Genomic DNA, 127,066 nt, shown 5'->3' on the forward strand with positions numbered 1-127,066 from the left:
TGATAGACTTTAGTGAATGACTCAGAAAAGACCAGAAAGGGTTATTGGTCTGTGATGGGTTGGGGAGGGGGGGTTATTTCGGTGCGCTTTTCCCCGTTGCACAGTTGCACCAGTGCGCATTCCGATCCAGGCAGGCCCGGGAAGAGTCAGGCTTCTGTAGGTCCACAGGTGAATGCATGCACAGAGGAGGTCCACGGAGGTCCACGCAGACCTGGATACTCATTCAACATACTGAGACATACACAGTGTATTGCAGGCCCACAGATCCACTCCAGTGGGTTTGTATGTGGCAGACTTAAAGGGTTTTACTGGGAGAATATCTGACTGGTGAGTAAGCTTCTTCTGGCCGATGCTAGAATTACAGTGTGATGAGAAGATAGTGTTGACAGACTGATGGTTTTGAACCTCTAGCTCAGGTTTTTTTTTTTTTTTTTTTTTTTGAACAATTAACATTGAACAGTATATATACATAATAGTATACAACTACAAGGGTAGACAGTTTCATTATTCACAGAAACTTTTACATTACAAATATATAGAAATACATGTAAGTAAAAATATTAGGAAAGAAAATATAAAATATGTAATAAAAATAAAAATTGCTCGAGGTATAAATAGAAATTATACAAATTAACCCTTTCATGCAATTATGAGAACCTTGGTCACAATATTTGTGTGTTTTTATTGCTCTTTAGGCATGAAAAAAAACATGCGATTTAGTGTTTTTTTTGTTTTGTTTGTTTTGTTTTTTTTAAGGAGTTAAAAAACTGTCCACTCAGCCGGACCCCATGCATTTAATTTTTCAAGCAAAGAAACATGTATTTAAAACCTAATATCAGAAAGTGATATGGAAAAGTATGCAATATTAACATTTTTAATGCTGCTAATCAGATGTTTTCCCACGTTTTTACATACTCTAATACTAGTTATTATTCATTTCATGGAGATAATATGCAAAAAAAAAAAAAAAATTGTTTGCTGATTTACATTAAACATGTCACTGCAGATCAGGTTTATCAAGAACAGCATAGTTACAGTAATGGTATGAAATGCACTGTATGGGATGATGCATAAGCGTCCACTGTGTTGGCTGATATGGAACTAAAACAATAAAACTCATGAATGTTTAAGAGAACAGCTGTAGAATAACTGTCCACTGTAGTGACCTCTGTGCATGAAAGGGTTAAATAAGATTATACATTTGACATATTTTTTTTGTTTTTTTTTTGCTTTAGAATTTATACTGTTTCTCAAATTGTCCACATAATTGGAAAAAAGGGCTTTGAAAACAGTGATGTTTGGACGTAGATGTGCAAATTTGGAACAATGAATGTGAAATTTGGCAAAAATAATCAAAAGGTTGATAATATATCTTTTTTCTGGAGTTATTTTATCAATGTGTGATAGGCCAAATAATATGAGTTTAAAGTTCAATTTACATGAAGGGTCAATTTTTGTGTTTGTAAAATTATTTAAATCAATACAAAATATATGTGTGTAGGTGCAATCCCAAAATAAATGACATTTCCTCTGCGTCTCTGCAAAAAGAACAAAGAGTATCAATATATTTTTTTTTTTTATATTTAACCGTATAAGTCTTCACCAGATAACATCTATAGATCAATTTAAAAGTTATTTCTCGTACCTTATTAGTAATGATAAATTTCTTTGACAGGATCCAAGTGTTTTTCCAGTCTACGTCATAGGAAATATTATTGCAATAAAAACAGCTGCAGGTTTGGAAACAATATCTCTTTGAATAATTTCTCTAATACATTGGTTAGTGGCTTTATCACTCTATAAAGGACAGATACCTCTAGCTCAGGGGTGTCTGACTCATTTCGGTTCAGGGGCCATATTTAGCCCACACTGTAAAAAATGACAGTAGCATTAACACCAAAAAGCTGTAAAATTGAAACATGAAAAAACTGTAAGTGACAATACAATGCAAAGTTGTTTATTTGAAAAGATTTTTGCATTAATGATTAAATATAGCTGTAGTTCTTACAGGAAGAGTATGTGAACAAAACCAGATTAGTATGTAGAAATGGTGTATTTTTATTGTTTTTAGAAAATAAAACTGTAAATTGAAAAACAATGTGGTACCGTTTAAATTGCAAAACCATAATATTGAAATAACGGCATATTTGCTTATAAATATAAATAAATAAATAAATAAATATATATATATATATATATATACATATGTATGTATGTATATATATATATATATATATATATATATATATATATATATATATATATATATATATAAAGTTGTAAAAAAGTAAACATTTAACAATGTAATAGGGATGTAACGATATGAAAATGTCACATCACGGTTATTGTGACCAAAATTATCATGGTTATCATTATTATTGCGGTGTTATTGAAATTGTGCTCAAAATGTTCAAAAAGTACTAATACACACACTGAAATAATTTAACCAAGTTGTATTTGAAAAAAATAATGATAAAATAAAATAATTGGCACAATGCACTTTCTCTTGGCAGATACATTCAAGTATTAACCCTTAGTGGTCTGAGCCTATTTTGCTGTTTTTCAGTCCTTTTGATTTTGCCTTTATATACTATATAAACAAATGTTTACTATACCCATGTTTCGTATCTTTTTTTTCAGCACAACTTCATCTATCTCATCTGCCTATGATTTTTTTCACTTTAACCTACTATAAAAACATAAAAGGCCAGAAAACACAAAAAAATATAAAATTAATTTTGAAAAATGTATATACATTATCGCATAAATAACACAAAGATGCTTAATGAACCTTTTCAAAGACTTTAAAAGTGAATATTGGTTCCAAATATTAGGTATAGAAAATTTAAATTGTAATAAATTAAAACTATACTCAAATATTTGACATAAAAGCAGATCTTTACATAGGGTTTTCTCCCCTAAAAGTGCGGTAATCAAACATGATTATCATGATAATTACAATTTAAACGGTAATACTAACCGTCTGCAATTTTACCGCGGTTTATCGTTATACCAGTAATCGTTACATCCCTACAGTGTAACATTTTAAACTTGTAAATTAATGGGTTGGTAGAGTTGGTAGAGTGGCTCGTCCAATAACCAAAGGGTTGGTGGTTTGAATCCTGACTCCGACTGTGCATATGTCCAAGTGTCCATGGAAGACACTGAATCCTGAATTGTTCCCAGTTGGACCTGGTGGCTTTGGAAAGTGTTTTGGACACCATGAAGGTGCAGAAAATGTGCTAAATAAGTGCAGTCCATTTACCATTTAAATCCAATGTTAAATCTACATGTTACTCCATAAATATGTTTACAGCTGGATGTGTTTTTTACAGTATTGTTCAGGAAACCACAGCTGCCAGTTTTTTTCTGTAAAAACAACAGGATTTTTTTTTACAGTGCAATTTGATCTCAAGCGGGCCAGACCAGTAAAATAATGACTTAATAACCTATAAATAATGACAAATCCAAGTTTTTCTTTTTGTTTTAGTACAAAAAAAAACCCCAATTAAATTACAAAAATATTTACATTTTATAAAAAAGATGTGAATAACCTGAAAAAACAGAAATTTCATCTGAAAAATTAGCGCAATTTTAACAATATTATGCCTCGACTTATTATTTATACATGTATATTACACACAATATTTCATAAACATTTGGTAACAGGCAGAATATTGTTAAAATTTTGGAGTTTGGAACTAAAATTTGAACAATTTCTACAATATTACATCTCTTATTATTAACACAAATACAGATCACAATGGATCCATAAATGCACAAAACATTTAGTAACAGGCAGAATATTGTTAAAATTGCCCATTTCAGGTTGTTCATCTTTGTTTTTATTTATGTATTTATTTGCGTTTTATTGTGAAAGAACAGTCTTGTAAATGTAAATATTTTCAAAGTGTAATGGTTTTTTTTTCACTTAAATTTTTTCCACATAATTTTTCACAAAGAAAGTTTGTCGTTGTCATTGTTTTTGGGTTATTGTGTTGTTATTTTTACTGTAGATCACATTGGTCTGTATGTGGAACCTGAGCCAAAGTGATTTGGACAACCTGGACTGTTCAGGTTCATTTTTGCACTTTCATCCCGCGGGCCGGAATAGAACCTTTGGCGGGCCAGATTTGGCCCTCGGGCCGCATGTTTGACACCTGTGCTCTAGCTGATGCATTCGACTTGTCCGGGGGTTATTTTTAGAGAAGATATATTATTCAATGAGCTGTTCTCTCTCATCCACTGTTATAGAGGACACGCTCAGGCCAAATGTGGACAGTGGTAGAATGTATCCCAAGTACTTTTACTCAAGTACTAGACCCATTTAAGGTAACTGTACATGAGGATTTTATACAAGTTTATACCTACTCCATTATATTGAGCAAAATATGGTGCTTTTACTCTATTGCATTTGTCTTAGTTTGTGTCTGACAGTAGTCGCTGTACAGATGACAGGTTTTCAGTGAAAACGTTGCATCTCTGCATTTGCTAATTTGGAATATTTGTGATAAACTTAAGGATGAAGTGTTTGTTTATGCAGCTTTGAAAAGCCAGAAATCTAAATTACCACAAGGTTATATCTTATGAATCTTTTCTTATGTTGGGACTCATATTATAGCCCCAAAACAAATTAACATAACGTAATTCCAGTATCATTACTTTCAAATTTAAAAAAATTCCCCAAATTATCACTAATAATTCTTAAGCTTTACCAAAGACAGCATTATCATGGATTGTAGACATATGAACTATCGTATTTATGTGACCACTAGAGGGAGTAGTGAGTCACTCTGTCGGTCTCCCATGGCGATGGTTTAGGGCACTGTTTTTCAACCTTGGGGTCGGGACCCCACATGGGGTCACCTGGAATTCAAATGGGGTTGCCTGAAATTTCTAGTAATTGATTAAAAAAAAAAAAAAATTACTAATTAAAACTATACAGTGAGTTGACAGAGACAATCCCAATCCATAAAAGACATGACAAACAGTGAAGCTGAAACTGAAGCACTGTGGTTCTGTTTATCTGTCAAATGTTCATCGTGGTCAGTTTCAGATGCTGCAGCTCTTTCATAATTCATAGTTTGAATTCTTGTTTTTTCAGTATTAATTGTCAGCCTTGTAAATCCAAGCTGGACTGACTGTACATATCCTGACCAAGGAAAATCAAATTCTCACTTTGTGCAGTAATCTACACCTGGCTTTTCTGCTGTCGTCCATAATAATATACATTATATAGACTAAATGTCGTCTAAAATTAACATTTATTTGCAACATAGTATAGCAAACTATTACATGATCAAAAACAAATTAATTTTAGTAAAAAAAAAAAGTTTCAGTTTTGAATGTCTGGGGTCACCAGAAATTTGTGATGTTAAAATGAGGTCATGACCCAAAAAAGGTCAGAAACCGCTGGTGTAGGGTTAGGGCACAGACACACCCAAAGATGACAGATGATGTTATTTGTGAAATGGGATGTGAAAACACATGAGCCACAAAGTTGAAAACAGGTTTGCTTCTCATGAAAAGTTGGCTTTTTGTAGCGTGTTGGTTCTTACAGCAGTGATGTTAAACATATAATGATCGTACAGTGTATCGTCACTGTTGGGCGGAAACCGCTTAAAGGGGTCATATTTTGGTAAACCCACTTTTATTAGTTTTTGGTTCATTTATTTGTGTATTTGGACCCTAATGGTTCAAAAAGTTTGAATTTGAACCCTCCAGGTGCTGCAAAGCTATTTTTATATTCATTTTGGCAAAAATCAAGTGGATTTCTCCAACCTGTTTTAATTCCTGCTTAACCCTTTCATGTATAGTGGTCACTATAGTGGACAGCTCTTCTACAGCTGTTCTCTTTTATATTCATGGGTTTACTTGTTTTAGTTCCATATCAGCCAACACAGTGGACGCTTATGCATCATTTCATAAACTGCAATTCATACCATTATTGTAACTTTGGTGTTGTTGATTGGTTCTTGAGTGGAAATCAATTGTTAATTGTTATTTTTTGCATATTATCTCCATGAAGTGAGTAATAACTAGTATTAGAATATGTTAAAATGTGAGAAAACATCAGATTAGCTGCATTAAACATGGTTTCATTTCACTGTTTTCATATCACTTTATCATATTTGGTTTTAAATAGATGTTTCTTTGCTTCAAGAATGAAATTAATGGTGTAGCTGAGTGGACATTTTTGTAAATCTATGAAAAAAACCCTCAATCTCATTGTTTTTTTCATGCCTAAGGAGGAATAAAAACTCTCAAAAAAAAAAACAAAAAACAACTCAACTATAAGGTTCTCATAATTCATGCATGAAAGGGTTAATTTCTTACGTCTATAACTAGTTAAGTCATGACATTTACACATATAAGGTCAAGACTTCTGACGAACATTTCTCCGAGTACGACATAATTGTTTATCAGCAGCAGCGGTTGTTGTCCATACTGAAAATATGTCCAAATTTTGAGACGATTACCTAAAATGTTCAGTTGTTGGTTGTATTAACGAACACAAGTGGTTGAATGGGACAGAAAGCACAGTCAACAACCTGGAGGGGGTGGGGTGTGAAGTGGTTCATGTGCATTTAAAGGGCCAGCGCTCAAAACGACCTTTCTGGTGTCATTACTCAGAAATAGGGTTGAAAATAAACCTGTGGAGTTGAATTAATGAAGAATTCAGACCTAAGCGGAGCATTTACAGTTAATGAAGACCACAGGGAAATGTTTTAAAATGCATAATTCCATTTTAAAAAAGCAAAATATCACTCATTTGAGTCCAAAACGGTTATTTTTCAGGAAACTGGAAAACCATGTATATTCTAAATAAATGAATGGAGTTAAGACATGTAATCACAAGCTGTTTTCAAAACTTTTCATTCGTTTAATATGTCTAATACCATCAGGCCAACGTGAAGACTCACCAATAGAATCATTTTATGACAAAAAAAGACCAAAAATGGACTTACCAGGTTTCTGCCTGACAGTGATGATATGATGTATTATAGCAGATTAAACTACCAACAGTATTAAGTAGTTAAAATGAGCTCAGCCTTAAACATCTACCTCAGTTAAATCCAACAAACATATTAATGTAAAATCCAAAAATGCTATAATTAATAGTAAGACACTGTCAGTGCTCTATGACAGTTTTTACATTTGCTTTGTTAGTTTTGAATGTATAATTCTTTCGTAGTAGTGGAGTGTTTTCCCATTGTGATATCAATACTTGTTAAAATAATTTTACACATTTTACAGTCTTTTTCACTCTACAGTCTGAACAACTGTTAGGTCTTTTACAATCTCGAGTCTTAGCACTTACATGAGCACAATGAATATTATTTTATTTCAATATATTCACATAATCAACTATAAATGTTATGTCTATGTCGGTCTGATCTGAGTGTGCAGCCTCAGTCTGAGTACATGCAGGACTTCCCTCTGTGTGATCTTCTATCTGCTCTTCCAAATACACATCAAAATTTTGCTGATGGCCACGTCAGTTTGGTTAACGAAGCACTAACACGTTGTCACTTGTTGCTTCTTTTACAAACACTGTAACAAGTCCATAAATGTGACAGCTGATAATGTGATATTCTGAAGAGCCAAAGAGTTGTTTTGTTTTCTGGTAAGTAATGTGACATGTTGTTCCTGAGGTTTTATTCACATCCTGCTGTGGTTTTAATTTGCATACTCTTTGTGTTTACCACATGCACTATGGTATATTGTTAGAGGCAAGAGAGCTGTTTCCTGTAATTAGAGCTAGAATTACACAATTAATATAAGAAAACATCAGTACAGTTTACTAGCACAACAATATGTTTTATGATACTGTATTGATACAATCTATTGAATCATGATATGTATGGTCAGATTCACAGCCTTGCTAATGACATAAGATAATGTTGTTCGGGGGGGATAAAGTAGAGATTTGCAGGTCCAGTATATGTAGAATGTGGATTATCCAGTCTTAATACGCAGTGATGTAAGTGTCAACCCGATGTGAGAGATAAACACTCTGAAGAACTTTGAAACACACCAGCCACGCAGGATAAAGAAGCATCTGTGCACTAGTAAATATATCTGCATCGCTATTGAGAGTTCATTTAAGTCACTGAGGTCAAACATTACGGCACCATAACATATGAGAACAGCACTGATGGCACTTAAAGGGACGGATAAGATGTTGTCCTAGAAGGAGGTGATGTGATAATGCATTTATGTCACGGAATGTGAAATCCTGCACTGTAAAAAATGACTTTTTGGTGTAGTAATATTAACCCTTTCATGCATGAATTACACTGGGTTACAAAAAATGTTTTTTGCAAGTTGTCTAGGTTTTTTCAACTGAATTAGGACCATTTTGCACCGCTAAATCCAAAAATGACATCTGTTTTTCTCAATCAGGTCAGGTTTTTTTGCTAATTTGATTTTGAAAAATTTGATCTTCTCACAAAATTGATTACATTTTTGTGACTTCATCAGCTGATTTTTTATATAGTTCTCACCCAAAATAGGTTTTAAGAGAAAAAAAAAATCATTTGATCACTTGATTCCTGTTAGGTACAATGGTGTATTCACCGCAGATGTAGCAGAATACGTCAGGCTTATTTTTGCAAGATCTTCTAGTCGAAGCCATTTCATTCACCTGTAATATTAAAAAAACCATTAATCATAAATTGGCAAAAGTAAAATCTTCAGAACTTGTTTATTGCGAGAAATATGAAAGAATTTTGTATCATATGATGTGAAAATGCCCATAAATGTAAGCAAAAATGTTAAAAAGCCAATATGTAGCATAGTTCAGAAAGTTGACCTGATTGAGTAAAATTAATGTGATTTTTGGATTCAGCACACCAAAATGATCCTAAATCAGCTCAAAAAACTTAAACAATAAATTTGTTGTTGACCAGTGTTATTAGATGTTTTGGACTTAAAAGAATGATATTTTGCTTTTTTAAAATGGAATTATGACCTTAGTCAATATTTTTTCTTGAGTGATTATATTCCTCTTTAGGCATAAAAAAAAAAATTCAATTGAAATTTTTTATGAACCTATTTTTATGGAGTTACAAAAATGTCCACTTAGCTGGACACCATGCGTTTAATTTTTGAAGCAAAAAACACATGTAGTTAAAACCCATCATCAGAAAGTGATATACTCTGTGAAAACTATGATATTAAAACATTAGTAATGCCGCTAATCTGATGTTTTCTCTAACTAATACTAGTTATTACTCACTTCATGGAGATGATATGCAAAAAAAAAAAAAAACCTTAAAACTGTTCATTACAATCTAACAACACCCCTGGACCCCAGGAAGAGTAGCAACCACTATGGTGGAAGCTAATGGGGATCTGTGTAAACAATAAATGATAACAATTAGCAATTGATTTACACTAAAACATGTCACTGCAGATCAGTTTTATCTAGAACAGCAAAGTTACAGTAATGGTATGAATTGCAGTGTATGGGATGATGCATAAGCGTCCACTGTGTTGGCTGATATGGAACTAAAACAACAAACCCATGAATATACAAGAGAACAGCTGGAGAATAACTGTCCACTGGAGTGACCGCTATGCATGAAAGGGTTAATTAGGTTAACTGTCACAATTTTTATTTTCTAATTGTAAGTATCAGTGAGAACTGGAATTATTCAAGTAAAACTAAATATGTCATTCGTTTAATAAATAAACTGTGTGGGAAGAGTAAGTTGTGTTATGTATTTTCACATAATATTCAAAGGTTATAGTCATTGCACATGAACCTAGAAATACCAAAGAAGTTTTAACAGGCAATTTAAACTGCAGAAAAAATACGTAAAATCTTATGTAAATCTTAAGAATATATTGTCCATTAATAAAAGTTAGAGAACTATGTAGTGAGTCACACTGATCTTAATGGGGGCAGTTTGTGCCGAGTCATGTGACTTGTGTAGTTTACAGTGTCACTGAGTCATGTGACGGTGCGCTACCTTGCAAGTTGTAAATATTTGTTAAAAGCAAGTCGCTGTTAAGTGTTCTGTAGTTCTATGACTCATATTCTGCCTATAGGGGAGAGTAGCTGAGTTAACTGGGTGGAGGGAATATTCCAGTTTGACACCATGACTGAACGGTCTGTGCTGCTGTCATAGGCTACGTTCAAATGTGGCCCAAACCTGTTTTTTTCCGCTGATTGACCTGTGTCTGACTTGTTAACACAGTTTGAATGGTACAAATCCAATTTTTTCTAATCCGACACAGGCCACTTTCATATGTGGTCCTAAATCCGATAAATATCGGGTATTTTGCAATGCAGCGTCAGTCTGAACGGCCAGGTCGCATTTATCCGACCTTTACGCAATTGAAATGCCAGTATAGCCCGACTGCAACACACTTGTGAACAGAAGTAGGTCGCCGGAGATGAGTGTCTTGTCGTGAGAGTGTTACGGAGAGGTGGTCACAGATATGAGGGCCGTTCAATAAGTTCATGGCCTCACCCAGAAATACTGGTTGTTATAATACAGGATGTTACATTCTTTCGTGATGGAATAGTGATGCTTGAACATCGATGGACCAAGTGCATTGCTGTAAATGGAGATTATGTTGAAAAATAAAATATAAATTATCAGTCTGTGTTGTTCTGTTCTGGGTGAGGCCATGAACTTATTGAACGGCCCTTGTATATTTAAACATTGTTCTTGTTATTCGAAAATTCTGAATGAAGTCTGTGTCAGGGAAGCCGCTAACATCACTACCCCACCACTCCTGACTCCAACTCTGCATCCAAATACTCCATTGTACAGACGTAGCAGCCATTGCACCACAAAAGGCCAGAGCAAAAAAACTGGCTCTCCTCTTTTTTAATCTTCTATTTAAAATTATTTGACTGTAATGGAGCTGACTTCGGTTGTACAGAAACTTTATCAGTGCCACACACACCGACACGAGATGCCTCCATATTTACTTCCGTAAACACAGTGCGTGCTGCGTGGTCACGTACTACGTCAGGACCTCTTTTGCGCATGTGGGTCACTTCAGGGTTGCATTCAGTTCATACTGAGAACTGATAGAAGTCGCATTCAATTTATAATATGAACGAGCACACAAAAAAATCAGATTTCACGAAGAAATCCAAATTGTGCATTAAGACCTGCTGTCTGAACGTAGCCTTAGAGTCTATGCTGTTTTTCTCACATGTTGTTTGATGAAACTAAATATCTCTTCCTTTTCATAAATGTGTGATGTACAGGGATCTGAGAAGAGTGACCACTGTTCATTCTCCCGTAATGTTGTTGAACCAAATTGTCTCAGTATTTAAAAATTACCTTGAAAAGCCATTAGCTTTAGGTGCATTAGCATTAGCATTTTTCAGTTTGAAGCAGTCAGTGTCTAAGTAAACTTACAAAGAAGGAGAAAGTAAAATTCAATGATCATATTACTAATCATCAGTAAATTACCTGAGGTTTGCAAGTAAAATAAACGTATATCTGCAAGTAAAGTTTACTTCACAGGTGTCAAATATGCGGCCCAGGGGCCCAATCTGGCCCGCCAAAGGGTCCAATCCGGCCCGCGGGATGAATTTGTGAAATGCAAAACTTACGCTGAAGATATTAACAATCAATGGTGTCAAAATCATTTTAATGCAGGTTCCACATACAGACACATACAGTCCATTTAGATCTCAAGTGGGTCAGACCAGCAAAATATTATCATAATAACCTAAAAATAATGACAACCCCAAATTTTCTTTGCTTTTTTGGTGTAAAAAAAGTAAAATTACATGAAAATGTTTACATTACCAAACTATACTTTTACAAAAAACATGAATAACCTGAACAAATATGAACAAACGGAAATGTCTTAAGAAAAGTAAATGCAATTTGACCAATATTCTGCCTGTTACTGAATGTTTTGTGCGATTGTAACGTACATGTGTAAACGATAAACTGATAAACCGAGGCATAATATTGTTAACATGTTAAAATTGCACTTGTTTTTCTTATGACAATTCAAGTTGTTCATGTTATTTATATTTTTAAGGAAACTTTGTAGATGTAAACCTGATCATAATATAATTTTACTTTTTTCACTGTTATTATTTTACTAGTCCGGCCCACTGGAGATCATATTGGGCTGAATGTGGCCCCTGAACGAAAATAAGTTTGACACCCCTAGTTTACTTGATGATCGCCCTTGTAGAATTTACTCACAATTCTAAGTGCAAATACTTTCCTAAGTTTTCCTAAGCAAATAACACCCCCAATTTCTTTTCAGTGTGATCACAAATAGTAACTGAGAGAGTGTTATAGTACGATTCAGTGAGCGATGAAGAGATCAGTCGTTGTCTGTGGCTATTGTGTTTGCATGAGACAGACAGTGGATTAAGAGTGTGACTAAGGGTGAGAGAACCAATGTGTGAAAGTAACACAAGAAGCAGCCGCCAATACACGGTTCTTTAGTGTGACGTAGTTAAACTTCAATTAAATAATGCTGCAGGGAATACAAGGCTTTGTATGTGGACATTTCAGATATTTAGTCTCACATCTAAAGGCTATTTAAAGGCAGACTCCATGGAATATTTTTTTCTACCGCAATGCACGACAAAGTCAAAGTGTGGCTCAGTCAACCTTCATGCTGGGTGAGCAATTATTCGAGACATTTCTTTGATCTACATCTGTCCTGTCAAATGAAAAAAAAAAGGAATGACAGAAAAGTGAAGGAGAAATGGGTTTGAACTACATAAGGTTACTGATGAATGGCAGAGCGTTACTAATAGCAGCGATGCTAATAATGAACCTGTCATCTCTGTCCTTGATCACCCTGATGTTAAAATATTACCGCCTGTGTGTCCTCCTCTTCAGCGTTCTCACTTTCTCTAGCTTATTTTCTCGTTCATTCTCCGCCTTGACTGACTTTGTCATTCTTTCCCTGTTTTTTTTTTTCCTTCCAGATAAACTATTTGGGAAACGTCTTCTGCAGGCCAGACATTACATTATGTCTCGTAAGTCCTGGCTGAAGATGGTGCCCACCGAAAACTGTGATATCCTGATGACATTCCCAGGTACGGCATAAGCTCCAGGATGTCCTTTCTCTGCGTGTCCTGTGATGAAATGCTCAGTCTAGAGGGAACAGTGTATTCTCATTAAATAACTTTGGTGGTCAGCCAGCCACTCAAATGTATGAGTAAGACTTCAAAAGGCCTCTGGGGACAATTAGATCTCATCCATTTACAGTACTTGTATGTACAGAGCAACCATCTCTGCAGTATCCTTCAAGGAAGCTCAGGCTATGGATACAAACCATCAAAGTATATATAAGCAAAGAATATATTCCATCATCTTAACCTTTAGTGAAAATGTGATAAATGTAGACAGGGCTTTAATTGGCATGACCTTTTTTTGTCACACCACCCTGCAGCTTCTTGGCCCTTCTGTCAGGACTTTAAAGGATGATTTTGTCTTGGCTGCTATATTTAGCTGCAAACTCATCATTTCCTGCTTTTGGCTAATATACCTACACTCGCATAAGAACTTTTAAGTCCCCACAGTTTTATTTGCTTTTGCATATTTATGTGTTTCTCCTGAAAAGAGGGTTTTTGGATGGGTGCCCCTGCTCTGACTGGTCAACACCTATAAACCTGACCTGACCTTGGCTCAGGCCCTCTGCAAGGGATATAAACATTGGATAAAGTATTTCCTTTGGCACAAAATTAGTATAATTAGTAAGTGCAGGATGAGTCAACTCTAAAATATCATTAAGAATCTGCTGGGAAAGACATAGTATATAGTACAAAACATACAGATCCAGTTTTATTTCATCAGTATTTAAAGGTGCGGGAGACTTTTGTGACTAATGTTCATCAAATCTATTAAACCTCAGTCATAGCCTAAGAATCATGAATCTGTAAGTCTCTCTGTGACCATGTGGACATGTTAAGTATATCTTAACTATAATTAACTTATGTGAAAGGAGTGGGACCAAATAAGAGATTGTTTTTTCTTTCTAGTTGTGTTATATTTCTACTTTCTTTCTTAATTGATTGATCACTTGATTGATTTCTTGAGCTGTCCATCCCTCATATTCAAAATAAACTACATACAAAGTAACTTTATTAAAGGTGCAGGAGACTTTCGTGACCAGTTTTTTATCAAATCTGTAAAACCTCAGTCATAGCCTAAGTATCACAAATCTGTAAGTCTTTCTGTGATTACTCACCTGAATCTCTTGCATTACGGTGAACAATTTCGAAGTGCCATCCACTATAAAAAAAAAACATTTGTTTACAAACCCAGCCGGGAGGTAACTCGGGCATCTTCGGCATTTAGTCGCGACGTGCACTGTGGGAAAGGGAGGTTGGCGCAGCTGCCTTACAGTGGCAGTGGCAGCGCAACCATGTGATATTATATGGATGAAACAAACACGCGGAAACGTCTGAAACGCAGAAACGGCTGGACGAATATGCATAGAGGGAAGGGAGCTCCTGCCGTTTCCGCGTCGTGTCTGTAGCAAGGTTATCGTTAACGAAAACTAACAAAATGACGAAAACTAGAATTGTAAAAACATTTTTGTTAACTGAAATAAATAAAAACTAGAATTAAAAGGTAAAAAACGATTACTAACTGAAACTGTATTGTGTGCTTACAAAACTAAGTAAAACGTATAAAAATTATGGATCAATTTTTGTCTTTTGTCAATGTCGGATTGATTCGAAATCGATTTATTTCCCTCAACCAATTTTAGCTGCTGGCGCCATATGATATTTAACGGTCCATCACATCTCGTCACTTGTCGTTTAGAGTCAGCTTTTCATCCCCACTCTACCTGGAAACATGAAGACTAAAGTTGGGAGAAAGCAGCAGAGTCCTGTCTGGGATTTATTTGAATTCGACAGCAAAGAAGATAAAAGATATAAAAAAACTAAAACTAAACTAAAAGTAAGCATTTGGAAAAAAAACAAATACTAATAAAAACTAGCAAACCTGCTGTAAAAACTAATTAAAACTAACTGAATTAGAGAAAAAACAGTCAAAACTAAATAAAACTAAACTATCATGAAAATCTAAAACTATTATAACCTTGGTCTGTAGTAGCTGCCGCTGTCAGGTTCCCACAATGCACGTCGCAACAAAATTCCGAAGATGCCTAAACCGTACTTAGTTAATGTCAAACTGAAGCACTGAGGCACAGGTGTCAAACATGTGGCCTGGGGGCCAAATCCAGCCCGCCAAAGGGTCCAATCCAGCCCATAGGATGAATTTGTGAGATACAAAAATTACGCTTAAGATATTAATCAGTCGTGTCTAAATCATTTTATTTCAGGTTCCACATACAGACACATACAGTCCAATTAGATTTTAAGTGGGTCAGACCAGTAAGATATTATCATAATAACCTATAAATAATGACAACCCCAAATTTTCTCTTTGTTTTTTGTTGTAAAAAAGTAAAATTACATGAAAATGTTTACATTACCAAACTATACATTTACAAAAAATGCGAATAAGCTGAACAAATATGAACAAACGGAAATGTCTTAAGAAAAGTAGATGCAATTTTTTTTTTCAAAATTATATTTATTATTGTCATTTTTGCTTTATACACACACACACTCACGAAATGACAATAAACAAAACAAAGAACATATCAACAGAACAACTAAACAAAAACAAAAAAAACAAAAATTGTCCCATAAAAATTATGTTTTCGTTTCAAAATACAAAGGCCCTTTTAACAATTGTCGAAGCTTCCAGTCCCATATAGGTAAGAAAACGTTCCCAAGTCTTTAGAAAGACATCATCCTTATGGTGTAATCGACAAGTGAGATAGTCAAGGGAAACAGAACTAAAAACTGTCTTATGCCATTGTGTCCGGGTGGGAATCTGATCTGAGATCCAGTTTACAAGCATACATTTTCTGACACAAAAAGTAAGCATTCAATATATATATTTTTTGTGATATTTGTTGGCAACAACAGGGTCAGTTAACCCAAGCAAAAGAAACAGAGGATTATAGTTCAGTTATGCATAAAATATTTTTTCTATTTCCTGACCAATCATCTGCCAAAAATATTGCACTTTCAAACAAGACCAAAAGCAGTGTGTGAGGGTACCAGTCTCAACTTTCCACTTCAAGCACAGTGGGGAGGAATCCGGCTTAAATTTGTGGCGTAAATGAGGAGAAAGTAGATGCAATTTTACCAATATTCTGCCTCTTACTAAATGTTTTGTGTGGTTGTAACGTTCATGTGTAAATGATAAACTGATAAACTGAGGCATATTATTGTTAAAATTGCACTTGTTTTTCTTAAGACAATTCAAGTTGTTTATGTTATTCAGATTTTTAAGGAAACTTTGTTGATGTAAACCTGATCATAATATAATTTTACTTTTTTCACTGTTATTATTTTACTGGTCTGGCCCACTTGAGATCAAATTGGGCTGAATGTGGCCCCTGAACGATAATGAGTTTGACACCCCTGCTTTAAGGTTTAACATTCCTGCATGTCCTGCCTCATGTAGATCCTTACGATTGTTTAATAAATATCAAAGGGATATCGATGTACAAGATGAAGAGACAGTTTTTCCTTCCTCCAGATACAATAGATGACCACACTCTGCTGTGGCTGCTGAATCAGATCCGTGTTGGAATCCCGCAAGTCAGCATTCAGGTTCGACAGCATAAACACACCCAGGCGCACGCCTTCTTCATCACGACCACATTTGAGAAGTAAGACTCTGAAACTCACACTCTGCATGCAGGAGTGGGCACTTGTGCTGCTGTGTGGACCATATTTACACTGGTCCTATGTTGTGTCTTGTGTTTTTGTGTGGTTTTGTGTTGAAAGTTAGAAGTTAGTTTTTGTTGTTGGCACCTGAAACTCATGTATTTATTGGTGATAGAGTGGGACCACACCTCAAACCCTCCCCCTCCTGTCATATACATATAAATACTGACCTCCCCTACAGACCAGGCTGTTCTCACCCCTCCATCCTCCCTCCCTCTTCTGTCTGCCACCCTGCTTTAGGTACTGAAGATCAGCTAAGCCCAAGAGTTGCATTGGACCCCAAAGAGTCCTACCTCTAGCAATCGTTTCCCTCATCAGCATCATCATCAGCAGCAGCAGCAGCATCAGCATCATCATCCATTTCTAATTCCACTTATTTGAGGTTGTGGTCCTTACTCGTCAAATGGCTGACATGTAAATCTGCATCATAATCACATAATCGCAATATTTGCTCAGTGAGGATTAAACTTACCACTAACAGTTAATGCAAAGTTCTGTTTTCTATCAAGAAGTCGGGGTTGACATGTTTATCTTTGCTGGCAGTGTTGAGCAAATTACTTTTAAAAAGTAATTATAGTTACTAGTTACTTTCCCAAAAAAGTAATTGAATTAGTAATGGAATTACTCCTTCATAAAAGTAATTAGTTACCAGGGAAAGTAATTATTGCATTACTTTTTTGAAAAACCTTCAAATATGTAAAAGGAAACTGATTTTTGAGCGTGTTTCACGGGCCAGTTGCATAGAGCAGAACAGCAGACAGGTAATTCAAACCATGACTTTGGTGAGGCTGAGGTCTACCAGGGTCCACCAGGGTCCACCAGGGCCCAGCTTTTCCACCACATAAAGGGATCTGCATTTATAGGAAGAAGATGCTCCTCCAATTAATCCCATATCTCCCCTTTTTTCAGTCGCTCCTCCCTGTACAGCAGTAAATGTCTTCCTTTCAGTCAGTCAGACTCACTGATAACTCCTCCCCTAAATTAGCTGCGTATGTAGCTGTGTTCAAGTGAATGGGGTGTGCTGTGGACAACTCAAACTCGGAGATGTCATCAGTCATTCAGGTGAAGGCAGCGTGGATAACTCAGACTCATGGGGCACACAGCTGAAGCATGAAAGCAGTGTGGGTAATTTGAATATAAGAACGGCTTGCAACGAATCGGTTCTTATCGTTCACTGAAAAGAACTGTTCAAAAGACTCGACTCGTCCGCGAATGTCACACTGGCTGAGCGAGCCAGGACCGATAACAGCTGTTAGATATCAGTGCATAGTAATGCACCACATTTCACTGCCGGTAACAGTAACGGCGTTGTAACGTTTCAAATAGTAATTTATTAGATTACCCATTACTGGAAAACAATAACTGCGTTAGTAACGCTGCTATTTTTAACGCCGTGATTCCCAACACTGCTGGTTATGAATTCAAAGTTTTTATTAGAACTGTCATCTTTCAGGCTAATGCTAATATACTCTCCCTTTATTTTGAGAAACTTTGGGGGGCTATTCTCTTAAATTATTTGTTCTAATTTCAACTAATGTTATAAGAAACAGAACTTGGAGATCTTTTTGCCTTTTGTCATTTTGTGAATTTTTTTGTGTTGTACAGTATTGTGCAAAGGTTGGTTTAGTAGAGATCAAATGACCAAACATATACATTTCTCAGCCTCTGTATTAAGATGCAATCTGGATATATGAGAAGTATGCACAACAGTAAAAACAAAAGTTCCAGGGAAAAAACAGCCTTTATAAACCAAAGTGGTAGCATTTAGTGTGACCTGCCTTTAATGCTTTTGTTCAGACAATATGAGATTTATATGCATTCATTTTCTGCTGTTTTATATCAGGTTTTATCCAACACATGTCAGATGTTTCTAACTGTTGGTGCTGCTTCTAGTCCTGGGGTCAGAGGTCACACTAAATAGTGATTTTAACCTTTAGAACCCATTTAGTTCAGTTTTTATGTGTGTCATTTAAGGCCGTGTACATATTTCCTGTATTTTCTTATTGAGAATAACAAATTAATATTTATGCTCATTCCAACCCGGCAAAAACAACAAACATAAAGGTGGCCCTAAGACATTTGCACAGTACTGTATATGTCTACATTTTGACACCAAGCTTTCCTTTTTTGCTGTAAATGTACTTACACAGAACAAAAATATAAACGTAACACTTTTGTGTGACAGCACATTTTAGAGTGGCCTTTTATTGTGGCCAGCCTAAGGCACACCTGTGCAATAATTATGCTGTCTAATCAGTATCTTGGTATGCCATACCTGTGAGGTGGACGGATTATCTCAGCAAAGAAGAAGTGCACACTAACACAGATTTAGACAAATTTATGAACAATATTTGACAGAAATAGGCCTTTTGTGTGCATAGAAAAAGAAAGTCTAAGATGTTTCAGTTCAGTTTATGAAAAATGGGAGCAAAAACAAAAGTGTCGCATTTATATTTGTGTTCAGTGTATTTTTCTTAAAGGGCTCATATTTTACTGAACCCACTTTTATTAGTCTTTGGTACGGTGGCTGACAAGGGCCAAACACATTGCAACGGCCCGATGCGTCTCAGTTAAAGAAAACAGCTGCAAGTACAGAAACGATGCAAATTCACAAACTCAAACACAAGTCTAAGCGAGGTACGAAAAGAGAAACGTGGCGCAAATGAAAAAATGCAACGCAAGACACAAAAACAAATGCATGATCATCAAATGCTCTGCAAATAAAGACACAATGCAAACCAAGAAAACATCTGCAAACGAAAAACGCTGCATAACCAGTCGCTACAACGGACGTGCTCCAAACCTGCAGCCAGCCTGCGTTTATAGACAACAGACTAGTGTCAAATAATATCAAATAAAAGTCACATGACCGTGCTACACCGTAACTTCAGTTTGTTCCCACTGTAGTTTGAAACTGTTCTCTGTCTCTCTCTCCATCCTGTGTGTCTCTGCATTGAGCTGTTCTGCTGACAGCGCCCCCTACAGGTCTGGAGCACTTCTGTTGTAGTCACTGGTTACGCAGCATTTTTTGTTTGTAGATGTTTTCTTTGGTTTGAATAATTTTGTACTTTGTTTCTCTACTTGCAGAGCATTTGATTATAATAATAATAATAATAATAATAATAATAATCTTTATTTATATAGCACTTTTCATACATTAAGACTGTAGCACAAAGTACTTTACATATCAGTTTAAAAATCAGTACCACCCACACACACACACACACACACACACACACGCAAACCCACAAGCGCACACATACTTAAAAAGACTGACTGAGCACGGGTAGACCAGAACGAAAAAGTAAAAGTAAAAGTAAAAGAGGAGGCGCTGTCTCAGGGAGCCATCCGCACCAGGAGGCAGCCGCTGACCCCGGCAACCAGGCACCAGCGACACAGCGCCGCATCCCAACCAGTGGGAGAGGGCCAACTGGGACCCCCACCCACCAGAAAGGAGCAGACCCCAGTGAAAGAAGGCGCCACAGCCCCCGGAGTCCGCAGCCGCCCCCCAGCATGGAGGGCTCCCTCTGATGAAACACCGGAGAATAAGAAACATTTAAAAGATATAAAAGAATTGATTAAAAGAAGCTAAATTTAAGACATATATGAAAATAATAAAAATATTAAACATTAAAATGATAAAACAGAAGCACTGGTTAAAAGAATCTTAAGATATATATATATTAAATATAACTATAAAACCTTTGAGTGGATAAAACAGAGGCATTAGTTAAAAGCCAAATTAAAAAGGTGGGTCTTGAGCCTGGTTTTAAAAATTTCTACATTCTCTGCGGCCCTGAGGTTCCCTGGCAGGTTGTTGCAAAGGCGAGGAGCATAATGCTGAAAAGCTGCCTCGCCATGAGTTTGATGATTTGATGATTATGTATTTTTGTTTCTTGCGGCACACTTTTTCATTTGCACCACGTTTCTCTTTTTGTACCTCATTTAGACTTGTGTGTGAGTTAGTGAATTTGCATTGTTTCTGTACTTGCAGCTGTTTTCTCTAAATGAGATTTACTGGGCTGTTACAGTGTGTTTGACCCTTGTTGGCCACCGTACTTTGGTTCATTTATTCGTGTATCTGGACCCTAATAGTGCCAAAAGTTTGAATTTGATCCCTCCAGGTGCTGCAAAGCTATCTTTATATACATTTTGGCAAAAACCGAGTGGATTTCTACAACCTGTTTTAATTCCTGCTTAATTTGTTACATCTATAACTAGTTACATCACGACATTTGCACAAATAAGGTTAAGACTTCCGACAAACATTTCTCTGAGTACGACATAATTGTTTATCAGCAACAGGGTTGTAGTCCATACCGAAAATATGTCCCAACTTTGAGCTGATTACCTAAAATGTTCAGTTGTTGTTTGAACGGGACAGAGCAGCACAGTCAACAACCTGGAGGGGGTGGGGCTTAAAGTGGCTCATTTGCATTTAAAGGGCCAGTGCTCAAAACCACCTTTCTAGTGTCATTGCTCAGAAATAGGGTTGAATATGGACCCGTGGAGTTGAATTAATGAAGAATTCAGACCCAAGCAGAGCATTTACATTTTATGTAGACCACAGGGAAATGTCTTAAAATGCATTTTTAAAAAAAGCAAAATATCACTCCTTTAAAAAGAAATATTGGTTTCCTTGATGACTACTAATCAGTATGATCCATGAGAAAAATATCAACTCCTATTGGAAAGTTTCTTAGTCAACTTTGACCATTATTCACTGCTTGAATAACTCAAAAACATGGGATGGCATGTGCGTGATATATATACACGAATAAGTGAAGTTATCGTGCATGGACCACAGCAGATATGGGTCAAACAAAGGAATTTTGATCCTCTTGCAGAGAGTCGTCTCCATTTAGGGTTGAGCGTGTCACTGTTTGTTATGTGCATGTCCTTATTGTGCTTAATCTATCAAACATCTGCACTGTGAGTTTTAATCCTGCTGTTCATTTCATTTCTGCTCCGTCCACAGCCTGCTGCGTGGAGCCGAGCAGATGGGGATGCATAAAGCCGTCAAGCCACAGTTTGGCGGCGGGATGCGTCGCTTCTGCTGTGAGGAGGACAACATCTACGAAAACATAGAGAGCGAGCTCTGCTTCTTTACCTCACAGGTTAGACGCCAAAACTGTGGTCCATGTGGGTGTAATGTCACGGTTGTTGACACATATCTGTAGTTTGGTGTTAAGAGAAAGGGTTTTTTTTTTTTTTTTTTTTTTTTTTTAGATTTGGTGCCATGTAAGCAAAACTGTATTATTAACCCTTTCATGCACAGTGGTCACCACAGTGGACAGCTGTTCTATTTATTTATTTTGTATTATTTATCGGTTTATTTGATAGGGATCATGCATATTTATTCAATCCAACTTTATTTGTAAAGCACTTTAAAACAGCGGCAGTGGACCAAAGTGCTGTATAGAAGAATAATTAAAACCAAAATAGAAGAATAAAGAATTTGTTGTTTTAGTTCCATATCAGCCAACACAGTGGACGCTTATGCACCATCCCATACACTGACATTCCTACCATTACTGTAACTTTGCTGTTTATGCAAAGTTACATGCTAATGCTAATTGTTATTAGATTGTAATTAACAGTTTTGTTTTGTTTGCTTGCTTATAATTTTTTTTTTTTTTTTGCATATTATATCCATGTAGGTATGTTAAAATGTGAGAAAATATCAGATTAGCAGCATTAAAAATGTTTTTATTTTGTCGTTTTCTCACAGTAAATAAGTAAACATGTGATTCTTTGCGTCTAAAATTAACATCGTTTTCAGCTGAGAGGACATTTTTGAAAAATAGGTTTGTGAAAAATCAATTGCATTATTTTTTTTTTTTTTCATGCTTAAAGAGGAATAAAAACACTGAGGAAAAAAATCTTGATTAAGGTTCTTATAATTCATGCATGAAAGGATTAATGCATAAATATCAGTTCATAATTTCACCTTTTAACTCTTTCATCCGTTATAAAACTGAGTGGGATCATTACTCCCAAACAAATAATCAGTCCAATTAGATTATTTTGAGTGAGATACATATATTACATTCAGTTGTTTGCTTAACCCATAAAGACCCAAGACCCATTTACTGATATGAAAAGTTAAATCCCTGTTGATCCATTAATCCTTTCAATCCATGTAAATCAGGGGTGTCAAACTCATTTTACTTCAGGGGCCACATTCAGCCCAATATGACCTCAAGTGGGCCGGACCAGTGAAATAACAACATTGAAAAAAGTGAAATTACATTATGATAATGTTTACATCTACAACATTTCCTTAAAAATCTGAATAACATGAACAACCTGAAATGTCTTAAGAAAAACAAGTGCAATTTTAACAATATTCTGACTCAGTTTATGAGTTTATCATTTACACATGTACATTACAACTTACATTACAACTACAAATACACAAAACATTTAATAACAGGCAGAGTATTGGTAGAATTGCACTTGTCTTTCTTAAGACATTTCAGGTAATTCACATTTTTTGTAAGCTAGTTTGTTAATATAAACATTTTCATGTAATTTTCCTTTTTTTTTTTTTTACACTTAAACAAAGATAAAATCTGTAGTTTTCATTATTTATAGGTTATTATGATAATATTTTACTGGTCTGACCCAAATGAGATTAATTGTTCTGTATGTGGAACCTGAATTAAAATGATTTTTTCACCATTGATTGTTAATATCTTCAGTGTAATTCATCCTACGAGCCGGATTGGACCCTTTGGCAGGCCGGATTTGGCCCCCGGGCCGCATGTTTGACACCTGTGATGTAAATAATTGAGGTAAAATACAGTTTCTCATCTTTTCATGATCATCAGATATGACCCATTTGGATGTTCAGAGGCTCCGTAGTTACCACGGAAACACCGTCATCTTCTACGACATTGATTCACTAGTAAAACCCATGGAGTTGGCTCAATGACAGTAGATGGACACACTTAGTTTATGTTCAGTTAATGATATATTTGACTGAAAAAGTAACTTTAGGTTCAGTTTTCTCTGTTTTTGATTTAAAAACCGTCAACTTTAATTTGAGCTTTGATGAACATCCACACGATCAATAAATTAAATATAGAGGAAAATACCTGATTTTCACTTAAGAATACAAAATAGAAAGCACAATATAAGAATAAATGTGATAAATCACTTAAAAAAGGTTAAAATAGAGAAAAATTCATTTGGGAATGGCCACAAAAGTAGCACTGGGTCTTTATGGGTTAAACACAAATGTAATGATCAATATATTTTTTAGCATAGTGTCCAAAAGGTACTTTCCTTTAAGTTAGCATACCAATTTATTAAGGAAAACTTAGAGCATAAGGGGTATTACCAAATATCTGATAATATAGAAAAAATATGAATTAATTATAAAGATCTCCTTTTCTTTTTTGTCAGACAGGTGGAAACAAGTAGATTTTTTTTTACCTTGACATGCTTCCTCAGAAGGGTCACTTGATGTTAGGATGATATGTCATTGTCAGCTGTTTTATCCACCTGTCTGACAAAAAACAAAAGGAGATATTTATATTTTCCATAGACAGTATGAACCTAATCAGACTATTAATTAACCCTTTCATGCATTAATTATGAGAACTATAGTTGAGTTTTTTGTTTGTTTGTTTTTTTGAGTGTTTTTATTCCTCCTTGGGCATGAAAAAAAAACAATACAATTGAGTTGTTTTTTTTTGTTTTTTTTTTATGGATTTACAAAAATGTCCACTCAGCTACACTTTGCATTGTATTCTTGAAGAAAAGAAACAAGTATTTAAAACCCAATATCAGAAAATGCTATGAAAACAATGAAATAAAAACATGTTTAATGCTGCTAATCTAATATTTTCTCACATTTTAACATAGTCTAATACTAGTTATTACTCACTTCATGGAGATAATGTCAAAAAAACAAAACAAAAACTTTTTGTCTAAAAATAACCCCAGAACTGTTTAATTACAGTCTCACAATTAACCGTTGTTTAAACTCAAACATGTTACTGCAGATCAGGTTTATCTAGAACAGCAAAGTTACAGTAATGGTATGAATGTCAGTGTTTGGGATGATGCATCAGTGTCCACTGTGTTGGCTGATATCCAACTAAAACAACAAAATATAAAAATATAATATACATAAAATAAAACATACAAGAGAACAGCTGTAGAATAGTTGTCCACTGTAGTAACCATTATGCATGAAAGGGTTAATTGAACAATCCAAGTAGTAATTGTGGTTTTGTACTTTAGAACAGCTACTTTGGAGTATTTATTGCAAGTATGAGTTTTAACTGAAGCTTCAATAACACCATGCATGAAAGGGTTAATCTCTAATTAACTGACTAATTAATGATGCTCTTACTAATTGTATCCAGGAGCGTCAGGGCATCATCAAGTATTGGCTGGACAACCTGCGAGCCAGACAGGGGGAGGTGCTTCACAACATCCACTTCCTGGAGGGACAGCCCATCAGTACGTTCTTATTTATTACGTTTTTTCTTCCAAATCTCTCTTTTACTGTTTACTGTCTTGGAGTCCAGGACATTGTTTACTCTTTCTTCTAAAATGCTGTGTCATGGTGGATGCAGCTCTTTTTTGTTGAGCAGCGACCAAATGTCACCAGAAAAAACTGTGTCGTGTGTAGTTCCAGAGCTTGAAGCCCGGGGAGTGATCCATCAAATGTTTCCTCTCCACGAGCAGAGGATCCTCAATCAGCTGATGACATCCTGGGTCCAGGCTGTGTGTGAACGGCAGCCTCTAGGTACGAAGCACCACTGATTTATTATAAAGACCATTCAGCAGGACACTAAAGACATGGCATCACTGTTACTAACAAATCACTCAAAGTAACATTGCTGAATACTGTCATATGATGTATTTCAGAGTATTGCATCATTTTTTGGTGTAATTTCCACTATTCTGACTCCTGGTCCTGCAGCAAAATGTATTTTAGCCTCCTTAGCCACGGTAGTGTAAGATATATTTCACTGCTGTACTTTGCTGTCAGATGGCCCTTAAGAACACGGAACTGAATCCCTGAATTGTACACTCAACAAAAATATAAACGCACCACTTTTGTTTTTGCTCCCATTTTTCATGAGCTGAACTCAAAGATCTAAAACTTTTTCTACGAACACAAAAGGCCTATTTCTCTCAAATATTGTTCATAAATTTGTCTAAATCTGTGCTAGTGAACACTTCTCCTTTGTCCTTTGCTGAGATAACCCATCCACCTCACAAGTGTGGCAGATCAAGATGCTGATTAGACAGCAGGATTATTGCACAGGTGTGACTTAGGCTGGCCACAATAAAAGGCCACTCTAAAATGTGCACTCTTACTGTATTGGGTGGTCCAGGGGGGTCAGAAAACCAGTCAGTATTTGGTGTGACCACCATTTTCCTCACACAGTGTTCTTCATGAATTCTCTGAAACAGCTTTGGAGATGGCTTATGGTAGAGAAATGAACATTCAATTCACAGGCAAAAGCTCTGGTGGAGATTCCTGAAGTCAGCATGCCAATTGTATATTCCTTCAAAACTTGTGACATCTGTGGTATTGTGCTGTGTGATAAAACTGCACATTTTGGAGTGGCCTTTTATTGTGGCCAGCCTAAGGCGCACCTGTGCAAAAATCATGCTGTCTAATCAGCATCTTGCTATGCCACACCTGTGAGGTGGATGGATTATCTCAGCGAAGAAGAAGTGCTCACTAACACAAATTTAGACAGATTTGTGAACAATATTTGAGAGAAATAAACCTTGTGTGTACACAGAAAAAGTTTTAGATCTTTGAGTTCAGCTCATGACAAATGGGAGCAAAAACAAAAGTGGTGCGTTTATATTTTTGTTGAGTGTACTTTTACTTTACAGGACATGAGAGGTGCTGATCTAGAGCTGACATGATCTCATTTACTTGGTTTTTGTTACCTTGGTGTTTAAAGGGTGAAGGGTAAATCAGGGTGCTTGAAAGTCTTAAAAAGTATGGAATTTTGAGATGCTGTTTTCCAGACCTTGAAAAGTCCGGAATTTTGTGTGAAAGTTATAACTCTTAAAAGGTGCAGGAGACTTTCGTGACCAATTTTTCATCAAATCTGTAAAACCTCAGTCATAGCCTAAGTATCATGAATCTGTAAGTCTCTGTGATTACTCACCTGAATCTCTTGCATTACGGTGAACAATTTCTAAGTGTCATCCACCATAAACAAACCATTTGTTTACAAACTTAGCCGGGAGGTCACTCAGGCATCTTCGGAATTTTGTCAGGACGGGCACTGTAGGAAAGGGAGGTTCGCGCAGCCACCTGACAGCAGCAGTGGCAGCACAACCATATGGTATTATATGGATGAAACAAACACGACGCGGAAACGGCTGAAATGAGGAAACGGCTGGAGGAATATGCATACAGGGAAGGGAGCTCCTGCTGTTTCCGCGTCGTGTCTGTTCCAGCTGCTCCTGTCAGGTGGCTGCGCGAACCTTCGCTTCCCACAATGCATGTTGCGACAAAATTCCGAAGATGCCCGAGTTACCTCCCGGCTCGGTTTGTAAACAAATGGTTTGTTTATGGTGGATGGCACTAAGAAATTGTTCACCGTAATTTAAGAGATTCAGGTGAGTAATCACAGAAAGACTTACAGATTCATGATACTTAGGCTATGACTGAGGTTTAACAGATTTGATAAAAAATTGGTCACGAAAGTCTCCTGCACCTTTAAAACCTAATGTGCCATCACTGACACACCCTGTGCATATGCAGTTTGGATGGCTGTAACTCTTTCACTGTTTGTGCAATTTTAAAAATTCCAACAGTTTCTGAAACCTGAGTCATTGCACTTTATATTTTTATTGGGTCAAAACAGGAATTTCCCTCACACCTGCACTAAAAGCTAGAAAAGAAGCCATTTTAGCAGTATTATTACATGCAGCAAATTGTAAATAACTGCTAGAGTTCAAAAATCCTAAGTGTTCTGAAAAAATGGGCCAAAGGACTTCACTCACAGCATATTTTTTAACCTTTTTATTGTTAAAATAAGAAAAAAAAAAAAAGTCCAGATGGACCATTTTAGGCTTAGGGTTTAAAGGATTAATAAAGTATGGAAAAAAGTTTTTCTCATAGTTGAATTTTAAAGTATGCTCAAAGACACAACCTTGTAAGATAAGAAAGACATAAGGGAAGCATATAGAAAATGTCATATGATTTCACTAACCGGACAGTACTGGAATGATTCTGGTCAAACTTGTTTGTGTGATATCCATGCACTTTTGTGATTTTCATATGTTTTAAAACATTTTTGTCAGTAAAGCACAATTTACTGTGAATTATGAATTCATTCATTCATACATTTATTAAAATGAAGTTTTCTACTACACACAACAGGTACAATCTCAACCAAAAAAGTAGGCACACAAGTACAAAAGCACATAAAATCAAGGTCTGGAAAAAGTCATGAATTTTTATTTGGATAAAGAGCAAGTACCCTGTAAACTGACAAAATGATAAACAAACCGTCAGGTGGATGCAGTGGTAGGAAGCAACTCACATGTTCTGGATAAGTTTATAATTTTATTAAGAGTGAGATAGCTTTGAAAAGAGCGATAAAAAAGCATCAGTCCATGTGGGAAAGTGCTGTCTGATAATTCTTATACAGCTGGACCACACAGAAAGCATTAACATTCATGTTCGGATGTTACACCCGAAGTGTGTGAAGAAGAGGCATCGCAGGTTTTTCCTTCCTGCAGCTGTTAGGCTCCACAACAGAGACTGCTCCAAATATTCTGTGCAATAAACCATATTCACATGTAGAATCTATACCAGGGGTGTCAAACTCATTTTCTTCCGGGGGCCACATTCAGCCTAATTTAATCTGAAGTGGGCAGGACCAGTAAAATAATAGCATAATAGCCAATAAATAATGACAAATCCAAATCATTAGTGCAAAAATAACATTCAGTTATACCAATATTTACATTTACAAACTATCCAAACAAAGAGGATGTGAATGTCCTGAAAAAAATGAAATTTAAGTACAATTTCATCAATATTATGCCTCAACTTTTCATTTATACTTGTGCATTAGGGATCAGTTCTACAACGGCACAAAACATTTAGTAACAGGCAGAATATTGTTAAAATTGCCCTTAATTTTCTTTAGACATTTCAGGTTATTCATATTTGTTGAGGTTATTCACATTTAATTATTAAAGGAGAGTTTGTTAATGTAAATATTTTCAAATTTTAATGTTTTATGCACTAAATCAAAGAGAAAAAATGGTGTTGTCATTATTTGTAGGTTATTATGATATTATTTTTGAGTTTGATGCCCTAACTTGCACTTTCCAAGTTCGTCCCACGGGCTGGATTGGAATCTTTGGCAGGACGGTTTTGCCCCCTGGGCCACATGTTTGACACCTGTGATCTATACACATGTCTATATATATGATGAAAACGTAAATATGTGTATATAGGTGTACATGTGAGTATATCCCCTATCCAGCCTGTGGCATGTTCAGCATGTGCACAGCTATAAACAGTATTTATAACTTTTTTTGATTTGTTGGTTACATGTCTACATTCCCTATTGTGTATCTGTTGGTTGTGCTGACTGAATGCTCTGTTTTGCTCTTGCATGCTTTGTTTGTGCTCCACTCTGGTGCTGTAAATTTGGAATTTCCCCTTGTGGGACTAATAAAAGAATATCTTATCTTATCTTATCTTATCTTATCTTATCTTATCTTATCTTATTCAGAATGATTCGAAGCAGGAATGTATGTGATGAGCCACTTTCAACCCATGAAATGACATTTTTTTTCATATTTATCAAGATTAGCACCAATATCAATGTGTTGTATCACAGTACAGTGAGTGTGCAGTAAGTATAAGTATAATTGTTCTTTTCTCCAGCTCTGCATAAATCCTGCTTTCCTCTCTGTTACAGATGATATATGTGACTACTTTGGGGTCAAGATCGGGATGTATTTTGCCTGGCTGGGGTTTTACACCAACTCCATGCTTTACCCTGCTGTGATTGGCTTTCTACTGTGGATACTAGCAGAGGCTGACCAGGTACTGGGAGTTCAACAGGATACTGCTTTTCCAGCTAAGACTCATTTTTAATATTTTATCTACTTTAGGTATATTTAACCCTTTCATGCATGAATTGTGAGAACCTTAGTCAAGATTTTTTTCTTCAGTGTTTTTATTCCTCCTTAGGCATGAAAAGAAACAATGTGATCAAGTTTTTTTTTCTATGGAGTTACAAAAATATCCATGCATTTAATTTTTGAAAAGAAACATATTTGAAACCCAATATCAGAAAGTGATATGAAAACAATGAAATAAAAACATTTTTTAATGCTGCTAATCTGATGTTTTCTCACATTTTAACATATTCTAATACTAGTAATTACTCACTTCATGGAGATAATATGCAAAAAAAAAACCTTCTTGTCTAACAAATAACAAATGATTTACACTAAAACATGTTACTGCAGATCAGGTTTACCAAGAATAGCAAAGTTACAGTAATGGTATGAATGTCAGTGTATGAGATGATGCGTAAGTGTCCACTGTGTTGGCTGATATGAAATTAAAACAACAAAACCCATAAATATACAAGAGAACAGCTGGAGAATAACTGTCCACTGTAGTGACCGCTATGCATGAAAGGGTTAAAGGGGTCATATTTTGCTAAATACACTTTTATTAGTCTTCGGTTCATTTATTTGTGTATTTGGACCCTAATAGTTCATAAAGTTTAAATTTGAACCCTCCAGGTGCTGCAAAGCTATCTATATATTAAGTTTGGCAAAAAACTGAGTGGATTTCTACAACCTGTTTTATTTCCTGCTTGATTTGTTACATCTATAACTAGTTACGTCACAACATTTGCACATATAAGGTCAAGACTTCCGAAGAACATTTCTCAGAGTACGACATAATTGTTTGTCAGCAACAGCAGTTGTAGTAAAAACTGAACATTTGTCCAAACTTCGAGCCAATTACCTAAAATGTTCAGTTGTTGGTTGTTAACGAACACAAGTGGCTGAACGGGACAGAGCAGCACAGCCAACATCCTGGAAGGGGTGGGGCGTGAAGTGGCTCATTTGCATTTAAAGGGCCAGCACTCAAAATGACCTTTCTGGTGTCATTAGTCAGAAACAGGGCTGAAGACGGACCTGTGGAGTTGAATTAATGAAGAATTCAGACCCAAGCAGAGCATTTACAGTTTATGTGTATGTGTATGTGACTGTATGTGTATCAGGGTTATTATCGTTAACAAAAACTAACGAAATGACAAAAACTAGAATTGTAAAAATATTTTGGTTAACTGAAATAAATAAAAACTATAATTAAAAGAAAAAAACGACAACTAACTGAAACTGTATTGTGTGATTACTAAAGTAACTAAAACGCATAAAAATTGTGGATACAATTCCCTTCGTTTTCGTCTTTGTCAGTGTCAGATTGATATAATATTGATTTATTTCCCTCAAGCAATTTTAGCTAGCGGCACCATATGATATTTAATGATCCATCACTTGTGGTCACTTGTGATTTAGAGTCGTCTTCTGGTCCCCACGCTACCTGGAAACATGGAGACTAAAGTTGGGAGAAAGCAGCTGGGATTTATTTGAATATAAAAAAGATAAAAGATATGAAGAAACTAAAACTAAGCATTTAGAAAATAATGAAAACTAATAAAAACTAGAAAACCTGCTCTAAAAACTAATTAAAACTAACTGAATTAGAGAAAAAAAAAGTCAAAACTAAATAAAACTAAACTACAATGAAAAATCCAAAACTATGATAACCTTGATGTGTATAGGTGGACCGGTTTATAGGGGTGTGTTTATGGATAATCATAATCTTATGTTGTATAACATCTAATTAGGCACTAAGAGACTGAGGACTGGAATCGGGGGATAGGACTGGATAAGCGTTGGCTTCTTCCTACTCCCTTTCAGGCATAACAGTTGTTCTTTTCTCTATTATTCTATTTTTTATTTTTGTTTTTTTTTTGTTTTATTTTTTTCCTATGTTTGGTATTTTGTTTGTGTCTGAAATAAACTAAACTAAACTAAACTAAACTAAACTGGCTTCTTCCTGCTCCCTTTCAGGCACAACAGTTGTTCTTTTTTCTATTTTTCTATTTTTTTTATTTTTGTTTTGTTTTATTTTTTCCCCTATGTTTTGTATTGTGTTTGTGTCTGAGCTAAACTAAACTAAACTAAACTAAACTAAACTAAACTAAACTAAACTGGCTTCTTCCTGCTCCCTTTCAGGCACAACAGTTGTTCTTTTTTCTATTATTCTACTTTTTATTTTTGTTTTGTTTTATTTTTTTCCCCTATGTTTTGTATTATGTGTGTGTCTGAAATAAATTAAACTAAACTAAACTAAACTAAACTAAACTGGCTTCTTCCTGCTCCCTTTCAGGCACAACAGTTGTTCTTTTTTCTATTATTCTACTTTTTATTTTTGTTTTGTTTTATTTTTTTTCCTATGTTTTGTATTATGTTTGCGTCTAAACTAAACTAAACTAAACTTAACTAAACTGGCTTCTTCCTGCTCCCTTTCAGGCACAACAGTTGTTCTTTTTCTCTATTTTTCTATTTTTTATTTTTGTTTTGTTTTATTTTTCCACTATGTTTTGTATTATGTTTGTGTCTAAACTAAACTAAACTATGTAGACCACAGAGAAATGTTTTAAAATGCTTAATTCCATTTTAAAAAAGCAAACTATCACTCCTTTAAGCCAGATTGTGATTTTCATCTGTATTTTTACATGTGTATCTTTATTCTCGTTTGCTCACGTTTACTAAATGCTATGCTGCCTGTGAAAATGTGCTTTAATAACAGAAAAAATCAGGTGACAGTGGCAAGAAAACATTCAGTAATAAACCCATTAATGGCTGATGTAAATGTCTTATGTCTCCTCCTGTTGTTCAGACCAGTCAGGATATCTGCTGTGTGGTGTTCGCCCTCTTCAACGTTGTGTGGGCGACGTTGTTTTTGGAGCGCTGGAAGAGGCGAGAGGCGGAGCTGGCCTACAGGTGGGGCACCCTGGACACTCCTGCTGAGTCTTTGGAGGAGCCCAGACCACAGTTCAGGGTGAGGAGCATGACTCAGAGTGTAACTTCACCACCTTAGAGTCTAACGCCACTAACTGCTGCCGATAAATTCTGAGGCTGAGTGTGTGATGACCAACATCTGAATATGCGGATGTGAGGAGGAGCTCAGGGACAGAGAATTATAAGACAACTCGCAGAATCATGTGAGGCTCTGAAAGGGTTAGTTTGAGTTGTTCTGGTTTTACCACTTTAGAAAGGGCCATGTAAAAATGAATGTTTGTTTAACCTATAAAGACCCAAATATCCACCGGCGACCAGAAATATCTACTGATGTAAACCCTATCAGCCCACCAAAAAAATTATATTAATATTCATCTACTATAAAAACATAATAAATCAGGACAATTAATGTTTTTTTCAACTTTTGCTCAAAGTTTAGACCCTAATGTTAATAAAAGTACATCAAAAGTGTATTTTAGTGCAAACTTTAATGTTCAAACATGATTTTTAATCTTTGTGAGGTGAAATATACGCTATTAAAAAGTCTCCGACACGAACAATTAGTTTATGCATATCATCGTCAATCCAGCCGAAAAAAAACAGGCGAGGATAAAAAATTCCAATTTCTCTTTTAGTTTGTTACAGTTTACTCAGGCATAGTAATAGATACAATATTTTAGACCACAGGTGTCAAACATGCGGCCCGGGGGCCAAAACCGGCCCGCCAAAGTTTCCAATCCGGCCTGCGGGATGAATTTGCAAAGTGTAAAAATTACCCTGAAGATATTAACAGTCAAGGGCATCAAACTCAAAAATAATAGCATAATAACCTAGAAATAATTACTCCAAATTTTCTTCTTTAATGTGAAAAAAATAATAACAATATGACATTATTCCTATAAATAATGGCAACACCAATTTTTTCTCTTTGATTTATTGCAAAGAACATTAAATTCTAATATCCTTTAATAATAAAATGTCAATAACCGGAACAAATATGAACAACCTGAAATATCTAAAGAAAAAAAAGTGCAATTTTAACAAATGTTTTGTGCCTTGGTAGAGCTGATCTGTAATGCACATGTATAAATCATAAGTTGAGGCATAATATTGATAAAACTGTGCTTATTTTTCTTCAGTTTTTTATTTTTTATTTTTTTTATTTATTTTTTTTTTAGATTATTCACATCTTTTTTGTTTTGGATAGTTTGTAAAATGTAAAAATTTGGGGGATTTAAGTTATTTAAGTTATTTTTTGCACTGAAAAATTTGGAGTTGTTATTATTTATAGGTTTTTATGCTATTATTTTATTGGTTTGGCCTGCTTGAGATCGAATTGGGCTGAATGTGGCCCCTGAACTAAAATGAGTTCGACACCCCTGCTTTAGACAATGGGAATAGATTCTGTGAGGTCTCTAAATGTCCATAGACACCAAGAACATCCATATGAACCTTATTATTGTGAAGTAATTCTTCATTTACTTTGGGTATGTCTTTTTAGGCGTTTTTCCGCTGAAAATATGGTCAGGGTTAAACAGGTTAAGACCAACATCTCTATCGTCATCATTGAGGAATCGGAGAAGAAAGCGGTAGGAAACCAACAATCTTTTCTAAACGGTGAAGTATCTGTTAACCATCAGCAGACAAAGTTGTAACTACATTATTAACAGTAGTTGTGCAGGTAGAGGAAAGTATTTCAATACAGACTGCAGAATACATACCTCTAATTATTATTTATTATATATATTTTGTGAAATTGGACCAGTGATTTTCAACCTTGGGGTCGGGACCCCACATGGGGTCACCTGGAATCAAATGGGGTCACCTGAAATTTCTAGTAATTGATAAAAAATTAAACCTTACTACTAAAAATGTATATTGTATAGCCTAAATGTTGTCTAAAATTAACATTTATTTGCAACATATTATAGCAATCTATTACACAATCAAAAACAAATTAATTTTAGCAAATAAAATGTCTCCATTTTAAATGTCTAGGGTCACCTGAAATGTCTAATAATTTATTTAAAAAAAATAAATAAATAAAAAAAATTGAAACTTACTAATAAAAATGTACATTATATAGTCTAAATGTTGTCTAAAATTAACGTTAATTTGCAACATAGTATAGCAAACTATTACACAATCAAAAACAAATTAATTTTAGCAAATAAAATGTCTCCATTTTAAATGTCTAGGGTCACCTGAAATGTCTAATAATTTAGAAATAAATAAATAAATAAATAAAAAAATTTGAAACTTACTTATAAAAAATTAACATTATATAGTCTAAATATTGTCTAAAATTAATGTTAATTTGCAACATAGTATAGCAAACTATTACACAATCAAAAACAAATTAATTTTAGCAAATAAAATGTCTCCATTTTAAATGTCTAGGGTCACCTGAAATGTCTAATAATTTATAAAAAAAAATAAAATAAAATAAAATTGAAACTTACTAATAAAAATTTATACATTATGTAGTCTAAATGTTGTCTAAAATTAATGTTAATTTGCAACAAAGTATAGCAAACTATTACATGATAAAAAACAAATTAATTTTACCCAAAAAAATGTCTCTGTTTTGAATGTCTGGGGTCGCCAGAAATTTGTGATGTTAAAATGGGGTCACGAGCCAAAAAAGGTTGGGAACCACTGCACTAATCTTATCAATACATGTAAATAATTGGTGTAAAATGCAGGTTATCTCTTTTTCGTGGTCATCAGATATGACCCATTTGGACGTTCAGAGGCTCCGTAGTTACCGTGGAAACACTGTCATCTTCTCCAACATTGATTCACCAGTAAAACTGATGGAGTTGGATCAATGACAGTGGATGGACACACTAGGTTTATGTTCAGTTATTTATATATTTTACTGAAAAAATCACTGTTTTTTTTCCAGTTTCCTCTGTTTCTGCTATAATAACCCTCAACTCTAATCTGAGCTTTTATGAACATCTACATCTGGGGTGTCAAACTCATTTTAGTTCAGGGGCCACATTCAGCCCAATTCGATCTCAAGTGGGCCAAACCAATAAAAAAACACTGGTCTACAATTTTTTAGAAATGATTTGCTTCAGAGACTAAATGTGCTAAATGTTACGTATTTTAATAAGATTAATTGGAAAATAAATGATAAAAGTGCCGGTTTGCTGATGTTTTCAAGGTATATGATTAAGTGTTATTACACATATATATTGGTTTATGTACATTTATATAATAGTTTTATAAATCTTCCACTAAATAGAACCTGTAAAGTGAATGTATTCTAATGTGCAGACAGTGTTTTGAAGTAGATCTTGTAGCTCTGAGACAAATATTCCTTTTGAATCAAACCCATTCTCTCGTTAATTCTTGAATTTCACATTTTGACCCAAGGCTGTATCTTGGAAAGTTCAGCCAACCAGCATTTTTTACTTGATTTTTCTTTATCAGTGACTCTCATGTGGTAAAATTTCATTACTTTTATTCTGGAAGCATTTTCTTTGTAGACTAGTGTAATAGCATAAAAACCTATAAATAATAACAACTCCAAATTTTTCAGTGCAAAAAATAACTTAAATAACTTAAATCCTGAAAATTTTTACATTTTACAAACTATCCAAAACAAAAAAGATGTGAATAATCTAAAAAAAAGAAAAAGAAATTTCTGAAGAAAAATAAACACAATTTTATCAATATTATGCCTCAACTTATGATTTATACATGTGCATTACAGATCAGCTCTACCGAGGCACAAAACATTTGTTAAAATTGCACTTTTTTTCTTTAGATATTTCAGGTTGTTCATATTTGTTCCAGTTATTGACATTTTATTCTTAAAGGATATCAGAATTTAATGTTCTTTGCAATAAACCAGAGAAAAAATTGGTGTTGCCATTATTTATAGGAATAATGTCATATTGTTATTATTTTTTTCACGTTAAAGAAGAAAATTTGGAGTAATTATTTATAGGTTATTATGCTATTATTTTTTAATTTGATGCCCTTGACTGTTAATATCTTCAGGGTAATTTTTGCACTTTGCAAATTCATCCCGCGGGCTGGACTGGAACCTTTGTCCCCCGGGCTGCATGTTTGACACCTGTGATTTACATGATAAGTAAATTAAATAGAGGGAATGTTGAGCTGCATTATGTAATAAATTCCCATTATGTAATAAAAGTTCAAAATGTAATAAGAATGTCACGTCATCTTGTAATAAAGCCGCATTATGTAATAAACTGACGCATTTTGTAATAAACTACCTCAATGCATTATGTAGTAAATTTTTTCGCATTATGTAGTAAGTTATTACAATTTGAGAAATTTATGACAAAATGCACTTGACACATTTTTATTTTCAGGAAAATGTAATGTGTTAAACTAATCTTTAAACTGTGTGGTTAAAGTTCTGATTACATTACCTGTAGCTCCTGTGACTAATTTCTTCTAAATTGCTCTGAAATTATATTAATAACTTGGATTGTTATTACATCATGAACCATGTTATTACATTTTTTTTAAACAAAAATGTGTCAAGTGCAATTTGTAATAAATTTCTCAAACTATAACAACTTACTACATAACGTGAAAAAATTTACTATGTAATGCGTTGACGTAGTTTATTACAAAATGCGCCAGTTTATTACATAATGCGGCTTTATTACAAGATGACATGACAGTCTTATTACATTTTGAACGTTTATTACATAATGGGAATTTATTACATAATGCGGCTCAACAGGAAAATACCTGGTTTTTACTGTAACAAGACAAAACACAGAGGATAATGCGTCAATAAATAGTGATAAATCATTTCAAAAAGGTTAAATTTAAATTCATATGGGAACAGCCATAAAAGTCTTATTGTCATTCAATATTTCCCCTTAAGGAAATGAAGCCTCTTGGAACTACCCAAGATCAATAACAAACAGAGCAGTTCTACAGTCTGTATTGTCGTGTCTCGGTGGTGTTTTAATTTGTTATTTCAGATTCATGAAATTAACAAATCGACACAGCAGTTTTACGAGGCTAAATCACTGCCCTCGTGTGAGTCTGGTGGTTCAGAACATGAAAGCCATAAAAAGACATCAAGTCGACAGGTCGAAAAATAAAAAGGGTTTGGCAGAATCTGACTGAACGTGAAACAGCTAAACCGTCAGTAGAGGAAAGTCATTTATTTATTCTATTAGCGCTAATGAATGACTTAATGGAATCAAGGTGGGAAGGTTAAAGAAGAATTAAGCTTGCACAGACATGAATGAAAAACTTCGAGTAGTGCTGTGTTAAAGACCCATAAAGACCCAAACAGCCACCAGAGACCAAAAGCATCTACTGTTCTAAAATGTTTAATACCTGTTCAAACACTTATCTTATCAATGCATGCAAATAATTGGTGTAAAATGCAGTTTGTCGTCTTTTCATGGTCATCAGATATGACCCATTTGGACGTTCAGAGGCTTCGTAGTGAACGTGGAAACACTGTTATCTTCTCCAACATTGATTCACCAGTAAAACCCATGAAGTCGGATCAATGACAGTGGATGAGACATACAGGGGTTGGACAAAATAATGGAAACACCTTCACCTCAAGATGATAATGCCCCAATCCATACAGCTAGAATTGTTAAAGAATGACATGAGGAACATTCTAATGAAGTTGAGCATCTCGTATGGCCGGCACAGTCCCCAGACCTCAACATTATTGAGCATTTATGGTCAGTTTTAGAGATTCAAGTAAGACGTCGATTTCCACCGCCATCGTCTCTAAAAGAGTTGGAGGGTATTCTAACTGAAGAATGGCTTAAAATTCCTTTGGAAACAATTCACAAGTTGTATGAATCAACACCTCGGAGAATTGAGGCTGTAATTGCCGCAAAAGGGGGACCTACACCATATTAACCCTTTCATGCATAAAGGTCACTACAGTGGACAGCTATTCTACAGCTGTTCTCTTGTATATTCATGGGTTTGGTTATTTTAGTTCCATATCAGCCAACACAGTGGACACTTATGCATCATCCCATACACTGTAATTCATACCATTACTGTAACTTTGCTGTTCTTGATAAACCTGATCTGCAGTAACATGTTCCAGTGTATATCAACTGTTATTTGTTAGGGAAAAAAAGGTTTTTTTTTTTTTGTTTTTTTGCATATTATCTCCATGAAAAGAGTAATAATTAGTATTAGAATATGTTAAAATGTGAGATTAAAATGTGAAATGTCAGATTTTATTTCATTGTTTTAATATCAATTTCTGATATTGGGTTTGAAACACGTTTCTTTACTTCAAAAATTAAATGCATGGACATTTTTGTAACTCCATGAAAAAAAAACAAAACTTGATCACAGTTTTTTTTTTCATGCCTATGGAAAAATAAAAACACTCAAGAGAAAAATCTTAACTAAGGTTGTCATGGTTAGTGCATGAAAGGGTTAAATTATATTTTGTTGATGTTTTAAGGTGTTTCCATTATTTTGTCCAACCCCTGTATGGTTTATGTTCAGTTAATGATAAATTTTGCTAAAAAAGTCTTTTTTTTTCAGTTTTCTCTGTTCTGATATAATAACCTTTGAAATTACTCTGAGCTTTTATGAACATCTACATCAGGGGTGTCAAACTCATTTTAGTTCAGGGGCCAGGTTCAGCTAAATTTGATCTCAAGTGGGCCGGACCAGTAACATAATAACGTAATAATATAGAAATAATGCCAACTCCAAAATTTTCTCTATGTTTTAGAGTAAAAAAAAAGTAAGATTAAACAATGAAAATGTTTACATCTACAAACTATCCTTTCAAACAATGTGAATAACATGAACAAACTGAAACAATAAGTGTAATTTTAACAATATTATGTTTCAGTTTATCATTTATACATGTACATTGTAACTTACAGATCACGGCGGGTCTACAAATACACAAAACATTTAATATCAAACAGAATCTGGTTAAAATTGTACTTACTTCTCTTAAAACATTTCAGATTATTCATATTTGTTCAGGTTACTCACTTTTTTTTTTTAAATTATACTTTGTTTTAGTGTAAATACATGAAAATATTTACAATTACTAAGAGAAAAAATTTGGAGTTGTGAGTATTTATATGTTATTATGATAGTATTTGACTGGTTCTGACCCACTTGAGATTGAATTGGTCTGAATGTGGAACCTGAACTAAAAGGATTGTTAATATCTTAGTGTAATTTTTGCATTTCACAAATTCATCCCAAGGGCCGGACTGGACCCTTTGGCGGGCCGGATTTAGCCCCCGGGCCGCATGTTTGACACCTGTGATCTACATGATCAGTGAATTAAATATAGAAAAATACATGATTTACACTGGGAAAAAAACAAAATAAAGAGGATAATGGTACAATAAATGATGATAAATCACTTAAGAAAAGTTAAATATAGAGAAAAATTCACTTGAGACCTCCCACATAAGTACCACTGTGTCTGTATGAGTTAATTACAAAACTGAGAAATACAAATTTTCTTGCCTTACAATCTAAGTAACAGTTATGTTTATCCCTCCAGCATACAGTGTGGGGGATATAGTGATCAACATGTCTGTCCTTCATAAGTGTTTTTCTTGTGCATAAATAGAAACCATCCAGAATTTTTCTCTAAATATGCCACAGTTTCTCAGTTTCGTCTTGGAACTCTATCTTTGGCCAGTCTGTCTGTTGTACACATACTAGATTCATCTGTTATCAGTGGACTACTTTAGTGAAATTAAACTAACATTCTTAGATGCCATTTTTTCAGTTTTGCGGTTCAGGGGGACATGTCGTTCTCTGGTGGTTCTTCTTTTTGTCTTTTCTGTTTTCTGCTGTATTTGGGTGCTTCTATGAAACTGGTCCCTAAAAACAGGACAGAGGGACTAAAAATTTAAACCAGATATACAGGGTGGGGAAGCAAAATTTACAATGAACATTTAGTTGTTTTTTCTCATCAGGCACTACGTCAATTGTTTTGAAACCAAACATATCTTGATGTCATAATCATACCTAACACTATTATCCATACCTTTTCAGAAACTTTTGCCCATATGAGTAATCAGGAAAGCAAACGTCAAAGAGTGTGTGATTTGCTGAATGCACTCGTCACACCAAAGGAGATTTCAAAAATAGTTGGAGTGTCCATAAAGACTGTTTATAATGGAAAGAAGAGAATGACTATGAGCAAAACTATTACGAGAAAGTCTGGAAGTGGAGGAAGCAACAAAAAAAACGTACCAAAGTTTTTATTAAAGCTCTCAAATCCAAAATCCTAAAGGATCCAACCAAATCCATGAGAAAAATGGCAATTGAACTTGAGGTAGACAACAAGACCGTTAGAAATGCAGTAAAATATGATTTGAAGATTTAAATTCTCATGACTTTCAATAAACTAATTGGTCATATACTGTCTTTCAATCCCTGCCTCAAAATATTGTAAATTTTGCTTCCCCACCCTGTAGACTAATGTTATGAAGAAAGTTTGGAAGCACTTTAGGTCCATTTAAAAATAAATATTTACTGAATAAAGGAGAGACTATTTTTCTGATAAAACACATTTTTAAAAATTATTTTATACAAAAATCTGCATGTAACTAGGGATGTAACGAATACCGGTATAATGATAAACCGCGGTAAAATTCCTGATGGTTAGTATTACCGATGAAATTCTAATTATCATGATAACCGTGTTTGATTACCGCATTTTGAAAGAGAAAGGGAGAGAGGGAGAGACTATCTATCTATTTATCTATCTCTGAAAAAGAAACAAAAACAACTCAAACTTGATATGGAAAATGGTCAAACAATGGCCGTAAGGTGCCATCTTTAATGCACATTTATATGTTTGATGTTTACTTGTTAATTTTTGAATGTTTCTGCCAACAGAAGGTACATTGTGCCTGTTATTTTATTATTATTATTATTATTTTTTAAGTACAACTTGGTTAAATTATTTCAGTGTGTGTATTAGTACTTTTTGAACATTTTGAGCACATTTCAACAATACTATAATAACTGTGATAATTTTAGTCACATTGACCGTGATATGAAATTTTCGTATCGTTACATCCTTACATGTAACACAGTAAAAAGGATACGAAAATTACACGCTACAATTTCTTTCAAATATATTTTTATTGTGTCACAGGTACATTTTGGGAATCGAACTAATTATACAAGGTGGAGTGTTTCACAAAAATGACCAGTGTTGCAAAATCACTCATGATTACTATGTGTTTAACTCAGCAGGTTCCGCATGTAACACAAGTGGACATGATGGGTTACACACAAAACCTGGAATGAGACTGAGATTAATGAAAAACCCACATGTCTGGATTAAAAAAAAACACTAGGATTGTCAAATTTAACACAATGTCTTTATTTATAGCGCTATATAAGACCATTTCAAGCCATGTTTTCCAGATACAATGCACTGACACCTATAGGTAGTTTTTCATGTCCCAATTTTGGTCCTATTTTTGACCCCAATATTTTACTAAAAATTCATTAATTTTGGGATGGTTCAGAGCAAGAGTATATATATTTTTTTGCATTTATCTGAGATCATGATTAGGTACATCCTTGGGGGAAATATGTTGAAATTTCTTTATTATTGGGTCTAAAAAGTACCAGATACCAAAATGAACCCAGTTTCACAGAAGCACCCAGTTATCTAAAATTTCTCTTCAGGGTAGTTTTGCTGTAGTTAAAACCTCATCCATTGTTAACTGATGCATCCAATAGATCAGGGGTGTCAAACTCATTTTCTTCACTCAGGCCAGTTTAATCTGAAGTGGGCCGAACCAGTAAAATAATAGCATGATAACCAATAAATAATGACAACTCCAAATGGTTTTAGTGCAAAAAATAACATTCAATTATGCCAATATTTACATTTACAAACTATCCAAACAAAAAGGATGTGAATAACCTGAAAAAAACGAAATTTGTTAAGAAATATAAGTACAATTTTATCAATATTCTACCTCAACTTATCATTTATACATATGCATTACAGATCAGATCTACAAAGGCACAAAACACTCAGTAACAGGCAGAATATTGTTAAAATTGCACTTAATTTACTTCAGACATTTCAGGTTATTCACATTTTATTGTTAAAGGATTGTTTGTTAATGTAAACATTTTCATAATTTCATGTTTTTTGCACTAAACCAAAGAGAAAAAAAAATGATGTTGTCATTATTTATAAATTATTATGATATTATTTTTGAGTTTGATGCCCTAACTTGCACTTTGCAAATTCATCCTGCGGGCCGGATTGGAACCTTTGGCGGGCCGGTTTTGGCCCCCGGGCCGCATGTTTGACGCCTGTGCAATGGACTAAAAAGTTTAGTTTTGTTGGATGAAACATGAGCAGAATCAGTGTAGTTTATTTTCTTTCCAGTGCCTAAAATGTTTTCTTCTCACTTGTTTATAGACTTCAGTGGTTTTGCAGTGCACTAGCACACACTGTGTCATGCAGTCAGTTAAAGACTTTATCAGGTCAAGTTGCAACATCAGTCTGGTGACGCTGTTTACTGCTGCTGATGACCATGTGAAACTGTTGGCACACTAGGAAACACGATCTGTATGTTTTCAAGAGCAGATGTCGTCATCCCCCCGGAGTACTTGGAGAAGTGGCGGGAAAGTAGCGTCCCTCCCCCCTCCCTCCTCTAATGGGCAGGGACTAGAAACTGTTGGTGTGGGGAAACCCCTTTGAAAAGGCACATGGGAGAGGGGTGAAACAAGCCCGGCTAGCTCAGTCGGTAGAGCATGAGACTCTTAATCTCAGGGTCGTGGGTTCGAGCCCCACGTTGGGCGTCAATGTTTTGTACGAAGAAAATAAACAGCAGGGAAATGATTGGTTGTATACACTCATACGTGAAAGGGATTAGGACACATGTTGGACGTTTGATAATTGCTTTGCCTTCCACATACCTGCTGGAAATTGTAAGAATAAGATGAATAGCTTTGATACCAGTAAAAACTACTGCATGTTTTCCACAGCACAATGTGACACTCAGAACATTCCGATATTTAGAGCAGGGGTGTCAAACTCATTTACGTTCAGGGGTCACATAGAGCCTAATACGATATAAAGTGGGCCGGACCAGTAAAATAATCTAAATAATAGGATAAGAACTTTTGAGTGAAAAAAGTTAAATTCCGTGATGAAAATGTTTACATCTATGAAATGTAGTTGAACATAACATGAACAAATATGAACAACCTTAACATTCTTAAGTAAAATAAGTGCAATGTTAACAATATTACGCCTTAGTTTATTTTTTATCCATATGCATCAGAACTTACAGATCACAGTGGATCTACAAATACACAAAACATTCTCTTCAGGGATTTCAGGTTATTCTTTTTTTTTTTTTTTTTTTTTAATAAAAGGCTAGTCTATAAATTTAAAAATTTGTGTAATTTTACTTTTTTTACACTAAAACAAAGAGAAAAAAATTACAGTTTTCATTATATATTGGTTATTATGATAGTATTTTACTGGTCTGAACATTTTTAGATTGAATCAACCTAAAATGATTTTAACATCTTTGATTGATAATATTTTCAGTGTAATTTTTGCATTTCAATTTTTGCATTAGACCCTTTGGCAGGCCAGATTTGGCCCCCAGGCCGCATGTTTGAGACCTGTGATTTAGAAGGTTATTTAATTTATGGATTTTTACTACCTATTACATGTCTTTAAATATAATTTGATACACATTCTGATAAATTACTCAAAGTAATTCACATATATTAAGTACTTTGGATTAATTCAACATTGTCTTACATTGTAATTGTATGTAAGATTGTGAACAAATGTGTCATTCAAACTATTGCTGCCGAAGGTTGACTGAAACTATGACAAGGTCCTCTAATTTCTTTGTCAATTCACTTTGTTATTGATGGGGAGTTACACTTTTTTTTTTTTTTTTTTTGCTGTGTGGTAACATCTATGCATATGAGCAGGGCCGTTTTGACTGAAAGCTGTTGACAGAAAAGCATTAGGGTTTCTGAGCTTCATTGTCTTGTCCTGTATAGGCAGATGTATTTCAGTGCTACCTTTACACCAGTGTTTTTCAACTTTGGGTCGGGACCCCACATGGGGTCGCCTGGAATTCAAATGGGGTCACCTGGAATTTCTAGTAATTGATAAAAAAGAAATGAACAAACAAACAAAAATATATGGTGAGTTGAGAGAGACAATCACAATCCATAAAAGACATGACAAACTGAAACTGGAACTGAAGCACTGTGGTTCTGTTTCTCTGTCAAATGTATAAAGTTGTGAAACTCTTGCTCACAAATGTGGACAGAAAACCCATAGCTGGGTCTTAGGAGGTTAATTGTCAGCCTTGTAAATCCAAGCTGGACTGACTGTACATATCCTGAGCAAGGAAAATCAAATTCTCACTTTGTGCAGTAATCTACACCTGGCTTTTCTGCCTCTGTCCATAATAACTAACATTATATAGACTAAATATCATCTAAAATTAATGTTTATTTGAAACATTGTATAGCAAACTAGAAGCACTCGGAGAGCGCAGACCTCCGCCAAGGCTGATCAGTGGCCCCCCCTGTGGCCCCCCCCCACGCCAAGGAGGTTATGTTTTTGCCAGGGTTTGTTTGTTTGTTTGTCTGTCTGTCTGTTTGTCTGTCCGTCAGTGTGCAACATAACTCAAAAAGTTATGGACAGATTTTGATGAAATTTTCAGGGTTTGTTGGAAATGGGCCCCCCGTGGGCCCCCCCACCCCCGATCACCACCAAAATTTAATCATTTCTTCCTTATCCCATTTCCAACAAACCCTGAAAATTTCATCCAAATCTGTCCATAACTTTCTGAGTTATGTTGCACACTAACGGACAGACAAACAAACAAACAGACAAACAAACCCTGGCAAAAACATAACCTCCTTGGCGGAGGTAACAAACAGACAAACAAACAAACAAACCCTGGCAAAAACATAACCTCCTTGGCGGAGGTAAAAACAAATGAATTTTAACAAAAAAAGTCAGTTTTGAATGACAGGGGTCACCAGAAATTTGAGATGTTAAAATGGGGTCACGAGCCAAAAAAGGTTGGGAACCACTGCTTTACACAGTATCACATGTTATAGAGAGGTCTGACACCTTTAACTATCATCCTGAAACAGGGATAAAAACTCTCTGGGTTGTCTGTCCACTAATCGACCTTGTGAGAAGAGTGATAGTGTTATGAGAGAAGGTGTTTGGTGGAATATGTGCACATGAGGATGTGTGCTATGGTATTAGAATGAATGCATGGAGGTTATTCTGTCACATAGAAATGAGGACTTTCATGCAGATAGCGGAAAGGAGGAAATACCAGTCCTGCCACCACCTTTTTTCCAGTAAAGCCCATTTATCACCACAATGTATATGAATGAATGAATGAATGAATGTTTATTTCAGTTAAATACAAAACACATACATATTAAAAAAAAACAAACAAACATAAAATTAACACAATTTGTAACTGAAAAAGGAAGAAGCTCAAGCCAGAGCCTTATTTCTGCTTCTCCTATTCCCATCCTTACTCTAAGTCCACACCTGAAGTTGCAGCAGATTAATACTTAAACACAAATTATACGACATTCAGTGTTATAAGTCACTTTATAATCATATTACTTTCATAGCCCTTCAGAATTTGACAAATTAAAGTCTTTTTGAAACTCAACAGTGAGCTACACAATTTCACTTCATCCTTCAATTCGTTCCATAGCTTGACACCAATAACAGAAACACTGTGATATTTAACGTTTGTTCTTTACATTTTTCAAACACAAACATCCCTCTTAGATTATAATTTCCTTCTCTTAACTTAAAAAATGTCTGAATACAAGGAGGAAGATTTTTACTTTTAACACGAAACATAAATTCCATTGTTTTTAAATATACAATATCAAAAAATTTTAGAAAACCAGATTCTACAAAAAGTGGATTACTTGATTGGAGATAACCAGCTTTGTTTATGACTCTAATAGCTTTTTTTTTTAAGTTTAATTATCGGGTCTATATTAGTTTTATACACATTGCCCCATATTTCCACACAGTATGACATATATGGCATTACAAGTGAACAATACAATACATGGAAACATTTTTTTTTGTTTAACAAGTCTCGAGTTTTATAAAGAATCGCAACAGCCTTGACAATTGACTATTAACATTTGCTGTGAAAAACTAATTAATGTGCATATGGAAACACACAAACACTGTGATGTTTTGACTGGAAAACACAATGAAGACTCTATTCACTGATTACTTGTTTTATTTTTGTATTTTTATCCCGCCCCCCAAATGGAAGGTGAGGGGTATTGTTTCGGTTAGGGTTCGGGTTTGTTCAGTTCGTTTGTTTCTTTGTTTGTTAACACTCTAGCAGTAAAACTATTGGTTGAATTCATACCAAACTGGGTTTACAGATTGCCAGTGATCCAGAATAGGTCAGGTTACATTTTGGGAACAGTAGGTCAAAGTTTAAATTTTTAATGAATTTTTCCAAATCTATTTTTTTCCCATTTACTTATAATGGGTGAAATTTAAAATGTCTATAGCAGCAAAACTCTTGGTTGAATTCATACCAAATTGGGTTCATAGATTCCCCGTAACCCTGAATAGATGTCATTACATTTTGGGAAAAGTAGGTCAAAGATTCGATTTTTTATGAATTTTTTTTACATCTTTTTTTTCCCCGTTTATTGATAATGGGAGCAATTTCACATGTCTGTAGCTGCAAAACTACAGGTTGAACTCATACCAAATTGGGTTCATAGATTCCCCATAACCCAGAATAAATATAGTTACATTTTGGGAAAAGTAGGTCAAAGTTCAAATTTTTATGAATTTTTCCAAATCTATTTTTTTCCCATTTACTTATAATGGGTGAAATTTAAAATGTCTATAGCAGCAAAACTCTTGGTTGAATTCATACCAAATTGGGTTCATAGATTCCCTGTAACCCTGAATAGATGTCATTACATTTTGGGAAAAGTAGGTCAAAGATTCGATTTCTTATGAATTTTTTTTACATCTTTTTTTCCCCGTTTATTTATAATGGGAGCAATTTCACATGTCTGTAGCTGCAAAACTACAGGTTGAACTCATACCAAATTGGGTTCATAGATTCCCCATAACCCAGAATAAATATAGTTACATTTTGGGAAAAGTAGGTCAAAGTTCAAATTTTTTATGAATTTTTCCAAATCTATTTTTTTCCCATTTACTTATAATGGGTGAAATTTAAAATGTCCGTAGCAGCAAAACTCTTGGTTGAATTCATACCAAATTGGGTTCATAGATTCCCTGTAACCCTGAATAGATGTCATTACATTTTGGGAAAAGTAGGTCAAATATTTGATTTTTTATGAATTTTTTTTACGTCTTTTTTTTCCCCGTTTATTTATAATGGGAGCAATTTCACATGTCTGTAGCTGCAAAACTACTGGTTGAACTCATACCAAATTGGGTTTATAGATTCCCCATAACCCAGAATAAATATAGTTACATTTTGGGAAAAGTAGGTCAAAGTTCAAAATTTTTAATGAATTTTTCCAAATCTATTTTTTTCCCATTTACTTATAATGGGTGAAATTTAAAAATGTCCGTAGCAGCAAAACTCTTGGTTGAATTCATATCAAATTGGGTTCATAGATTCCCCGTAACGCTGAATAGATGTCGTTACATTTTGGGAAAAGTAGGTCAAAGATTTGATTTTTTATGAATTTTTTTTTACATCTTTTTTTTTCCCCATTTATTTATAATGTTGGGAAAAGTAGGTCAAAGTTCAAATTTTTTATGATTTTTTTACATCTTTTTTCTTTGCGCATTTACTTATAATGGGCGAAATTTCAAATGTCTATAAAAACATGAATTTTGTTTCAATTTACTTCAAACTTGGCACATATATAGAGGCAACTGATATTCTGATTTTTACCATATGCCAAGCCATGATGACATCAGCTGGATCCATGCCAAAATAAGCTACAATACATGCGAGGGGTGGGGTTTGTTGTGCCTGGCACCACTTGTTTTCTTTCTCTTGAGCTGAAGGACATATGATTATCCCCCTTAGGAATTAACTAATGTAATCTGTATTTTTTGCCAACTGTTTGGATGTGGCTGGCAATTCAGCTAAGTAGGAAGTTTTCTACTCAGGCCAGTTGTCAATCAAAAACTTCAGGCAGACAAAACTCAAATGTACTTCAAGGTATTTCGAGTTACAAGTGAAGTCTTTGGGCTTGATAATATTATGTCCTCCTTTGGTTGCAGTGAAAATAAAATGACTTACGTGTTCCATTTCTGTTTGTATTAACTCTGCGTGGTGTGTGAACAGGTGTTTACACTGCATGCATGGCCTAGTGTGGTGCACATACACCGCTGTGCTTTGTTTTACATCAGGGACTTATTGGAAATTAGTGATATCTTTAAAGTTACAAGGCTAACAGTACAGACTTACAAATGCTAATACTTTCATGTAATCTATTGATTTTAAAATGTAAGTATATAAAAAAATAAATAAAAGTATGTGTATTCTGCTATCAGTTATTTGAATTGTAACTCTCTGTCATGTTTTTTTATTCTAAACACATGTAATTGTACTACTTCCCAAAACTGCCCATATAGTGCATTTTATTCTAATCATCATTTCATTTCATTCATTTTATTTGTTTATTTCACACATTTACAGAATACATGCAAGTTGAAAATTCCAAAATCATTCATTTACACTCAAAAAGGAGTGGGAAGAAGAAAAACGTATTTAATCCCACCCCCATTTTCATCATCAAATAACTAAACATGATAACGTTTTAAATACTCACACCTGTCCTTAGACTTCAGGCCAGAGCAATGAACAAAATAGGCCTATACCAAATTAGAATAAACTCATTCGATAGTATTAACATTGCAGAACCAAAATGTGTGTGAAAAATAGAAACAAAGTACATTCCTGGTGGTGTTACCATGGGTAACAGTTAACCGTCAACTTACATTATAGTAATTACATACCAGCAATGGTAAGAAAAAAACTACAAGACCACTAATGGTAAAGGGTAGCACATACCACACTGTAAAAAATGACTGTAGAATTAACACCAAAAAGTTGTAAAATTGCAATATAAAAAAACTGTAAGTGACAATACAATGCAAAGTTGTTTATTTGAAAAGATTTTTGTGTTAAGGACTGAATCAGATATAGCTGTAGTTTTTACAGGAAGAGTATTTGAACAAAACCAGATTTGGATGTAGTAATGATGTATTTCTATTGTTTTTAGAAAATAAAACTGTAAATTGAAAAACAATGCGGTGCCGTTTAAATCGCAAGACCATAATGATGAAATAACGGTCTATTTGCTTTTTTTATATTTATATAAAAAAGTTTTTTAAAAAAAGTAAACATTTACAATAAACATTTTAAATTTGTAAATTGATGGGTTGATAGAGTAGGCAGAGCAATAACCAAAGTCCAAAGGCAATAACTGGTTCAATAACCAAAGGGTTGGTGGTTCAAATCCTGGCTCCAACTGTCCATATGTTAAAGTGTCCATGGAAGACACTGAACCCTGAGTTGTTCCCAGTTGGACCTGGTGGATTTGGAAAGTGCTTTGAACACCATGAAGGTGGAGAAAATGTGCTAAATAAGTGCAGTCCATTTACCAGTTAAATCCAATGTTAAATCTACATGTTTAAAATGTTAAATCTACATGTTACTCCGTAAATATGTTTACAGTTGGATGTGTTTTTTACAGTATTGTTCTGGAAACCACAGCTGCCAGTTTTTTTTCCGTAAAAACAACAGGATTTTTTTTACAGTGCAGCAATGGTAAGACAAACTACAATACCACAAGTGGTAGAGAACAGCACTAATTACATACCAACAATGGTAAGAAAAAAAAAACTACAATACTACTAATGGTAAAGGGCAGCACGTACCATCAATGGTCAGAACAATACCAGAAGGTAAGGGACAACACATGTCAATTAGATCATCATATTAAGAATAAATCCACTAAAAAAATCAAGCATGTGTGTAGCTATTTTGGTATATTAGTCACCCATTCTCCAGTAAAATGGCAAATTCTTAATGTTCTCTCTGTGTTTTTCCTCATCTCCTGCCATCTCTGCAGGGAGTGAAGCGCTGCAGTCCCATAACAGGCTGTGAGGAGTTCTACTATCCGCCATGGAAGAGAGCTTTGTTCAGATGGCTGGTCAGCCTGCCCATCTGCCTCCTGTGTCTCTGTTTTGTCTTTCTGGCTATGCTTCTTTGTCTGGAACTGCAGGTTTGCGCCAAATAATAGTCTGCACTTTCACTGAGAAGAAAAGCAACTGTCATTGTCTGAAGATGATAAATGCACCTGTGTGTCTTATGAAAAGACCATTATTATGAAAAAGGGATAATAAATCAGGTAGTCAGACATTAGCTAGACAAGTAAAGGTTTGCAAATGGACTAAATTCTTTTACCATCCTCCATTTTATTACTTCATATTCGTTTTATAGCTTTTAAAAATAGCTGTGGGATTTGAAATAGTCAATAGGACTGAATAAGACTGATTAAATATTCATCATACTTCTAATTCACCTCGCAGGAAGTGGTAATGGAGATTCAGGAGCTGCCCAGTATCACAAGATTCATTCCCAAGATACTTCTTGCCATCACTGTAACCATATGTGATGAAGTGTATAAGAAGATCGCTTACTGGCTCAATGACATGGGTAAGAGACACAACATGGACACACTGGGACAATTAGGCTACGCTCACACTGCAGGTTAAATCTGATATACTCAGTGCCAATGAAAACGCAACACTTGAATGTGTTTTATTGTTCCTGAGCTGCATCAGTATGTTTAAGTTTCACCTGTATAAGATAATCCCAGACAGTTTCTTAACAACCTGAGACGGGTTGAGCTATTGTCACGCTTGAATGAACTTGTCTGCGTTCATAAGACTTGTTTTTCTCATTGCTCAGCAATGAACTGCTCAACTTAAGGAGCTGTGGTCAGTTAAGGAGTGGTCATGTTCTGTATATAAAGACAAGCTGAAAAGCACCAAAATCATTTGCAATAACTCAGCGATGCCTAGACTGACACGTGACCACAGATGCCATGCTATGGGGCTCCTGGAGGCCGGAATCTCTGCTCGGCAGGTGGTGCGCCGTTTTGGATGCAATGTGTCCACCGTAGTCAGGATGCAACAGAGGCATGAAGAAACTGGCTCAACTGCAGACAGACCTGGACCTGGACGAGCACGTGTGACCACGCCACAGCAGGATCGCTACATTGAGCTGCAGCACCTCCGGGACCGCTTTGTGACTTTTGGTTTTGGGGGTCCTTGAGTTTCTTACTTTATCCTTATTTTTGGTCAACAAATTTGGATGTGATTTTTATTTTTACTGTATAGAAATGGCCTATGATTAATTCCAAAGAGCTTATGGAATAAAAATCCTCATCGCTTTAAAAAAATATAAGAATCTTCAAGTGTTGCGTTTTCATTGGCACTGAGTATATTTTTGCCCAAATGTGACCATATCTGATTTTTTTTATGACAGAATTCAGACCCAGACCACTTTCATATCCGGTCCTAAATCGGATACGTATCTGATATTTTGAAATGCGACTTCAGTCTGACTGGTTTTGTAGCATTTCATCTGACTTTTATGTCATTGAAATGAAACAAATGTTCTGTGCAAGACAAGGTAGGATTTGGCAAGATCCATATTTACTCCCATAAACATGCATCAGGTCTTCTTCTGTGGATGCAGGTCACTTCAGGACCATAGACTGTTCACACACAAATCTGATGACAGTCACATTTACATTATAATGTGAACAAGTACACAAAAGTCATCCGATTTCTCAAAAATCAGAAGTGAGCATTATGACCTATAGGGATGCACCGATACCGATACCAGCATCGGGTATCGGGTCCAATAGTCTGCTTGTGTACTTGTACTCGTACTCGTAAAAGCACTCCGATATAACAACACCGATACCACTTATAGCAGTGTGACATTCATAGTTAAGGCGGCCATACACTGTGCGATTATTTCGATCATTGCACGCAGCTCCATCTCAAACTGTGCGAATCAATCGTGAAGTCAGGCTCACGATTCATGTTCTCACACTGTACGGAGCGATGCTCGTATGTGACCTGACTGCTCACACTGTAGGACCATACACCAGAGGACGCACCACACGTTCAAGTGTTGTATCAGGAAATACAACGTTAAAATACCAAGGAATCCGTTAAAGTGCATAGACGATTGTGTATTGGCGTGAGTCACAAAATGGTCGTGCTAAACAAAAACCAACGGGCCGCTTTGGCAATATGTGCCATTATCTGCGGGGAATCAAAAAACAAGAAAAGACGATGACGTGTTTGGTACAGGAATTGGTTGTCCAGACGTGGACAGTATGGGCTGTCAGTCCTACAGCAAAGGGAACTAGAGGTAAGCTGCAAAAGCTAAACTGCACTAGGCCAATAGCCAGCTACTGTTAGCTTGTACGCTACTGTAGGCTTCTGTGTTCGCGCATGCACAGTGTGAGAATTTGAGGCCCATGGGCTCGTGGCACTGCTTTGACAGTGCGATACCCTCACGAGGAGCGAGCAGGATTTCAAACAGCTCCGTTTTCCTTGCGAACATACGATTGCTGGTCGTGAGGTGTTAATCGCTTCTCTTTACCCCATGTACACTGCACGAAGTACGACACGCAATTAGAGGCACATCGGGCCCGATCCCAGAAATAGTTGCACGAGTGAGAAATCGTCTCTAAAATCGCACAGTGTAAGGCCGCCTTTAAGTGCAGCAAGTACGAGGAGGAGGGGTAATGTCAGCAGTGTGGAGATTTTTTTTAAATAAATGACGGTGAGGGTGACAAGTAACATTAAAGACATAGACAGATACGGATGGCGCGTTCTATCTGCCCTCTGCGTACATTCCATTCCAGGTTCTTGCGGATGCGTACCCAGATGGAGAATACCACTGGGAACCGTGGAGGTAGAGGATTGTTTCAAAGAACGACTGTGTGAGTTACATAAAAACTACTGACATATTTATGACAACTACCCTCATCAATATCAATATCGACATTAGTATCCACATTCCTGTTACCTCTGTCGTCTCCAGTTTTATTATTACTGACTTTCTTCTCCTTCTCAAAAAAATTTACTTTTCTTCGTGGTATTCTGCCAGTATGGTTAATTAAGAGAGGCGCCCCCTGTTGGAATGATAGAGAAATGCTCATTCCAATGCATTAAATATCAGTAGCAGCACTTTATTACAGTCAGACTAATGACAACGACAATAAAGCACATTTACAAAAGGAACGAAGAACTGGGATGGTATTAAGTACTCATATTGGTACTCGGTATTGGCAAGTACTCAAATGTAAGTACTTGTACCTGATCTGGAAAAAAGTGGTATCGGTGCACCTCTAATGACCTACATTGTAAACATATCATTACTGTCTCTGTATAGAACTATACTCTTCTGTGTGTGTGTTGGTAATGACCGATTACTGTCCTCTATTCTTGTTCTGTTATTGCAGTTTGACACCTTGAAAGAGGACATAAAAACAAAAGTGAAAATGTGTTTATTATCATTTAACTGCATCTCTTTTTTCTTCTAGAGAACTACAGACTTCAGAGTGCCTATGAGAATAATCTCATCATCAAGATGGTTTTTGTAAGTCATGTTTCCTCTTCTGGTTTAGTTTGACAGAGATGATTTGCTGCGATGATAAAGTGTTTGACTCCTTGTCTTTGTTTCCTGGTTGTTTCACAGTTTGAGTTCATCAATTCTTACCTTAGCCTTTTCTACATTGGATTCTACCTCAAGGACATGGAGCGACTCAAAGAGGTGAAATACAGTTGTAATAATATGGTGTTTGTCCTCAGGGTCCATCCTTCTTCTGAACTTTTACTGAAGCCTGGCCACTGTTGTCTCTGAAGGCCTCCTGTTGCTTAAGAGTTTTTCTTTGTAAGCGGAAGATGATGTTTTTTTCTCTTTAAAAGTTACATAATCATGTTATGATGGTTTGACACAAACAGATAAAAATACAGGCCAAGAAATAGTTCAGTACATTAAACCACATAAAACCAGGACGAGCATTTGTAAAGGGACGGTGCTAGACTGGATCTGCCGGAGGGAGACTCTGCTCTGCTGTGATTGGTCGTTTTGTTGTCAGTCATCTTGTAACGCTCTACAGCAGGGGTGTCAAACTCATTTTAGTTCAGGGGTCATATTAAGCCAAATTTGATCTCCAGTGGGCCGGACCAGTAAAATAATAACATAATAACCTATCAATAATGACACCTCCAAACTTTCCTCTATGTTTTAGAGCAAAAAAAGTTAAATTATGCAATGAAAATGTTTACATTTACCAACTATCCTTTAAAACAATGTGAATAACATGAACAAATGGAAATTTCTTAAGAAAACTAAGTGCAATTTTAACAATATTCTGCCTCAGTTTATCATTTTCACATGTACATTACAGCATACGGATCACAGTGGATCTACAAGTACACAAAAAAATTTAATAACAGGCAGAATATTGTTAACCTCCTCAGACCCAGCTATGGGTTTTCTGTCCACATTTGTGGGCAGGAGTTTCACAACTTTATGCAAAAAAAAAAAAAAAAGAAAAGAAAACTGTCCACCACAAAGGACATTCCATACACATTTTAAAAACTGCATCTGAAAAAACTGTTGCATCATGATGTTTCCAATATAGGCACTTATTTAGTAAAAAACAAAAAAAGCTGGTACTTTGCTGACATGTCCTGGGTCTCAGGAGGTTAAAATTACACTTCAGACATTTCAGAATGTTCATATTGGTTGAGGTTATTTATGTTTTTGTGAAAAGTTAGTTTGTTTTAGTGTAAATACAGTAAAATGACATGAAAATGTTCGCATTTACAAAGGGAAAAATTTGGAGTTGTGAGTATTTATAGATTATGATCGTATTTTACTGATCCAACCCACTTGAGATTAATTTGGTCTGTTTGTGGAACCTGAACTAAAAGGATTAACATCTTCAGTGTAATTTTTGCATTTCACAAATTCATCCCAGGGGTCAGACTGGACCTTTTGGCGGGCCGGATTTGGCCCCCATGCCGCATGTTTGTCACCTGTGCTCTAGAGGTTTGTAAGGCTGAGCGATATCTAAAAGTCCATCCAGTGTAAATAAATGGATCCACAATGGACCAGGCTGAGCTTATTTAATGTTCATCAAACCCCTTTACTGAAACTTACAAAAATCCCTGTATTGTGATTTCACAGTTCTGAAACCACTAAATAATCCAAATTATGACATTATTGTTTTCTACGTTTTAATTGTTTTTACACATGTGCAGATGTAAAAGAATGAAGTAAATCCAATTAGCAGGTGTACATGCACAAAGACATGTGAATACTGGGGGGAAATCCAGGGATGGATGTCTTATGATCAGATATCTGATAAAACATATCACATTTTGTTATTTACATTTACATTTACATTTACATACTTAAATAATTTGAAAAACTCAAAATATCAGATAAGACGTTCACTGAGGAGACAGGACCTGAAAGAAAAGATTAACCCAAAAACATGAGACAAGTACAAAATATGCAGACATGACAAGTATCATGTGTTCCTCTGGGTTTATGTCCAATGTCCAGGTAAAAAGACTCCTCATTATCCTGATAGTGTAGTTGTTTGTCAGTGCTGCTCCATCTGTTGTCTTTCACTTCATTGTCTTCCTCATTTTTATCTCTCACGTTAAACAAAGTGTGGCTAGAACTCAACAGGTCCTGTGGCATCACTGTTGTTGTCATCTGATGTTTTCTTTGTAGAAATGATCAGTTGACGCCTCTATTCGAACTGTGAAAGCATGACAAAACCAAAGTTGTTCCTAAAAAATAAAACACCAGCTTTTGTCACATAGTATTCAAATTATGTGTGAAAAAATTCAAGACATAAACAGTTGTTTGAAAAAAAAAACATGACATACAAATTAACCCTGAAAAAAACAAAAACTGTTGTTTAAAGGCCTTTACTCTTTCTTTTTTCTACGTTATAATTCCAGATAAGTTGGAATAGCTCCTGTTGTATCTTCAGTGTGCTGGATAAACATGTGTAAGTGTTGTGTTTGTTGGTTTTGCTGTTTTTACTTTCAGCAGAGTAACAGATGCTGTCCTACTTCTCACAGATGCTAGCTACTCTACTGATCTTCCGCCAGTTCCTACAAAACATCAAAGAGGTCCTCCAGCCTTATCTCTACGAACAAAACAAGCTGGGTGTCTTCACACCAAAGGTGCTGTGGGAGCTCCTTCAAGCGATCATGCTGAAGTACGGCCGTCTGGCTCTGGGAAAAGCCCAAGCCTCCATGACAGCCTATTCCTTCCTGGGGACGAGAGTGATCCCTGTAAATCACACAGCCAATGGGAACACGGAGCCAAGGAAAAGAGGCGATCTGAAGGCGGGGTTCAGGCTGACGGAGGAGGAGTGGGACATGAACGACAGCGCTCTGAAGCAACGTAAAGTCAGCTTCACGGAGAAGGTCGACTATCAGGACGTCACGACAGAGACCCAGGCTGTGGACGACAGCTTCCTGGAGGACAGTCCCACACTGGTAGAGGAGGGGATGGATCCATCCAGTATTTTTGACAGCTGTGATGAGGACAGTGATTGTGAATCACTGGCTCTAGTATGTGCCCTGAAATAATTAGATGTATTCATCTGCTCTGTGGTCTTGTCTTTGTGCTCTGACGTGTAAACACATCACGCATTTTTCGTACAAACTCATCCTTTTTACGCAGATAAAAAGTAGTCATGTTTAGATGTGGTATTACAAAACTTCAGAATCCTATAGCCAATCTGAAATCTGAATTTCTCATCAACACATGAGACTAAGATGAAGAATTTTCATCTGTATCATTTAAAATTTCATAAACAGAGCAATTTTTGTGGCATGTAAAATTTTGTAAAGCAACTAATGTAAGAAATGAAGAACCAACAGTTAACTGCCTGCCATGTCAGAACTCTCATACATATAATTTGCACGTATATCGCATTGCATGTTCACCCCCAAATCAGAAACAGAAAGAAAAAGAGAGAGAATATCATTTCAGTGTTGAATCGGGTCAGATTAGTGGAGAATAGCATGACTTTGTGACTATTTAATTGTAAATATTTTATAGTAATTTCAAGCTTAATTGCAAAATTAAAAATGACAGGCTGTTATTTATTCATAGTATAGGACCACCATCAGACCACTTTGGGAAGACCTGGTTTTGGTAGTTCCCATGAAAATATCATAACTGTCATTTTTACTTTGAAGGAGACCAAGGAGAATGCCACTGTGTCGCCGCCAAAGGAATGTGACTCTGTGTGCCACAGACGAAGGAATGCAGGCGAGGGGAAAGAGGATAAGAAATCCTGGATTGATCCACCAGAAGAACCCAAAACCGTCACACTGACCCAGGCGGAGATCGAGAGCTGTATGCAGACGTATGAGGTGTGGCTGGGTCTCAGTATGTGGCAACAAAATAACAGGCACATTTCGTCCCTTGAGAATCAGCTGGTTCTACGTCCACTTTTCCTCATTTTGAGAAAACAGTTTGAAAATGTCACCTGTCTGATCTCTGGTATTTGGAGAGTTATCAGTCATCTTTTGTGTGGAATAGTGTTGACTGTGGAAGGTACCCTAAACATATTGTCAACATGTTCTAAATCTCCATAGGCTTAGAGATATAAGAAGTCAAAAATGGACATAGAACTTTCTGATTCCAAGGTATGTAAGCTGCCCCTGGTCAGCAACTTCTATGTCCAACAGAGGACCAGGTGCCTTTACAGGTTTCACTTATGATTGAAATCAGGAAGTTCTATGTCCACCAGAGTTGTTTTTAAAAAAGTTATGAACAAACTAAGAACGTTTTAGTCAGTGATTACATGTATTTTATACTGATGTCACAAAATGCAACAGTAAAAACCATCTTTTGCTAGTGTTTTCCAATCCACATGTATTTAAGGTTGACAACTAAAATGAGCACATCTATCCTTTTTCATTAAAGGTAGAATGGTGAATAAATGTGTTAGGACACCTGGAGTACCTGAGGAAATTGTGTTAACTCGGTTTTCATGCAAACAACCATTTTCCAGCCATACTTCAATCCTCAAAGGCAGGAGAATTAGTTGTGGAATGTAGGCAAATGATGTGTGACACCATGAACCACCTTTTTAAGACTGAGGATTGATGAGTATTGAAAATTCTTCGTACGCTCATAAATAAAAGTCGATGAATGAGCCACATTCTCATTTGAACCTGACACCCGACAACATTGCTCACTTGACCAGAATCTATAACATAAAAAATAAAAATTAGAAAAAAGTGTACAGGGTGGGGAAGCAAAATTTACAATGAACATTTAGTTGTTTTTTCTCAGCAGGCACTACGTCAGTTGTTTTGAAACCAAACATGTATTGATGTCATAATCATACCTAACACTATTATCCATACCTTTTCAGAAACTTTTGCCCATATGAGTAATCAGGAAAGCAAACGTCAAAGAGTGTGTGATTTGCTGAATGCACTCGTCACACCAAAGGAGATTTCAAAAATAGTTGGAGTGTCCATAAAGACTGTTTATAATGTAAAGAAGAGAATGACTATGAGCAAAACTATTACGAGAAAGTCTGGAAGATACTATTAAAGAAGAATGGGAGAAGTTGTCACCCCAATATTTGAGGAACACTTGCGCAAGTTTCAGGAAGTGTGTGAAGGCAGTTATTGAGAAAGAAGGAGGACACATAGAATAAAAATATTTTCTATTATGTACATTTTCTTGTGGCAAATAAATTCTCATGACTTTCAATAAACTAATTGGTCATACACTGTCTTTCAATCCCTGCCTCAAAATATCGTAAATTTTGCTTCCCCACCCTGTATAAAATGCAAAAATTGCATCAAAGTTGAATGAATGAATGAATAAATTTATTTTTGGTTTTACATCCGTCATTATACTCAGTACATCAGTTGTAATAAACATAAAAACCAAAAAAGGAATAGGCTAGAAGCAAAAGCTTATTTTTTTGCCTATCCTTTTCAACTAATACACTGCTTACATCAACTTAAATGTGTACAGCATCCAGCATTTACACCATAATAATAACAACAACAACAAAAAAGTCAACAACAAAAACACATCTACCATCTCAATTTAATATTTCAGAATAATTTAAATTTAAAGAAACTGCGTCTTTTTTTTTTTTTAACTTCGCCAAAGGAGTGGATAACTTAAATGCATCATAAGGTCTATTCCATAATTTCACCACCACAGTCCCAGTTCATCTAGACTTCACATCTGCCCCCACTCTAATCCTCTCACACATATCAGAATCTCTGAAATTCGAATTACTCTCTCTTAATTCCAAGAAACCACACCTGAACTTTGCAACAATACTGTTTTCATCCTTCGTGTTCCCTATACCTATTTAGAAACAATTCTTTATACCTCTTTTTAGATACATTTATGTTTATACTTTCCTTTATCTCCTGTTCTAGATTGTTCCACAAAGTCACTCCACAGGTTGTTGTGCACATACTTTTCAGTGCTGTTCTTACTTTATGCTTTTTAAAATTTAGCTCCCCCCCCTTAGATTGCAGCCTCCTTCTCTTTCAGTGAACATTCCCCGAATATTTTTTGGCAGTAAATTATTTCTTGCTCTGTACATTAGTACAGAGCAAGTACTAGTATAGTAGTAGTAAGTTAAATATACATTCACAGGAGTTCTCATTTTGTGCTTTACATGTGCTCCACGGCCATTTTGAGCGAATGTCACATGATCCAGGTCTGGCCCCTGATTGGGTCCTTGGACATAGAACTACCTGATTTGAAATGAGCGCCACTCAGGACATAGAACTAAATGTTTCTGGGTGTAAGTGTGTGTAGATGTTTAGCTTGGAGCTTAGCACTTTGGGACATAAACTTAAAGGATTTTAGAATGTCCTGATATGTTTAACTCCATTTCTGCAAAAAGTTGGCATACGTAGAACCAGCTGATTCTCAAGGGACGATTTGTGAAATCTCTAAAAATGTAATCACATTTGTTCCTTTCTGACCTTTGACCCTTACAGGATACACTTCAGGACTACCAGGAGATGTTCATTCAGTTTGGATACGTGGTGCTCTTTTCCTCTGCCTTTCCCCTGGCGGCCATGTGTGCTCTTATCAACAACATCATTGAGATCCGCAGTGACGCCCTGAAGCTGTGTACGGGTCTGCAGAGGCCGTTTGGACAGAGGGTGGAGAACATCGGACAGTGGCAGGTCAGTGGGGTTTAGTCTATAATGTCAGGAAAACCCTTCCAGGCGACGTAGGTAATGTAGAGGCCATCTGAAAGCATATACGACATTAAATATCCTTTTAAGTCGCATTAAAACCTGGATGCTTCTTCCTCTGACCTATAAATGTATGGCCCTCCTCCAAAGTGATAAACCCTGCTTCACCAACAGACCATAAAATACCTAAGATAAAAACAAACAGTACTGTGCACAAGTCTTTTTTGCGGGGTTGTAATGGGTGTGTGTCTTTATTTCTAACAAGGGAATATAGACACAGTATTGAAACACAGACATAAAATCAGAACTAAACATCTTGTGTGTATTCAGTGTGACCTCCATTTGATTCAGTAAAACTTACACTCTCTCAGGTCGACTGTCTGGATGTTGTTTTAAATAATCTTGTGTTATATATTACACACCTTATGAAAGTCCCAGAGTGACCCTTTCATGGTCTTGTATCCTTTTCTCGGTCCAGATAATCCCATATAACTTCTACAATATTCATATTTTTTCGGAGATGCATTTTTGTTTATTATACTGTTTACATATTTGCTGTATATTCCACTTGTAAAACAGCTAAAATTTGCTTAGAGGTCTTATTTATGTCTTTGTGCATAAGAAATCAATATAAGTGAATCCCCAAAGGAACTTTGTGTTGGTAAATGCAAGTTATGCAAATTTACAGGATTTCAGTTCTGTTGCAACATGTTGATGGTCATATGAACTATGTTTTCAGGTCAAAAATGTCCAATTTCATCACAATTAATGCTATATTTTCATGTCACAAATGGCCAAGTTATGTTTTAACTGAATTTACCTGAAAAACAAATATTCTATTCTTTTAGATTCCCCAGTTTTTCTTACAAGATTCTATCCTACATATCACGTTTTATTTTTACAGGTTGCAATATGGAGTATGGTGCTGATCCATCCTGCTTATGTTACGCCAATACATACATTAAGAATGTCACATGTCACTTTTTAAATCAAAAGTTTTCTAATAAAAAGCATTTAAAAAAAAAAAAAATTCTATATTGTTATTTACTCTTTAGTATGATGATAAACTATACAATAAATAATTATGATCCTAGTTTTTGCACAGGGATCATTAGTGTAAACGGTGACATGGCTGCCGAGCATCAGTATGATGGGATCTGTAACAACCATGTCACATCCGTCCACTGCCACATTTTGTGTTTTTGTGTCAGCTGTTATTGTTTTAGATCCACAATACTAACATTTATGAATACGAGGATAATTAGCAATAGTAAGTATATAAGTTTATTACTAATAAAGTACTGGTACTGACCAGATCATCATGGGTAATGTCACGTCCGTCCACCAGCAAAAGTTTTCACATACACGTGCTATTCAAAATCCAATATTTCTGAAAATATAGTTTCCACTGTGAGATGATATCAGTAGTCTGTGCACAAATGTATTAGTATTATTTGAACACAGTTTTATGCATTTCTTACAACTTTTTTTTTTTTTTTTTGACAAAAATGGCCACTTATTTGACCCCCTAAGTAAATTTTAGCCGATATATATTACTACAGACTGATTAATGCATGTGTGTAGACATGCATTTCAGAAACAATAAATACACTAATAAATGCAGTGATTTAAATACCCCTGTAAATTACTTACTAATGTTCAAGTACCATTAAATGTTATAATTACTGTATAAAGCTTCACAAAATAACCTAAGAGGCTTCATAGTGCACATGGGCTGCTGTGGTTTGTGATTTTCATGAGGAAAAACTTCAACCCCCATCCCATGTTCATACATAGATAATAATACTATACTACACTGTACATATAATGGAAAAGAAATTCTCCTGTACCTTGACCTACAGGTTTTTTCTAAATATACAAATTTCCATTTCTCTGGAAAAGATGCCTCATTATTAGGTAACATTAGGTTCATCCACCCCTTAAACCACAGGTGTCAAACATGTGGCCCTGGGGCCAAATCCGGCCCACCAAAGGGTCCAGTCCAGCCCTTGGGATGAATTTGTGAAATGAAAAAATTACACCAAGATGTTAACAATCACTTTATTTCAGGTTCCACATTCAGACCAATTCAATCTCAGGTGGGTCATAATAACCTATAAATACTCACAAGTCCAAATTTTTCTCTTTGTAAATGTAAATGTTTTCATGTATTTACTCTAAAACAAAGTATAATATTGCAAAAATATCTGAATAACCTGAACAAATATGAACAAATTTTCCCCTGTAAATTGCTTTGGAAAAAAGCGTCTGCCAAATGCATAAATGTAAATGTAAATATGGACAGCCTGAAATGTCTAAAGAGAAGTAAGTGCAATTTTAATAATATTCCAACTGTTACTAAATGTTTTGTGTATTTGTAGATCCACTGTGAGCTAAAACTTATAATGTACATGTGTAATGATAAACTGAAGCATAATATTATTAAAATTACACTTTTTTTTCAGTTTATTCATATTACTCACATTGTTTGAAAGGATAGTTTGTAAATGCAAACATTTTCATAATGTAATTTTACTTTTTTTATTCTAAAACATAGAGAAAAGTTTGGAGTTGACATTATTTATATATTATTATATTATTATTTTACTGGTTCGGCCCACTGCAGATCAAATTTAGCTGAATGTGGTCCCTGAACTGAAATGAGTTTGACACCCCTGCCTTAAACTCACACTTTTGTTGTTAGTTGAGTTAGTTTAGTTTTTTGTTAGTTTTTTTGTTTGTTTGTTTTTCACTAACACAGCTCTAACAACTATGTTACTTGGACAAACACTGTAAATAAATTATACCACGGTGAAGATCATTCCAGCCTCCTGGTGTGTTTCCTCCTCCACTTGGCCAATCATCACAGTCAGAAAACCCTCAACCTGCACAGACCTCATTCTACACTTTGATTCTCATAGGGCTGGATATTGTAAAAAAAACTAAAACTTGGTATCCATCCCGAACAGTCAAGGATTATAGTGAGTAAACATTGAAACATAATTCTATCCGGGCACTGACCCGCTCTGCAGTCGTTGCAAAGCAGATACTGGTTCCCTTTTCCACACTTTTTGGACATGTCCTAATCTTCATAACTATTGGACATCTATATTTACTACATTTTCAGAAATTTATCAGATTAACTTTCCACCTTCAGCCCTGACAGCACTTTTTGGAGTGATTCCCCCAAACATTTATATTTCTAAATATTATTCAAATGCTATTGCAATTGCTTCTCTACTTGCATGACATCTTATACTTTTGAAGTGGAAACAGGAAACCCCTCCCACACATGATCAGTGGATTGCAGACATTATGAGGTTTTTACATATGGTGAAGATGAGATGTACATTAGTAGCATCAACTGCAAAATTCTGTAAAGGATAGCAGAATTTTCTAAAATTCACAGAAACTTATAGAATGAGCAATATATCATGACTTTAACACCAAATCACCATTCATCACCTGGATAACTGTAGGTATTGTACATATTTTATTTCTGTCTTTTTTTTTTTTTAATATGTGTGATTGTTATCTATTCAATTTTATGTATTTATTTTTGCTTTTACTATGTTTTCACATCTAGACTTTGTATGAATGCTATATGCCTCCTGTTCATAATCCTGATGTCTTCTCGTAAATATATTTACATGTTTATGTTTATATTTAAGTTGGGGGTGGGGACTTGTGTTCAAAAACACAGTAGAAATGTAAAGATTGTATGATGCATCCATGCTATGCTGTTGAAAATCCACAAATAAAATTATTTTTAAAAAAAACACAAAAAAAAAAAAATTGAAACATGTTTTTATGTTTTTGTGCTGGGGGACTTATTTGTTTCTGCGTCTTTATCTTTTTATTTTAAAATAGACGGCGATGGAGGCGATGGGTCTAATAGCCATCATAGTTAACTGTTACCTGATTGGTCAGTGCGGGCAGCTGCAGCGTCTGTTCCCCTGGTTGAGTCCTGAGATGACCATCATCTCCATCGTCTTACTGGAGGTACGCAGTGTTTTTTAATGCATGGGTGGTAAGTGGATTTTTGCAGAAAGATTTGTATGAATTAAGTGACTTTTGTTTTTGTCAGAAACATGTTATTTACACTTGAGGAAAAAAGAAACGCACCATTTTCATTTTCTAGATTTTTTCAAAAAATATGACAGTTATTGCAAAATTGCAAACTACAATGAGTTCAGTACTGTTCTGAGTCAAAATGAAATGATTGCTTTCCTGGTTCCAGTTGATTGATTTTGATTAGCAATAAGAGCTGTATTTTTGTATTCCTCACCCATGTCTGCTCATGAGTGAAAAAAGGTGAACGACACGCACATCCAAAATTAGAGGTGTGCTGGATCCCAAAAAAGTAGAACGTGAGAAAAAATAAAGGAAGGTCCGCACAACCAGTGAGCTCCCAAACCATTTAATCGTGACGTTTCGGGCCAAGGCCCTTCATCAGACTGAGGAAGTCTGATGAAGGGCCTTGGCCCGAAACGTCACGATTAAATGGTTTGGGAGCTCACTGGTTGTGCGGACCTTCCTTTATTTTTTCTCATGCTCATGAGTGAAACTCACAGATGAATTGGACCTCTCAATTGTGCACAACCATTCTCTATAAAAAGACACCAAAATGGAGCAAAAACACATTTGTCCACAATGACACGACTACTGCAACCGGAGAGAGATCGGGACATTGGCATGCTTCAAGCTGGACGGAGCAGAAGGGCCGTAGCCAGGGGGTTTGGAGTCCACCACTCTACCGTTGTACATCTTGCAAATGTCTGGGATTTGCTCATCAGGCGTATCCACTACTACTACTACTACTACTACTACTACTACTAGGACTCCTGCGATGGAGCGGGTGTCCCGTCCCGGTGCGTTGAGCCGACCAGGTGAACCAGTGTTTTCCATCGCTGGCGGTCTTGTGCCAGCTGCTCTGCGTCCTCCATGGTAACTCCATGTTGTTGGAGATCGCCCGCAATGACGTCAAGCCATCGGGTGCGGGACTTGCCTCGTGGTCGTTTCCAGCCTGCGGCCTTTGGATCAAATTGAAGGATGGCTCTTGTTGAATGGTCAGGAGGGAGGTGGAGGACATGACGAAGCTCCAGATTTACAACTCTGCCATCCTCTCCATCCTGCTCTATGGCTCGGAAACATGGCCCTTAAACAAGACTCTGGCTGCCAGAATAGATGGCTCTGATAGCAGGGCTCTCAGAACCATCAAAAACATCAGGTGGCCCCAGCGGGTTTCCAACGAGGTGCTTCGAGCCCGCACATGCCAGCCCAAAGCATCCAGCCTGGCCGCGCAATGTCGCACCCGCTGGTTCGGTCAGGCGTATCCGACAACGTGAAAATCCCCCCGAAACTCAAAAGCATCTGAGGGTGGCACTGGTGGAAGAATAGGCGGCCATACCACAAGATCAGCTCCTACTGTACTGCCGATCCATGAGGAGAAGAATAACTAAGGTCCTTGAGGCGAATGGTGGTCACGTTAATTATTGAAAATGGAATAAAACATCTGTTTTTTGTTTACTGTGGTGCTTTATTGTTTTGTCATGTTATTGTTATCGAAACTGTGATAAACATTGATTAATTGGGCCTGAATATCAGGGATGGATGTATGGTTGATGTGAACATGTTAGAGTTCCACCAAAAAAAAAAAAAAAAGTGTAAAAAATCAGTGGTGTGTACAACAGTAGAGTGGTGGACTCCAAACCCCCTGGCTACGGCCCTTCTGCTCCGTCCAGCTTGAAGCATGTCAATGTCCCGATCTCTCTCCGGTTGCAGTAGTCGTGTCATTGTGGACAAATGTGTTTTTGCTCCATTTTGGTGTCTTTTTATAGGGAATGGTTGTGTACAATTGAGGAGAGATCCAATTCATCTGTGACTTTCACTCATGAGCAGACATGGGTGAGGAATAAAAAATACAGTTCTTATTGCTAATCAAAATCAATCAACTGGAACCAGGAAAGCAATCATTTCATTTTGACTCAGAACAGTACTGAACTCATTGTAGTTTGCAATTTTGCAATAACTGTCATATTTCTGAAAAAAATCTAGAAAATTAAAATGGTGCGTTTCTTTTTTCCTCGAGTGTATATTTCAACAGAAACTTTTGTGCATGGTCAGCTCTTATTGTTGTCATTGTAAATCCTAACCTAAGAACTCTAAGTTTTGATCCAACAATGCAAAACCTCACAAGAGTTTTTGGTATTTGTATGATGTGTTGTTTTGTGTAAACAGAAAATGACATTGTGTCTTAATGCAACTGTGTGTTGAGCTTGTCCCTTTGTGGTCTGGATGGTTTTCAGCACTTTGCAATCCTCCTAAAGTACATCATCCATGTTGCTATCCCTGATATCCCTGGCTGGGTTGCAGAAGAGATGGCCAAGCTAGAGTACCGACGAAGGGAAGCTTTCAAGGTATAGTTATGTCATAGCTTGAAAGACCTTCGGTCAAGCCGAGGCTTGCTGCTGGCTGCATTTTATTTCTGCATCCCTTTTAGTCTCTTTGTCCAACAAATGTACACTAAGGAAGCCTTTTGTTAAACCGTGCAAACCTAATCCAATAAAAAAAAACACAGAAATAACAATAACTGTGTTTATTCACCTATGTGTGTTTATACAGTGTTCCCTCACATTGGTGGCAGTTTGTCTTGATGTTATCATAACCCTTTAATGCATGAATTATGTCCAAAAATTATCCTAAGATTTGACAAAATTCTGCTCTACATGAATGTTATTTAACTGCCCACATGTGTGTGGTGACGATGCAACGAGAAAAGGGGTAAAAAGTGGTATAAAGCTGATAATAGGAAATGTCATGTCTTTTTTTAGGTAAAGAGTATAGACTCAACAAAAAATGTGTTTTAGAAACAACAGAGAGGGAAAAACATCTGATTTAAAAAGATAAGATTTTAACAGTTGTGGTTAAATAAATGCAAAAACCTTACATCAATACTGTAAAGATGGGAGCACATTTTGTTGCTGATGAAAACATACTGATTCACTGTCGCTTCCACCAAGGATCTAATAGTTTTGGATTTTTCATATTATAGTTTAGTTTTATTTAGTTTTGACTTTTTTTTCTCTAATTCAATTAGTTTTAATTAGTTTTTAAAGCAGGTTTGCTAGTTTTTACTAGTTTTCGTTATTTTCTAAATGCTTAGTTTTAGTTTTTTCATATCTTTTATGTTCTTCGCCTTCGTATTTAAATAAATCCCAGACAGGACTCTGGTACTTTCTCTCTACTTTAGTCTCCATGTTTCCAGGTAGAGTGTGGATGAGAACACGACTGGAAACGACAAGTGACGAGAAGTGACGGACCGTTAAATATCATATGGTGCCAGCAGCTAAAATTGCTTGAGGGAAATATATTGATTTCATATCAATCCAATATTGACAAAAACGAAAACGAAGGGAATTTTATCCATAATTTTTATATGTTTTAGTTAGTTTTGTAAACACACAATACAGTTTCAATTAGTATTTTTTTCTTTTAATTATAGTTTTTATTTATTTCAGTTAACGAAAATGTTTTTAAAATTCTAGTTTTCGTCATTTCGTTAGTTTTCGTCAACGATAATAACCTTGGCTTCCACTTTCCACTGGGATATTCTCAACTAATACTACTATGGAATTTAAAGAGCAGATATGCAGTAGATATTATAGCAGGTTCACAAACAAGATATGATGTAATATCAGTCCACTGCTGAATGATGTTTTTATATATTTGGGTCGGTGGATGTTTTTTGACGTGTAAAGTCGTGGTCAACTAATGCTGACAGAGTACTAGTATTTATTTATTTAACTGAACTGACTTGTTAAATAAATAAATAAATATATACATGTTTTTCGTGGGTATACTTGTCGTCAGCCATCTTGGATTCAGGATGTCAATGAAAAAAATACATTTTTGAAACACACTGGAAAAAAATCAAAATCTTACTAAGTGTATTTTTCTCATTTCTAGTCAAAATATCTCGTCACACTTAAAATAAGACATAATCACCTAAAGAGTAACTTTTCAGTGAGATAAAAAGAACTTATTTTTCGACAGTGGCTCTTGAAAATCTTATTTCAAGAAATCTTACCAAGATAATTTTCACTTGTTCCATTGGCAGATTTTTTTTGCTTGACTTAAGCAAAAAAATCTTGAATTAAGCAAAAAAAAAAATCTGCCAATGGAACAAGTGAAAATTTTCTTGGTAAGATTTCTTGAAATAAGATTTTCTAGATCTATTGTCTAAAAATAAGTTCTTATATCTCATTGAAAAGTTACTCTTTAGGTGATTATGTCTTATTTTAAGTGTGATGAGATATTTTGACTAGAAATGAGAAAAATACACTTGGTAAGATTTTGATTTTTGCAGTGCACAAGACATGAGTTACAGTTATATTACTTTGAAGTTGTTCTCTAAATCAGGGGTGTCAAACTCATTTTAGTTCAGGGGCCACATTCAACTAAATTTGATCTGAAATGGGCTGAACCAGTAAAATAATAACATAATAATATATAAATAATGTCAACTCCAAACTTTTCTCTATGTTTTAGAGCAAAAAAAAGTTAATTTACATAATGAACAGGTTTACATCTACAAACTATCCTTTCAAAAAATGTGAGAAACATGAATAAACTGAAAAAATAAGTGTAATTTTAACAATATTCTACCTCAGTTTATCATTTACACATGTACAGTGTAAGTTACAGATCACAGTGGATCTACAAATACACAAAATATTTAGTAACAGACAGAATATTGTTAAAATTGTACTGACTTCTCTTAAGACATTTCAGGTTGTTCATATTTGTTCAGGTTATTTGCATTTTTTGCAAAATTATACTTTGTTTTAGTGTAAATATATTAACCCTTTCATGCACGAATTATGAGAACCTTAGTCAAGATTTTTTTCCTCAGTGTTTAGCCATGAAAAAAACAATGCGATCGAGTTTTTTTTTTTTTTCGATGGAGTTACAAAAATATCCATGCATTTAATTTTTGAAGTAAAGAAACGTGTTTAAAACCCAATATCAGAAAGTGATATGAAAACAATGAAATAAAAACATTTTTAATGCTGCTAATCTGATGTCTTCTCACATTTTAACATATTCTAATGCTAGTAATTACTCACTTCATGGAGCTAATATGCAAAAAAAAAAAAAACTTCTTGTCTGACAATTAACAATTGATTTACACTCAGACATGTTAGTGCAGATCAGGTTTATCAAAAACAGTAAAGTTACAGGGTGGGGAAGCAAAATTTACAATATTTTGAGGCAGGGATTGAAAGACAGTGTATGACCAGTTAGTTTATTGAAAGTCATGAGAATTTATTTGCCACAAGAAAATTTACATAATAGAAAATGTTATTATTCTATGTGTCCTCCTTCTTTCTCAATAACTGCCTTCACACGCTTCCTGAAACTTGGACAAGTGTTCCTCAAATATTCGGGTGACAACTTCTCCCATTCTTCTTTAATAGTATCTTTCAGACTTTCTCGTAATAGTTTTGCTCATAGTCATTCTCTTCTTTCCATTATAAACAGTCTTTATGGACACTCCAACTATTTTTGAAATCTCCTTTGGTGTGACGAGTGCATTCAGCAAATCACACACTCTTTGACATTTGCTTTCCTGATTACTCATATGGGCAAAAGTTTCTGAAAAGGTATGGATAATAGTGTTAGGTATGATTATGACATCAATATATGTTTGGTTTCAAAACAATTGACATAGTGCCTGCTGAGAAAAAACAACTAAATGTTCATTGTAAATTTTGCTTCCCCACCCTGTACAGTAATGATCTGAATTACAGTGTATGGGATGGTGCATAAGTGTCCACTGTGTTGGCTGATATGGAACTAAAACAACAAAACCCATTAATATACAAGAGAACAGCTGGAGAAGAACTGTCCACTGGAGTGGACAGTGCATGAAAGGGTTAAAATATTTACATTTACAAAGAAAAATTTAGAGTTGTCATTATTTATATGTTCTTTTGATAGTATTTTACTGGCCCTGCCCACTTGAGATTGAATTGGTCTGAATGTGGAACCTGAACTAAAAGGATTGTTAATATCTTAGTGTAATTTTTGCATTTCACAAATTCATCCCAGGGTCCGGATTGGACCGTTTGGCGGGCCGGATTTGGCCCCCGGGCCGCATGTTTGACACCTGTGGTCTAAACTGACTCAAGGTGGAGTTAAATTTATCGTCTACAAATCTGAACAGCATGTACAAAAATGTTAAATTAGTTGTGTTCTTAAGATAACAAACAAATTGAGGGCAAACAAATATGAAAGGTATGATTTGTGAGAACAAACAGCTTGGTTAGGTCACATCATCTCCACTGCACAGTTACCCAGTTTTGTGTTTAAATGTCTCTCTCCGTATTCAGAAGCACGAGCAGCAGGCCCAGCAGCATTTCCAACAGCAGCTCAGACGCAGGCGTGAAGAGGAGGAGCTGCAGCGTCAGGCGGAGCTGCAGGCCGAGGCCCGGCAGGAGAGCGACTACCACAAGGCGGACAGTCAGCACCAGCACCACCACGACAAAGCACCAGGGGGGAAACCAGGGGACAAGCCCAAGAGACCCAGCTCTCTCCTGGGAAACAACAATGTGATGAAACTGAAGCAGATCATCCCACTCCAGGGAAAGTTCTCCTCCGGCACCTCCCGCTCCCCTGCTCAGTCTCCAACTGGGGGAGAGGCAAAGCTCCCAGGATTTCTCAAGTTCTTGAAGTCGCCCGAGGTGAAAAAAGAACCAGCAGTAGCAGTTGGAGCCACCCAAGGATCAACAGTAACCTCTACGGTGCTCCCTAGTGGCCAGGAGAGGTCACAGTCCCCCAACAGGACATTCAGTCCCGGGAAGCTGTTCAGTTTCAGCAAATCCGAGGGGACTGTAGTGTGTGTAAATGGGACACAGCCACCCAGCCAGGCTGCAAACGCACAACCCAACAGAGCTGACTTAAACACAACACCAGAGGAGTTACCCTCCAATGAGTCCGAGAAAGGAGAGTCAAGACAATTAACTGATCCTGAAAACTCTGGCTCAAAAAGTTAATAATAAATGTCCAACTGTACTAAACTGTACCAATGTAATATCACAGAGGGAAAGCAATGTCATGTTGAGGCCACATTCCTGTACTGTAGGAGAACACACTAGTCACCAGGACCACATGTACGGTCAGCGAGCGGTAGACTTTCACCCTTGATGCAACTACTTCGCACAAAGCATTAAACTGTATCTATAAGACTTGATTATCTAGCTTCCATGTAAAAACTGTACAGTAAGTGTAAGCCCTCGAATGGGACCGGAGCGACTTTTCCTTAACGTTAAAATACTGCATGACTGCCTGGTTTTCAACAGCAGAAAAAAACTGATTATGTTGATGTGAAGGATGTGTTTGTTTTTTTTTTATTTACTCATCACTGGGCCACTTTTATCAGAACCATGAATAGCAGCTTCCAAATCAAGGTTTGTTTCTCATTTGACAGCCTGCATGTAATGCATGTTGCATCATGTGCACGCATTATATGTCCGTCATGTCTTTTTAGTTGGCGAGCACTTAGAAAGCCATTGTATTCTTCTGCAATAGGTCAAATTATATTCACTGTGACCATAAAAATATTCTATTTTTCTTAACTTTGATTTTTGTATGAATTATTTTACTACATAAATTAGTGAATGTACTTTGATGATGCAAATAAAATCGCACTTGAATTAACATCCATCAAGAGACCGAGCATTGGCTGACTTTGTTAACAATAAATAAATATCACTGGATGATAAGACTGTGTTGCTGCTTTGTTTGACTGAAATAATTAATGAATGTAAACTCTGTAAGGGACATGCTGGTTAGATAATCTACTGTGAAGTTGTTTCCTTTTCATTTAATTCAGTTTCCAAACATTTGACATGGACTAAACAGTGGCGGCTGCTCGTCTTTCAGACAGGGAAAGCTCATTGTCGGCTTACATCAAAACAAAACAAAAAAAAAACAACCAAACAAAAAAAAAGTCAAGTTATTTAAACATACATTCGGCCCTCTGTTCCTTTTGAAGAAAATGCTCAGTGACCTTATCGTACCAAGTAGGCGTCTTTTCCAGGGACTGGACCAGTGTCCTCTCTGCTCAGATTGCCTTGGCCCATTGTGTTGTGGGTGTAAGACTTCAGCCTTTTTAAACTAGAGCTGCTCCTTTCACTCCGACCTAGCCGACAGTTTGATTGATTTAACTATCTACGAAACGATATTGAACTCGAACAAGAAATGATTAAATTATGTAACTGAAACAAGAAAACTGTGAAATTATGTTAAACTGAAACAAGGAAGTACAATGAGTGTGTTTTATTTACAGTGCAAGAAATGAACGAGTAATTTGGGAGTGGTTTCTCTGATTTCACAGCAGAATATGTGACGGTATTAAACTGAACTGTGTCAGTGAAGGAGTAGATCTGAATATAGCTGTCAATCAAACGGGATTCAGCCTTTGACTGATCCTCCAACCAGCACGTGGGATTCTGGCGTCCAGCCCGGCCGAGCTCCGCCCACAGCTCCATTCACCCCCAGAGACGCCCGGCGTCCGGGGGCGGGACAACATCGTGGCATTTATCCAATTACCGTCCAGTTTTGAGGCAATGAAAAAAACTGTTCCACTCAGTCCCATTGAAGCCCACAGACGCCCGCAGTCTACGGACAAATGCACTGAGCAGAGATGGATGAGAAAACAGAGACACGGGAATGGAGGAGAAGTGAACAACATCGTGTCCGTTGATTTGTGATAAAGCTGATTTGAATGAACTCATCTTTAAGATGAACGTGTTCTAACACATTTATAGTCAATAAAATGTCAACATAACCGTACATATTTAACCTTTTAATTTTCGTAATTTTAGGGGAAGCCGGGCCTCCCTTGCAGTCTATGAGAAATCGCCACTGATGTAATTGTATAAAGACACATCACTTATTCAAACAAAGTAGCGTCTGTCCTTAAAACAGCTTCCTAATGAGAGACAGACAAAAAAAATCTAAGGTATGTGTGAAAACTATGAAGGCTGAGGGGCTGATTTGTGTTGGAATAATTAAAACTTCTTCACTGGCATACGGTCAGATATGATAACTGGTCAGGGATTCCGTTTATAATGCTTTATTTTCTCTTCAAGCAGATTATTTACATGTGGAACAGTTCAGGTGATGACATGGGTAGGATGATTTGGATGAGATGATTTTAAATCTTAAACAAAGGGAAACAATAACTGTATTACTAAAACAATTCGAAACATGTTCAAGGATATTCAGCTAACAATAACACAAAATAACTCACTCAGGTATGCATCCATCCAGTCTGTGCATTTAAGTGATTCTTCTTCAGGCCACATGCTCTACGTCAAACAAAGGGAAAAAGTGGATGGGCTGGGCCTGATCCTTTCCCTTAAAGGGTTGGGTGTGGCCTGATAGGCGAGGTGAGGTCCTGCCCCTCCCCAACCAGGAAGTGGAGTTTTTAACAGTATGAATGTCTGTGTAAATATATGTATGAATGTATGGACACATCACGTATTACAACAAAGTACTGTCTGTCGTTAAACCAGCTTCCGACTGAAAACAAAATATCAATAAACTAGAAAAGCACTCTGAGAGCGCAGACCTCTGCCAAGGCAGATCAGTGGGCCCCCATGGCCCCCCCAACCCCAATCACCACCAAAATGTAATCATTTGTTCCTTGTGTCAGTATCAACATTTCCTGAAATTTTCATCCAAATCCGTCCATAACTTTTTGAGTTATCTTGCACACAGACGGACAAGCAGACAAACCAATGCCGGCAAAAACAGAACCTCCTTGGCGAAGGTAACAATGTACCACAATGGGGTATGCGTGGACAAAAACAAGTGGCAATAATCACAACAAAGTATCCTTCCCTTTACAATGTCAACAATTGTTATAAAGAGCGTGGAGCAAAAAAAAAAACAGAGTAACATCAACACTTCTGACGTCCAATTTGTAAGCACATGTAATTAACAAATATTATCAAAAACATACATGAAAGTAATGTGGCAATATGTGAGTTGCAACATTTCAGTCCAGTACTAGTGCAATAAACAGTCCATATTCCAACGGACTAACATGGTAGACTGGGGTTCAGAAGTGTTAAAGCTAAGCAATGCTCCACGCAAGGCTCCCCATTTTTAAACTAAATATGATGTAGCAAATATAAAGGCAGTGCAAGTGAGTTCTGTAAGTGCTCAAAGCATCATCAATGCAATCAAAGAGCAACAATATTCTGTATCCCAAGGAGCAAACATGGTGAACTGTTGTCTCACCCATGTCATATCTGGCAACAGCTCACTGATAGTTTGTTTTTGAGAACTTGGGCTTTCTTAGAGAGAGTGTCACTGTCGAGCTCCATCACAACTTTCTGGAGCACTTCAAAGGTATTACTTCAGTTCAGTGGGGTAGCTGAGGTTCAAAGCATACATTAAGCCCAACAACACTGCAACATTGTCCAGATCCTGCAGTACCATCTGACCTTCAAGGACAACCCCGATGTCCTCTGGTTTACTGGTGGCATCTCCCGGTCTGACAATGTATTATTCCTACCATGGTGTCCTCAATGGATCCTTGGAAGGCCTCGTCATCAGCCTGCAGAGTGAACAGTAACAAAAGGCACAAGATTAAATCAAATAAAACACATAAATATATGACTAGAAGTATTAAGCTGTAGAATACTTGGTCAATTTTAGTCAGAAAACTTGTTTTGTGATTGGCCTGCATTAATCTTTTATTACTGCATTATGCTGTTAAAACAAATTCAACACGTGTTTCAATTTCAAAGCCCTCTACCTTAGTTTGTCAGTGGTAAGAATCCTAAATTCTTAACAGGGCTTTATTCTGGAACAGTTTATGGTCTGCACCTTAATTCATTCACACCTGAGGTGACGTACACGTGTATGTACATTTAAGATTGGATGAGACGCATATGAATTTCTCCCTTTAAAGCCAGATGCGTTTCGATGCCTGTAGCTCCCGAGAAAGTTTATAAAGTTCAGTGACTCCAGTGCATTGTAGGCCTGGTAGGCCACCAGGCTTTTCTTGACCCCCCGCCAGGCTAAGCATCACTTGTTTATTTATTTTGAAGAAATTTATACACAGTACAAATTTGCGGTATAAATAAGCTTGTTTTTTACGAGAGGTACCTAAGGGATTGCAGATCTCAAAATCATCCACGTACAGATGCAGTGGTATTCATAATTCCTCAGCATTTAAAAAGCTGTTTTCTTTCAAATGCAAACCATCTTCAGAGGACCTTAATTCATAAGAAGGGTCAAGTTTAATATCCTGGTGTCCTCTATGATTCTCAACAATCTTATCAAGAATGAATCTGCAATTCAATATTTGCTGCAAGGATTTAAGCAGTGGGACATACTGAAAAGTGTGTTTCTTTTTATGATCAAGTATGTAGGTAATTGGTTCCAACACTGAATTTTTCCTTGTAATATTGTTTACGCTAATATGAAGTACTAAGAAGGCCACCTTTTTCAATTGCCCTTTGTACTGGGTTAGCTGAGCAAACTGATGTGGTGATTTCTGTAACTACACAGTCATCAAGCTGGAGATTGTGACACTCAAGAATATCACTTACTAAACTTCTAGAGAATGGAACTGATGCAGAGTTTATCAAGTAGTTAAGTTCTTGTAAGAATTCATCAATAGCTGTACCTGGAACATGTACTAAATATTCCAACTTTAACAAGGCTGCTGCTAGCTGTTGCTGAATGACACCAGGAAGTCCCTTGTGTTGGCCTTTCCAATCTAAATAAGTAAGTAAGTAAATTTTATTTATAGAGCACTTTTCACAGACAGAGTCACAAAGTGCTTCATCAAATCAAATCAAATTTACAGAAACTCAACAGAATCCTCCAGGAGCAAACACTTGTGACTGGTGACAGTGGAAGGAAAAACTTCCCTTTAACAGCAGAAACCTGGAGCAGACCCAGACTCCTGAAGGATGGCCGTCTGCCTTGACCAGTTGGGGTTAAAGAGTGAGAGTAAAGGCGGCCATACACTGTGCGATTATTTCGATCATTGCACGCAGCTCCATCTCAAACTGTGCGAATCAATCGTCAAGTCAGGCTCACAATTCATGTTCTCACACTGTACTGTGCTCGTATGCGACCTGACTGCTCACACTGTAGGACCATACACTAGAGGACGCACCACACGTTCCAGTGTTGTATCCGGAAATACAACGTTAAAATACCAAGGAATCCATAAGTGCATAGATGATTGTGTATTGGCGTGAGTCACGAATGGTAGTGCTAAACAAAAAACAACGAGCTGCTTTGGCAATATGTGCCATTATCTGCGGGGAATCAAAAAAGAAGAATAGACGACGATGTGTTTGGTGCAGGAATTGGTTGTCCAGACGTGGACAGTATGGGCTGTCAATCCTACAGCAAAGGGAACTAGAGGTAAGCTGCAAAAGCTAAACTGCACTAGGCCAATAGCCAGCTACTGTTAGCTTGTACGCTACTGTACGCTTCTGTGTTCGCGCATGCACAGTGTGAGAATTGGAGGCACATGGGGTTGTGGCACTGCTTTGACAGTGCGATACCCTCACGAGGAGCGAGCAGGATTTCAAACAGCTCCGTTTTCCTTGCGAACACACGATTGCTGGTCGTGAGGTGGTTGTGAGGTGTTAATGTCTTCTCCTTACCCCATGTACACTGCACCAAGCCCCACACACCATTAAAGGCACATCTGGCCCCATCCCAGAAAGAGTCGCACGAGTGAGAAATCGTCTCTAAAATTGCACAGTGTATGGCCGCCTTAAAGGAGGAGAAAAGAGAGAGCAATAGAGATATAGAGAGACTGGGGGAGAGGGGGGAGGTAGGGGGAGACACATGGAGTGCATGTAACACCGTAGGGCAGCAACTTTACATTGCGAAAAATGAATAAAACAGTACCAATAAAATACAATTAGAATACCTGTAAAACACAATAAAATACCATTAAAAACAGTTTAAAATATGATGAATACATAAAGTGCAATCAGTTTGTGGTGGCCTCACTCAGTTGGGAAATTAAAAAGCCTGTTTGAACAGGAGTGTTTTGAGGTGTTTTTTTTAAAACTCTCTACAGAGTCCATGGACTGTAAGTCTAAAGGCAGGTCATTCCACAGACGTGGTGCTACAGCTTTAAAGGACCTGTCAGCCCGTGTGCTAAAACAGGTGTGTGGAACCATCAGCAGGTGCTGTTCTGAAGACCTCAGGCTACGAGCCCAGCTGTAGGGCTGAATCAGCGAAGCAATGTATGCAGGGGCCTGGCCATGTAGAGCCCAGAAAGTTAGCACCAGAATTTTGAAATGAAAACGATATAAAATAGGGAGCCAGTGGAGTGAATCTGGTGATGTATCAGAAACTTCCTCTTCCACGCACTCCTCATCCTGGCAATCAGAAAAAGAATCATGCAATGATGGTGATGCTAATTTAGTTGTTTTCACAATACTTGGTATTGTTGTTCTTTTGTTACTCTCTACTGCACTCTTTTGTTTACCTTTTAGACTCTTCTATGTTATTTGCATTTTATGTTTACTTGCACTGTGGGGCCTTAGAGTCAAGTAATTTCGGTTCTCTCTGTATACAATGTACATGGCAGAACTGACAATAAAGATGACTTTGACTTGATTTTGACTAAAATCACTTAGGGTGTGAGGTGTATGTCTGCGACTCTTATGAGACTTAAACGTTCCATAAACATTGGTTTGAAAACTAAAGCCAACAAACATGCAAGAAATAGTTTCATTTCTCCTCAGATGTGTGTTGATATGAACAAAGTACTCCCTTTCATTAGTTAAATTCTTGCATGCACATAAGTGACAGCTGAAAGAAGTCAATTCTTTTTCAAAGTGACTAACCTGTGTGGAATGTTTTCCTCATGTAGGACTCTTCTAAGATGATCAAGTTGGTTGCGGACATCTGACATGTTGGCAGTAATATCAGGTACATAAGTACACCACTGGTCTCCAATTAGGTGACAGACACCTCCCTTTTCGGCCAACAGGAGATCTAAGGCTGCCCTATTCTGTAAAGAGATTGTGCGGAGGGCCTTCATCTCACTCGTAAGAGTATCAAACCCTTGTTCAACTGAAGCAGTGAGATTTTCCAACTCAACAGAAAGTTCTTCTATATACCAAGCTAAACGGGCAGGGCCGTACAGGGGAATGATACTGATCGCAAACTTATGGCCTCCTGAAATCCGGTCCCATTTAACACGGGTGTGAGGTGGTGACATTAATGGACTAATGGTCAATTTGGAAACAGCAGGAATCAGATAAGAGAGATGACACGTACCTGTCCACCGTGCCGGGAGGTACAGATATGAGTGTTGACCACACGTCCACACCATATCTGTGGGACAGCCATACCCATAATCAGAAGGGGTGAGAGCTACGGTGGCATTATATGTGGTAGTAACATTAGTTTTAGCATCAAAGTGTGTCAATGGGGATGGTGTACCTAGCAATGCAGTGATGTTATAGAGGACCAAAAATGGAGAAGGGGAGAGTGTCCCTGTCATAGGAAAGGTAAATTTATCAGTCCTATTTTCGCAATTTGCTAACCCACAGGCTACCTTAAGAGTAATGTTACACCCTGATGTGTGTCCCAGATGATACCGTGTGTGTTCTGTGACTGGGGAATGGAAGCACAGCTGTGGAATGAAAAAAGGATTAGAGAGATTTCTGAGCCTAAAAACAACATTTTTCTGTACCATAGAAGTATTAGTGTCTCTGGAAAAATTTCTTGGGTCTCTGAAGATCATGTTGGGTTTCCACCCCAGCCAGGGGTATATTGATGTGATGTTCGGCCAATCTCCCACTGTCCACTTTATCAGTGTCAATAAAGTGTGATTGATCAGGAGCAGATAAGGAACAGAGTACCTTCGTGTGAGCTGTGTGGCATCAAACTGCACACATAGCATGACTGGTTAGTGACACGCCGTGTCAGATCACGTGTCACCCGCCACCACGTATTATCATTATATTCGTGGTGATCAATGATGTGGAGGTCACGTCCGTGACGTCTCCGAGGTTCTTCTGTCCCTTGCTGTCTTCCGACAGACCAGGGTACAACTGGAGTGTGATGCGTTGAAGAAGGATCAGATACCTGACAGAATGTGCCATGGTACCATATGTACAGACACATGAAGATGACCACTGACCCTTTGATCACCTCCATCGTCGTCGAATCAGTGTATGTGTGGGGCAGGGGTCTTCAGTCACTCGCCAGCGACCAGGCAAAGGACAGTGTGTATGAGACATCACTGGGGTCGTTATCACCGCTAGGTTTCAACCAGTGAGTCTTGTGAGTGTGGGTGCGTGATGCAGGGTCTCCAGCTCTGGGGTCTACGCTGTCGATCGATGGTCCGGCCCGTCCTCGGCTGCAGCAGTCAACGGTTCTCCCAGAAACCGCTTACAGGGGGTTGCGTGGAGCCACGTGGCACGTTCGGCAACCTTGGCCGCTGTGTGCGTCGTCAGGAGCACCTGGAAGGGGCCTCGCCGCCTGCGCTGCTTCCAGTGCTTCCATCTGAAGTCCTGGACCAAGATCCAATCCCCCGGCTGTAATGGGTGAAGCGGCCCCTCTGCAGGAACCGGTAACGCTGATCTCACCAATACCTGTACTTGAGATAGTTCAGAGGAGAGTTTTTGCAATAAGACAACATGTCATGCTCCAACAACGATGTCAAGTTGGTGCTCGGTTGAGGGGCCTGGAGACCTGTACATGGGGGTCTCCCAAACATAATCTCAAAAGGACTCAGCCCACTTTGACTCCTACGTCTCATTCTCATTTGCATGAGAACCAGAGGTACGGCCTTGACCCAGTTAAGCCCTGTTTCTTTTTTTGCCATGTTATGAGCAGCACAGATAAGACATTTCTTGCAAAATTTCTCTGCAACCACTGTAAACCCCTTTGTAAACCAGTGTTGTGCAATAGCCTCTAACATTCCTCCCTTAGACACATGATCTACGCCATGTGTCAGCTTAGCAAACCAGGGGAAGAAATGTTTGGGCAGATAAGGTCGTCCATCAGCTGCCCACCACGCAGAAGAAGAATCCACTGCACAGCCACAAGAAGCCCAGACGCGCCTTTCGTCAGGAGTGGCAAATGACTGCGTGTCGGGAAGGGAGGCGGGAGGAGCCCCAGACAACGGCTGAGACAAAAAGGAGGAGGCAGGCTCCATAGAAGCAGCAGCCCTGGCAGCTGCGTCTGCTCGGGAGTTCCCCTGTGTGACCTCAGAGTCATTCTTCTGATGTGCCTGACATTTCACAACTGCAATAGCAGAGGGAAGAAGAACAGCATCCAACAAATTTGCCACAAGAGATGCATTAATCAATCAATCAATCAAACTTTATTTCTATAGCACTTTTCATACATGTTACATGTAGCACAAAGTGCTTCACAACAAAACCCCCCACAGTCCCGCGGTTGCAAATAAAAATACAAGCAATCAAAGTAAAATTTATAGTAAGAGTTTAATTAAAAGCTAGCCTAAAAAGATAAGTTTTAAGTTTACTTTTAAAAATATGAACACTCGCAGCGGACCTCAGGTCCTCAGGTAGGCTGTTCCATAGTTTGGGGCCATAAAAGCTGAATGAGGCCTCACCATGAGTCTTAGTGTGGACTCTAGGAACAGTTAAGAGATTACTACCTGAGGACCTGAGGGTCCGAGAGGGCTCATATGTTAAAAGCAAATCAGATAAATAAATAGGGCTAAGACCATTAAGAGTTTTAAAAACCAATAAAAGCACTTTAAAACTGATCCTGAAGCTCACAGGGAGCCAGTGCAGAGACCTGAGCACTGGTGTTATATGCTCTCTCTTTCTGGTCCTCGTCAGCAGTCGGGCTGCAGAGTTCTGGAGCAACTGCAGCGGTGCAATGGTCTTCTTGGGAAGACCAGAAAGGAGAGCGTTACAGTAATCAATTCGACTTGAGACAAAAGCATGTATCAAAGTCTCTGCACTGGCTCAAGAGAGAAATGATCGTACTCTGGCAATATATATTTTTTTTTATTAAGGATCGGCTTACCGTCTGACTTCAAGAATTTGCGGTGTTTCCACAGGGCCCCAAAGTCATGAACCACGCCAAAGGCATACCTGGAATCAGTATAGATAGTGACAGAACAGCCCTCAGCCAGCTTACAGGCCTCAGTCAAAGCGACGAGCTCAGCCGCCTGTGCTGAATAATGTGAGGGCAGGAGGCCTGAGGAGACCATGTCAACGGACGTGCACACCGCAAAACCAACTCTATTTGTTCCCGAAGTGTCCTTAAAAAAGGAACCATCTGTGAAGAAAACAAAGTCAGGGTTTGAAAGAGGCACATCAGTTTTATCAGGGCGGGGGGAAACATGTCTGTTCCAAAGCGGTCTCAGAACAATGACGGTGTCCATCCTCAGCAGTGGGAAGAAGTGTGGCGGGGTTGAGTGTGGTACAGCGCTTCACGGTGATGTTTGGCATGTCTAGAAGAACGGTGGTGTACCTACGCCACCGGGCCACGGACAGGTGCGAGGTCTTTTGCTCTAAAAGAATGATAGAGACAGAATGTGGAACCAACACAGTCAAAGGGTTATACCCGACAATGTCACGTGACGCAGCCACAGCCTTTTCACATGCAGCGACGGCACAGAGACAAGAAGGAAGACCAGCAGCCACGGAGTCAAGTTTAATGGAGAAATACGCCACCGGACGCAAGCGGTCATCGTGAGCCTGCAACAGAACAGAAGACATGAAACCTCGCTTTTCATCCACAGTCTGAGTGAAAGGTTTGGTTGGATCAGGGAGGGCCAAGGCAGGGGCAGAACACAAGGCAAAAAATAAAATGCATGGTGTCCAGCTGAGTGGACATTTTTGCAACTCCATGAAAAGTAGGTTAATTAAAAAAACAAATTCAATCACATTGTTGTTTTTTTATTCATGCCTAAAGAAGAATAAAAACACTCTGGAAAAAAAAATTCTTGATTAAAATTCTCATAATTCATGCATGAAAGGGTTAAAAATCCAGAGGGCTCAGTGTTCTTCCTCCATGCTAACAGTCAGCTGGTCCGTCCTCTCACTGTCAGTGAACGGTCTATGTCAGGGGTCAGCAACCCTGGTCCTACAGAGCCACTATCCTGCAGGTTCTAGATGGTTCCCTCTTCCAGCACACCTGACGGTCATTATCAGGCTTCAGCAGAGCTTGATAATAGGCTTATCATTTGAATCAGCTGTGTTGGAAGAGGGACACAACTAAAACATGCAGGATAGTGGCTCTCTAGGACCAGGGTTGCTGACCCCTGGTCTATGTCATGGCACAGCGACCTAACCTCCGGAAAAACGGAGAACTGACCCGCCAGCTTAACAGTAAATGGCTAAAATTTGCTTGGAGGTCTTATTTCTGTCTTTGTACATAAGAAATCAATATAAGTGAATCCCCAAAGGAACTTTGTGTTGGTAAATGCAAGTTCTGCAAATGTACAGGATTTCAGTTCTGTTCAACATGTGGATAGTCATATGAACTATGTTTTCAGCTCAAAAATGTCCAGTTCCATCACAATTAATGCTATATTTTCATGTCACAAATGGCCAAGTTATATTTTAACTGAATTTACCTGAAAAACAAATAATCTATTCTTTTAGACACATTTAGTGTGTTTGTGTCAGCTGTTATTGTTTTAGATCCACAATACTAACATGTATGAATAAGAGGAGAATTAGCAATAGTAAGTCCATAAGTTTATTACTAATAAAGTACTGGTAATGACCAGGTCATCATGGGTAGTGTCACGTCCGTCCACCAGCAAAAGTTTTCACATACACCTGCTATTAAAATCCAATATTTATGAAAATATAGGTTCCACTGTCAAATAATATCAGTAGTCTGTGCATAAATGGATTAGCATTATTTCAACACAGTTCTACAGTAGGGACGAGATCTCACTGTGGCCTGTGGCACCGGTGCCTGAGGTGCCGCTGTAGTCTGTGGCACTTCTGGTGCCTGTGGCACCTCGTCTGCGGCACTTCTGGTGGCTGTGGCACCGCTGCCAGAGGTGCCGGTGCCTGTGGTTCACTGTTTCTGGTGCCAGTGGCTTATTTCCAGTGGCTGTGGTACCGCTACCACTGTTCTATTGGTACAGAGCAGTTTACAGTGGCTAGCGCATCATACAACTATACGGACGTTCAAACCAGGCACGAAGTAAATGTGTTTGTTGGTTATGGAATGGGAGTCAGGCTAATAATGCAGACATAAGTTTGTTCATGAATATAGACCAGATTTTGTTGAAACGAGTACTTTTGAGATTGAGTGAAGCAGACATTTTTTCAACTGAAATTTCGTTAGATTAAGATTTTTTTTTTTAAAAGATACGACTTTATTCCCTCAATATTATGACTTTTATTCTCAATATATTACGACTTTATTCTCGTAAAATTATAACTCTTTTTGTATTTGACTTTATTCTGATGAAATTACAGGTTTCACCTCGATATTTTACGACTTTACTCTCGAAGTGTCAAGTGTTTTTCTTTTCTTATGTGGCCCTAATACGCCGTCGTAGTTAACAGGTTCTTCCAGTGTGGAATATTTAGCTGATTTCTGGTTTTCCAGTGGAGGACGACTGTCTTGGCGACAGTTAGGGCTATGAATAATGTTGTTTTAATCAGTGTAATGGTCCATTAGGGGGTGTAGGATGGGGGGGGGAGAGAGAGAGAGAGAGAGAGAGAGAGAGAGAGAGAGAGAGAGAGAGAGAGAGACAGAGAGAACGTTTGTTGGCACAATGTTGAAACATGTCAACACTGCTTAGGACAGCGGACCTGAGTTGTGGCTGCCAGCTCGGCCAGACTCTGTTTAAAACGGATGTATATGTCCCATACGTCCAATAAGTTCAAGAATGTGGTGGACAAGGACATGAAACAAACATATCAATTCACTAGAATCCCGTTTCAAACCTGTTGACATTTCATACAATGATTAGCGCCTACACTGTTGAATTTTGACTACTGACTTTCAAGGCATTAAATAAATTAGTTTTATTTTATTAGACATACATATGCATATTTGTAAAGTGTCATGACATAACTTTTGTTATGATTTGGTGATATATAAATAAAATTTGATTTAATTTGACCAGTATCAATTATTTCTAATTTATTGTGTTCCTTCTGTCTTTATCTTCTTGTCATGCGCTCAACCATGGCTTATACCTTGTTCTTTTCATGACAAATGGCTCCTTATTCCCCCTCAAACATTTTCCATTGCATATCTATGACATTGGAGTGTATTAGGATTATACAGGCCCCAGTTTTCCAAAAGCTTTTATTATCACATTTTTTTTAAAGGTTTGCCAAAAAAAAAAAAAAAATAGTGGGAAGAATGCAACAATCACCATGCAAACGCAACAACGAAGTCAGTGTTTATAATATGTGAATCTCTTTGTGCAAGTACACCATGTGCTGGTAATGAGTTGGAACTCCTCTATGTAGCACTGACATTGTTCAAAACACCGCTCCGAACAAGGTGCTTCCTCAGCTCACAGTCCAATGGAACTGATAGGAACCCTTGGCATCATGCCATGGTATCGGGCCGTGGTACCGCAGCGCCTCGGCACCTGCCAACGAGCTGAGCCGTGGTACCGAGCCATGGTACGCCGTGCCGTGCTGGGGCACCTAGCGTTGATGTTTACCGAGAACCATCATGTTAGCTCTCCTCTGCCAGGCCAAGCCACTGCACCGCTTCCAACTGCCTCTGCCCCACTAAACTAAGCTCAGTTGTCAACAGCCCTCTTGAAAGCACACACTTTAGACTGAAGTCGACACAAAACATACGCTGTGTGTACATTTCAATAAATATGACCGCATATAAAATAATACTCGCCAACAGTCGTGTAGCTAACGTAAGTGGTAGCTTAAGCTAACCTTAGCATTGACACTGACATATTCATGTTGCTCGGTGCTAATAGCATAGAACAGCTTGGCTCTGTGAAAACAGTGCATAAAGTAATTCTGAATAACGTTGCATAGGATTGAATTCATCCTTACCTTGTACAGAGTGGTCCAAAGCAGCATTATTCTTTGAGTCCCAGCGAAAAAATGTCCGACTGCAGATGGGGTTTTCCTCCTAAAGCAGGAGCCCAGGAGTGTTTCTAAGAAGTCAACATGACTGACATGTTAGGAGGAAGAATAGAATGAAATTGTGTTGTATATGCTATGAATTAAATTGTGCTGTATATGCCAAGTACATATTTGAAAAGTGAACAATCCTCCCTTTCCCCTTTTTTCAGTGTGTTTACATTTGTTTCTGTTTCCTTCCTTCTGGAGGTTAAACTGACGTGGAAAACTCGTCCGTCAAGATCAGACCAAATCACTATATTCTAATACTAATTCACTGTAACTAAATACTAAGTCCTGTTCCTAATAGAAGTTAAAAAACTCACACTTGGAGTCAAAAAAGAAGAGTTGAGTCAGCCCGTCTTCAGCAGCCTTTTCCATGGGTTTCTTCATGAAGTAAACACACGGGTCGGTTCTCCAGAGAAGAGCCGACAAGCTTTTCTCCCCTTTTCCCATCCTTCTAGAAGGTTCGGGCTGTTTTTCCACTGGCAGAAATTATCTTGTGATTTGTATCACCTTCAGAAGCTCTTGTTTTCTTATTCAAATTATCTTTGGTCAGGCACATCTGTGTTGTTTACCCTACTTGCTCCATACACACACTAGGTCATTTTCGGTCTTCTTATCACTTATTTTGTTTCTTCTCAGTTAGGTAGTGCAGCTAGCAGCGGACCAACGGCTAACAGCGGACCAGCGGCTAACAGCCGACCAGGGGCTAACAGCGGACCAGCGGCTAACAGCCGACCAGGGGCTAACAGCGGACCAGCGGCTAACAGTCGACCAGGGGCTAACAGCGGACCAGCGGCTAACAGCGGACCAGCGGCTAACAGCCGACCAGGGGCTAACAGCGGACCAGCGGCTAACAGCGGACCAGCGGCTAAGAGCGAACCTGCGGCTAACAGCCGACCAGGGGCTAACAGCTGTGCGGACACCTGCCGGGCAGACTGTGGGCATACATACCTTGGTCACACTGCCAACGGTTCCATAAACTGGCACCTGCAGGGCCCACTCCATGAAGAAAACAAACAGAACATGTACAAATGACTGAATATGGGAATCCCTGTGGCGGTGCATCCAGGAGGGCTAAAACTAGAGCTGCACAATTAATCAAACTTAAACGTACAAGAAATACTGCTTTGATATTTACATTGATTATTACATCTGCAGCTTGTAGATGTCCTGATATTTTTATGTCTATTTAAAAAAAAAAAGGAAAAAGATAGAAAAGAATTGTTTAATATAATTATAAATTTAATATAATTATAAATTGTATATTATTATAAATTTAATATAATGTAATTACAAATTTAATATAATTATAAATTTAATAATATAATTATAAATGTAATATAATTCTAAATTTAATATAATATAATCATAAATTTAATATAATATAATTACAAATTTAATATAATTATAAATTTAATATAATATAATTTATTAGGTTTAAACATACAAAACATACCTCCCATGCATCCATTCACCCCTATTAAGGTGTCTGTACAGCATAAAAAAAAGAAAAAAAAAAAAAAGCATTCTCTATTTCTATTCTAGAATGTGACGTAATTTTGACGTACACCCAAAAGGGCAACACGCCAGCGCAGCGACCCTCACCCATGCTCACCCACGCACGCAGGCACGCACGCACGCACAACCCCTACTTGGAGTCGACACGCCTCCAGGGGCGGATGAGTTCTGTCTTCCTACCAGCCAACCTCAACAGAACCCATTGGCCCCGCCCCCTTCGACGTATGCCCCTGGGGACGTACTGGCACGCACCCACCACCTCGCCTCTCACCGGCCACGCCTTGCCACCCAGCCAGCACAGCACTGGACCAGGGATGATTACGTTCTTCCAGACGTGGGCGGAGCCTATCACCCAACCACCCCCTCGATAGGACCGTTGGCCCCACGCCCTTCCGCTCGCACCCTGAGCACCATGCCGACCAGGTGACGCAGCGCAGCTTTGCCCATTCCACAGCTAATGCCAGTACGTCTGACCATAGGGGTTCCCACCTGGACTCGTACCCACAACATTCGCTTCGCGAGACATGAGCTTAGACCACTGAACCAACGTGCTGCCCCACCCATAGTCAGCTCGACACTGTATTTAACCCTTATACAAATTACGTCACGCCTCACCCCTCCCACCCCCAAAATGCGTTCTAAAAGAACGTTCTAGAAAAAAAAAAAAAAAAAACACTATTGACAGCCTGCCTTGGAAATGAGTAAACGCCTAAAATCAAGTCAAATAAAGATAATAATAAATAAAAAATAAATAAAATAAATAAAGATTGAAGTAGCCAATCGCGGAAGAGCCTTTTTACCCAATCAGAGGCAAGTGTACGTGCAAATTCATGTCTTTGCAAACGGGAGGAAATACCGGATTTAGACCAAAGAAACTTTCTCATTTTCATCAACACTTACTTTTATGTTGGTCCTCCATAACTTTTCCCCTCACAAATGTTATACAGGGTGTCCCATAAGTCTCCATACATAGGAAAAATAAACATTTCTTGACATAAACCATTTTGATTTCTACAATATGCTCTATATGACTGCCATTTTGTCCCGAACACATTTCAATGCGTGTCCTCCACTGCTGAAGAACTAGAAAGAAGAAATAGAAAGAAATACATGTTAGAACCATGGAATGGATTATGTCTCCTTATGTATGGAGACTTATGGGACACCCTGTACATGGAAAAACCGGAATATATGTTTCAAACGTAAGTCGTTGTTTTTAAAGAACTGGGTTGATTACTGAACACTGCTTGTCTGTCAGTTGTTTAACAGGGAAGGTCACTTATTTACTTACAGTGAATTTTGGTTGGAATATAAAACTCTGGTACTCACTACAGAATATGCAGTCCTTCTGGTTTAAAACCTTTGCTACCTTCTACTATTAGTCCTTCAACAACCATTAGCCCTCAAACTGCACAATCAGAATTATACACAGGAAATTTACATCCATTCTTGAGTAAAAAAAAAAAACTAATAATAAATGCATTAGAGAAGTGATTCAAAGGGATACAGTTTGTAAACCAGCTTCCATCTTTTTTTTGGAGTAATTTATATTCTGATGTGGAATGGGAAAAGGTATGGTTATTACCAAGGAAGTGTTTCATTTCCAATGAAGTGACAGAAGTGTCTTTAAAACTGTTCCATAGGTGTTATCCAACTAATTCAGCTCTGATTAAGTAGAAGATCAGTGTCGACCCTTTTTGCTCATTTTGTCATAATTCACATGAAACATTAACATTAGTTTTGTGGTGTGATAGCAATCTTTTTTTTAATAGAAAGCTGGATATTTCTTTTAACTTCAAAATTGAAGATATTTTATTTGGTTTCTTTATTACTGATTTGCCTGTTCGGAAATAGTTTATTCTTAATCTCATTTCCTTATTAGCTAAATTTCATATACATACAAGCAAATCTGCCTATCAGAAACCCAGCTTTGTGGTCTTTAAATCTTATTTGAAATCCTATCTACACACTTAACTTTTACACTAACCCTAAAGCTGTGAAGACTAAAGCCTTATGTGAAGAATTTAAGTTGTAATTTATTTTCATTTTATTTTTTTCTCTTCTTGTTGATTCCTTTACTTTTATTTTATTTAATTTACTTACCTATTTATGTAATTGTAATTAATTTTTTCCTGCCTCACCTCGAGCATTGTTTTTTTTTTTTCTCCATGCCATGTTCTGTTCTATGTGTGTACAGTATTTTGTAAGTATAAAAAAAAAAGGAGAAAAATTATTTAAATAAATAAATAAAAAATCATACAAAAGTGTCTTTCATTTTGAGGTCAACAATTAACTAATAACCCTACACCAAACCTAATGCCACTGGACTAAACCAACCTTTTACATGACTGTAACCGAATATTTCATATTAGTTTGGGCTTTGATCCAAGTTTATGACCAGTGCTTCTGTTTGGCTTCAATAACGGTTTACGAGGGCCTTAAGCTCTCCCTGCTGGTTCAAAGGGATTAACAACATCAACTCAACATTTTCAGTATAAAAAAAAAAATGGAAAAACAAATTTACAACAGCCTTGAACTAAATAATTCAGGCTTTTATGTACATTACAATAAACAGCATTGGATTTAAATCCAAATTAGAAATATTATTGCATCTTTTTAAAACAAACATCTGATTGGGTTTGAATTCATGTTTTGACACTTAAATCTAATGGTATGATTGTTCATTTCCATATTTTGAAGTTTAACATGAGACTGAACTCCAACATAATAATTAGTTTACTATTTCAACAAAAACTTCCCAAGGCTTAAGGCAATAATTAAGTCAGTGGTATCTGGTGGCAAATATTTGATCCACAAGCACCAGGCTCATTGATTCCAAAGTAATTAACTATACAATAAATATACAATAGATGTAAACAATGTGAAAAAACAAAAAAGTAGGGCATACCTCTGCAGAAAGTCATTTAATTCAATCAAAATCTTGCAATGAGAAAAAAAAAAAAAAAAAAGTAGTATCCAATTTGTACGTCTGCTCCATAAACTACTGGGTTCATCCATGGCCGACGCTCTACGCTTCATCCAGGTTTCATGAATATATGTGCAGTGGATATTCAGAGAAATAAATTAACAAGCAAATGGAGGAGAGAAAATAACATCTTCAGAGGACTTAACAAAAATATGGCAGACAAAAACAGATTTAACATGACCAAAACATTATGATGGGCGACTCGGTGGTGCAGTGGTTTGCACTGGTGCCTCACAGCAAGAAGGTCCTGGGTTCGACTCCAACACCGTCGATGGGGGGTGGGACCTTTCTGTGTGGAGTTTACCTGTTCTCCCCGTGTCTGCGTGGGTTCTCTCCAGGTACTCCGGCTTCCTCCCACCATCCAAAGACATGCTCCGATAGGTTAACTGGTTCATCTAAATTGCCCATAGGTGTGAATGTGAGAGTGATTGTTTGTCTCTATATGTTCAGCCCTGCGATGAACTGGAGACTTGTCCAGGGTGAACCCCGCCTTCGCCCCGTGTAGCTGGGATAGACTCCAGCGACCCTAGTGAGGATAAAGCAGGTTCAGAAAATGAATGAATGAAAACATTACGATGGGCAATGAAGGCCACAATTTCATCTCATTTATATTCAAGAATGAATATAAGCCAAATTTAGCAAAATTGTGTAAAAGTTATTCTTAAAGCAGCGAGCTAATAACTGAAAACCATTTCACAATACAGTCTGAAACCACAGACGTCAACAGGGTAACGGCTGATCCAACTAAATAATCTGCTACAGTGCTGTGTAAAAAGTTGGATATTAAATTGTATCACCAAAAGATATGACACAATTAAAGAAAAGCAGTTTCTGTGAATTACAGGCTTGTTATTTTGACCAGAATAAAAGCCAGGGATTGTAGTTTTGTCCTCCGTGAAGCTGTGGCAGCAGTTCAGTCAATGTGAAACCGCAGAGAAGTTGTTCATCTGTTTGACTTTTCCTTCAGTTCATCAGCATGAGCTTCTCCTCGCAGACAGATGGGAAAGCACCACATTCCTCTTTATACACCTTCAAGGGACTCTTAAAAACTCACTTTTATAAACAAGCATTTCATTCAATCAGGACAGTGCAGTGTGTGTGTGCATATATTTGCGTATGGAGGTTTGTTTACATCAATATTGTGTCTGTGTCTTGGTGTATTAAGTGTTGGTTGTGTGTCTGTCTTAGGGGTTGTTTGTGACATATGTGGCCATGGTGTTCGTTCAGTGTGTGTTGCTTGCGCCAGAAAGTTTGTATCTGCATGTTGAAACTGTTTTCTTATTCTTGTCTTTCCTATTTGTTCTTATCTGTGTCTCCTTTTTGTGAAGCACTTTGTAACATGTTGTTTTAAAAAGTGCCATATAAATAAAGCTTTACTTACTTACTTACTACAGTGTTGACCATTCAAAAAAAAAAAAAACAGACACTATTGTGGTTGCATGTCATGTCAGTTTAGCCAGTCCAGATCATCGTCTTCATCATCACTCAACAGTGGGGCAGGTGGAGAACGCCCTTTCAAGCTTTGAACACAAACAAGAGAAAAAAAGAAATCAAATATGAGTGATGTATGAGGAAAGATCTGGTACAACGCTGTCTGACTGAACACATAAGACGAAACACAAGGCAGGGGTCGGGGTTTGAAGCGGTGTTTCCCACCAAATCTGAGAGCTCAGTCTGGATGCTACAGATGGTTTCTAACCAATTCCTCCTTCTCTTCCTACTTGCTGGCCGGCGCAGGGGGTTTGGCAGGAGTTGTGGTCTGGAAAAATGGCCCCTCTCCATTTTCCTCACCCATTCCCCCAGTCAGACTGAGAGAATAGTAAAAGAAGAAGGGATGACAGAGACAGAGGCATGAAGCGAAGGAGGGGGGTTAGACAGGCAGTTAGAAACACACGCAGAGAACAGAGCGGAGGGAGAAGATTCAACATTCCTTTTATTGTCACTGTATACACAGAGCATACACAATGACATTCTGATGTGCTTGTTAAAAACGAGTCAGTGTATCTTTTGGTAATTGGATTTTCTTTTCAGAAACAAAAGAAAAACTAGTGGCTAATTGATTTTCATTTTAAAATAGACAAATTAAAAGTGAATTTCGAGGTGTTTTTCTTTTTCAGTGTCAAAACAGATAAACCAAATTTTAAAAAACAGATTGATTTTCATTTTTTTCTAGTAATAAAAAAGAAAGTCCATAAGTGTCTAACCATATTAATTTTCCTAATTTCATTGTACACACAATGACAATAAAGGCTATTCTATTCTATTCTATTCTATTCTATTTGTTCATCTGGCTGTTTCTAATCTGTCTGTACATTTCAAAACCAGCAAAACATCAGTTTCACATCAGTTGCTCTACTGTACTGTATCTTGGTTGCTTCCCAGACAAACTGGATTCAGACAATGTTTATCTCCTAAAGATTCTGTTGACATCAGCTAAAAGAGTCACAACAAAATGTTGGCTACAGAAAGAGCCACCGGCAACAGGCTTTTTTATTTCTATCGCAGAAAACATTTGACTGATGGAACACCTGACTTTTACCCTGCGGCTCCAGGAGGAGCCCTGAAAAAGGCGCTGGAGAAAATGGACAGACTTTACAAACAGTGACAGTACTAGTTAATAAAAGCATTTGATGTTGTAGGCATGTTTGATGTCATAATCGCCATATCTTGACCTCAATTTCATGTTCTTGTTTTGTAAAACTAAAATCTTTATAAATAGTGTCAAAAAAAAAAAAAAAAACACCAAAAAAAACATTTTTGGGTTTGTGCTCACCGTTAACATAAAGCCTGGATGGATCTTGGCAGCAGTCACTTGTTTCTGATGGCTCAGATACAGAAGCAGTTTGTACTGAAGAAAAGAAGAGATGCATTATTCATATAAATCAAAAGTTAATGTCAAACAAGTGACGGTGTAGCAAAGCTCCCACCTCACCTCTTTTGTTGTGCGGCTTCCCAGTCCGGCTGCTCCCAGCTTCCCTTGGTTCACATACTGTTGGTTAATGCTGCACCAGACACAACAATCTTTTGACTGGACTTCATTATGAGATGATTTGGTGGATTGTGACTTGATTGAAGTTAAAAAAAAATTACATCAAAGCTCCTGACTGAAATGTAAAGTGGAGTACTCACTACCTGAAGGCTTGAACTTCTGTGGCAAACAATAGAGGGTCTGCACTGCTGTCACTGCTAGCGGAAGTCACCACAGTTCCACCCACTGAGTGGCAGAAAGAGGGAGATGAGTGACAGTGTTGGCTTCAATCCTGTCTAAACTGAAGAACAATATTTAATAAAAAATGGGGAAAGAGCTGTTGTGTGATTGATTGTATGAACAGGTTTGAAAAGCAGTCGGAGCTATCGTTTTACAGACGCCGAAAGACAAAGAAAAGAGAAGTAAATGGATCCACAAATCCAGGAAACCAAACCTAGATCTGTGGATCCTGTTTGGTGTCAGCTAACATTAATTTATGCTGTATTTTTGGGTAAAATTATACCTTAACTCTTTAAGTGCCAGACAGTTAAGGGGCTAATAAGCCTTAAAAGTCCCACAGAATTTGGCCGTTTTTCAGTATTTTGCGTAGTTTTTATAATATTTGAAGAATCCTGCAGGAAACCGCTTGGCAACATCCGACCGATTGCTGATTAGATCCAAAACGCACCGGACGCAGCCGATTCATTATTGATCGTAATTTGCATAATTTATAATAATAATAATAATTTTTATTTATATAGCACTTTTCATACATTAAAAACTGTAGGACAAAGTGCTTTACATATCAGTTTAAAAATCAGTACCGCCCCCCACTCACACCCACCCACTCACCCGCACACACACACACACACACACATATACATGCAAACCCACAAGCTCACACATACTTAAGAAGACTGACTGAGCACGGGTAGACCAGAACAAAAATGTACAAGTAAAAGTAAAACATCAATTTAGGAGGCGCTGTCTCAGGGAGCCATCCGCACCAGGAGGCAGCCGCCGACCCCGGCGACCAGGCACCAGCAACACAGCCCCGCATCCCAACTAGTGGGAGAGGGCCAACTGGGACCCCCACCCACCAGAAAGGAGCGGACCCCAGTGAGAGAAGGCGCCACAGCCCCCGGAGTCCACAGCCGCCCCCCGGCATGGAGGGCTCCCTCTGATGAAACACCGGAGAATAAGAAACATTAAAAAGATATAAAAATATTATTTGGTCGCGTGACCTCAAATTCCCATCTGCTTGGTCTCAAAAGGGGGACACAGAAAGAACGTCATCGAAATGTGAGAAAGAAATGGGGGTGGATGGTTTGTTTGTACACAAATATGGCGTGTTCTCCAAAGCCGATCTGATCGGCCCGTGGCACTTTACAGGTTGTTTTCGTAAAGCCGATTTAATCGGCCCATGGCACTGAAAGTGTTAAATGACGTATTGTTTTGGCTAACATTCCTTCTTAGTAAAGCTCTTGGTTTCATGATCAGATCTTTCATGGTTTTTGTCTTCATTTTGTGGCTCCGAACCTTGTGCTCCTACATGATTAGTAAACTAACTGAAACTGGGGCTAACCTAGTTTTTCAAATAGGGGGGAACTGGAGAATAAAGCTACGATGGAGTATTAGGACCACATAAGAAAATAAAAACACTTGTGACTACGAGTATAAAGTCATAAAACATCGATACAAAACCCGTAATTTTATGATGATAAAGTCAAATACAAAAAAAAAAAATGTTATGACAATAAAGTTGTAGTTACAAAAAGAACTCATAAAATGTCATTCGTTTATGAGATTAAAGTCGTCATATTCCAACAATAAAACTATATTACAAGAATAATGTCGCAATTTAAAAACAGGTGGTTTAAATCTGCTAATTTCCCAGAATCCAGTGGTCCCCTGCTGGTCCACAGTAGTATCTGTGTTGGATAAAGTACTTGATCTGAACTAGACTCAGTAAATCTCCTCAGTCCCAGTAGATCATGCATATATTCACTGGGGTCAGTCCACGGTCTACTGGAAATGCACTTTGGATCAGCTGGTTCTGGGCCCTAGTTTTGGAGCCTGGTTGTCACTCATGATGAAACCATGTATATTTGCTTCATGTAAAAATAGTGCCGATCCCCTCCACCCTGGATGTCCGGATCCTCCATTTCTGTCCACATGTCAGTGTTCATGGACCACTTGTTCTTTGGTCGCTCGTACAGATCCACGTCCAGTCCAACTGTCCTTCATTTAATTTCAGATTTCACATTTTCCCTTTTCTCTGGCTGTGTTTACTGCTATACTCTGTCATGTTGAGCAGGTTGGTTTAAGACATTCAGTCTGACTGAGAGGGGCGTGGCCTGGGGGAGAAGTGATGTATGTGCAGACCCTCTATACTGTAGGAGCTCCAGGTGGTGGCGCTGGTGTCGGTGCTACAAAGAACCATAATGCTGTTCATTTATTGTTACTTCTTAGATGTTCGTTTTCTCTTTCTAGTAACAAAAAAGAAAGTTATTACCTGACAGAAATGGAAAAATGGACCAAAAATGCCTGTCTTTTTCATTTTCTGAGACCGGATGTTGTCATTTTCAAGGAAAGAGCGCTAATACCTAGGTCACAAAGATTCTTAAAAACGATGCGTTTGTACAAAATCTGGACATCGTAGACATGCCCCCTCCACGAATGTCTACAAACTCCAGATTTCATATGACCTGGAAAATCTGTACATTGTGTAGCTGTGTTTACTCTCATTTTTGTACAGTGGAATGACTTTTGCTATTTTCATTTTATTTGGGAAACGACCTGAATGGAATGATAAGTTACAGATATGGGTTAGAGGTTTTGCAAAGTTATTTATGACTCTTTTAACAATCATGTCAATATCATGACAGTCAGTGGATAGCTTACTTTTGCACTTTAGAACAGTGTTTATCACCTCCTGCTCATTTGTTGCACACAGAAAAATTGAATATGGATTCCTTTTAATGGTTTCATTACACTGGTCATCACCTTGGTTGGGAATATCTGCAGCCAACTCCAGGTACACATTTACAAAAAAACTATTAAAACGGTTGACTATGTTATTCATGCTGTGATTTACACTATTTTTATCAATAAAGTAGTCAGAATATGCTGCTTTAGTAGGTCCTTGTTTAATTAAGTTGTTCAATATATCCCAAGATCCTTTTATATTATTCCTACTTTCATATAATAATTTATTATAATATTGCTTTTTGATAGTTCTGATTATGTTTGTTAATTTGTTTCAGTAAGTCTTATATCTTTGTTCTGCTTCTTTAGTTTTTAACTTAATGAACGGTTTATAGAGATTATTTTTCTTTTTACAAGCATTTATTATTTTTTTAATAAGCCATGAGTGTTTTTATTTTCTTTTTCTTTATGCAGAGTTCTTTGGCAGGGCAGTGTGTGTTATACAGAGAAATAAATACATCTAAGAAATTACCATATGGACTCTCCACGTCTGATTCCCTGTAGACTGTACTCCAATCCTGGAGCATTAGACTGTTGTTAAAGGCATTGATCGTTTCTTCAGTTCTTATTGGTTTACAGATAATTTTCATGTCTTCTTTACTTTTCTTTATGTCACAGTCAAACAGAGTGATATTGAGAGTAGATATTGTCCAGAATTGTGGCACTGTGTGATGTTATTCTGTTTGGTTTAGTTATTGATGGATAAAGGGACATACTGTACATTATGTCCAAGAAGTCATCTATAGTTTTTAGTTTAGTTTAGTTTCTTTTACAGGAGAAAATTGTTTCTCCATCCATTCACTGAAAAGTTCAATACTTGAACCAAGTGATTGATATACACAGCTAGAATTACATTTTTCTTCTTTTCATTGTGGATCTCTACAGTCACACATTCCATTGTTTCATCTATTTCTAATGTCATCTCTGTTAAGACCACACATTTTACTGATTTATGAATATATAGTGCAACCCCACCCCCCATTTTCTGTTTTCTGTTCATATATCTTAATTCATAATCATCTAGACAAAAGTCAATACCTTTATCAGTGTTAACCCAGGTTTCTGAAATGACAATGAAACTGAATGGATGAGTGTTGTTGTAAATATTCTTTGATGGAATTAAAATTTTTATACATACTTCTGCTGTTAAAATACATTATTGAATACTTATCTACTGATTTGATATCATTTTCATACTGCTCTTGGGTGAAATAATTGCAATCCGTTGCTATGGTAGAAAGAAAGTTATTATCAGGATCTATCTCTGGATGTGGATCCATTGTAGTTTCAATGTAGTCCAGTGTTTTTTTGGCTTTGGCATTAGTTATCTTCTTTTTATCTAAACAGCATCTGTGTGGTCCTCGTTACTATAGATTTTCGTACCTCGGAGGCATTTGGCTCTCTGTAGTATCTCGGATTTATCCTTGAACTTCTGAAGTCGGACTACAATGGGCCTTGGTCCGTCTCCTTTAGGTTTTCCAGCACGGTGAGCCCTCTCCATCTCAACATCCTTCTGGAACTGGAACTTCTCACTTCAAAGCTTTTTCACTTTTAGTTCTGTGTCGGTCCAGCTTTCTCCAGGTGACTCTGTAACGCAATCTATCATCAGGTTGTTTCTCCTGGACTGAGACTCCAGATACTCTATTTTATCAGACACGACCAGCATACTGTCACATACCTTGAACAAGTCTGTCTAGATGGTGTTATTCTGTTGTTTTGGATTGCCCAACTGCGTCTTTGTATCATCCACATCCTTCTGTGTAAATTGCAGACCGACTCTTAGCTTACCGGCCGACAGGCTGTAAGCTATTGTCGTCATGGGGTGTCCGTCGTCGTCTGTCATCAGTTACCAAAATTTCAATCATCTTCTTCTCCAAAACTACTATTCCGATTGACTTCAAACTTGGTATACAGCTTCTTTATGATGATGTCAACAAAAGTTAGTGAAATTATTTGGATCCGGATCTGATTCTGGATTTGGTGCAACTTTGAAAAATTTCCCCATTATAGGAGATAGGAAGTGGATCGATGCAATAACTCTGTAAATATAAATGATATCCAGTGCAAATTTCTGCAGTCCAGCCCTGATGGGGAGATGACCAAAACATAATGTCCACATGCAGATCAGGATCTTCTTCTGGATACGGGAACTTACAGAAAATTTAACATGGGCTCTTAAGGGGAAAACATTTCAATCATCTTTTTCTCCCAAACTACAGTTCTGATTGACTTCAAACTTGGTATACAGCTTCTGTATGATGATGTCAACACAAGGTATTGAAATTAGTTCGATCCAGATGTGATTCTGGATTTGGTGTGACTTTGAAAAATTTTCCCATTATAACAGATAGGAAGTGGATTAATACAATAAATCAGTAAGTTTCAATGATATCAAATTGGAATTTGAATTTTTTACAGATCTGATTGGAATATGAGCAAAACATGGGCTATTTCTGTAATATAATAAATACACAGAACTGGGTGATAATAAATGGCATCTGGATACATTTCCCAAAGTTTTTAATTGGGCCGATAAGCTACAGGGCCTTTGGTCCTATTTTTAACTGCTACAGCTCCCTTGTAAATTATCCGTTGTAGTGTTTGCTTTACCCATAACTGTGTTGATAAATCCTTGAAAAATGTCTTTCTTTTGTGTTAGCAGTTGATCAAACATTTCCTTTTACTTTTGAAGCAGTCCACTTACCTGTGCGAGTGATACAGACTCATCCTCCTGTTAGCTTCTGCTCTTTTCTTCGGGGGTATTTTAGCTAACACTAGCTGTGGTTGTAGCCCGGCTGGCGGTGATGTTGTCCCGGCTAGCAATGGTTCAATCCCTGCTAACGGCGATGTATTCCCGGTTTGTGGTGTTTATAACCCGGTTGGCGTTGGTATTATCCCGTGTAGCTGTGATTATCTCCCGGCTCGGCGTGGTGCTGTCCCGGCTAGCTGTGGTTGTAGCTCGGCTACTGGTGGTGTTATCCCAACTAGTGGAGAGTGTAGTCCGGTGTGACATCATTTTTGTACCCTGTAAGAATTGTGCGCATGCTCCCATCCGACAGCGGTCAAGCCAGCGGACGTTCGTTTTTCCGTGGTCAAAACAGCGGACACTAACATTAGCACACCCGCGCATCCTAAGTATTACAGTAAATGCATTCAAACGGTCCCGAACCGGCGAACAGGCAGTCTGACTTCCGGTTTTCAAAATAAGATGTTAGAAGCAGTAAATGAAGAATATGTGCTATCCAGTGGCGGCTGCTCGTCTTTCAGACAGGGGAAGCTCATTGTCGGCTTACATAAAAAAAAAAAAGTCAAGTTATTTAAACATACATTCGGCCCTCCGTTCCTTTTTAAGAAAATGCTCAGTGACCTTATCGTACCAAGTAGGCGTCTCATCCAGAGACTGGACCAGTGTCCTCTCTGCTTAGACTGCCTTGGCCCATTGTGTTGTGGGTGTAAGACTTCAGCCTTTTTAACCCTTTCATGCACGAATTATGAGAACCTTAATCAAGATTTTTTTCCCCTGAGTTTTCATTTTTCTTTAAACATGAAAATAACAATGTGATTGAAAAAATTCTTATAAAAAATAAAATAAATAAATAAACAAATAAAATAAATAAAAAGTAAAAAAAAAAAAAAAAACACTTAAAAAATAAAAAGTAAAAAAAAAAAAAATATATATATATATATACATACGTACATATATATATATATATATATATATATATATATATATATATATATATATATAAATTAATCATCGTCATCAGCTGGACACCATGCATTTAATTTTTGAAGCAACGAAACATGTATTTACTGATAAATTGTGTGAAAACTATGGGGGGGGGGGGCTGGTGATTCTGGGGGTTTATGCTCAGGGGAGATCTACACAAGGTTACCAATTCATGTCAGAAAAGATACGTAGTGTCTTAAAACTTTAATAAAGATATTTGTAAAAAAAAAAATAAAAAAAATAAATAAATAAAAAAAAAAAACATCCATGAATACACAAGAGAACAGCTGTAGAACAGCTGTCCACTGTAGTGACCAGTATGCATGAAAGGGTTAAACTACAGACGATCCTTTCACTCCGACCTTGCCGACAGTTTGATTGATTTAACTATCTACGAAACGATATTGAACTCGAACAAGAAATGATTAAATTATGTAACTGAAACAAGAAAACAGTGAAATTATGTTAAATTGAAAGAAGGAAGTACAATGAGTGTGTTTTATTTACAGTGCAAGAAATGAACGAGTAATTTCGTAGTGGTTTCTCTGATTTCACAGCAGAATGTGTGACTGTATTAAACTGAACTGTGTCAGTGAAGGAGGAGGTCTGAAAACAGCTGTCAATCAAACGGGATTCAGCCTTTGACTGATCCTCCAATCAGCACGTGGGATTCTGGCGTCCAGCCCGGCCGAGCTCCGCCCACAGCTCCATTCACCCCCAGAGCCGCCCGGCGTCCGGGGGCGGGACAACATCGTAGCATTTATCCAATTACCGTCCAGTTTTGAGGCAATGAAAAAAACTGTTCCACTCAGTCCCATTGAAGCCCACAGACGCCCACAGTCTACGGACAAATGCACTGAGCAGAGATGGATGAGAAAACAGAGACACGGGAATGGAGGAGAAGTGAACGACATCGTGTCCGTTGATTTGTGATAAAGCTGATTTGAACGAACTCATCTTTAAGATGAACGTGTTCTAACACATTTATAGTCAATAAAATGTCAACACAACCGAACATATTTAACCATTTAATTCTCTTAATTTTAGGGGAAGCCGGGCCTCCCTTGCAGTCTATGAGAAATCGCCACTGGGACTAAAGTATTAAAATAATGAATTCAGGTATTTCATTGCTAACAAGGGGCTGGGCTACAAAACTGGAATGACAAATCAACAATAATGTAATACTGTGAGAGCTGTCACTGTAGTAGTGGTGTGTCCCAATATTTTTTACAGGAGTACTTACAAAGACGAAGTAATAAAATGAAGTTTTACCAAGGAGTGTATAAATATAAGCAAGCCAAAAATGTGCTATAGTCTTTACTGTATGTCATAGTGTATTCTTTACATGAACAATATTTTACAACATATTAACACAATGAATGTAAAGCAGGCAATTTAACAACAGAAATATCCCAAATTTCATCATGTGAAGAAAAACAGAAACTGTACATTGTAAGTTACACATAAACCCAATTTGTGTATATTTTCCTTTTTTCGTTAAGAGGAAAGCAAGAAATACGAATCACAGTATTTCTGTATCTAAACTGTATCTGAGAAACGTGCAGTGTGTGGAATCTACTTAAATATTAACAGGCAAAAATGCAAATAACCTGTTAACAGCAAATCTAGCAAAAGTAGACACAATCACCCCAAATATTTCATAAATGACTGAACATGGTGCAAATTTACAGAAAAAACATCTGAAACTTGCAAAAAAGAAAAAAAAAAAAATGAGGGCTGACAATTCAAATCTACACAACTTAAGTAAAATGCTTTTGTTTCCACACAACTTTGGCTTTAAGCCTTTCCATAAAAGAACAAAATGGCTACTAAACCAAGTGTTAATTACAACGTGGATGTGGTTTGAGGAAGACAAGATGAGCCCCTGTTTTGTAACCTGATGAAAAGATTAGAGCAATTATAGAAAACTCTCTATACAAATATACAACATTTGTGGAGAATGACCATGACTCACGGACTCTAAAGTGGCAGAATATGAAAAGAATGTTTCTTTTTGTCCTGCTATCAAATTTCAGAACATATACTCCCTCAACATAACTCGAACGATCAATCAACCTAATCAAACACAAATGGCACATTTAGAACAGAACTGACAGCAGTTGACTGTAGCACATTGTGTAAATACACACACACCTTTAGTCATCACCTGTGATAGAAAACATAGTGCTACGGATGCAGTTAAGAGACCGAGGTGCTTCTTGAGAACTAAAAATATGGCTACAAAATCTGCATGTCTGTACAAAAATAGTTTGATTCTTCTGATATAACTTGGCTTGAACTGTTCACATCAGGACAATAATAATATCCTTTCAACTCAACTGTGGTCAAGTTTTTCACCTGAAATAACAAGGTAACCGAAAGAGAACTCTAGAACAACAAGCATGCTAATTCTTTCCATTTAAGGCAGAAAAGAAAAAAAAAAATCATTAGGTGAAAACAGAACAGCTCTTTCACACTTTATGTCAATCTTTTTCCACAATACAGTCCTTATCAAAACCCTGACTGGATAACTCACTCTTCACAACATAATGCCTTTTTATGTAATGACATTAATCACAAATACAAATTAAGATGCACTAAAACGTTTTAGGGCCACTGTCATTACATAGTTCCAAACATAACATACCAAACAGAGTAGGAGTCACCACACACGGCATGCGTCTTTATCACTTATGAAACCTTAACTCTGAAGATGCTATATTTCAAAAAAGGGCTGAATAACTGCAGCTGTAAACCCTAAAATGGCAGCAGAGGGTAAAGTATTTACTTGCTCCATGTTTATAAAATATATATGAGAATCAGGTGAGAATAAAGACCAGAGATTTAAAGAACAGGAGGTAGATGTAGGTTCATTTCAAAACTGCAAAGACTACTATCTGAGGCCATGTGTGGCTTGTTAAAGGAAAAGGGAAAAAAGGTACAAGTAGAAAATGAGCCAGGAAAAAAAAAAAGTGGAAGAACAGGAAGAAATGTGAAGTCAGCTGCGAACACAGAGACTGACACTGCAAACAACTGCTTTTGGAGTTAATTGCTGTGCCGACTGCAGTTGAAATGTATCGATCCGTGTGCGCTTTAGCATCAAGGCCTGGAGCGCAAACATATTCTGCATCTGTGTGCATGCACTTTCTTTGTGTAGGCCATCTCTGCTGTGCTCTTAGTTTATGTATCCTCGTTCAACTCTCGACTGTCTGTTCTGGCAATTTTTCGTGGAGGCGCCGTGTTCTCCCCCTCTGGTTGCTCCTGTTCTCGCTTTTTTGCTGCATTCTGCAAAACAAAACCAAAAGTAATCTACTGTTCTGATACCTTTTTCCAATAACAAATCACACCAGCACTTTTAAGAAAATACCTTTTATCCCACTGCTGATGAGATACCGCAGTAAGATGTTTGTCTTCTCTGGGTACTAATTAACATTGAGACACACAGAGACACTGATTACATCCAAAGTTAAAATGTAATGAACGAATCTAGTGAGAAACCACTATTATCAATATGATGAGTGTCGACAATATGAAGCCATGGCAAAACATTACAAAGGTAGTGATATGTACTTAGTGTATACACTTTCATGTAGAATACTGCATTTTCATACAATGTAGATTGCTGTTTTCCTCACTTTATAACCGTACTTAAAAAGCTAATGTACTCACTCTGCTCAGATGGATATTCACGGGTTGGAAGATACACAGATGGTCGACGGTTCTAAAACAATATTGAGATACACATGAGAAACTGTATACAAAAGTAGCACTACTAGAATGTCACAGAACTAGATTTGTGGAGTACATGTGGCATGCTAGTAACTCGACTATGACTTGACTGTATTTGTATCTGTGTAATGATTCAAGTAAATGCTGCTACTTCTAATTCCCTTTGTATGCAACTACTGAAACCAAACACTACACACTTAGGGTCGTAAATGACACTAATGATTTTTACATTGGCTTTTCTACTGTAACTAACAGCCCTTTGCTTTATCCTGGTCATCAGACACCACTAATCAATCATTTGTGTCATTGTTAAATTGTTGTTAATCATTAAATTATTTCAGCCTCGACTCCAGAAAAGTCATTTCTCAGACTTGTAACTTAATTTGACCACCATTGCATTTTTCTTCTTGACTTTGAATGAGCTGCTATTTTTCCTCAAGGCAAAGTATGTAAGTGATGTTAACAATGTACAGCTAAAGAAGACTTAATATCCCTCGGTTACATAATTTTCACAGACATCATGTGTCACTCATATATATAGTAGTAACTAGGGGTGTGTATCGGCAAGAATCTGGTGATATGATACAAATCACAATACTAGGATCACGATACGATATATCAAAATATATCATGATACTGTTAAAAAGGCCATTTTTGTTAGTTTGTTTGTTTTTTTAAATGATTATTTCCTGGAAGAATTGATTTACACCAGCAATATGCACAAATACTAAACACTTTTTTTTTTTTTAATCACAACAGAATCTACTGCTATATCCCAAAATGTTCCTGTGTTCAAACTTCAATTGTTTTACAGAAATTACAGTTTAAGATCCTGTTCAAATGTTCATATTCTATTAGTTCAGAACTAACATCAGAACATTATTTTTGTCCCAACAAAGGAACTAACATCTGCTTCTCAGACAGTAAAAAGTGCTTTAAGGATGCTTCAAATAACCATTATTTAATAAAACAGCGTCAAATAATAATAAATAAGATATAAACAATAAAGAAAAACAAAAAACAAAAATGAACCTCCGTCATACCTGCATTTGAATAAATACCTGAAAATATCAATACAGTATTGTGAAATGGAATATCGCGATATATTTCAGAACTGATATTTTATAACACCCCTAGAAGTAACTTTCAGTGTGCTCACATCACCAGGCTGAAAACAGACAAACTACACTTGAAGTTTGTGATTAACACAAACATTAAATACGCAATACATTTTATAATTTGTTATACCACAATCAGTCAGTTTGGTCAGTTTATACAAAGTGATTATGCTAAGTAGTTTTAATACCCAACAACATTCATCCCTTGCTTGTTTTACTCTTTTTTTTCTTACAGTGTTACACATGGTAGTTTTCAAATTTATACTCGCAAAGAAATACTCACCCCCACCACCACTACTGAACCCAACATTCCTGACTTTAACACCTCTTACACAATGACCCGATAAGAAGTGTTATAATCACAGTGCTGTGAAAACAGATATGATCACTTACTGATGCTTTGCACACAGAGTCCGCATGAAACCTGCTGAAGTTGCTTTTATTATAAACTGGAAGTCCCTTTAAGAAATCTGCCTGTGGATCAGAAGAGGAAAAATTATCAATAACACTTCTTCGTTTGATAATAGTTTTGATACACATGGATCTGCAAATGTGAAGCCATGCTGCGCAGATACTCACGATACAAAAGGCTGGCTGAGGATACATTATACAGTCTATATTTAACTGGACAACGTGGTAGTGTCTGCGTGTTACTGAATGGCAGCTCTCAGTAACATTACTCTATTTTTGACAGTGTTAACAACATGACTGTTGACAACTCCTACAGGTTAATCTCCCTCTCCCAACGATTAAGAAGTATACCTGTTGTGTTTCTTACCTTGTCCATTTCTGTCCGAGTCTCAGTATCTTCGTTTGTTAACTAATTTAGCTAATATGTTGACAGTGAAACCTGGTGAATGCTACCGTTTCAGCTAGCTAGCTAGCAAGCCTTTGTCGTAGCCAAGACACCGGTTTGTTTACCACTTCGCCAGCTCTTTACGACTGATACAGAGCATAAACTACATATGGATGTGATTTACCAGCATCTCTGTACTCTAAACAAATAGAAACATCTACTTCTGTGAACGTATTTGTAAAATACTCAACTAAATGTACCGTCTGTAGATAGCTAAGTTGCTACTACTTCACAACTCCATTTTTGTTGTTCGTCTGCTCGGGGGCGGGTCTATTGTAACACAGGAAAGATCTTATTGGTTGATCTGTGACGGATGAAAATGCAAGAATCTGATTGGCTGTGAAGAGATTATGTAACAATCCAATCCCCCTATACTAGAAGTGTTGTGGCATGTAGTGTAGATGAAAACAACACAAGTCCTCAGTAGTTTATCCTCTTTAATGGACGTTGTACGTCTTTGTAGTTCACAGTTGTGATTTGTGCTTATGTAATCAGAGACTGAAATCAATGAGAATCTTTATCAAAAGTAAGATGTTAAGTGTTATCTTATTACCATATCTTACCATAATATTATCTTAAAGGTGGGATCTTTTACTTCAGCAAAGGTGTTCATACTACATTATAGTCAGAAATCACAATCATAAAGACTTCATTAATTTCACCATGGGAAATTGGGAAATTACACTGGTCTCCATTTGTTTTTAAGGAATTATCCACCTCAGAAATTAACTGTGCTAGATCAGTGGTGTCAAACTCATTTTAGTTCAGGGGCCACATACAGGCTAAAATGATCAAAAGTGGGCCGAGCCAGTAAAATAATATAAATAATAGGATAAGAACTTTTGAGTGAAAAAAGTAAATTCCGTAATGAAAATGTTTACACCTACAAACTGTACTTGAACATAACATGAACAAACATGAACCTGAAAATTCGTTGGTAAAATAAGTGCAATGTTAACAATATTACGCCTTAGTTTATCATTTATACACGTGAATCACAACTTACAGATGACACTGGATCTACAAATACACAAAACATTAAATAGCAGGCAGAATATTATTAAAATTCCACATACTTCTCTTAAGATATTTCAGATATTCATATTTTTTGTAAAAGGATAGTCTGTAAATGTAAACATCTTTGTGTAATTTTTTTTTTTTTTACACTAAATCAAAGAGACAAATTTACAGTTTTCATTATTTATAGGTTATTATGATAGTATTTTACTGGTCTGATCCACTTTAGACTGAAATAACCTAAAATGATTTTAACATCCTTGATTGTTAATATCTTCATTGTCATTTTTGTATTTCACAAATTCATTCCAGGGGCCAGACTGAACCCGTTGGCGGGCTGGATTTGGCCCCCGGGTCGCATGTTTGACACCTGTGTGCTAGATATACTTTAATAAGATGAAATGGAATTCCTAGCAAATTCACTTCACAAGGTCAGACTGTGTGCACTGTTCAGAAAAAATGCAAAACACCCAAGACGTACATCACATTCTCTACAGGTTACTTTTAACTGAAAAGAAGTGTATTTTGTTGGGTCTTGTTCAGAGGGGTTGCCTTAAAAGAACTGGGCAGCATAGTGTGGTTTGTAAAATTAGATCTTAACAAATCACCAGAATTGTACAGCAATGTTTTTTGCACAGACAAGACTAAAGTGGAGTTGTTTGACTATAATGTACAGTTCCACCATTGGTGAAAACCAAGCACAGCTTATCAGCATAAACGCCTTACATCAGGGGTGTCAAACTCATTTTAGTTCAGGGGCCACATACAGCCGACTATGATATGAAGTGGGCCAGACCAGTAAAATAATATAAATAATAGAATAAGAATTTAGAAATAATGTCAACTCCAAAGTTTTCTCTCGGTTTTTGAGTGAAAAAAGTAAAATTCTGTAATGAAAATGTTTACATCTATGAACTGTACTCGAACATAACATGAACAAATATGAACAACCTGAAAATTCTGAAGAAAAATAAATACAATTTAATAATATTATGCCTCAGTTTATCATTTATACATGTGCATCACAACTTACAGATTACAGTGGATCTACAAAAACATAAAACATTTAATAACAGGCAGAATACTGGTAAAATTCCACATACTTCTCTTGAGACATTTCAGGTTGTTCATATTTGTTCAGTTTATTCACATTTCTTGTAAAAGTCTACTCTGTAAATGTAAACATTTTTGTGTAATTTAACTTCTTTTTTTTTTTAAACTAAGCCAAAGAGAAACATTTGCAGTTTCATAATTTATAGGTAATTATGATAGTATTTTCCTGGTCTGACCCACTTTAGATTGAATTGACCTAAAATGATTTTAACATCCTTGATTGTTAATTTCTTCAGTGTAATTTTTTGCATTTCACAAATTCATCCCACGGGCCAGATTGGACCCTTTGGCGGGCTGGTTTTGGCCCCCGGGCCGCATGTTTGACACCTGTGCCTTACATCAACAGTCAAGCCTAATGGTAGAAGGGTGATGATTCTGGGCAGGTTTTGCAGCCACAGGACCTGGGGACCTGGCAGTCATTGAGTTGACCGTGAACTCCACTGTGTGCCAGAGTACAAATGTGTGACCATCTGTCTGAAAGCAAAAACTTGGCTAAAATTGGGCCATGCAAAAGGATGTGATCCAAACTAATTCCAGTAAATGTTCCACAGAAGAGCAGAAAAAGAAAAGAATCAAAGTGCTGAAATAACCCAATCAAAGCCAGAACTCAATCTCACTGAAACGCTGTAGCACAAGGGTTCCCAAAGTGGGGTATGTGCACCCACAGGGGTACTTGGAAGAAGCCCAGGTGGTACTAGAAATTTTTTGAGAAAATACGTTCAATAAGTCATCATGTACCGAATACAAAATAACGAGAATTAATGCTGAAATATAAAACACAATAAATACATTCATATAATAGTTTTATTGTCAATCATCTTGTTTGAGCTTTGGTGACATTTTAAGAATATTTCTATTTTATATTATTCAAAATTAGTTTATTTGAGTAGCCAAGTAATCATTTTTTGTTAATGAAAGGTTAATTTGTTAATTAATGACCAATTTATTTCTTTTTCTTGTCAATGAAAGAGGGCACTTTTCAGTTTATATTTTGATCAAAATTTACTTTTAAAAATGTGTTACTTTTTATATAGTACGGTTAATTATATGTTGTTTGTTTACAAAGTTTTGAAAATATAAACAGACACCTTTGGCACAGGAACAAATTTTGCCTAATTTCTTTCAATCAAAAATGCTGAAGCAAGAGTTAGGGGTACTTGGATAAAAAAGTGTATTTCAGGGGGTACTCCACTGTAAAAGTTAGAACCATTGCTGTAGCAGGACTTTAAGAGAACTGTGTATTAAATAAAACCCAAAAGCTTCAAACAACTTAAGTAACATTGTGAAGAAGAGGGATACAAATTCTTCCGTAATAATGTGAGACTGATAAAGTCACACAGAAAATGAATCCTTCAAGTTAAGATGCTGCTAGAGGTGGTTCTAAAAGCTACTGAACCATAGGGTGTTCTGTTTTTCAACACAATGCTTCTCCATTTTGGTTTCATTCTTATTAAATAAATGACACTCTAAAATCTCTTGCATGATTTTTCACACTTGAGGTCAGATTTAAACAATTTAAAACTTCATTTATTACCTCCGCCAAGGAGGTTATGTTTTTGCCAGGGTTTGTTTGTCTGTTTGTTTGTTTGTCTGTCCGTTAGTGTGCAACATAACTCAAAAAGTTATGGACAGATTTGGATGAAATTTTCAGGGTTTGTTGGAAATGGGATAAGGAAGGAAGAAATGATTAAATTTTGGTGGTGATCGGGGGTGGGGGGGCCCACGGGGGGGGCACAGACCAGAAAATTTCATCAAAATCTGTCCCTAACTTTTTGAGTTATGTTGCACACTAACGGACAGACAGACAGACAGACAAACAAACCCTGGCAAAAACATAACCTCCTTGGCGTGGGGGGGCCCACGGGGGGGGGGGGGGGGCACTGATCAGCCTTGGCGGAGGTCTGCACTCTCCGAGTGCTTCTAGTTCAGATTGCATTAGAATTTGAAGTACATGATTACCTCCGCCAAGGAGGTTATGTTTTGCCAGGGTTTGTTTGTCTGTTTGTCCGTCCGTTAGTGTGCAACATAACTCAAAAGTTATGGACAGATTTGGATGAAATTTTCAGGGTTTGTTGGAAATGGGATAAGGAAGAAATGATTAACTTTTTGGGGTGATTGGGGGTGGGGGGGCCCACTGATCAGCCTTGGCGGAGGTCTGCGCTCTCCGAGTGCTTCTAGTTGCTGAATATATTTACTTTTTTATATTACATTCCATCACTGATACAGAATGACAATTACAAATAACTAAACTTATGTTAAATATGAAAAGTGGTCATACATTCGAGGAATAATCATAAGATAAACTATACGTCAAGGGTAGCTTGACTGTCATCTTTATCTTACATTTCTCTACATCACACTCAAAGTTAATCCAGTTATTGGCAAATTGGGAAATGATTATTATAAGTGTTGTTCCAAGGAGTAATACAGGCTTTATCAAATAATTTATGGGAAAGGGATTAACTCAAAAACTAGCTTTGCTAATTTTAATGGTTTTCAACATGAAGAGCTTTAACTTGAGAATTTGCCAATATATAGCAACAGTAATTAAGGCTTATTTTGACAGATCGTTTTTATTAATGACATTTTATCTTAACATAACTTCGTTCAACCACAGAATGCATCAGTCTGCATATTTTAATGTTTACATCCAATGAAGACAGGGCATAGATAATAGGATGAAACTACAGAGATTTTCCTCTTTGGGAAAATCCCACTAGTTTGACAATGGCCAGTTTCTTGACCCCCACCCATTATGAATGCACATGGAAGGCTACACCCAGTATCACAAGTTAACAAGTTCTTCATATGGTGTCTCTGGGGATTTCAGAATCAGTTTCTGTACTTTGGGAAAATCTTCCAGGTGAACCACAAGTTTCCTCCAACAGAAATCTTCAGTGTGTGAGTGATTTTCGTCCCTTCAACATACGACGCAGAATCACTTCAATGCCACCTCGTGAGCTGAGCCTCTTGATCCAGCATGAGTCCTCTTGCGTTTAATGTTCTTGGGCTGATATTCCAAACCTCTTTTCCGTGTTCGTATTTGCTGGTATTGCCATGAATGCTGCTGGAAAATTCCTGAACCCTCAGCTCGTGAAGCAAGTGGTCCACATCTGGAAATCTGAGGAACTGAACACACTCTTGGCACAATCCAGCTGCTAAATGATCTGAGGTGAGAGGCACTGGTTACTGCAGGATTGCCTGTAGAGATACTGTTGAAAGAATACATAATATTTTCAAAATGTTAGAAAAAGATGTAAAGATGTTCTTATACATCTTAACGAGCTACTTAACAATATTGTGTTTCTGCAATTTAGAAGGTGCTGAAGGTTCAGCATGGAAGTGAATGATAGTAGATTTTTAACCATTACTTTGATTTATTTAATCATAGCAAGACTCCAAGTGAGATGATAGACTTTTTTTTTTTTTTATTAATTAAATTTTTTTTTTAATTGGCACAAGGCAAATTTACGGAACAAGAATGGCAAAAATGTTACAAAGAGAAATATAGAAATACATTTGGAGACATAGTGGAATGATTAACACAACTATTACAACTATCTGAAACAACAACAACAAAAAATTAAGACATTTGAATGTAATGAAATATGAAGCAGAAAGAAAAATAAATAACTAAATCAGACTGGACAATAGAGCACAAAGGACTAGGCAAGATATAATTAAAACAGCAAGGGCTTAGATAAACTAAAATAAAGTTTTCTGGCTTTTTTGACATATTTACAATATACTTAAGAGATTTGTAATACTTACTTAATTTAACTTATAAAAACAAGTTAAAGGAGGGGTTCGTATTTTTCCACTTACAAGAATGAATATGATATTTACCCAAAATAACAAAAAGGTTGAATGAGATTACACACGTATCATTGAGAGTGGGATTGTATGTACTTTGTATACAAGAATAATAGGAAATGTTAACACCGTTGAATCGTAGCCTTAATCATTCCTTCTAGGGTCTGCAAACCGAACACTATCGTGGAACTTGTATGTATATGTGTCCTATGTTAAATAGATTTAATTACAGTAATCAGCCATCACCGTCCAACCAGTTGGTGTGTGGTGACCTGTGTTACTAGCCACGCTGCTAATACGCTGCTAAGCTAGCCGGCTAGTTTTAACATCGCAGACAAGTAGCGCTGTGTTTGTCGCCTACAGAAAATTCAAATACGTTAACCCGTTACCTGCAGTATGGGCTGTTCCATAAAATCTGGACAAAGACGACCGTAAAATATTCATTTTGGGTTTATACAGCTTACACAGACATAGAGACACTGAATGTCACTGGTCTGTAGACCTACTGTATAAGGAGCAATATGATTGGCTCAGACCGTTCAGCCAATTGGAATCGTTGTAGCTAGCTCTAGCGTATTACAATATGCCCTTTTTTTTTTTTTTTTTTTTTTTTTTTTTTTAAACTTTATTTAAATACCAATTTACAAACTGTCAAACGTTTAACATATAACACAATACATACGATACAAGAAAATACAGATATAAAAACAAAATACAATCATAAAATCAATATGCATGAAATACATTTTCAATAATTCATATACAAAAAATAATAAATAAATAAATACATACATACACACATGCATACATGCATGCATGCATACATACATACATACATACACACACACACACACACACACACACACATACACACACACACACACACACACACACACACACACATACATACATACACACACACACACACACACACACACACACACACACACACACACACACACATACATAAATAATTTCTCACCTAAAATTTCATCAAATGTCAGAGGAACATTAAATAACTTTTCATAACTATCAAGGAATGTCTTTTTTTTTTTTTTTAATTATTATTATTAACAAGGGTTAATGATTTGTGAAGTGTATAAATTCAATTAAAAATGAGGAAAGGTTGGTTTGGAGGCTGAAAATTTTTGTTATAAATAAATATTTACCTATTAAAATAAAAAAATAACTAATATTGGAGACATTTGTCCTTATTTCATAATATATATAACCTCTTTCAGGGAAAAATAATATAACACGTTAACTTGGGTGAAGACATAAGAACACAGGTTAGACCAACACTGCTTTGTGATATTACATTAAAAAAACAAATGGTTTAAAGTTTCATCAGCATGTCCACAAAAAACACAGGAGTTATCCACATCCTTGAATTTTGAAATTAAAAAGTTGACAGAATATATCTTGTGAAGAATTTTGAAATGAATTTCTTTTACTTTGTTATGGATACAGTATTTGTGAGGTAAAAGCCATGCTTTTTCCCAGTCTATGTCCTCGAAATAAGAGTGCCAATAAAATTTTCCTCAAGGAGAAAACCTATTTTTATCTTGAAAAATTTTTCTTATATGTTTATTGTTACATTTCTTGTCTTGTATATTGATACCATTCAAAAGCAATACAGACAGGCCCACTGGCCTAATTTCTTGACAGAAGGATAAGTGAAAATATTCCCTTTTTGTGTCTGGCAGGTACTACTATGTTACGTTCCAAAAATATGGTCCTAGCACAGTATATTTTACGGACTACAAATTAGTAGTTGGGTAAATTTTCGGTATTATGGACATGGTTTGAGACTAATTACAAACAACGACCCAAAGACAGGAGGGATTTTAATTTTATGCTGGTGAAAGTAGAGTCGCCTGAAAGGTAAACATCAGGGTATACAATGCTCATATACCAGATTAATCATTTCCTCTTTGTTGATTAGCTTATCTCTAAATGAACTTATCTAAAACCATTTGCACCATCTGTTTCCCTCATGCATCTACAGTAATAACTGGCTGTAGTGGCAAAAAACTCTACACTGAGACGTCCTCAAAGTAGATTCAGAGAACTGCTTAGTAACAGCCTACATCCACAGCAGCTGCGGAGGCACAGTAGCCTATATATTCACTTTGAGTCATTTAACCACCTGATGAGTGGAGGCAATCTCATTTAAGTTCAGCTCTGTTTTACTGCCTTCCACCTCATGTGTAGGCAGCAGAAGAAATTATTACACAGTCCTACGAATGATCTGTTTTGGGCAACTACACATTTACTGCCTTAAACATTATGGAAAGATGTTTGGCATCATGTAATCTCATTTGATAATTAACAGTATTTGATAATTAACAGTATTTTTAATGTGTCCGTAACTAAATAATATGAGATTTATTTATTTATTTGAGTTGAGTTTATTTCAGACACAGACATAATACAAACATATGGAAATAAAACAACAACAACAACCACAATAATAATACTATCAATAATAATAATAATAAAATAATAATAATAATATAATAATACATAATAATAAACAATACACAACTAAAAAATCTGATAATAGAAAAAATAACTGTTGTGCCTGAAAGGGAGTAGGAAGAAGCCACTGCTTATCCAGTCCAACCCCCTGATTCTAGTCCTCAGACTGTTAGTGCTTAACCCTTTTATGCATGAATTATGAGAACCTTAATCAAGATTTTTTTTTTCCCTGAATGTTTTTATTCCTCTTTAGGTATTTTTTTATGAAGCTATTTTCCATAGAGTTGCAAAAACGTCCACTAAACTGGACACCAAAGAAAGCAAAGAAAACAAGTATTTACTGATATACTGTGTGAAAACTATGAAATAAGAACATTTTATTGCTGTTAATCTGATGTTTTCTCATATTTTAACAAACTCTAATACCAGTCATTACTCACTTCATGAAGATAATATGCAAAAAAAAAAAAATCTTTCTGTTAATTACAGTCCAATAACGGTAACAAGCAATTGATTTACACTCAAACATGTTAGATCAGGTTTATCAAGAACAGCAAAGTTCCAGTAATGTTATCAGTTGTAGTGTATGGGATGATGCATGTGTTGGCAGATATGAAACTAAAACAAAACCCATGAATATACAAGAGAACAGCTGGAGAATAATTGTCTACTGTAGTGACCACTATGCATGAAAGGGTTAATCACTTGATATGTAACATAAGATCATGATTATCCATAAACACACCCCTACAAACCTGTACACTCATACAGTCACATATACATACACACCAGTTTATCTCAACAGCTGTACACCAACACACGTCTGCACCCCCATGTACATACACACACACACACACACACCATATAACATAACAACCTGACAATCCAAATAATGATCACACCCTCCTTGAGCCAGATATTGTGAAAAAAAAACCCATTTATTTGTACATCTTTTTGAATTTCTGAATGTTTGGACACTGCTTGAGCTCTACCCCCAACCCATTCCAAAGCTTGACCCCACACACTGATACACACAACAACTTTCCTAGTGGTCCTGACTGCTGGGACTTTGAAATTCCCATATCCCCTCAAGTTACAGCCCCCCTTACTATGGGCAAATAAAAAATAAGAAAGCAATGTTGCATAATCCTTTAACCCATTCATGCACAAATTATGAGAACCTTAATCAAATTTTTTTTTCTGAGTGTTTTTATTCCTCTTTAGGCATGAAAAAAAACAATGTGATTGAAAATTTTCTTCTGAAAAATACATTTAAAAAAAAATAAAATAAAAATAATAAAAAAATAAATAAAAAAAATATGCATTTGAAAAAATAATAATGAAGAAAAAAATCTTATGAACCTATTTTTCATGAAGTTGCAAAAATGTCCCCTCAGCTGAACACCACATGTTTAATTTTTGACACACAGAAACATGTATTTACTGATAAATTGTGAGAAAACTATGAGGAGGGCTTATGATTCTGGGGGTTTATGTTCAGTAGAGATCTACATAATGTTACCGATTCATGTCAGAAAAGATATGTAGTGTCTTAAAACTTTAATAAAGATATGTGTAAAAAAAATAAAAAATAAAAAATAAAAAATCCATGAATACACAGGAGAACAGCTGTAGAATAGCTGTCCACTGTAGTGACCAGTGTGCATGAAAGGGTTAAATTACTAACTGTAGAGGTTTGAATGTACAGTTAAAATGTGTGTGTGACAGTAAAGCATGGTCATCATTGAACAAATGATGGTCGCTGGTCAAGATTGTACCAAAACAAGATAAACTGTGACACTGTGTGAGAGCCTGATTCAGTCACAATACAATAGTCTGTTCTATGAGTGAGGATTTGAATGCAGCCCAAACTATAAAGAAATGATTTGCAATAGTCCCACGTGTCACTGATTGATTGATTTCTAAAATGTATTTATTATAATGGTTGTCAGGAATATTTAGGCCTGAAGCAGTAATTATTATTTACACCAGCAGCCAACACAAACACATAGTGGCTGCATGCTCTCCGCCCCATTCACGTCACAGCTGGGCTTTTCAGTGACAGGCACCGGGCTACCCCTGTTGTACCAGTTTGTTATGATGAGTCCAAAGACAAGAATCAACACTTTTTAACCCTTTCATACACGAATTATGAGAACCTTAATCAAGATTTTTTTTCCTGAGTGTTTTTATTCTTCTTTAGGCATGAAAAAAAACAATGTAATTGATTCTTTTTTTTTTTTTTTTTTTTTTTTTTTAATAAACCTTTTTTTTTTTTGAAGGTAGAAGGAGGACACGTATGGAATTACAGGGTGGGGAAGCAAAATTTACAATATTTTGAGGCAGGGATTGAAAGACAGTTTATGACCAATTAGTTTATTGAAAGTCATGAGAATTTATTTGCCACAAGAAAATTTACATAACAGAAAATGTTTTTATTCTATGTGTCCTCCTTCTTTCTCAATAACTGCCTTCACACGCTTCCTGAAACTTGTGCAAGTGTTCCTCAAATATTGGGTGACAACTTCTCCCATTCTTCTTTAATAGTATCTTCCAGACTTTCTCGTAATAGTTTTGCTCATTAGTCATTCTCTTCTTACATTATAAACAGTCTTTATGGACACTCCAACTATTTTGAAATCTCCTTTGGTGTGACGAGTGCATTCAGCAAATCACACACTCTTTGACGTTTGCTTTCCTGATTACTCATATGGGCAAAAATTTCTGAAAAGGTATGGATAATAGTGTTAGGTATGATTATGACATCAACATATGTTTGGTTTCAAACAATTGACGTAGTGCCTGCTGAGAAAAAACAACTAAATGTTCATTGTAAATTTTGCTTCCCCACCCTGTATGTGCTCAAAATCTCTAATTGTGTGCTCAGAATCTATCATTGCTCTCTCAAGAAACTGGCACAAATATAATTCTATAGACACATAGAATAAAAACATTTCTATTATGTACATTTTCTTGTGGCAAATAAATTCTCATGACTTTCAATAAACTAATTGGTCATACACTGTCTTTCAATCCCTGCCTCAAAATATTGTAAATTTTGCTTCCCCACCCTGTAGTTGTTGTTAGAGCTTTTCCCATTGCTGTTGGAATATTTAAAAAAAATCAGGTGCAGAAAACAGGATGATTTCTATGTAATTATGAGTTGGTCTTTTCAGAGGAAATAATTTAATCGTTTGTGACAGTCTCCTCTCATGCACGCCTTTTGCTGTTCTCTCAGCCTTAGCAACAGGGAAACAAGGCTCTCTTATTGGCTTCCTCTCTCCATTCAGCTGTCTTCTATTCGCCCTCCTCACTGCCACTCAGAAGGGATGCCTGAAGACTGCTGTGGATGCTGCGGATACAAGGGCAGCAGGGCTGGGTAGGGTCTGGGCCGAGTGCGCAGTGGATGCTGAGAGAGAGAGAAAAAAAAAAAAAAAAAAACACACTGCAGCTTCTTGTCGAAATGGGTATCATTTTGAGATGCAACTGGCACACTTTTACGGATGCATGCTTTATACTGAATTCAAGACACTCCTCGCGTTGTAATGAGGGCCATAAGATGTTTTTTTTCAAATGTCTAGGCTTAGGTAAATTGTTGCAATAAATAAATGCAACGTTTTTTGTCAATTCTCGGCTGTCCTTTTTGGTGCCGATTTATAATCACCCTAATCCTCACAAATCCTTCAGGTAAGGAATCCATTTTTATTACATTATGTCGTCTAATTAGTTAGTGTTTATGGTGCATCTTCTTTCTAGTCATCAGCATCAGTAGTGCAAGAGCTGCATGCGTCTGCAGTGTTGTCAGCGCAAAAATAATAGATGTGTCAATAATAGACGCTCAGCAATGTGGCCTTTTGCAAAAACATCTAAGGATTTTATTTTATTTTTTTTAATTTATTCATCACAATTACCATGCTTTGTTTTTATTATCATCCTTACTATTATTTTGTCTTTATATTATGCATTCCAGTTATTGAATTCCGCAGCCGATTATTGCGGTTAATGGTTTAAGGGATCGAGGTCATAGGCCTGTTGAACCAGTGAACTATAAGACAGTAGCACAATGTTGTATTTTTATTTTACTAAATAGACAGTAGGCCGTAGTGTTTTTGCAATCATGCATTCTGCAGATCGTGTCATATTGCGCACTATATTGTAGTATGCAAAAACAGCAGCGCATCATGTACCAAATGTGTGCGTTATTGTAAGATTTGGCAGACATGTCAACCTATTTATCCTGCAGTGCAGACAAAAAAATCAACATGGCTGAGTAACCATCAACCCACAACTCAATCCATCACAAGTGGAACAAAAAGGAGACAGGAAAAGCAGTGCAGTCAGCAGTATGTTGTGGATGTGTATGCCAGGGTCATTCTACAACAAGGTTGAATGATATCCGCTCTGCTGTCTGGATCCTTCTCAGCTTTGTTACCTGTAGTAGCATCATTAGCTGGTAATAAATCATTATTACACAATCCATTCAAATCAGCATAATCTCACAGAAGTAGACTGATTAGCTTTTGTTTATGTTTTTTTTAGGAGAACAGGGCTGTCAGGAAGCATTCATTGTCTTTGTGGGTGAAACCAAGAGAGCACCTGATGCACTGACCTTCAGACCGACAACACACAGACACAGATGCAGACACACACACACACCACACACACACACACACACACACACACACACATAACCCTTTCAGTGCAGAGGCAGATACTAGGTAAACAGCTCCATTCTGCTTTTATTGTACAACCAGATAAGTGCTGTGCATAGTCTGCTCCAGCAGCTGTCATGAATTTATTATAATGATGTTTGCAAAACTGATGTAAAATATTAATCAGCATCTGAAGCTGTTTAGAAGAAAATAGCAAACAATGATATGGTATTTTTATTATTGTTACGTAGGACTGATTCACTGGTCAACAACAAATTTATTGTTTAAGTTTTTTGAGCTGATTTAGGATCATTTTGGTGTGCTGAATCCAAAAATCACATTATTTTGCTCAATCAGGTCAACTTCCTGAACTATGCTACATATTTGCTTTTTAACATTTTTGCTTACATTTATGGGCATTTTCACATCATATGATACAAAATCTTTCATATTTCTTGCAATAAACGAGTTCTGAAGATTTTACTTTTGCCAATTTATGATTAATGTTTTTTTTTTAAAATTACAGGTGAATGAAATGGCTTCGACTAGAAGATCTTGCAAAAATAAGCCTGACGTATTCTGCTACATCTGCGGTGAACACACCATTGTAACCTAACAGAAATCCTGTTAGAAAATGATTTTCTTTCTCTTAAAAACCTATTTTGGGTGAGAACTATATAAAAAATCAACTGATGAAGTCACAAAAATGTCATCAATTTTGTGAGAAGATCAAATTTTTCAAATCAAATTAACAAAAAAACCTGACCTGATTGAGAAAAACAGATGTCATTTTTGGATTTAGTGGTGCTAAATGGTCCTAATTCAGTTTGAACAAAACCTAGACAACTTGCAAAAAAATTTTTTTTGTACCCAGTGTTATATATCTGACATAATAGAACACAAGTGTTTGGCCCGGGGGCCAAATCTGGCCCGCCCAAAGGTTTCCATTCCAGCCCATGGGATGAAATTGCAAAAATGAACTTGAACAGTCAAAGTTGTCCAAATCATTTTGGTTCAGGTTCCACATACAGACCGATGTGATCTACAGTAAAAATAACACAATAACCATAAATAATGGACAATGACAAATTTTCTTGGAAAAAATTTAAGTGAAAAAAACAACATTACACTGTGAAACTATTAACATTTTACCAAACTATTCTTTCACAATAAAATGTAAATAAATACATAAATAAAAACAAAACATGAACAACTCAAAATGTGCAATTTTAACACATTTTGCTGTTACTAAATGTTTTGTGCATTTATGGATCCACTGTGATCGTAGTTGTGTTAATAATAAGAGATGGAATATTGTAGAAACTGTTCAAACTTTTAGTTCCAAACTCCAAAATTTTAACAATATTCTGCCTGTTACCAAATGTTTATGTAACATTGTGTGTAATGTACATGCATAAATAATAAGTCGAGGCATAATATTGTAAAAATTGCACTAGTTTTTTCAAATAACATTTCTGTTTTTTTCAGGTTATTCACATCTTTTTTGTAAAATGTGAATATTTTCATAATTTAATTGAGGTTTTTTTGTACTAAAACAAAAAGAAAAACTTGGATTTTGACATTATTATAGGTTATTAAGTCATTATTTTACTGATCTGGCCAACTTGAGATCAAATTGGGCTAAATATGGCCTCTGAACCAAAATGAGTAGACACCCCTGTAATAGAATATTAGACATCAGCCGTAGTAGACAGTCAGACATGCAGAATCCTTTCATTTCTTAAACAAGGAAATAACAGAGCTGTACCATGTAAACAGGATTCTGCACATCTCAGATTCCTAGAAGTAGTCACAGTGTTTATTAGAAAAATGAGTGACCAATGTTGCTTCATTGGGAACTCTGCCCAAAATCTACTGTAGTTCCAGTGAGGCTCTGTTTCTGCATCTCCATTACAAACCGTATAGCTTGGGGAACTGTTTCTCAGACACGCATATCTTGGACATAGTCATGCTGTATGACTGGTGTTTTCTATTTTTGTATATCCTGATTTTGACCGTTGTGAACAGGACAGATTATTTTATAGCAAAGTCTCGGACAGTGTGAAAACAGTCTTCTCTGACATTTGACTGAAGTACGGAACAAGTGTAGGAGTGTTTGTACCGTTTTGGAATCTGTTGTTTGAATGTTCAGCTGCTTTTTTCAGGTGAGTGTATTTACAAAGACCACTAAAGGAGTCCAGGAGACCAGCTATAAAGACTTTAAAATGGTGTATGGTTTGGAGTCTGTGAAACAAACTTTAGAAAGGCTTTTTATTGCTTGTTTTTCTCTAATCATCGCTGCATGAGAAGTGTGAAGGGAATAAAGAATACCATATCATTGTAACTGTGTTGCTAGGAAACAGCTTGGGCTAAATTTTATAGGAACCAAGCTGACATCCATTTGTTCCTGTGGAGCTGGTGACATTGCAAAACGCTCTGTGACAGGAAATAAACGTGGTTCTTTCAATTATTCCTGCGTATGAACCTGTTAAATGCAAAAAAAAGACAAAGAATCCAGGCAAATCTCTCACTAGAGTGGGAAGGTTACCCATAAAACACAATTGTTTACAGATTGGTTACCAGTAAATATTTAATAACTGAACATATGGGCAATAAAGCTGAAAAATGTATATATAAATTCATATAAGACTACACCTGCCCGGTTAGTGTTCCAATGATATATAATTAGTGTGTAATCATCTTAGCAGCACTCAACATGCTGTCAACTTGTTGTGTTATTAAACTGTTAATGTTATAATGTATTTAATGTAAAATGTTGGGATTTAGGAGATCTAATTGGTCAAATGCCATAGAACACAGGTATCAAACATGTGGCCCGGGGGCCAAATCTGGCCCAACAAGGTTCCATTCTGGCCCGCAGGATGAAAGTGCAAAAATGAACCTGAACAGTCCAGGTTGTCAAATCACTTTGGTTCAGGTTCCACATACAGAACCAATGAGATCTACAGTAAAAATAACAACACAATAACCCATAAATAATGACAACTACAAATTTTCTTTGTGAAAAATTATGGTGGAAAAAATCTAAGTGAACAAAAAAACCCAAAACATTACACTGTGAAAACTATTTATATTTACAAAACTATTCTTTCACAATAAAATGCAAATAAATACATAAATAAAAACACACAATGATTACCAGAAATGTGCAATTTTAACCATATTCTGCCTGTTATTAAATGTTTGGGCATTTATAGATCACTGTGATCTGTATGTAAGAGATGGAATATTGTAGAAATTGTTCAAATTTTAGTTCCAAACTCCAAAACTTTAGTAATATTCTGACTGTTACCAATGTTTATGTAACACTGTGTAATGTACATGTATTAATAATAAGTCGAGGCATAATTTTGTTTAAAATTGCACTAATTTTTCAAACTGAAATTTGTTTTTTCATGTTATTCACATCTTTTTTGTAAAATGTAAATATTTTCTTAATTTAATTGTTTTTTGGGGGGTTTTTTTTTTTGGACTAAAACAAAAAGAAAACTTGGATTTGTCATATTTATAGGTTATTAAGTCATTATTTTATGGTCTGGCCCGCTTGAGATCAAATTGGGCTAAGTTGGCCCCTGAACCAAAATGAGTTTGACACCCCTGCAATATAATATTCATAAGTATATATTAAAAATCATCAACTTATATTTATAGAGGGAAGTTAGACATTAGTCATTCTCTGCTGCCCATGTTCGAAGTAGGTCCTTTTTTTTTTTAAATTTTATGTACAACCATCCCTCTTTGCCAGAGTTATTATCCCCTGAACTCAAAGGCCCAGAAGAGAAAACCAATACCAGCTCTAACTGACTTTTCATTTTTTTAGTGGGCCACCGTAGTGGAGAGGAGTTGAAGGCTAGTCACTGAACCTCTTATAATAATAATAATAATAATAATCATACTAATAATAATAATAATAATAATAATAAATAATAATAGTATTGTATTATATTGTCTTTATTCTCGAACATGCAAAAAAATAAAATAAACTAAAAACAAAATAAAACATTCAAATAGACAGAATCTATCTCCAAGCACATACCAGTTGAATATGCATGATCAAAAAGGAGTAGGAAGAAGTATAAAGTTATAATCCTACCCCCTCAGTGCTTTTCACCTTTAACACTAACTTGATACAAGAATCAAACAAAACTATTTTCCTAATTTTAGCATCAAACCACAACAAATACATAATGCAGTAACTGAATTACACCCAACAATATGATCATGGCATACAGTCATACAAACAGACTCAACAATTCAACCATTCTCTTCAATAATTACAGCAGATTTATCAGTACAACATCATCCATAACAAACAGGCCTCATTGTCATTCTTAAATACTGTACCTCTCAAGAATAATTTTTTTAAATATTTTTTTTAAACTGAATTACGTTTGATATTTGTTTTATCTCCACACAATTTGTTCCACAATTTTACTCCACAGATGGTGATACAGAAACTTTTTGACGTAGTGCATACTTATGAATCTTTAAATTTAACGTTCCCCTTAAATCATAGCCTCCCTCTCTTTCACAAAACATTTCTTGAATATTGCCTGGCAGTAAGTTATTCTTTGCTTCATATTATTTGAATAGTTTTGAATTCCACAAGGTCAATGAGTTTTAAAGTTTTAGAATGGAAAAATAGTGGATTTGTGTGTTCATGAAAACCAACATTGTGAACGATTCTTATAGCTCTTTTTTGCAGTAGAAAAAGTCTAATAATAATAATAATAATAATAATAATGAATTAGGTTTCTACAGTGCTTTTCAAGGCACCCAAAGCGCTTCACATTGTTGATTCACTCTCACATTCTCACTCTTGTGGTGGTAAACTACATTTGTAGCCACCGAACATTCATACACTAGTGTGACTGACACTGGAGGGAAGGTGGGTGAAGGCATGACTATAGCGGGATTCAAACCACGAACCCTTAGTTATCGGACGACCTGCTCTACCTCCTGAGCCATGGCCACCCCACTATTATGTATTTTTTTTCCCTCTGTAACTGTAATAGATTATGTTACATTTATTTTGTAATTTTTCTGTAACTAATCCATGCCTATGCTTATGCTGATACTGAAGTATTCCAGTCTGTGAATCTGACCAATGACAGGCTTTATTGCACAGGTGTCAAACATGCGGCCCGGGGGCCAAATCCGGCCCGCCAAAGGGTCCAGTCCGGCCCTTGGGATGAATTTGTGAAATGCAAAAATAAGATATTAACAATCCTTTTAGTTCAGGTTCCAAAATTCAGACCAATTCAATCTCAAGTGGGCAGGATTCAGTAAAATACTATCATAATAACATAAAAACAATGACAACTCCAAATTTTTCTGTTTGTAAATGTACATATTTTCATGTTTTTCCACAAAAAAGTATAATTTTGCAAAAAATGTGAATAACCTGAATAAATATGAACAACTTGAAATGTCTTAAGAGAAGAATGTACAATTTTAACACGATGTTTTGCGTATTTGTAGATCCACTGTGACCTGTAAGTTATAATGTATATGTGTAAATAATAAACTTAGGCAGAATAGTGTTAAAATTACACTTATCTTTTCAGTTTGTTCATGTTATTCACATCTTTTGAAAGGATAGTTTGTAGATGTAAACCTTTTCATAATGTAAATTTACTTTTTTCGCTCTAAACATAGAGAAAAGTTTGGAATTGACATTATTTATGTATTATTCTGTTATTATTTTACTGGTTCGGCCCACTGCAGATCAGATTTTGCCAAATGTGGCCCCTGAACTAAAATGAGTTTGACACCCCTGCTTTTTTGTATGTGTGTTTGTACAGTTAAGCACCATGCTGACCAGTATCACTGAGGGGATCCTGTGCTGTCTGACTGGGAAGGCTGCCAGCCTGGTCTTACCCTGGAGTCATCAGAACCCTCTGACGGGTTTGAGTTTGTGGAGGTGAAACCTGGGAGAGTTTTGAGAGTGCGACATATCATCCCTGAACGTCCGCCTGTAGTGACTGAAGACCAGACTCCAGACACGGAGGCGGCAGATGACCAATGTGATGACGGCTCTCCTGAGGATTCTAATACTGAGGCCAAAACAAGCAGCAGCGTCCACTGCAAGAGGAAGATCACCGACTACCGCAATGGCCAGCTGGTGATTGAGAATCTCGGAGATGTTTTGCACTCTGAGATCCTGCAGTGTCAGGATGGGGATCTGGAGCCCTGCAGTACTGTAGAGGTGGAGCTGGCTGACTACAAAGAAATGGCCTCTTCTCCAGACCCCAACCCTGTTCCTCCGCCAGTTCCCCCACCTCCTGGAGAACAGAAACCTGCTCCACCTCCTCGCCGGCGCCGCCGCAAGCCTAAGCGCACTGTTTTAATAGACTCCAAGAGGGTGATTTCAAGCTGCAAAGGTACACACTCAGATGTAGCGCTGTTCTTTGTGCATGGTGTAGGAGGCTCTCTGGACATTTGGAGCAGCCAACTGGACTTCTTCTCTCGGTTGGGCTACGAGGTGATCGCACCAGACCTCGCAGGACATGGAGCGAGCACTGCCCCACAGATTGCAGCAGCATACACTTTTTATGCCCTGGCAGAGGATCTACGTGCCATCTTTAAGAGATATGCCCGCAAACGCAACATTCTTATCGGCCACTCATATGGGTAAGTGTTTAAGAGACAGATTAGGGCAGTGTTTTTCAACCTTGGGGTCAGGACCCAACGTGGGGTCACCTGGAATTCAAATGAGGTCGCCTGAAATTTCTAGTAATTGATAAAAAATTAAGACTTACTAATAAAAATTACATTATATAGCCTAAATGTTCCAAAAAATTAACATTTATTTGCAACATATTATAGCAAACTATTACAAGATCAAAACAAATTAATTTTAGCCAAAAAAAAAAAAAGTCTCTGTTTTGAATGGGGTTGCCTGAAATTTCAAATAATTTATAAAAAAAAAAAAAAATTAAAACTTACTAATAAAAATGTACGTTATGTAGTCTAAATGTTGCTTAAGATTCATGTTTATTTGCAACATATTATAGCAAACTATTAAACAATCAAAAACAAATTAATTTTAGCCAAAAAAAATGTCTCTGTTTTGAATGTCTGGGGTCACCTGAAATTTCTAATAATTTATAAAAAAAAATTAAAAATTAAAACACACTGATAAAAATTTACATTATATAGCCTAAATGTTGCCTAAAATTAATGTTTATTTGCAACATAGTATAGCAAACTATTACATGATCAAAAATAAATGAATTTCAGCCAAATAAAATGTCTCCATTTTGAATATCTGGGGTCGCCTGAAATTTCTAATAATTTATAAAAGAAAAATAAAAAATTAAAACTTACTAATAAAAATTTACATTATATAGCCTAAATGTTTCCTAAAATTAACATTTATTAGCAGCATATTATAGCATACTATTACATGATCAAAAACAAATTAATTTTAGCCAAACAAAATGTCTCTGTTTTGAATATCTGGGGTCGCCTGAAATTTCTAATAATTTATTAAATAAATAAATAAATAAATAAAACTTACTAATAAAAATGTACATTATATAGCCTAAATGTTTCCTAAAATTAACATTTATTAGCAGCATATTATAGCATACTATTACATGATCAAAAACAAATTAATTTTAGCCAAAAAAAATGTCTCTGTTTTGAATATCTGGGGTCGCCTGAAATTTCTAATAATTTATTAAATAAATAAATAAATAAATAAAACTTACTAATAAAAATGTACATTATATAGCCTAAATGTTTCCTAAAATTAACA

At 36.6% G+C, this 127,066-nt stretch overlaps 1 protein-coding gene, 1 long non-coding RNA gene, 1 other non-coding gene and 2 pseudogenes across 4 annotated transcripts; 4 read left to right on the forward strand and 1 right to left on the reverse strand.

The window, feature by feature from the left end:
• The first annotated feature begins 12,934 nt into the window (after window positions 1-12,934).
• On the forward strand, window positions 12,935-72,967 carry LOC115436781 (anoctamin-8-like). 2 transcript variants are annotated; one of them, XM_030159714.1, is made up of 17 exons: window positions 12,935-13,045; window positions 16,578-16,710; window positions 21,747-21,885; window positions 25,147-25,243; window positions 25,416-25,532; window positions 29,704-29,831; window positions 32,718-32,879; window positions 50,984-51,136; window positions 51,444-51,570; window positions 54,485-54,540; window positions 54,640-54,714; window positions 57,051-57,548; window positions 58,182-58,358; window positions 60,978-61,169; window positions 65,052-65,183; window positions 67,490-67,600; window positions 71,576-72,967. In XM_030159714.1, exons 1-17 carry the CDS (start codon window positions 12,979-12,981, stop codon window positions 72,236-72,238), a joined length of 3,027 nt encoding a protein of 1,008 aa, XP_030015574.1. In that variant the 5' UTR covers window positions 12,935-12,978; the 3' UTR covers window positions 72,239-72,967. The 2 variants fall into 2 exon arrangements, with proteins under 2 accessions (XP_030015574.1, XP_030015575.1); XM_030159715.1 differs by having other exon boundaries at window positions 13,018-13,045; window positions 16,578-16,651; window positions 29,704-29,864.
• Window positions 43,582-43,654, forward strand: trnak-cuu (transfer RNA lysine (anticodon CUU)). Its single transcript has one exon. It is a non-coding gene; the product is annotated as a tRNA-Lys (tRNA).
• A 31,130-nt stretch (window positions 72,968-104,097) lies between the features above and the next one.
• Window positions 104,098-106,477, reverse strand: LOC115436784 (uncharacterized). The gene is made up of 3 exons (XR_003937871.1): window positions 106,130-106,477; window positions 105,745-105,825; window positions 104,098-104,225 (listed from the first exon to the last, which is right to left on the reverse strand). It is a non-coding gene; the product is annotated as an uncharacterized LOC115436784 (long non-coding RNA).
• Window positions 106,478-119,332: 12,855 nt separating this feature from the next.
• Window positions 119,333-125,941, forward strand: LOC115436782 (protein ABHD8-like; annotated as a pseudogene).
• Window positions 125,942-126,245: 304 nt separating this feature from the next.
• Window positions 126,246-127,066, forward strand: part of LOC115436887 (anoctamin-8-like) — an 18,381-nt pseudogene continuing 17,560 nt past the window's right edge.

The sequence above is a fragment of the Sphaeramia orbicularis genome, chromosome 17 (genome assembly GCF_902148855.1).
Source record: "Sphaeramia orbicularis chromosome 17, fSphaOr1.1, whole genome shotgun sequence".
In the NCBI taxonomy this organism is placed as follows: domain Eukaryota; kingdom Metazoa; phylum Chordata; class Actinopteri; order Kurtiformes; family Apogonidae; genus Sphaeramia; species Sphaeramia orbicularis.

Coding starts and splice junctions, on each gene's coding strand:
- LOC115436781 (XM_030159714.1), top strand. CDS start 12,979: ATGTCTCGTAAGTCCTGGCTGAAGATGGTGCCCACCGAAAACTGTGAT. Junction 25,244..25,415: donor CCTGGAGGGACAGCCCATCA/GTACGTTCTTAT, acceptor TGTCGTGTGTAG/TTCCAGAGCTTGAAGCCCGG. Junction 29,832..32,717: donor TACTAGCAGAGGCTGACCAG/GTACTGGGAGTT, acceptor CCTGTTGTTCAG/ACCAGTCAGGATATCTGCTG.